Source organism: Physcomitrium patens, chromosome 21, assembly GCF_059467195.1.
Source record: "Physcomitrium patens ecotype Gransden chromosome 21, ASM5946719v1, whole genome shotgun sequence".
Taxonomy (NCBI): domain Eukaryota; kingdom Viridiplantae; phylum Streptophyta; class Bryopsida; order Funariales; family Funariaceae; genus Physcomitrium; species Physcomitrium patens.
The window spans coordinates 383,405-527,583 of record NC_143430.1 but is presented as its reverse complement, the minus strand read 5'-3'; the positions used below and the strand labels follow the sequence as shown (position 1 = coordinate 527,583).

At 34.7% G+C, this 144,179-nt stretch overlaps 9 protein-coding genes across 17 annotated transcripts; 5 read left to right on the top strand and 4 right to left on the bottom strand.

The window, feature by feature from the left end:
• The first annotated feature begins 76,918 nt into the window (after window positions 1-76,918).
• LOC112274232 (riboflavin biosynthesis protein PYRR, chloroplastic) lies at window positions 76,919-81,650 on the top strand. Its single transcript, XM_024503523.3, has 10 exons — window positions 76,919-77,069; window positions 77,332-77,778; window positions 78,160-78,300; window positions 78,655-78,754; window positions 78,925-79,050; window positions 79,176-79,489; window positions 79,605-79,724; window positions 80,202-80,456; window positions 80,963-81,088; window positions 81,205-81,650. The coding sequence occupies exons 2-10, from the start codon at window positions 77,446-77,448 to the stop codon at window positions 81,484-81,486; spliced, it is 1,797 nt and encodes a 598-aa protein (XP_024359291.1). The 5' UTR covers window positions 76,919-77,069; window positions 77,332-77,445; the 3' UTR covers window positions 81,487-81,650.
• Window positions 81,651-81,910: 260 nt separating this feature from the next.
• LOC112274234 (uncharacterized) lies at window positions 81,911-84,824 on the bottom strand. Of its 8 annotated transcripts, none has more exons than XR_016499616.1 (6): window positions 83,991-84,824; window positions 83,730-83,837; window positions 83,129-83,382; window positions 82,935-83,030; window positions 82,600-82,698; window positions 81,911-82,315 (listed from the first exon to the last, which is right to left on the bottom strand). XR_016499616.1 is itself a non-coding variant. In XM_024503524.3 (4 exons), the coding sequence occupies exons 1-4, from the start codon at window positions 84,580-84,582 to the stop codon at window positions 83,001-83,003; spliced, it is 840 nt and encodes a 279-aa protein (XP_024359292.1). In that variant the 5' UTR covers window positions 84,583-84,824; the 3' UTR covers window positions 81,911-83,000. The 8 variants fall into 8 exon arrangements, 2 of the variants coding, with proteins under 2 accessions (XP_024359292.1, XP_073385939.1); XR_016499620.1 differs by having other exon boundaries at window positions 82,600-82,747; window positions 83,273-83,382; XR_016499619.1 differs by having other exon boundaries at window positions 83,273-83,382.
• An 865-nt stretch (window positions 84,825-85,689) lies between these two features.
• On the top strand, window positions 85,690-90,293 carry LOC112273994 (uncharacterized). Its single transcript, XM_024503117.3, has 5 exons — window positions 85,690-86,668; window positions 87,274-87,377; window positions 87,979-88,263; window positions 88,544-88,859; window positions 89,182-90,293. The coding sequence occupies exons 3-5, from the start codon at window positions 88,060-88,062 to the stop codon at window positions 90,291-90,293; spliced, it is 1,632 nt and encodes a 543-aa protein (XP_024358885.1). The 5' UTR covers window positions 85,690-86,668; window positions 87,274-87,377; window positions 87,979-88,059.
• Window positions 90,294-90,413: 120 nt separating this feature from the next.
• On the top strand, window positions 90,414-94,237 carry LOC112273992 (uncharacterized). The gene is made up of 5 exons (XM_024503115.3): window positions 90,414-91,262; window positions 91,484-91,708; window positions 91,960-92,118; window positions 92,330-92,485; window positions 92,877-94,237. The coding sequence occupies exons 1-5, from the start codon at window positions 90,414-90,416 to the stop codon at window positions 93,351-93,353; spliced, it is 1,866 nt and encodes a 621-aa protein (XP_024358883.1). The 3' UTR covers window positions 93,354-94,237.
• Window positions 94,238-94,605: 368 nt separating this feature from the next.
• LOC112273993 (receptor-like cytoplasmic kinase 176) lies at window positions 94,606-97,231 on the bottom strand. The gene is made up of 3 exons (XM_024503116.3): window positions 95,534-97,231; window positions 95,307-95,432; window positions 94,606-95,210 (listed from the first exon to the last, which is right to left on the bottom strand). Exons 1-3 carry the CDS (start codon window positions 96,692-96,694, stop codon window positions 94,839-94,841), a joined length of 1,659 nt encoding a protein of 552 aa, XP_024358884.1. The 5' UTR covers window positions 96,695-97,231; the 3' UTR covers window positions 94,606-94,838.
• Window positions 97,232-101,983: 4,752 nt separating this feature from the next.
• On the bottom strand, window positions 101,984-105,690 carry LOC112273886 (coproporphyrinogen-III oxidase 1, chloroplastic). 2 transcript variants are annotated; one of them, XM_024502914.3, is made up of 10 exons: window positions 105,231-105,690; window positions 104,979-105,128; window positions 104,516-104,776; window positions 104,233-104,308; window positions 103,555-103,649; window positions 103,388-103,471; window positions 102,967-103,054; window positions 102,720-102,844; window positions 102,520-102,618; window positions 101,984-102,406 (listed from the first exon to the last, which is right to left on the bottom strand). In XM_024502914.3, the coding sequence occupies exons 1-10, from the start codon at window positions 105,462-105,464 to the stop codon at window positions 102,326-102,328; spliced, it is 1,293 nt and encodes a 430-aa protein (XP_024358682.1). In that variant the 5' UTR covers window positions 105,465-105,690; the 3' UTR covers window positions 101,984-102,325. The 2 variants fall into 2 exon arrangements, with proteins under 2 accessions (XP_024358682.1, XP_073386092.1); XM_073529991.2 differs by having other exon boundaries at window positions 104,979-105,131; window positions 105,231-105,478.
• A 5,753-nt stretch (window positions 105,691-111,443) lies between these two features.
• On the top strand, window positions 111,444-115,022 carry LOC112274410 (proline--tRNA ligase, chloroplastic/mitochondrial). Its single transcript, XM_024503883.3, has 4 exons — window positions 111,444-111,682; window positions 112,606-112,961; window positions 113,365-113,579; window positions 113,819-115,022. Exons 1-4 carry the CDS (start codon window positions 111,463-111,465, stop codon window positions 114,846-114,848), a joined length of 1,821 nt encoding a protein of 606 aa, XP_024359651.1. The 5' UTR covers window positions 111,444-111,462; the 3' UTR covers window positions 114,849-115,022.
• A 13,734-nt stretch (window positions 115,023-128,756) lies between these two features.
• Window positions 128,757-133,180, bottom strand: LOC112274224 (uncharacterized). The gene is made up of 9 exons (XM_024503504.2): window positions 132,958-133,180; window positions 132,226-132,667; window positions 131,934-132,110; window positions 130,932-131,786; window positions 130,431-130,740; window positions 129,904-130,241; window positions 129,559-129,693; window positions 129,230-129,337; window positions 128,757-128,980 (listed from the first exon to the last, which is right to left on the bottom strand). Exons 2-9 carry the CDS (start codon window positions 132,613-132,615, stop codon window positions 128,831-128,833), a joined length of 2,463 nt encoding a protein of 820 aa, XP_024359272.1. The 5' UTR covers window positions 132,616-132,667; window positions 132,958-133,180; the 3' UTR covers window positions 128,757-128,830.
• Window positions 133,181-134,025: 845 nt separating this feature from the next.
• On the top strand, window positions 134,026-137,013 carry LOC112274225 (pentatricopeptide repeat-containing protein At4g21190). The gene is made up of 7 exons (XM_024503505.3): window positions 134,026-134,469; window positions 134,799-135,017; window positions 135,163-135,308; window positions 135,449-135,566; window positions 135,724-135,966; window positions 136,148-136,360; window positions 136,563-137,013. The coding sequence occupies exons 2-7, from the start codon at window positions 134,919-134,921 to the stop codon at window positions 136,911-136,913; spliced, it is 1,170 nt and encodes a 389-aa protein (XP_024359273.1). The 5' UTR covers window positions 134,026-134,469; window positions 134,799-134,918; the 3' UTR covers window positions 136,914-137,013.
• Window positions 137,014-144,179: the final 7,166 nt, after the last annotated feature.

Genomic DNA, 144,179 nt, shown 5'->3' with positions numbered 1-144,179 from the left:
CAAGCCCATTCTATGATTTCACATTATGTTATTTTTTTTGTTTTAAAATTTTAAGTATTTTTGAGGATAGTGGAGAATAGCATTGAAAATTAGAACTATATAAAATCTGAATCATGGCAATTGAGAGTGCAAAGAGAGGTGCAGACAAGGAGGATAGATAAAGGAATGTAAAGGCTTGAATAAATATAGTACAATTAGAAATTATGATTTCAATCAATATGAAGCCAATTTGATTGGATATTTTTTAGTCTCCATAGTGCCAGAAAGAATTTATGAATGCACAGGTGTATGAATTCTTGTGGAGGTTGGATAATTTGCCACCAATTGATACAGAAATGTTATAGGAATATGTGTAGGATAATGATCCAAAAGATAGTTCTAGTATGAAATGGATGTAGTTGTTCTATTGTAATAGATGCAGTTGTCTTACAAAAGATGTTGTATCCTCTTATCAATGAAATTCCGATAGGAGGTGAAGTATCCACAAATTTCAAACTAAGAAGTTATTTCAAGATTGGAGAGTAGACATTTGAAAAGAATTAAAGTTAGAAGGTGATAGAAGTAGTTATGTTAGAGCTTAGAAAATAGATGTGATTTATATAGAAGCGATTGGAATTGAATCAATATACTATTTATATATTAAAAAAACTTTTGTTTGTAGGAATTGGAATGATGGAAGAAATATTATTTAATTCAACATTATATATAGTAATAAAGATTCACACAAAATTAGAGTTGAAGCTGAAGCAAGAGAAGTATATTTCCATGTTATGCTTCGATTATGTATATGCAACAATAAAGTATATAATGAATTAACATGCACTAAGAAAAGAAAAGGTAGTATTATCAGTATTGCTTAAATCATGTATACATGAATTGTGTGAAAGGAGTATTGTGCCATCTTTAGTGAGGTTAAGTGTAGGACAAGTAGAAGGTGGTGAATACAGTACTAGGCTATAATTACAATCACAAATTACAAAGACATCAAGATTTGAGATTGTTTGCCACATGATTAGTTCGAGGTAGAATACATCAATTTTGGTGGAGCTTTATCAATTGGTAGGTTAAATTGGAACAAAGTAGCAAGGAATGGATTTAAAAGAGATGTTATTAGCACAAATTTCTCAATTGCAGATAATAGTCTGTCAATTGGATAGAAAGAATAATTTTGTGAAAGGAAGTCAAAAAAGATAAAAAAAAGAACAAAATGAATGAGAAGAATTAATGTATTATGGAATTGATTCATATTGCAACTCAACAAGAAGAGAATTAATTATAAATAGAAAGATGATACAAAGTAGTAGAAGCATGGTTAAAAAAAAATTATGATAGAAGTACTTAAAATTGATAAACATGAGCAAAAAGAATTGAGAGAAAAATAGACCTTAGAGCATAGAAAAGTGATAAAATTGGAGCTAGAATGTAGGAAATTCATTGAACAATGGGCTTAAGAAAAGGAAACATTACAAATAGAAATTGATAATTTGAAGGGCACTATGAGCAAATTAAAAAATAATTTATCTAATAAGAAGCAGATCAAGAATCTCACACAAACAGAATTAATAGTGGAAGTATTAAAGCGGTAGGTGGAACACCAATAGAAGAAATGAGAGAGTAGGGAGAATAAGATATTATAATTGGAATCTCAGATGGGAGAATTAGGAACATGTAATGAAGATTCAACATCCCAATTGAAGAAAAAATTAGATAGAGTGGAAGATATAAAAAGTGAATTGTCTCCAAAAACTAAAGTGGATGAAGATTAGCAAGAGATACAACATGAGCCAATGGATGAAAAGTGGATTGAAATAATAGAAAGAGTTTTGGTAGGCCATGTTATAAATATTTTATTTGCAAGGATGCTACACAATCAAGAGTAGAATTATGTAGAATGAGTAGAAATTGGATTTTATAGGATATTGATTAAATATAGATAAAATAGATTAATCATCAATCAAGCAATCAATTTAAGAGGTAGAATAGATGATTTAATTGAGAAAATTAATTAAATAAGAAATATTGATTGAAATCTCTATTTTGGGTATAAAATAGTTGGAGTGGAAGTATTTTAGACTAGACAATGACAATCATAAGCCACGATAAGCTTGGTACTACTTACATTATTTTTATTTATAGAAGAATTGAAGATTAGTAGATTAATTTTAGAATATCAAAAAAAAAATTAGTTTTAAAACCTAGGATAGTGAGAATTTTCAATATTTGAGCTATTGAATTAATGTATATTGACTATTTAGAGTATGTAGCAATTTACATATAGTTATCATAATATGAGAGAAAAGAAGAATGAATGAAAGAAGAAATTAGAAGAGATAGGATTATCGATTTCATATCTAGGATGGAAATCAATAAAATATAGATTTTAATATAATATTCTATGGATGTTTGTGATTATAAAAGAATGGATTTCAACTAGATAGTCTTTAGTTAATTGAGTGGGCCTAATGTGTGAGTCTTATATAAATTAGTGTTTTCTTGTGTTCAAATCTACCTATACGGATTATTTCAAGTAATTAGTTACAAAACGGCAATCACAATCACTAAACTTGTAATAAATACATCTACAAATCTTTCTATATGAACTATCGGATCTTCACTGATAGATCTACTAAATCTTGAAAGGTCACATGGAATTATTGTTCCTTGTAATTCTAAAGGTACTACAATTAGTAATCTTCTAAGTAACATCATTGGATAAATTTCAATATTTATGTAAAGATTTCCATTACGTTTGTGAGGTATGTTAGCCAATAGAGTTGAAGAAGATGAAGGATCTACTTGAGGTTCTCAAGGTTGCCTTCTACTATGATCCATTCCAATAGAAGCTTATGACATCTTATCACAAATTCCTTCTAATATCTGATTTTCTAAAACTACAAGCTCAATATAGGCTTTGGATTGTAAAATACGTCCTGGTCACAAAACATGGCAAATAAGTGGATAAACTATCTTAAATTTAATTTTAGGTAGTATGTAACTAATTATATGGTTTCTAAATAACTCTCTTGAGATAAAAGACCTAATAGGTGGATTAAAATAAAAAAAATTAGAATTAAAATTATTCTTATTTTTATTTTGTGAAATAACATAAAATCCTTTTTTTTCTTATATATTTGTGAGATATGTGGTTTAATTATATACTAAAATGAGATCTTGTGCCAATCTCAAAGTAATCATCTCACCCAATAATTTAACTTTTCTTACAACTGATTCATGAGGTCCAATTAAATATCAAATTAAGATCTTGTGCTCATCTTAATATAGTAGAGTTATCCATTAATTAGACTTAATTTATAATTTAGAGATTGAAAAAAAAAAGGCCAAGGATAGTATAAGTAGTTTAAAATTTTAACATGTAGCTATCACAAAAATCAAATGGACTGGATAAAAAGTAACTTGTTGTTAGGGACATAGTCCTTAGAACCTTCTAGAGACAAGTTTTTAGAACCTTCTAGAGACAAGCTTCTAGAACCTTCTAAAAGCAAGTCTCTGGAACCTTCTAGAAGCTTCTTAGTTGGTAGAAGATGTTAAGGACATAGTCCTTAGAACCTTCTAGAGATAAGCTTCTAGAACCTTCTAGAAACAAGTCTCTGGAACCTTCTAGAAGCTTCCTAGTTGGTAGAAGTTGCTTGAGAAGCTTCCTAAATAGGAGTATATATTGGGATCGAGGCTGAAGAGTTCTTCAGTCTCGACAACACATCTCTTGGAGCTCTAGCTCACCTCTCTGGTGTTGTTCTTGTATTCATCTGATTAATCTAGTTCTTACCAGTTCTTCTTGAACTTCTTGGTAGATATCAAGTTTGTATTTTGTATCCGTGACAGTTTGTCGAGACTTCATTCACCTCAGATATCAAAGCTAGTTCTTCTTTGTTAGAGTGTGGATTACCCCTCTGCTTGGAAGTGTACTAGCACTTTAGAGGTTGCGGATTACCCTCCTCTAAACTGATACTTCTTTTGTTACAATATTGGAGTCTTATTCTTCTTGGAGAGAGTGGATTACCCCTTTTCTTGAAGCTCTTAAGGCATTTTAGAGGTTGCGGAGTACCCTCCTCTAAACCAATATTGTCTTCTTGTAGAGTCATTTCTGTCCTTCTCTTAGAATGGTCGGGGGCCAAGACATTAGTATGACGGAAAGTTCAAAGTCCAAGTTAGATGCTATCATGAATGCCCTCGCTACGTTGTCGTATTACGTGCTTTTGTGCTCGAGAACGCACCGGGCGTCTGGCTGTAGAAGGTAGTATGGAGATTCGCCGATAGTCAAGCAGTCTATCAGTTTTGACTGCTAGAATATAAACGACTGCAACAATGTACCGTAAATCTATACGGATGCTCTTCGACTGCTTGTCAAAGTCCTTTTTGCCCCAGTCGGTAGGTCTCTAGACGTTACAGAGAACCCCAAACAACCCAAACTGTTAATCTTCAATATCGCTTTGTACTTACGATCTTGTATCCACTAACTGTCTTGTTAGATTAACCCAATAAATTTCATTCACTCCGCATACTCAATCCTATAGACACCCTTTTAATCCTTCAATCACAGACGTAACTCGATTTTACAAAATAGTCAAGAGTATTCAAACCCACTTCATTGAAAATCTCGATTCACCATTACAATACTGACTTCAACAGCGATTGCCTAAGTCTTCCTAAAACTCTACGAAGAAGAAAAATCCAAATTCTATGTCTTTCCTTCCCTGACCCGAAGCATGAAGCTCCTCTCTCTAATCCCCTTGATCTTCAAAAACCTCCAATGAAACCGAACTAGTAACCTTGCAAAAACTTTCTGCCCGCTCCCCCGATTCCCCTTCAAACTTATTCTCCCCCTAACCTTATCCTCTTGAATTCCTTCAATCTTCCGTCTTGGATCCGAAATTGGCTCTCGCCGTCAGAGCTTAGATCCAAAATTAGCTCACGTCATCAGAGCTTTCTCCTCCGTTTTTACCTTTAAGAGATCCATTTACCGAAAATAATGTTCCCTGAAACGGCACAGAAAACAGGACAGCCCGAAACAAAATCGAAACCTCGTAATCGGGACCACATTGAGTCGCCCGACCAATTCAGGTCCCATATTGGATAAGATGCCCATAATAACCTGGATGTTCCCGTAATTAGATTGCATTGGATTGACCGGCCAATTCAGGTCTCATATTGGATAAGAGGACCCGGATTGGATTCTCGAAATTGGATCCAATTGGCTCTTCGAACCCGTCATGTGAATTGGTCCTTCTCTTCCTACTGACTCCCGTTATTGGAATTGAATGGAGCATTTCAGTATGCCCCAAATGACTGTAACGGGGTGACTGAACCTGGCCACTCAGTATTTATACAGGAGTTGGTCGTTGCTCCCAATATTCGAGATAACTGAATATTAATAAAATTCCCCTTTCTTTTTATTTTCACTATATACTCGTGTTACAACATGACATCCACCCCCTCTGAACCTGTGCATCCTCCGGTATGCACCAATTTATCCAATTGCTGTTTGCTTCAGAATATATCCTCTACGTCTTTGTCTAGTTCGTCTTCGTCACCTTCATTATCCAAATCACTTTCATCTTCTTGCTGCGGAATCTCTATACCTTCATTAAGGTCTTCCATATTCATCTCTGCATGTCTTCGTTTAAATATTTTTACTTGCTTCCCTGCAATTGGTATTTTCAATTTTGTACCATCTAACTCCCGTAATGAGTAAGTCGCATTACCATAAACAGTTGTTACCACATATGGTCCAAACCAACGTTTTGAAAATTTCCGCAAAGTACTATGTTGATTATCTAGACTATTGTCATAAACAAGTACCCAGTCACCTTCCTCGATTGCTTTTGGTCTCAATCGATGTTGCTTATCGAATCGTGCCTTGTTTTGTAACCTTGCTCTTTTTAACCTTCCCAATGCTATCTGGACATCTTCCGTTTTTTGCTCCAATTGTCGAATCCTAATAGCCAGAAGTTCTTCTCTTGTCAATCCATCTTCCCATGGTAGCATACTCCAAGTTAGTACCTTTTCTTCAATCGGCATAATTGGTTTTTGACCTGTCATAAGTTCTACTGGCATATATCCTGTCACCGAACTATGTGTTGTTCGATCAGCCCATAATGCAAATGACAATAGCCGTGACCACTCTTTAACTTTTCCATTACAAGATTTAACCAATGCTTTCACAATTGGCGGGTGACTGCGTTCGCTTTTTGCATTCCCTTCCGGATTATAAGCAATAGTTAGTGATAGTTTAACTCCACATCTTTCAAAGAACTTACGAGCTTCTTATGCATTTAATTCTCCACGATTTGCAGTGATTTTTCCTACGCACCCGTAATGCCAAATGACATCTTCAAGCAAAAACCTACAAATCCCCTCTGTAGATTTTGTCCTCAATGCTCTTCCTTCTACTTGATTTGATAAATCTTCACGAGCTAAAATCAAATATCTCATCTGCCATAACCCAACCGGCATAATAACCAAATCAACAACCCATTTAAAATGAATAGCCAGAGGATATGTAGGATGAAGACCATCTCGGTGTCGGATATTAGAATATGATTGACAAATTTCACATGACTCTACAAATGAGAGCACATCTCGATACATATTTTTCAACCAATATCGTTCCTTGAGTTTAGCAAAAGTAGCCCAGATTTCTCTATGCCCTGCCCATAAACTATCATGAAACTCCTTTAATAATTTTAGTTTTTCTTCTCTTTTGCCTATCACTCGTTGTGGCATCCCAATTCCTTTCTTCGGTCTCTTCCATAAGAACCCATCTCGAAGTAAAAATCCATATGCTTTTTTTCTTATTTGTTTGAATTTTTCTGTAGGTCAATTCCCCTGCTTAGTCAAGGTATTCAAATAATGACCAATATCCAATAATTCTCCTTCATAAGATTCTTCAAGAAATAGCTTGTCTTCTCTGTTGAGATTTGATATTGAATAGATTTTCAATCCGACATCATCAATGTCTTCAACCATTTCGTCCTTCCTTTCGTATCTTGCTCGAGATAGCATGTCTGCTACTAAATTGTCCTTCCCAATGATATGCTTAAATTCTAGATTTAGTGACTTAATATAAGCAATCCATCTCAACATTGCAATATCTGGCGTTGAACAGTTAATAATCATTCCAAGCAATGGCAAGCAATCTGTTTCAATTACTACTACTGCCCCAATCAAATAGTCCTTTTCAGCTTTCATAGCCAAAACGACTCCCCAAAGTTCTCTTTTGACTTGCGAATATGCACGCTGACGAATACTTAAAACTTTAGCCCCAAATCGAACTGCAAATCTATTCCTACTTGAATCATCTTGATCCACAGCCCATCCAACGGCAATTGGACTAGCGTCTACAGTAAGAATCACTGGTCTATTGCACTTATAATCAACCTTCCTCAATATTGGAGGTTACATCAATAATTTCTTCAATCTTTGCATTGCCTCAATATGCCTTTTTTCCCATTTATATCGGTAACCCTTGCGTAACAGTTCATATAATAGATCCGCTATGTGAGCAAAATGAGGGATCCAGATTCGATAAAATACACATGCATCCAAAAACCTGCGAACCTCTGTTAAAGAATCACAATCCTCTTTCATCCTTTCAATTGCATCAACTTTAGTCGGATCTAGTTTTCTTCCGTAAGATCCGCATAAATGTCCAACAATTACAACCTCTCGTACTCCAAATACGGACTTCATATCCGATAATGTAAGATGAACTTCTCCAAGCCGAATTAAAATCTTTTCACAATCCTGTATATGATCAACAACATATCTGCGATACCCCCTCGTATCTAAAGTTTCATCCTTATCTCCTTCTCTGCACCCTTTTATAGGAACATCATCCAGAAAAGGCATAGTCTTTTCCGGAATAAAATCTCTCAATACCTTATTCATCCCATTCATCATATGCGCAACTGAGTTGGTCGCGCCTTGAGGAAGAGTGCACATTCTAACCAATTCAAGTAGTGTCTTCATCGTTGTCATATCTCTACTTCCTTCAGCAAGTTGAAATTGATCATAACTTGAATACAAATCACCCATTGAATAGATCGCCCTTCCAGCAAACGCCTCAGCAAATTCATCCACAATAGGTCCAATTCCTGCATTTCTGATAGTTACTGCATTCACCGGTTGCATATCTTGAATAAACCGTAGTGACCCATTCTTCTTAGGTACCGTAAACCATCGACTAGAATACGGTGCAAATGAAGGTTTCAAAATTTTCATCTTTATCTTTTCTTTTAATAGTTCCACCAATTTAGATAAATGTGCCCTCGGTACTGGAATCGGTCTTAGATTCTAAGGTACATGCGGTACAGTGAAGATAACCATAGGTGTTATAATATTTGGATCCACACACCCAATTTCATGAGATTCGAAGGCAAACGATCTACCTTGTTTAGTCAACATCTTTTTGAAGCAAGTAATTTCCTCCGGCAATAAAGAACCATCAGAACCAATCTTCAATTCTTCAAAAGTCTCTTCAGTAAACTGATGTCCAATACTCATTGGATCTCTTAAACTTGCTTCTTTTGATGCTTCTCCCATTTGTTCTTTAGAATCCTCTGGTAATGGTCCGGCAAGAGGCTTCACTTTCTTATCTGCCGTTTTATATCTCGACTCTACTGTGACTTCTGATGCTTGAAAAGATTCAAGCATGGTATAAACCTCTCTCGAATGAATATCAACAATCTTATCATTATCCCCTAACCCAATAGATGTAATCGATTCCAATGAATCTTCCAGTCCATTTTCTTCATAAACACCCAAAATCCTCTCATCATCTTGCAATGCACCTATCTTGCGTAATTGTCCTTCAATATTATATAATCTTTTTCTTTCTTTTCTTTTAAAATCATCAACTTTCTTATACATAATATTTCCATTCTCCAATATACCAATAAAACTCGCATCAAAGGCACCTTCATCTCGCGAGAGTACCTCCTCTTTTGTACCTCCATAATCTTGCTTTTCAGTGGTACCTCCCCAAAATCCTTAAATCCTTCAAAAATCTTTGGCAATGGTTTCTCCCTCAACCTATCTCAATTCCGTTCATGGTTAGGAGGTACTGTTAGAAATTGTACAGCTTTCCTCCCATCTTCGCTCCGTACCCTAGCTTAAGCAGAACTATCGTCAAGTACTTTTGTTTCCATCTGTGTTGCCGTGATATAAGGTTGTCCTAAAATCAACGGATAAGACGTTGTATCTTGAACAAAGAAATGTTGCTCCGTCGCAACATCCCCAATCCGAATTTTGACATCTGGACAAGCTCCTTATAATTCGCCCCATGTATTATTAGCTGCTCGTATTGCCCATCTATGTTCCATATCAATTGGCCATTTTTGCTTCTTATAAAGATCTTTAGACATGAGATTTATTTCAGAACCATGGTCGACTAAAGCAACTATTGGTTCTTCTATATCTCTTACCTTCACCAATACCTCAGTAGTCGCCCTTGCCCAATGCTTTCGAGTATAATGGCTCAAAGTTTCCATTTCCTTGTCACTAGAATCTTTGAAACGTACTCGCTGATTATACCCATTCTTTTCATTTGTTGGTTGCTTGTAACCAATATCAACCTCTTCTTCATCTCTACATATTCTTGCATTAATAGCATGACTCATTCCAGTTTCGCTCATTAATTGCCTCTTTCGCTTAATGCTGTCAATGATAACATCATGAAACTCCTTCTTTGCAATTTCCAAGACTTCTTTCAATGTGAATTCCACCTTAGCATTTAATATACGTTCTTCCAACACCCCTTTCAAATTTGTTGCCGCTTCAATGTCAGAAAGTAGCTTATAAGCAATTGATTTGCCTTTATCTTTTGTCTCCGTTGTTTTTTCTCCCAATGATACTGAGGTATCCTTTACATGCAATTCTTGTGAAGCTGCCTCCCGAGCCTTGTCTCCTCGAGTTTGCCTCTTAAAAGAATTTCCTTCTCTAGTATCATCAAAATTTCCTCGTCTCTTTTCTTCCATCAAAGCTTCATGTTGGCTCTTAGCAATATATGCATGAACTGAAAGAGACTCAACAGGATCCTCCCAACTTGTTCTTCCTCGTATTGTAGCTGCAGTTCTCAATAATGCTTCTCGAGGTAATTTCCCTTCTTGCATTGTAGAAACGACAAAAGCCCAAAACTCACTAGTTTCCGTACTTCCACCAATTTCATCATCTACTCTAACACCATAACTTGCACTTTCTCATGCTACTGTTTCATGCTCTTTTAAGTAATCTTGAACCAATGCTCTCATTCCTCCCTTGCCAAAATTGGTTTGAAGAAGATCCTCTCTATCTTTCAATGCTATCTTCCCATCTTTCCAGCAAATAATTCCCTGCCGTATCATATTATTAAATTCATTGCAATCTTTTCTAGTGTGTGAAGCATCATCACACCAAATGCATCTTTGTACATATCCTTGTTTTGAAACATTCTTCGAATTGTTTATAGAAGTATTCTCTTCAAGTCTTGCCAATTTGATTTGAAGATCTCGCATTCCTCGTATAATTTCTTCCATATCCATATCTGCTTTCTTTGACAAGGATGTCGAAGGTTGAACTGTAGGCATTGTTGGTGGTGTTGTACGTACTGGAGCTTTGGGTGCTTGTACTGTTTTCGGAATATTGCTCCTATCCTTCTTCCTTTCTTTTTTTGTAAGCAACCCTACCGCATCTTCAACGTTCTTTCACTTCGTTGTCAATCCTTCATCTTCTTCTTTGTCTTCAAGAAGGGATTCTAATTTCTCTTGCAATTCTCCATCAGCAGCTTGAAGAAATAGATCAACTTTGTTCGGCTCCAATGTCAATTTTTCTACCTTCGATAATTGAGAGTACTGCCTCTCAAATTCCCTTAGTAGCTCTGTTGCTTGCAAATTCTTATTGGGCCGTTCAATCCATCCCAGAAACAGCTTCTTAGTAACATGATCAGCATCTTCCAAGAAATATTCGTCTTTCAATGCATGTGAAAAATCCTTCCATGAATTCCCATAACGATCCGTAATCGATGTAATGTGGTCCCTTATCTCCGGTATCGTGGCAAGTCCAAATAGTACAACCATTTTCTTCTCAGAAACCCGATTTAATTCCATTTCACGAACATAACATCTTAAATACCTTGAAATATTCCTCCCATCAAATTGATCAATTTTATTGACCACTGCTTGCAATACTTTGGTTGCCAAAGCTTCCTTTCGATCATTGCTTTGCTGTTGCTGCATTGACAATGAGAAGGCTTGAAACAAACTAGCAATAGACGGATCCATGTGCATACCTTGTCCTTTAGAAGACTCCCCACCAGAAACTCCTCCCAAAAATCCTTCAAAATTTTTATTTTCGTTTTCCATAAAAATAAAGATAAAATCAACCGAAATCCAATACCTTCCACCTCAAGCTTTCACGTCGGGTTCACCACTTTTTGTCGTATTACGTGCTTTCCTGCTCGAGAACGCGTCGGGCGTCTGGCTGTAGAAGGTAGTATGGAGATTCGCCGATAGTCAAGCAGTCTATCAGTTTTGACTGCTAGAATATAAACGACTGCAACAATGTACCGTAAATCTATACGGATGCTCTTCGACTGCTTGTCAAAGTCCTTTTTGCCCCAGTCGGTAGGTCTCTAGACGTTACAGAGAACCCCAAACAACCCAAACTGTTAATCTTCAATACCGCTTTGTACTTACGATCTTGTATCCACTGACTGTCTTGTTAGATTAATCCAATAAATTTCATTCACTCCGCATACTCAATCCTATAGACACCCTTTTAATCGTTCAATCACAGACGTAACTCGATTTCACAAAATAGTCAAGAGTATTCAAACCCACTTCATTAAAAATCCCGATTCATCATTACAATACTGACTTCAGCAGCGATTGCCTAAGTCTTCCTAAAACTCTACGAAGAAGAAAAATCCAAATTCTATGTCTTTCCTTCCCTGACCCGAAGCATGAAGCTCCTCTCTCTAATCCCCTTGATCTTCAAAACCTCCAATGAAACCGAACTAGTAACCTTGCAAAAACTTTCTGCCTGCTCCCCCGATTCCCCTTCAAACTTATTCTCCCCCTAACCTTATCCTCTTGAATTCCTTCAATCTTCCGTCTTGGATCCGAAATTGGCTCCCGCCGTCAGAGCTTAGATCCAAAATTGGCTCACGTCATCAGAGCTTTCTCCTCCGTTTTTACCTTTAAGAGATCCATTTACCGAAAATAACGTTCCCTGAAACGGCACAGAAAACAGGACAGCCCGAAACAAAATCGAAACCCCGTAATCGGGACCACATTGAGTCGCCCGACCAATTCAGGTCCCATATTGGGTAAGATGCCCATAATAACCTGGATGTTCCTGTAACTAGATTGCATTGGGTTGATCGGCCAATTCAGGTCTCATATTGGATAAGAGGACCCGGATTGGATTCTCGAAATTGGATCCAATTGGCTCTTCGAACCCGTGGTGTGAATTAGTCCTTCTCTTCCTACTGACTCCCGTTATTGGAATCGAATGGAGCATTTCAGTATGCCCGAATGACTGTAATGGGGTGACTGAACCTGGCCACTCTGTATTTATACAGGAGTTGGTCGTTGCTCCCAATATTCGAGGTAACTGAATATTAATAAAATTCCCCTTTCTTTTTATTTTTACTGTATACTTGTGTTACAACACGACAACGTTATCGCAAAGAACTGCAGAGATTGAAGGAGTCGTGGCAAAGCTTCATAATGATGGAGCATATAAAATGGGAGAGGAGCTTCTCTTGAAGAAGAGACGAAGAATTGGATTTTCTTCTTCATGAGTTTTGGAGAGATCGTTCTGAAGTCTTTGTAATGGTGAATCGGGATTTTTAATGAATGGGTTTGACTTTCTTGGCATTTGTATAATCGAGTTAAATCTGATTAAATTAAATGTTTATAGATTGAGTATGCGAAAATATTGGATTAATCTGATATCGTAATAAAAAAAAGTATGATTATTGTTTGGATTCTATAACATCTGTATAAAATAAAATATGTCTGTATCTTGCGTCGTTTTATATTGCGTAAATAGGCGAGTAATCTCTAGAGGCCGTTGGCAGCATAATAATACGGCAGCTGATTAATTCGTTGATCTTTATTTTATGGAACGGCTTTTGAAGATTTTTGAGTCTCTAGCAGTATCTGATCCGTCTTCCTATGTCTCAAACATGATAAAATGCATGAGATAAATGATCTGATGAAGAATATTTGGTATTTAGATGTTATGTTCGTGATGAGAAATATGAAGAATTTGCACTATTGGACTTGCGATCTGTAGGAATCGTTACGAATGATGCAGATTGCGAAAGACATCGGAAAAGAAGTTTCGATTGAACGGGATTTGCGAAAATAGAGGCGAACTTCCTATCAGGTAGTGACATTCAGTTGATCTATTCTTCATGTTAATTCTTGAAGAAAGAAGAGATGAATTGAAGAACGTGATTGCAAAGAGGAAAGGAGAAAAAAGTGCGATTTATATGTGAAGAATGGTTGCGATCTGGATCTTCAATCATAAGCTTTATAACGATGAAGAATGTTTCAAAAAGGATGTGGTGCATGGTGATGATGCTCATGAAAAGCATGGTAGATGCGGCGGAAACTTAGATAGTGAAACAGAGGATCTTCTTGAAAGAATGGCTTTGGAGCAAGCATAGCGCAATCTTAAATGAAATTGGTAATGGAAGATTGATTCTTTATACGAATACCTCGAGATGATCGGAATACGGAATTTCCTCTCGTTCATGCATTCAGGTGTGAAGAAAGAGACTGATGCTAAATCTTGAAGAAGGCACGAATTGTGTATAGATGAAATGACAAATCAGTAACTATCTACTTTACGACGATCCTAAATATGATGGAAAAGTGAAAAGAAGGAGTTTCATGATGTTATCTTCTTATGGCGTGAATGGAAATGTTGTCTGATGAATATTGATTTAAGCAGAAAAATGGGTATATCATTCTGTGTTTAAAGGAAGCCATTATCTTGCTGAGCGAAGATTGATAGAAAAGTGCTATCGATATGGTAGAAATAATTCATGTCTAAGATCAAAAAATGGCTATATGGCATAGATTAGCGTCTGCGATGTATTGAATTTATTTGTGAAGCAATTTTGTTCGCATCCTTAAGGACAAATCACAGGTGAAAGATATATTTAATTATAAGATGCATGCATTGGAATTCTTTGAGAAACCATTATTTGAATTTATCTAATTATGAGAACAAGAGATCTCCGCTGCCTGATTTTCAGGAAATATTAAAAAGTTGATGAAAGAAAGAAAAGATTATATATATTGAAGGACTGCGAATAGGTGCTGGTATGAGTTTGGTTAAGAATTTTCTGGAAGACATTTGTTATATCTTTTATACCTAAATCTCAGCAGTCGCGATGAAGTCGAGAATAACGGCATAAAAGTGGTTTCTTTTCAAAGAAATCATCAAGCTTTAGATAGACATCATTCTTGGCAAAAAATTGAAGACAATGATTATTTCGATGTTGGCAACAGATCGTTTGCCTTCATGATGGGTGATCAAATATTTGGCTATGGTTGCTTAGAATCTAAGACGAGTCAGAACAAGAATTGGTGGAGTATTAAGAAAGATAAGATGGTCTGACCTTCATTGCCGTATTCTTCGATGTTTCATGCGAAATGGTCGCTCTTTTATTAAGTACGCATATCATCAAATTTGAAATAATGGATGAATTTCGGCTAAGATTTTCAATGGTGATTTATATGATCAACAACTGTAGAAGCAAGATGACATGAACCTACTTGGTGGTTAGAATGTGTATTTCTTCACATCATGAATAGATGATAATGAAGAACTGGAAAAGTTCTTCTAGGATGATAAAGAATGCTAGGATTGATACGAGGTATCAGATATGTTGTTGATGTCTCGAAAGATTTTGATTCATCTTATGGATATTAATTATGGAAGAACACTTATTGGACATTATCTTGGATCTCGGAATCATAAAGTTGATGCATTGGAAGGATGAAAGAGGTTGTGATTCTTTGAGATTGCGAGCATCATAAATCTGTTTGCTCATTGATATATGAACTATGAATCTTAAATAAGAAAGGCGATTGTGCAAGAATGATGTCCATATTGAAGGAGATTGCAAGCATCTGAATTCCCCATTGGACTGTCAGATGAAGTCTTCTCATAAGTAATTCGTGCTATTCGCATCAAGAGAGTTAAACAATCTTGCTGCGTTTCTTGAAAGATGAGGACGAAATGGTTAAAGACATTGATGTCGAATTGAAATTCTATTCAATATCAAATCTCAACAGAGAAGATAAGCTATTTCTTGAAGAATCTTATGAAGGAGAATTATTGGATATTGGTCATTATTTGAATACCTTGACTAAGCAAGGAAATTGGTCTACAAAAAAATTCAAACAAATAAGAAAAAAAGCATATGGATTTTTACTTCGAGATGGATTCTTATGGAAGAGACCAAAGAAAGGAATTTTAATGCCACAACGAGTGATAGGCAAAAAGGAAGAAAAACTAAAATTATTAAAAGAGTTTCATGATAGTTTATGGGCAGGGCATAGAGGAATCTGACTACTTTTGCTAAACTCAAGGAACGATATTGGTGGAAAAATATGTATCGAGATGTGCTTTCATTTGTAGAGTCATGTGAAATCTGTCAATCATATTCTAATATCCGACATTGAGATGGTCTTCATCCTACGTATCCTCTGGCTATTCATTTTAAATGGGTTGTTGATTTGGTTATGGCAGATGAGATATTTGGTTTTAGCTCGTGAAGATTTATCAAATCAATTAGAAGGAAGAGCATTGAGGACAAAATCTACAGAGGGGATTTGTAGGTTTTTGCTTGAAGATGTCATTTGGCATTACGGGTGCGTAGGAAAAATCACTGCAGATCGTGGAGAATTAAATGCATAAGAAGCTCGTAAGTTCTTTGAAAGATGTGGAGTTAAACTATCACTGACTACTGCTTATAATCCGGAAGGAAATGCATAAAGCGAATGCGGTCATCCGCCGATTGTGAAAGCATTGGTTAAAGCTTGTAATGGGAAAGTTAAAGAGTGGCCACGGCTTTTGTCATTTGCATTATGGGCTGATCAAACAACACATAGTTCGTTGACTGGATATATGCCAGTAGAACTTATGACAGGTCAAAAACCAATTATGCCGATTGAAGAAAAGGTACTAACTTGGAGTATGCTACCATGGGAAGATGGATTGACAAGAGAAGAACTTCTGGCTATTAGGATTCGACAATTGGAGCAAAGAACAGAAGATGTCCACATAGCATTGGAAAAGTTAAAAAGAGCAAGGTTACAAAACAAGGCGCGATTCGATAAGCAACATTGGTTGAGACCAAAAGCAATCGAGGAAGGTGACTGGGTACTTGTTTATGACAATAGTCTGGATAATCAACATAGTACTTTGCAGAAATTTTCAAAACGTTGGTTTGGACCATATGTGGTAACAACTGTTTATGGTAATGCGACTTACTCATTACGGGAGTTAGATGGTACAAAATTGAAAATACCAATTGCAGGGAAGCAAATAAAAATATTTAAACGAAGACATGCAGAGATGAATATGGAAGACCTTAATGAAGGTATAGAGATTCCGCAGCAAGAAGATGAAAGTGATTTGGATAATGAAGGTGACGAAGACGAACTAGACAAAGACGTAGAGGATATATTCTGAAGCAAACAGCAATTGGATAAATTGGTGCATACCGGAGGATGCACAGGTTCAGAGGGGGTGGATGTCATATTGTAACACGAGTATATAGTGAAAATAAAAAGAAAGGGGAATTTTATTAATATTTAATTACCTCGAATATTGGGAGCATCGACCAAATCCAGCGCAAATACTGAGTGGTCAGGTTCAGTCACCCCGTTACAGTCAGCCGGGGCATACTGAAATGCTCCATTCGATTCCAATAACGGGAGTCAGCAGGAAGAGAAGGACCAATTCACACGATCAGTTCGAAGAGCCAATTAGATCCAATTTCGAGAATCCAATCCGGGTCCTCTTACCCAAGATGAGACCTGTATTGGTGGGGCAACCCAATGCAGTCTAGTTACGGGAAAATTCAGGTTATTACGGGCATCTTACCCAATATGGGACCTGAATTGGTCAGGCGACTCAATGTGGTCCCGATTACGGGGTTTCGATTCTGTTTCGGGCTGTCCTGTTCTCTGTGCCGTTTCAGGGAACGTTGTTTGCGGTAAATGGATCTCTTAAAGGTAAAAATGGAGGAGAAGGCCTTGATGACGTGAGCCAATTTCGGATCTAAGCTCTGACGGCGGGAGCCAATTCCAAATCTAAGATGGAAGATTGAAGAAATTCAGAGGATAAGGTTAGGAGACAGAATAGTTTTAGAGGGGAAGGGGGTTTTTTTCTGGGAATCGGGGAGCTAGCTTCAAGCTTTTTGCAAGGTTACTAGTTCGTTTTCATTGGAGGTTTTGAGGATCAAGAGGACTGGAGAGGAGCTTCATGCTTCGGATCGGAGAAGAAAAGACGAAGAATTGGATTTTTCTTCTTCATAGAGTTTTGGGAAGACTGAGGCAATCGTTGCTGAAGTCAGTGTTGTAATGGTGAATCGGGATTTTTAATGAAGTGGGTTTGAGTACTCTTGACTGTTTTGTATAATCGAGTTACGTCTGTGATTAAAGGATTAAAAGGGTGTTTATAGGATTGAGTATGCGGAGTGAATGAAATTTATTGGATTAATCTAACAAGACAGTCAGTGGATACAAGATCGTAAGTACAAAGCGGTATTGAAGATTAACAGTTTGGGTTGTTTGGGGTTCTCTGTAACGTCTAGAGACCTACCGGCTGGGGCAAAAAAGACTTCGACAAGCAGTCGAAGAGCATCCGTATAGATTTACGGTATACTGTTGCAGTCGTTTATATTCTAGCAGTCAAAAACTGATAGACTGCTTGACTATCGACGAATCTCCATACTACCTTCTACAGCCAGACGCCTGACGCGTTTTCGAGCAGGAAAGCACGTAATACGACAACGTTCCAAGTTTCGAGGATTCGTCAACCAAATCAGGTTGATAACAGTTTTACAGCTCGAACGCTATCCAACGGAGGAGTCATGTGTTGGACCTGTTGGAACCTTACTTACAGGACAAGCTTTATCATGGTTTGCTCCTTTGTTTGAGAAATGATCGTCCATACTAAACAACTTTGAAACCTTTTTGGAGGCGTTTGCGGAAGCATTTGGTGAACACGACAAGGTTCAATGGGCTACAACAAAGATCCGGTCACTACGACAAGGGATGCGTTCTACATCAGTCTATGCATTGGACTTCAGGCAATTAGCATGCGACATGAATTGGGACGAAGAAACGTTGATGAGTCAATTCTATTCGGGTTTAAGGGACGATGTGAAGGATTTGCTGTTAACTCTTCCTGAGCCGCAAACGCTCAATGAAGCTATTAGCCAAGCTGTGAAGTGCGATAACCGCCTATTCCAACGTCGCTAAGACCAATGTTCAAGACAACATACGATTTGCCACACCCCAACTATGTCGGCAAGCAACGTGAATTCACATTTTGAGGTAGAAGACATGCAAATTGATGCGGTACGTGTCAAATCTCTTACTCTAGAAGAAAAAAAGTGGCGTATGGAGGAAGGTCTATACTTGTATTGCGATGAAGAAGGCCACAAAGTTGGAAACTGCCCCAAGAAGCAAAATCGAAGTATTATCAAGACTAGGGGTGCATTTATTCAGGAAAACGAGGATGCCCAACCACAATAGGAACCGTGCGGCTGGACAGTGAAATATCGCAACAACAACCAGGTTCCTTTCTTTTCGCTCAACCTGCCCTTTGTTTTACAATCCCTTTGCTTATTAGCCCTCAAAAACTGAGAACCTTAACATTATTAGATTCAAGAGCATCTGCTTGTTTTTTAGACGAAGAATTTGCAAAGCGTCATAAGATCCCTTTAGTACAAAAATCCAAACTTATTCACGTTGAGATCATAGATGGACGACCTTTATTGTCTGGTAGTGTCACCCATGAATCAAAACCTATAGAAGTGACGTTTAAGGACCATAGTAGTCATATTATTTTCAATATTATTAGAACTCCATCAAATCCTGTTATTCTTGGTCTTTCTTGGTTGGAAAAGCATAACCCATCCATAGATTGGAAGTTGCAGAAGATGACCTTTCCCACGAAACCACGCAAGAGCAAGCCTAGTAGAAAACCTCGAATAGAGAAATCCTTATTTATTGGAGCAAGAGCATTTATAAGATTGTCCAAGGGAGGCACACCGTTTGTTATTTATGCGGCTCCAACTACCGGGGAGAAGATCTCGACAGCAAGTATACTGGAGCAATATAAGGATTTTAAAGACGTGTTTCAAAAAAAAAATGCCGACATGCTACCGGAACACAGACCATATGATTGTGCCATAGACTTACAAGAAGGAGCACAACCGCCTTTTGGCCCAATCTACAATCTATCGCAGATGGAGTTGGCGGAGTTGCGGAAGACATCGACAAGAATCTAGCCAAGAACTTCATCCGTCATTCAAAATCGTCAGCTGGAGCACCCATCTTATTTGTAAAGAAGAAAGATGGCTCGTTGCGGATGTGCGTGGACTATCGAAGGTAACAAAGAAGAATCATTACCCATTACCCTTGATTTCTGGTCTCTTAGAACAACTTGGACGTGCAAGGATCTTTACAAAAATTGATCTAAGGGGAGCTTACAACCTCGTACGAATCAAGGAAGGAGATGAGTGGAAGACAGCGTTCCGTACAAGGTATGGCCATTTTGAGTATAATGTCATGTCCTTTGGTCTTACCAATACTCTAGCGATCTTTCAACATATGATGAATGACATTTTTTGGAAGCACCTTGACGATTTTGTTGTCATCTACTTGGATGATATTTTGATATTCTCCAAAAATGAGGAAGTGCATGAAAAACACGTTCTTTTGGTATTGGAGAAACTACGCGAGCGAGGACTATATGCCAAGTTGGAGAAGTGTTTATTTCACCAAATAGAGATGGAGTTTCTAGAGTTTGTTGCGACTATGGAAGGCTTGAAGATGGACCCCAAGAAGGTGGAAGCAATCGTATCCTGGGAGGTTCCGAAGACGGTTAGAGACGTACAATGCTTTCTTGGTTTTGCCAACTTCTATCGGATCTTTATCAAGAATTACTCTCAAGTTGCTGCTCCTCTCACTCGGTTGACATGCAAAGATAAGCTAGAATGGGGACCTCTAGCAGAGAAGGTGTTTCAAAACCTGAAGACCGCATTTACTACGGCTCCAATCTTGATACATCCAGACTTTACAAAGGCCTTCTATTTAGAAATTGATGCTTCGGATTTTACTTTGAGAGCTGGACTTTCACAAATGGGAGAAGACAAGAAGCTCCATCCGGTTGCATTCTATTCTCAAAAGTTCTCTGCTGCTGAAATCAATTATGAGATCCATCATAAGGAACTTCTTGCTATAGTGGATTCTTTCCATGAATGGCGTCACTTTCTTGAAGGAGCTGCACATCCAGTGACCGTATACACAAATTACAAGAATTTGGAGTATTTCATGTCGGCTCGAGTTCTAAATCGACGTCAAGCTCGATGGAGTATGTTGCTATCTAGGTTCAATTTTATTATCACTTATCAACCTGGAAAGCAGCAAGGACTATCTGATGCCTTATCGAGAAGATCGTATCTTGTACCAAAGGCTGGAGAAGCAGCGTTTGATCAACAATATACGGCATTGTTGAAGCCAGAGCAATTTCAGCTTTGCGCTACTATTATGCCAATTGATGCTGACTTCCTGAATCAGGTATGTGTCGTAACCATTGAAGATTCAGTAGCCATTGATATTAAGCAGCGTACCAATGACGACAAGTTCAAGGTGGCGAGAGATCTTTTATACTTTGAAGAGCGGTTATATATCCCAAAAGGACCAGCACGCCACGATTTTCCAACTGCGGGACATTTTGGATTCAACAAGACCTTGGAGCTTATTTCTCGAGATTTTTGGTGGTCCCAAATGTGAAAGGATGTGAAAGATTTTGTCCTCTCCTGCGATATCTGTTCAAGATCCAAGAATCCTCGACATCAGCCTTATGGACTTTTACAGCCATTGCCGATTCCACGTCGATCATAGTCTTCAATTTTCATGGACTTCATCACGGACCTACCATCATCAAACTCATTTGACAGCATCTTTGTCGTGGTAGATCGGCTTACAAAAATGGCAAACTTTGTCCCTTGCAAGAAGGCATCGTCCAGTGAAGTCACAGCAAGGCTCTTTCTCGATAATGTGTATCGATATCATGGACTACCAGATGATATCGTATCAGATCGAGGAACCCAGTTCGTATCAAAGTTTTGGAGATCTCTCTTTGAGATACTGAAGGTGGATATCAAGCTTTCTTCGGCTTTTCATCCTCAAACTGATGGTCAAACGGAACGGGTGAACCAAGTCTTGGAACAATACTTACGATGCAGCATCAACTATTAGCAAGACGATTGGACCACATATCTGCCGCTAGCTGAGTTTGCATATAACAACACCCTCCATGCGTCGACTCAATACACACCATACTTTTCCAACTATGGATATCATCCAAAGCTTGATTTATTGAGTTCATCAACAAATAACAATCCAGCAGCTGAAGGATTTGCGAAACAACTATCAGAGCTTCAAAATACGTTGAAGCTTCAATTACAATCCGCTCAAGAATCCTATAAGGCGTCTGCAGATAGATTTCGGAATCAAGCACCTACTTTCAAAATTGGAGATAAAGCATGGCTTCTTCGACGGAATATCAAGACCAAGCAACCATGTTTTAAGTTGGACTATCGAAGATTGGGACCATTTATCATCCAAAAGCAAATCAATCCAGTGGCGTACCGTCTGGAATTATCGGCTTCTATGAAGGTACATCTAGTCTTTCATATTTCTTTGTTGGAGCCTTATCGAGAGTCATCTTTTCCTGAAAGAGTGCAATATCCACCACCTAGTATTGAGATCGAGAACCACGAGGAATACGAGGTTGAAAAGGTGTTAGATTCTCGACGAAGGTGGGGCAAGTTGGAGTATCTTGTTCATTGGTGCGGCTACGACATTAATGAGCGAACGTGGGAGCTAGCTAAAAATCTCACCAATGCGCTGCAAAAGGTACAGGAGTTTCATCAACAACATCCTCATAAACCTAAGCCGGTTCGACAATAGCTTCTTTCTGAAGCTTGTTCACCTAAGAATATAAGAAAGGGGGAGAGCGCCATCAAAATTCATAGTTGATGTAGTTATTTTCTCCAAGATAAAATAGAATTTTTTCAGTAGCCATAGTTTGGTCTTTTGATATGGATAGCCAAAAGATAGATACTATGCCAGTCAGATTATCTCAACCAACTAGTTCACGAAGGCGACCCCGAGATGAAGAACCACCTGCACCACGACGACGACGGAGGATACCAAGTAACCGATCACCGGTGATTGTATTTGAGTCCGAGCCTGCTTACGATGGTCAACCAGAAGGCATATTTGCATGACAATTTCACAATGAAGACACGGAAGTTCATGCTTGGTCAGAAGTTGAAGGAGTGGGCCACTACCGTTGCCTTCAAGGGCCGATAAACCACTTACCTCATGAACAACAGTTGGAGTTTATAGCAGACGTTATGCGACAAATCTTCATTTTCTTGTATTGGTACTGATTGACAATAACATTGCTTCTCAGAGACCTCGAAGCTAAAGGAGGGGATGATGTTAGGGACATAGTCCTTAGAACCTTCTAGAGACAAGTTTCTAGAACCTTCTAGAGACAAGATTCTAGAACCTTTTAGAAGCTTCTTAGTTGGTAGAAGTTGCTTGAGAAGCTTCCTAAATAGGAGTATATATTGGGATCAAGGCTGAAGAGTTCTTCAGTCTCGACAACACATCTCTTGGAGCTCTAGCTCACCTCTCTGGTGTTGTTCTTGTATTCATCTGATTAATCTAGTTCTTACCAATTCTTCTTGAACTTCTTGATAGATATCAAGTCTGTATTTTGTGTCCGTGACACTTGTAGGTTAATATAAAATGATTAACTTTGCCTCATAGGGGTCATCACTTCTCACAAATACAGATTCAATACCAAAAAGAAGTCATGTTGGCCATCAATCCAACTTTATTTCTTACAAAATATCTAAGAATTGAAAGTATTTATCACAATATAACCAAGTTTATTTAACAAAAAGAGATAGATTGGAGAAATTTAAAGTTTTTATAATTGAATATTAAGTATTCAATTACACTGTAAGTTGATAGAATGATTAATATAATACCTTCATGATAGTAAGTTCCGCCATGCTCCTTCCTTAACATACCTAAAATTTGAAATAAAAATAAAGAGTTTGGATTTAAAATCCACTTAAATTTGTTAAGTCGTGCTCTTTTCTTGCATGTTTAAAATTTCAACTTTTGATCAAGTATTATTCTCCATTACTAACTTGCCACTTGTTATATCAATCCAAATCCAAAAATTAACACTTTGGTGGCTTGGACCTTTTTGCATTTCTCTAATGATTTTTGATGTTGTATATCACCTCGAGCTTCCTCCATATATTTGAGTCCATCTAATTTTTTATATTTTACAATTAAAGGAATTTCATATTAAGCCAAAGTGCTTTTTAGATTGACATCAATTACCACTACCACCACCACCAGTTGTTATTGATGACCAACAAGAATATAAAGTAGATAGCATTTTAGAATATTGCTACCTTTGCTATAGCAGTAGACATGTACAACTTCAGTACAAAGTTCTTTGGAAAGGTTATTCCATCCATGATGCAATGTGAGAACCTCTACAAAATCTCATCCATTGCCAAGAGATAATTTAGAGATACCATTAAGAGTAAAACAAGGACGTTTTGCTATCATGATATAATATGATTAATAAGTAAAAGAAATAAAGAATATATTATATTATAGAAGATCTTACTTTATAAAATGTAGCAAATTATCTTAATAAATAGAAAAAATCCAAAAAAAAATAAAACTAAAGATTTAAATACTACCTTTTTACAAAGTAGGCTTGTATTTATTTTGTAAGACTACAAATAAGGCAAAACAAGGTAGATTAAAAAAATAAAGAATATGAAAATGTGTAAGAAGAGTTGATTGGAATAAAAATTAACTCAAAAAGAAAAAATTTGGTACTTAAAGAGGACCAATTATCAACCTAGGTCGAAATCAAACCTCGAGACATATAATTGAATACTTATAGCAATTGGAAGATTCTATGGCAAATTAAAGAGTGGAATTTGAGAGAAAACATGATAAGATTTTTTTAAGAATAAATTTAGAAGAAATTGAGTATGTAATGACTTTGCAAGAGCTTTTCAAAGTCACAATTTTTTTGGGTGACTCTGAAATTTATGAAATAAAAAAGATATTACGATTTGAGAATTTTGTGAGTTTAGTAGTAGATCTATGGTTTAAAATTTGAAGAATTATGAGAATAGTTGTCTAAAGTGTATGTTGTAAGTTTGAGCTTGATCAAACGGTTGAATTAAAGGCTATTGAATTTCAAGTAGGTTGAGGTCTTGGAAATTGGACTATAAAAGGTATTTAGAATTTTTTAGATCTTTAGCAATCTATTACTTGGATTGGAATCAAATTTGTGTGTAAAAATAATAAAATTGATTTTTTATACAAATATGAAATTTGAGAATAATTAAATAATTTAGTAAGGAATTATTGATATTGAAAATTCAACATTTAGATTAGAGTAGGAGGCGAGCCAATATTTGAACAAAATTTAGGATTTTTTTCTATTTGATAAGTGCGATTATCTTCAAATTTTTTATATTTTTTTTCAACTTAGTTTTTAAAAGGTGTATAAATTTTCAGCAAGATCAATGGTTTAATTGATAGATATTAAAGTTCTAAACTATGCTAGGATTAAATTGAATATGATTAAGATTTGGTTTAGGATTTGATTTAAGATTTAGGATTTTTAATTTGTCTCGAATTTGATTTAGGATTTGATTGAAGATTTAGGATTTAGTTTAAGATTTGATTTAAGGTTTGATTTAGGATTTAAGATTTGCCTAGGATTTGATTTAGGATTTGGATTAAGATTTGATTTAAGATTTAGGGTTTGTCTAGTATTTGTCTAGGATTTGATTGAAGTCCATTAGGATTTTAATTAGGATTAAATTAGAACCTAGTTGAAATCTATTTAAAATATATTTATAATTATTTTAATATTTTTTTAGACCTTTTTAATGATTCTTTTAAGGTTTATTGTGGATTTTTTTTTTAACTCCTGTAAGATTTTTTATTGTTTCTTTTGTAATTTTTTAAAGATTTCTTTGAAATTTGATTAAAGCTTCTTTAGTATTTTTAAGATTTAATTAGAATTTATTTATTAATTTATTAGAATTAAAAAAAAATTGCTGTAATTTCCATTCTACCTTCTACAATCAAGTGTGCAGAGCACTTTTAAGCAAGACTTCAAGTAATACGACATCGCATTGATGGAAGAAGATTAATTTTGTGTCCCATTTTGTTTACTTTTGTTCAGTTTTATTGTAGTCCAATTTGTTCTATCTTGTGATGAGGTTTTATATTGCTATGGAGTAGAAGAGTCTTGGATACTTGAGATAGACCAGTCTTTTTTCAATAGTCTTTTTAGATACAAAATTGCTCATAATTTAATTCATGGCATTTTATATATGAGCTACTGAATAGGTGGCACCTTCAATCAAAGTACATATCTGTGGTTGTCATTTTACTTATTCTATAATTCCTTTCAGAATAAACCTGTATAGAGGAATTTAAATACAGGGAAAGATTAAGTGTATGAGTTTTGCTTGTTAGGGTCACATAATTAACTATATTTTGAACCACTAAAATACTAAGAAATACTATGATGCTTTCTCCCAATAAAAATACTCCTTCATCAACTGATAACAATAGTGTATAACCTTGCACTCTCAAAAGACTACTCAAAACACAATAATTTCCATCCAACACCAGGAACAACAGACTTCACTCCAACCAATTTGAATTCACAAAATTTCTGTAATCACCAACTTCCTTTGTCCAAAACACACACAGCTCTCAATAAATAACAATCATAATCTTCCAATAACTCCTCATATAATTCAATCACTCAGTGCTCCAATTACATAATCAATAACTCATAAATCAATCTTTGATTTATTCCACTGACTCACTTCTCAGTATTCAGAAACTATCCATTACTTTTCAATAACAAAGAAAATAAAGAAACAAAGAAACAAAGAAGTAGCACCAAGCTTATCCCAACTCATGACTATCACAGTCTGGCACTCCAACAAACTCCTACAACTCCTATATAATTGCTCTTGATTTTCAGATTCTAATCATAATCCTGTAATTAACTGCTTTTAATAACTAAATCAATCATCCATCCTCCTGAACTGACTATTCTATGGACTATTAGTCTATTTTATCAATATCTTACAGAAACAAACTAATATCTATTCTAAATAGCCCCATTCTTATTTGTACAACGTCCTCGCAAATACACAATTGATTCCTATCTAAAAACTACTTAAAATACCATCTTTTTCTTATTTATACAAAGCATCGTGAATCATTATGTACGGGGCACTCTTCAGAATCAGTCGCTTTTTAAGCTTCTTGGTAAAAGTCAGCAGAAAAGTGTGGAAGGTCAAAAATTGAATGATTTCACTATATTCGGAAGAAATCACATCCACCACAAATAATTCGGCATTTGATAGAACATCAAGGAATAGGCTCGTTGCCAAGAATATTAGACAACCAGGATAAATGATTAGCATTTGCATGTTTTTTTCAGGTCGTACAACAATCATAAAATTAAACTCTTGTAGAAGTAATATCCATCAGGTAATGCATCCACTCAATTGAGGCTTATTAATCATGTATTTGAGATCATCATAATCCACATAAAATACAAATAGATATCCAAGCAAATAGTACCAAAACTTTTGAACCAAGTATATCATATCCAACGCTTTACGTTTAGTAGTAGTATAATTACGTTCGGCAGTCACCAATTATCGATTGACATAATAGATAGGATGATCTAAGCATTGATTATCTTTTTGACTTAGCACTGATCCAATAGCCACATTAGATGCATCAACGTAAATATGAAAATGCTCTGTCCAACGAGGTGCCATTAATATTAGTGTAGAAATCAATTTTGACTTTAATGCCTCAAAGGCCACAATACACTCCATGGTTTAGAGGGAACTAGTCCCATCTAATGGAGGTTTCTTTAGTAAATTTATTAAAGATTGACAAATAACTACAAATGAATAAATAAAGTGGCGATAATAACTGATGTGGCCGACGAATCCTCGAACATCGGAGACCATCTCTAGTCTGGGCAAGTTCATTATATGCTGCACTATGTTAGGATCTGTAGCAATACCACGGCTAGAGACGATATGTCCCAATAATTTTTTGGATGAAATATGAAATTGATACTTCTTCGAGTTTAATGATATTCCAAACTTAATGCACTAAGCCAAACATTTGCCCAGACAATTAAGATGATCTTGTTTTGTACTAAATGCACAAAAGTCATCTAAAAAGATCTCCAGAAACATCCAGAGATAGTCTTGGAAGGCCTGAGTCATCACTCTTTGAAACGTGGCCAGGGCATTACATAACCCAAAAGGCATCACGCGATAAGTAAATGTGTCCCAATCCTTAGTAAAGGTTGTCTTCAGTTGGTCTTTCAGTACAATTTGAACTTGATTATACGCGAAAAATCCATCAAGGAATGAATAACATTTGTGACCTGCTACGGCATCCAATATACTATTTGTGAAAGGTAACGGGAAGTAATCTTTTTTAGTAGTCGCATTAATTTTTTAGAAATCCTGACAAATTTGGATTTTTCCATTCTTTTTTGATACTATCATGATTGAAGAAACCCACTCGCTATTCGATATTGAGTAAATAAAACCAATCGCAAGAAGCTTATCTAATTCCTCCTTCACTATGAGGAAATATTTAGGATTAAGGCAATGTTGCCTCTGCTATACCGGTTTAGCATTCTACTCTAAAATCATATGATGCTCACAAACTTCAGTGGGAATACCTTTTAGATCATCATAAGTCCAAGCAAAAGCTGATGTATGATGCAAAAAAAAATTTGTCCAGTAGATCAACTCCTGTTCTTTAATACCTTTCTAGACCTTAATTGTCTGAGGCTCTACTGAGGTCACCAAGTTGATAGTTTGATATAAAGGTGCAGCGACGATGTTCTGTTTCAACTCCTACGTGGGTTTCAAATCAGTCGATAAGTCCAACATGTGCAAAGTACTGAATCTTGTATCTAGGGCACTCACATAGTATACATCATACTTGGTCATCCAATCAATACTAACTTTAGCAGAGATTTCCAAATCTGGCAGATATTTCATTTACTTCTCCAGATCGCCACATTGATTCATCACTCTAGGATATTGGGCTGCTTCCACGGACGCCTCCGTAATCAGTGCTACTGCATCATCATTGGAGCTAAGCTCATCGTCTGACATCAATTCAAATACTGATAATTGAGACTCCCCGTGATAGTGTACTAGGTACATTTGTAATACCATTTTATCTCTGTCCTTGCCAATTGTCAAAGTATCCCGACCCCAATCGTTCTTGGCCTTTGTTTTATAAAGCCAGGGTCGTTCTAATAAAATTAGATATAATAAAGTTGATCATTGTAACCAAAAGATGATGTAGTCGATTCCATATGTAATACTTGTAATTATAGTTTAAATACTTCGTAAAATACTCATTGGTTTAACTCGGCTATGATCTGCCATCCTTAACACCAATGTTGTGGATACTAAGTGTTCCAAATCTAAAGCATCTATTGTATCAGCGTTCATTAAATTGACATTGGAACCACCATCTACCTGAACACCTAAGATCACAACACCGTCAATCGAAACATCGATGGTTGGTGCACCTGGATTAAGGTTCAAATTAACTTCACAAACTTTCTTATTTCATTGCCTATGCCATGTTAATGATGAATTCAATGTAAAATGGTACTCTAGTACGATTGCTAGAAGTTGCTTCATAGAAATAGAAGGCTGAATAGCATCTAGATCCTTCAAAATATGATAGGATTCTATATTAAAGGTAATTCTCAATGTCTTCTTTCTTTTCATTGGGTTGAGTTTAACTTCGAGAGATAAGATATTCTTCTATCTTGGACTTAGAATTGGAACAGTAGCTGGAGCTTTCTTAGAATTTGTATCCCTGAGAAGATCTTTCAATGGATAGGACGTTTCTTGAAATTGCATAAAGAACAGAACAGCTTGAAATGGAACTCAAGCCTCCATAATTGGGACCTCATTGGATTGTCCAACCGAGTCAGGTCTCATACTAGGTAGGACGCACATTGTCGTGATGTAACATGATTAATAGATAAAAGAATGTAGAGATTATTATAATTTAAGAGATCTTAGTTCAAAGTATTAGAACAAATTATCTTAGAAATATAGTTAATAGCCAAAGGGGTAGAAAAATTAAAAGGTGTCAATGCTGCCTTTTAGAAAGGTGACTTCTACTTACTTTGTAGTACCATAAGTAAGGCAAATCAAAGTAGATTGGAAAAATAAATGATATAGGAATCTTAAGAAGAAAGTTAAGAGTAAATTCTAGAAAAAATTTACTTAGAAAAACTAGATATTGATATCCGGAGAGGGCCGGTTATGAACTAGGATCGAAATCAGACCCTGAGGCACAAAATTGAGTCTCAACGATGACTGTAGGACTCTTTTTGGCAAATCGGAGAGTAGATTTTGAGAGAAGATTGGATAGGGTTTCTATGGGCGTTTATTTTGGGTGATTTGGAGTTGATATGAATTTGTAAGAGCTTTGCAAAGTTGAGTATTTTTTTGGATGATTTGAGTTTTATGAAATAAAATAGGGTTTATGTTTTGAGTGATTTCGAGAGTTTTGCTGCAGATCTATGGGTGAATTTTTTTGGATTCATGGTTATAGTTGTGTTGAATACATGTTGTAAATTTGAGCTTGATCTAACGGTTGAACTGAGAGATATTGAGGTTTAAGTGAGTCAAAGTCTTAGAAAGTAGAATTGTAGGTCTAGTGAGGGTTTTTAAGAAATCATGCAATTTACTAGTTGGATTGGAGTAAAACTTATGTGAGAGGATATTAGACTTATTTTCTTATGTCCATGAGAAATTTGAAACCAATCGAACGGCACAAAGAAGAGAAATTGGCTCTGGAAGATTGGCAACAAGATTAGAGAAGGAGGCTAGCTAACACCCAAACACATTTTTGAGGTTTTCGTCAATTTGATAACTCCGATCCTTTTCAAAAAAAAATTCTTGTTTTAAACTTGATTTTTAAGAAGTGTGCAAATTTTGAATTGAGATCAATGGTTTATTCATTAGATATTGAGGTTTAAATCTGTCATAGGAATTACTAGGATTTGGATTAGGGTTTGGCTAGGGTTCAGTTCAGGGTTTGGATTAGGATTTGATTTAGGGTTTGGATTAGAGTTTGGACTAGGGTTTGGTTAGGATTTTATTTAGGGTTTGGTTAGGATTTGATTTAGGATTTGAATTAGGGTTTGGTTAGGGTTTGATTTAAGGTTTGGTTTAGGATTTAGGATTTGGATTAGGATTTGGTTTAGGATTTGATTTAGGATTTGATTTAGGATTTAGGATTTGAAATAGGGTTTAATTTAAGATTTATTTAGGATTTGACTTAGGGTTTAGGAATTATTAGGGTTTAAGATTTAATCAGGTTTGATCTAAAATTGAGTGAAAATCAATAGGGTTTTAACTAGAATTAAATTAAGGTTGAATTGACATATATTTGAGTAAAATTTGTGATCATTCTAATATTTCTTTAAGAATTTTATTGTTTGTTTGAAATTTCTTTGAGTTGTTTTGAATTTGATTACGTTTGTTTACCATTATTATACTCTAATTAGAGCATTGTTAGTATTCTATTAGAATTGGGATTTTGTTATTGCAATTTCTATTCTTCCTTCTACAGCGAGGTGCCCGGAGCATTCTTAAGCAAGACTTCATACATTACGACATATTTGGTGAACCCGACGTGAATCGCTTGAGGTGGAAGGAATTTATTATTATTTTTTTTATTTGAATTTTGGAGAAGGAATTAAAGGAGAATGGAAGGAGGCAATTTGGATAGTGCTTCAAGTGGAGTTAGAAGAAGAGCTTCATTTGGAGGACAAGGTATGCATTTTGATCCTAACTCCATAAGTATGTTTGAAGCTTTGACTTTATTCATGCAACAACAAGAGCAACAGGTTAAAGATCGCAAAGAGAGTATGGCTAACAAAGTATTAGAAGCGGTTGTGGACAAGATCGATCAATTTGAAGGAAAGGATATTACAAAATATTTAAGATGTTATGTAAAGGAAATGGAATTGAAGCGTATTTCAAAAAGTGAGATGGTTCAATTATTTGAATTAGCCTCTGCATGAGAAATAAGAAATCAAGTTAAGTTTCTTATTCAACACTTTGGAGGTTCATGGGAGAAATTTTCTCAAGCTTTGAAGGATGAGTTTTTCTTAGAAGATAGTGATAGGATTACAAAAAGGTCTTTTTTTGAATGGATTGAAAAGCCAAAGAAGGATCTTCTAGCAATAGAATTATTAAGGGAGTTTAAAAAGTAATATTCTTCTTTATCAAAGAAAGAAATACAGTTATTGGATCCAAGTAAGGTGGAGCTCTTTCTTCAAGCAGCTGATGGAAAGTTGCAAGAGAAGTTGGAATTCATGCTTGAAGATAAAGAAGAAGATGAAGGATTGATAACAAATTGGGAAAGGGTAGAGGATGCTGTAAGGACGATGACAAAAAGAGAAAAGAGAAAAGATATGGAAGGTGATCAAAGACCATTACAACCATGTAAGATAAAGGTGTCTAGTATCCATCCAACATCTTTAATTAAACCTTCAATGGCTACATCAAAGAAAGAAGAAATAGGAATTGATGAAATCATACGTGGAATGAGAGATTTGTAAATAAAATTTACAAAACTTGAAGAGAAAGGTCAATCATGAAGAATATCAATAAAACAAAGACCAAGGCCAATAGAGGGTGTAGTACATAGATGCATGTGGTGTGATAGCATAGATCACTCGAGGAGGGAATGTGAAGAATTTACAGAGGTATTACATAAAAGAGTTGTTTTTTTTAAAGATGGTATGATACACTCAAAAGAAAATGGAGAAAAATTGGAAACAAATTTTGGTAAAGGAGGAATGAAGTTATTTATTGGAGATACTTTTAAAGTGCAGACAATCTCAAGCAATGAAGCATCAACATATTAGGTAGAAGCAGATCCTAGTAGATGTTTAAGTATAAACCTTGAGTTTTCAATAGAATCTAGTTCTTTGTGAACAAGTGTAATGAGGTATGCTGAAAGAAAAAATTTTACTAGAGATGATTTGAAACGTATTGGTAATAACATTCGACAAATTACTGGGTGGGATGATCTTGTAGATAGACTATTTGTACATGCTCATATTGCAAGGAGTCAACATGAAGCATTAATAGAAGAAAAACAAAAGACAGATGAAAATAATGAAGGGCCCTCAAAAAGAATTACAAGGAGAGAAAAAACACGACAACAAAAGAATTCTATACATGAAGAGACAATAGAGAGCATTTCTACAAAAGAGAGAGAAATTAGAAAAGAAAAAGTAAAGGCTCTTGCTTATAAATTACAATCAGATATTGAAGCAGCTACAGATTTGAAGAAGGTATTGGAGGAGCGGATTTTAAGTGGAAAGGTTAGATTTACAATTGGTGAAATTCTAGGAATTGTAAAGCGTGAGTTTCATGAAGTTATTATTGATACAATAAAGAAAAAACGATAATCCATAGGAGACTCTATGACATCAAATGCACAAGGAACAAGAGAAATGAAAAGAAATGAAGATGAAGAAGATGAAATACAAAATTTTGGAGATGTCTTGCGAGTAAGGTTTGCAGAAAAAGAAGATGTCATTAAAGCTTCTAGCCATTATTCTAGAAGTCATTGGGTAAGGGCTACAACGAAGACTTTAATAAAATTGGAAAATTTAGAAGAACCAGTTGTAGCATTAATTGATCATGGTTCTGAAATCAATTTGATGTCAAAGGAATTATATAACAAGGGAAAATGGCCTATTGATACTGAACATGGGTAGATGATAAGAGCTGCGAATAATTCAAAGGGAGATTTGTATGGAGCATGTCCAAATATCAAAGTGACAATTGGAGATGTTATTCATGAACAAAATTTCTTTGTGCAAGACATGTCTACATACTCTATTATATTGGGACAACCATATATTATTTCCACACGAATGGAAACAAAAGTAATGGATGATGGTTCAGCTTATACAAGAATAAGAAGCCAAGATGGGATGAAAGCAGTTCAATTTTTAACTGTTTGTGCTAATCATGAGAGAAATCGTGATAAGTTGAAAGAGAAACCAATATCAAATGAGAAATTTGAAGACCTTGAGGATTTTTACCACACACCATTGTAAGGCAGGGTTACAATGGATTAGAGAAAGAAATACTCTCCCTTAATTTAGAAAAAGAATTATTATCTACCGGACTTATTGGGATGACACAAGATTGTGTATTGACTTTTAAGACTATTGATAAAATGAAAAAGAGGAACAAATGTTATATTAAAAATATAGAGAAAAATTTGAAAGAAAATGGAGAATTGGTTGAAAATGAATTTATTTCAGGAATATATGAAGAAGTAGGTTTTACAGATACTATGGGGGAATTAAATTATCTATTAAAATTTAGGTTACAAGTAGAGAATAGAGTTATTAATGTGTGTTCTAAAGAATTTTATGATAAAATTCAAGGATTTAAAGAAAATTTAAGTCACCAAGAGGTATATGTTGAAACTAAGTATAAATCAGTAGCAAAGAAGGTCAAACCAGTGGCTTTGCCACTACTATGTGATTGTGAAGAAATGATAAGTGGAGCATTGACACAACCAAATCTAAGAGATCCAAGGAAGATAGGGCATAAATTTACGGATGTTACATTAGATGGATTAAATGTTGGAGGTGATGGATTTTTGACAAAATATGAAGAAAAATATTTTAGGAATATGCTTTCACGTCATGGAAAAGCTTTTGTATTTGAAGCATATGAAATTGGGTGTGTTAATCCAAATATTGTAGCACCCATGGTTATTTTTACTATTCCTCATGAACCATGGAATTTGCGACCAATTCCAGTACCAAGAGCGCATTTATCTAAGTTAGTAGATTTACTCAATGAAAAGATTAAAATGGAAATTTTGGAACCTTATTCTATAGCACCTTATTCTAATCGATGGTTTACAGTGCCAAAGAAAAATGGAACAATGAGATTTATACAAGATATACAATCCGTAAATAAAGTGACTATTAGAAATATAGGTTCAAGTCCAATTGTGGATGAATTTACAGAAGCATTTGCTGGAAGAACTATCTACTCAATGGGTGATCTTTATTCAGGTTATGATCAATTCCAATTGATAATACAAAGTAGGGATTTGACAACTATGAAGACACCGTTAGGATTGGTTAGAATGTGCACATTACCACAAGGGGCTACAAATTCTGTAGCACATATGATGAATGGAATGCATAAGGTATTAAGAGATTTTATTCCAAGAATAACAATGTCTTTCTTGGATGATGTACCTATTAAGGGATGTGAAGAAGAAAGAAAGGATGAAACTTTAGATTCAAAGGGATGTAGGAAGTTTGTGGCAGATCATATTGAAGATTGTGAGAAGATTTTGAAAAGATTGGAAGAAGTTCATTTAACCTTATCGGGGACAAAATCAATGTTTGGAGTAAAAGAAATTTTGGTGGTAGGACACATATGTGGTTCATATGGACGTAAGCCAAGTATAGAAAAGATTGATATTATTAAAAAGATGAAAGAATGTACAAATACAACGGAAGTAATAAGATTTTTAGGAGCATGTATTTTCTATCATATATGGATACGTCACTTTACACATATAGCAGATCCATTATATAAGTTGTTAAGAAAGAATCAAAAATTTCAATGGAAAGAAGAACAACGGAAAGCTATGGAAAAATTGATAGAACTTCTTTCTTCATCTCCAACTTTGAAGAAAGTAAATTATGAAGGTGGAAGGTCAGTGGTATTTACAGTTGATGCAAGTCCAATTGGAATAGGTTAGGCAGTTGGACAAGATGATGAACAAGGAAATAGATATGTAGTAAGATTTGGAACAAAGGTATTGAATTCTAGGCAAAGGACATATGCGCAAATCAAAAGAGAATTATGGGGTATAGTATTAGCTATGAAAAATGAAAAAGAGTAGTTGATTGGAGTATCAGTAGTTATAGAAACAGATTGTCTACCTTTGTTAGGCATGATTATAAGTTGTTCAACTCTTGATATTGCTATATTGAGGTGGATAGTATATATCAAATCTATGAATCCTGAATTTAAACATATTACAGGGAAAGAAAATTCAGTTGTAGATATGTTATCGAGAGCAAGGTATAATGATGAAGAAAAGATGATTGATTTAGAAGATGATGTGGGTACAAAATTTTATACCAATGCATTATCAAAGGAAAAGGGTGTATGTTTTAATATACTATTAGAAGCATTTTTAAGAGATTTATATGAAAATGAATGGAAAGATGTTGGAAAGTATTTGAGTACATTAAAACGACAAAAAGATTAGACAGATGAAGAATTTAAGAAAATTCGTAAGAAAGCTTATGGATATTTTTTACGTGATGGATATTTATGGAAGCATCCAAAAAAGAGAGGAGAAGTACCACAAAGGGTAATATGTGGTTTAGAAGTTCAACAAAAGATTATTAAAGAATTTCATGAAAATTTATGAGCAGGGCATCGAGGTATTTGGACAACATTCACTAAGTTAAAGGAAAAATATTGGTGGAAGGGAATGTACAAAGACATAGCAAAATTTGTAGAATCTTGTGAGACTTGCCAAGTATATTCAAATATTCGACATCAAAATGGGTTACATACAACATACCCTTTGGCTTTACATTACAAATGGATGGTGGATTTAGTGGCAATGCCTATGGGACTTGGACAAATGAAGTATTTGATACTTGCACGAGAAGATTTATCAAATATGGTTGAAGGACGAGCATTAAGAACAAAAGATACTAAAGGTGTATGTCGATTTCTATTAGAAGAAGTTATTTGTCGCTATGGTTGTATTGGAAAAATTATGACAAATAGAGGTGAATTGGATGCAAAGGAAGCACGAGAATTCTTTAATAGGATAGGAATTAAGCTTTCTTTAACAATTGCATATAATCCAAAAGGTAATGGTAAAAGTGAGCGTGGGCATTCACCTATTGTTAAGGCATTAGTAAAGGCATGCAATGAAAAAGTACATGAATGGCCTAGACTACTACCATTTGCACTATGGGTAGATCGTACAACTCATAGTTCGGTAACAGGTTATATGCCTTCTGAATTAGTATATGGTCAAAAACCAATAATGCCAATAGAAGATGTAGTACCTACATGGGGTATATTACCTTAGAAGAATGATCTCAATAGAGAAGAACTTTTAGCATTACGAATTCAGCAACTAGAAAGAAGACTCAACGATATTGAAATAGTAATAAAAAAATTGAAAGAAGCAAGGAAAAAGAATAAAGAAAGATTTGAAAAAAAAACATCGATTACGACCCAAGGCTATTGAAGATGGTGATTGGGTATTAATTTATGATAGTAGCTTAGACAATCAACATAGCACTATCAAGAAGTTTGCAAAGAGATGGTTTGGACCTTATATTGTCAAAAGGGCACACAACAATGGAACATATTCATTACAAGAACTTGATGGTACAGAATTGAAGGTACCCATAGTAGGCAAACGAATCAAGTTATTTAAACAAAGAGATGAAGGCATTTGTTTTGATGAAGAACAAACTCAAATATAAGATATTGAGATTGGAATAGAAGAGTATATTGAAGATCAAGAATTGTACCAAGATGAAGAACATTCTACATCAATATATTGAAGAATCGTTGGCACATGCCAGAGGATGCACAGATTCAGGGGAGGGGGATGTCATGACGTAACACGATTATTAGATGAAAGAATGTGGAGATTATTATAATTTAAGAGATCTTAGTTCAAAGTATTAGAACAAATTATCTTAGAAATATAGTTAATAGCCAAAGGGGTAGAAAAATTAAAAGGTGTCAATGCTGCCTTTTAGAAAGGTGACTTCTACTTACTTTGTAGTACCATAAGTAAGGCAAATAAAAGTAGATTTGAAAAATAAATGATATAGGAATCTTTAGAAGAAAGTTAAGAGTAAAGTCTAGAAAAATTTACTTAGAAAAACTAGATATTGATATCCGGAGAGGGCCGGTTATGAACTAGGATCGAAATCAGACCCTGAGGCACAAAACCGAGTCTCAACGATGATTCTAGGACTCTTTTTGGTAGATCGGAGAGTAGATTTTGAGAGAAGATTGGATAGGGTTTCTATGGACATTGATTTTGGGTGATTTGGAGTTGATATGAATTTGTAAGAGCTTTGCAAAGTTGAGTTTTTTTTCGGATGACTTGAGTTTTATGAAATAAAATAGGGTTTATGTTTTGAGTGATTTCGAGAGTTTTGCTGCAGATCTATGGGTGAATTTTTTTGGATTCATGGTTATAGTTGTGTTGAATACATGTTGTAAATTTGAGCTTGATCTAACGGTTGAACTGAGAGATATTGAGGTTTAAGTGAGTCAAGGTCTCAGAAAGTAGAATTGTAGGTCTAGTGAGGGTTTTTAAGAAATCATGCAATTTACTAGTTGGATTGGAGTAAAACTTATGTGAGAGGATATTAGACTTATTTTCCTATGTCCATGAGAAATTTGAAACCAATCGAACGATGCAAAGAAGAGAAATTGGCTCTGGAAGGTTGGCAACAAGATTAGAGAAGGAGGCCGGCTAACACCCGAACACATTTTTGAGGTTTTCGTCAATTTGATAACTCCGATCCTTTTCAAAAAAAAATTCTTGTTTTAAACTTGATTTTTAAGAAGTGTGCAAATTTTGAATTGAGATCAATGGTTTATTCATTAGATATTGAGGTTTAAATCTGTCATAGGAATTACTAGGATTTGGATTAGGGTTTGGCTAGGGTTCGGTTTAGGGTTTGGATTAGAGTTTGGACTAGGATTTGGTTAAGATTTGATTTAGGGTTTGGATTAGGATTTGGATTAGAGTTTAGGATTTGATTAGGATTTGATTTAGGATTTGGATTAGGGTTTGGTTAGGGTTTGATTTAAGGTTTGGTTTAGGATTTAGGATTTGGATTAGAGTTTAGGATTGGATTAGGGTTTGAATTAGGGTTTAGGATTTGGTTAGGGTTTGATTTAGGGTTTTGATTAGGATTTGGATTAGGGTTTGGTTAGAATTTGATTTAAAGTTTGGTCTAGGATTTAAGATTTGGATTAGAGTTTAGGGTTGGATTAAGATTTGGATTAGGATTTAGGATTTGGATTAAGATTTAGGATTTGGTTAGGGTTTGATTTAGGATTTGGATTAGAGTTTGGACTAGGATTTGGTTTAGGGTTTAGGATTTGGATTAGAGTTTAGGATTGGATTATGATTTAGATTAGAGTTTAGGGTTTGGTTGGAGTTTGATTTAGGATTTGGATTAGGATTTGGTTAAGGTTTGATTTAAGGTTTGTGTCAAGGACAAGAACTCGATGAAAAAACAGTTCGGACAAGTAAGCCTTCACTCAAAGAAAAGTAACAAAATATGAATAATAAGTATGTATATTGAAAAGAGAAACTAGAATGGCTATTGCCAAAAGACAAGAAAACTAGAGACCCTTGAAACTAGACTAGAAGCAAAAAAAGAATTGACAAGAGTGAAGAAGCCTTCACTCTTGTCTCTATATATACTATCTAACTAGGAGCTACGTGGCGACGTTCTATAGGACCTCCAATATGTGTTGACTTTGTAGGACACATGCCTTGACTTACAAGGCAAGTTTTTCTACGTGTGGGCCACATAGTTAGCTTGATCTTCAAGCTAACAACATGTGTGGCACATAGCCAACTTGTTGACCACGTTTCTAATCCAAAAAGTCAATTAAAGACACCTATGAAGTCAAAGCAATGTCTAGGAAGTTTCTAGGAAGCTTCTATATTAAATATTATACAATTAACTTACTTTTATCTACTTTTACTTACTTCTACCTATTTCTATATGTAATTATTAGCTTACATGATTATGGCCATGACATTACCCCCCCTTCTAGAGACGAGTTCCACGAGGAGCGGTCATCATATGTTGAGGAAATCTATGATGCGACGAATTGTATTCGCCACATACTCTGATCTCTGTTCTCTTCGAAGATGATTGATAGGGCCTCTCAACCATCGGTAGTGTCCCATACCAGGGCGGGAAGACCACCCAGTTATTTGATCATTGTTGAGGCCTTCGTAACTTCCTTCGAATAGAATATTCGGAACACCATCAGGAGTTGTTCCTACCTCTAGCAAAATCACCAAACATCGAGAGTCCCTTCCCAAATCGTGATACCAAACGCGTTGTATGTCACCATCTATTCGAGGAAGAACATATCGTTCTTGAAGATCTTCATCTCGATTGCGTCGTCTTGAAGGTTGTGACAATCATAATGTCTCGTCCGGCAGGTCAGCAAACGAAGGTTCTCTGGTTGTTGGCTCTCCATCTAATTAGCGTCACAAATACAAAGAAGTTACAAACAAGGATAGGAAATTGAATGTTATCTTGCCTCAATCTTGTCTCTTTTATAAGAGAGATTTTTATCTTGGTTTTGATGGATGTCGTTGATGAAAAACTTTGACTTTAGTTGATGTATTTGCTAGATTCCTGGATGGCTCCCATGTGCGTTCACTAATATCATATCCGCGCCAATGAACAAGATATTTCAGCTTATTTCGGTGCCGCCTTGAGTCTAATATCTCTTCCACCTCAAATTCTTCATTATTATCTACTTCTATAGGAGGCGGTGGCATTTGTCTTCTTCCTTGTATATCCACTGTCTTACATGGTTCAAGAAGAGACACGTGGAATACAGGATGGATCTTCATTGACTCCGGTGTCATATTATGTGCTTTCCTGCTCGAGAACGCGCTGGGCGTCTGGCTGTAGAAGGTAGTATGGAGATTTGCCGATAGTCAAGCAGTCTATCAGTTTTTGACTGCTGGAATATAAACCACTGCAACAATGTACCGTAAATCTATACGGATGCTCTTCGATTGCTTGTCGAAGTCTTTTTTTTTTCCCAGCCGATAGGTCTCTAGACGTTACAGAGAACCCCGAACAACCCAAACTGTTAATCTTCAATACCCCTTTGTACTTACGATCTTGTATCCAGTGACTGTCCTGTTAGATTAATCCAATAAATTTCATTCACTCCGCATACTCAATCCTATAGACATCCCTTTAATCCTTCAATCACAGACGTAACTCGATTTTACAAAACAGTCAAGAGTATTCAAACCCACTTCATTTAAAAATCCCGATTCACCATTACAACACTGACTTCAGCAGCGATTGCCTCAATCTTCCCAAAACTCTACGAAGAAGAAAAATCCAAATTCTATGTCTTTCCTTCCCCGACCCGAAGCATGAAGCTCCTCTCTCTAATTCCCTTGATCTTCAAAAAAAAACCTCCAATGAAAACCGAACTGGTAACCTTGCAAAAGCTTGAAAACTAGCTCCCCCCCCCGATTCCCCTGAAAAAAAAAACCCCCCCTAAAACTATATTCTCCCCTAACCTTATCCTCTGAACTTCTTCAATCTTCCATCTTAGATCCGGAATTGGCTCCCACTTCAAGCTTGGATCCGAAATTGGCTCTCGTCGTCAAGCTTTCTCCTCCGTTTATACCTTTAAGAAATCCATTTACCGAAAACAACGTTCCCTGAAACGGCACAGAGAACACGACAGCCTGAAACAGAATCGAACCCCGTAATCGGGACCACATTGAGTCGCCCGACCAATTCAGGTCCTATATTGGGAAAGATGCCCGTAGTAACCTGGACGTTCCCGTAATTGGGTCAAATTGGTCCTCGCGTCAGATTGGCTAAGACCCGTAGTAAGACCTGGATTTTCCATAATTAGACTGCATTGGGTTGACCGGCCAATTCAGGTCTCATATTAGATAAGAGGAACCGGATTGGATTATCAAAATTGGATCCAATTGGCTCCTCGAACCCGTCGTGTGAATTGGTCCTTCTCTTCCTGCTGACTCCCGTTATTGGAATCGAACGGAGCATTTCAGTATGCCCCGGCTGACTATAACAGAGTGACTGAACCTGACCACTCAATATTTGTACTGGAGTTGGTCGATGCTCCCAATATTCGAGGTAACTGAATATTAATAAAATTCCCCTTTCTTTTTATTTTCACTATATACTCGTGTTACAACACGACACCGGTAGATGTAACCGATATGCAACTGAGTTGATCTGAACAGAGACAAAAAAAGGGCCAAGCCTACGATAGTCCAACTTATCACAAGGTCGAGTAGTCTTGATATTGCGACGAAGTAGTCATACCTTATCATCCACGTTGAGTTGTGGTTGCTCCTTACGATATAGATCTACGTTTATCTTTTGTCGTTCTTGAGCTTCCTTCAATTGCGTCTTCATTATTGCATGTAACTCTGACAACCGATTTGCCATATCTTCTGCTGCAGGATTATCAACTTTTGAAAAATCAAAAGTATCAAGTCGTGGATGATAGCCATAATTGGCAAAGAAAGGTGTTTGTTGCGTGGAAGAATATACCGTATTATTATAAGCAAACTCTGCCAATGGCAGAAGGGTTGTCCAATCATCTTCTTGGTAGTTGATAGTACACCTTAAATATTGCTCCAAGACTTGGTTTACGCGCTCTGTTTGTCCATCAGTTTGAGGATGGAAAGCCGAAGATAGTTTTATGTCCACTTTTAAAATCTTGAAAAGGCTCCTCCAAAATCTTGACACAAATTGAGTTCCCCTATCTGATATGATATCTTTTGGTAATCCATGATAGCGATAGATATTATCAATGAAAAGCTTAGCTATTTCTTCACCTGTGATAGATTTTGTACATGGCACAAAATGTGCCATCTTGGTGAAACGATCTACTATCACAAATATAGAATCATAAGATCTTGAGCTTGGAAGATCTGTGATGAAATCCATAGAAACAGAAGACCATGGTTGTTCTGGTATAGGTAATGGCTGAAGAAGTCTGTAAGGTCGATGACGAGGAATTTTTGATCTTGAACAAATATCACATGATTGTACAAAGTCTTTGACTGACTTCCACATTTGTGGCCACCAAAAATCTCTTGATATGAGTTCCAAAGTCTTATTATATCCAAAGTGCCCTGCTGCTGGAAAGTCATGACGTGCTTGAAGAACACGTAAACGTGCTTCTCCTTCTGGAACATATAGGCGTCCTTCAAAATATAATAGATTATTCTTGAACTCGAACTTAGAAGGATCATGAGACTTGGAAGAATTATTCTCAATATCATAAACAAGAGAGTCTGAGGACATACTGGACTGGATTTGTTTGAGAAAAGTTGAATCAACAGTCAATGTTGATTTCATTGCTCGGAGATGAAATTGCTCTGGTTTCAAGAGGACCGTTCTTTGTTGCTCAAAAGCTGCATCTCCTTCTTTTGGTGCAAAATAAGAACGTCTAGATAGGGCATCAGACAAACCTTGTTGTTTTCTTGGCCGATAAGTGATAATGAACTTGAATCTTAACAAAGACATACTCCAATGAGGTTGACGATGATTCAACATGCGTGCTGACATGAAATACTCGAGGTTCTTGTGATCTGTATACACAGTGACTGGACTAGAAGCGCCTTCTAGATAATGATGCCATTCTTGAAAGGAATCCACGATCGCAAGAAGTTCTTTATCGTGGATCTCATAATTGATCTCGGTTGCTGAGAATTTTCTTGAATGAAAAGCTATCGGATGAAGTTTGTTATCTGTGCCCATTTGTGATAAAATTGCACCCAAGGCAAAATCTGATGCATCTGTTTCCATAAAAAATGCCTTGGAAAAGTCAACACGATATAAGACTGGTGCAGAGACAAACGATGTCTTCAAGGCTTCAAATGCTGCTTCCGCTTCTTGATTCCATTGAAATTTATCTTTACTAGTCAAGCGTGTAAGTGGAGCTGCAACTCGTGAGAAATCTTTGATGAAGATCCGATAGTAATTGGCAAATCCCAAGAAACATTGAACATCTCTTACTGTCCTTGGAATCTTCCAATCCATGATTGTTTGGACTTTCTTAGAATCCATCATGAGACCATCATTTGAAATGATGTATCCTAAAAAGTCAACTTGAGTAGTGTGAAATACACACTTTTCCATCTTGGCGTACAATCCTGCATCTCTAAGTTTTTGTAATACTTGACGAACATATATTTCATGTTCTTCGACGTTCTTAGAATAGATCAGGATATCGTCTAGATAGCAGACGATAAAATTGTCTAAGAATTCACGAAATATATCATTCATGAGATGTTGAAAAGTAGCTGGTGCATTCGTGAGTCCAAAGGGCATGACATTATATTCGAAATGTCCATACCTGGTTCGAAACGCAGTCTTCCATTCATCTCCTTCTTTGATCCGTACTAGATTATATGCTCCTCTTAGATCTATTTTTGTATAGATCTTAGCTTGATTCAACTGGTCAAGGAGTCTTGATATCAAAGGTAATGGATACCTGTTCTTGATTGTGATCTTGTTGAGTCCTCGATAATCAACACACATTCGTAAAGATCCATCTTTTTTCTTTACGAATAGAATTGGAGCTCCTGCTGGAGATTTTGAATGGCGTATGAAATTCTTCGCTAAATTCTCGTCAATATATGTCTTGATTTCAGCCATCTCATCTTGCGATAAACTGTAAATTGGTCCAAATGGTGGCTGAGTTCCTTCCTTGAGGTCGATTGAATAATCATATGGACGATGCTCAGGAAGAATATCTGCATTCTTTTTCTCAAAAACGTCTTGATACTCTTGATATTGACTTGGAATGCCACTTGAAGTCTTTACGTTTTCAGAAATAGGTGCAACATAAATAGCAAAAGTTGATCCTTCTTTTGCTGTGTGTATAAATGCTTTTGCACCTATCAGTACGGGTTTTACTGTACTAGACTTATAATTTTTTACTTGGTTGGTAGAACTATTAATAACGCTCTGGAAAAAGTCAAGTTTACGTGAATTCCAATCTATTCGAGGGTTATATTTTTCTAGCCAGGATAAACCTAAAATAACTGGATTGGACAGGGATTTAATTATGTTAAAAGCTATGTAGCTATCATGACCGTCTATTGTTACTTTTATAGGATGAGTTTCATGAGTGACATCTCTAGAAGACAAGTGACGACCATCTATGACTTCTACATGTACTGGTTTAGGTTTCTGTACAAAAGGGTATTTTACGACTTTTAACAAATTGTTCATCTAAAAAACATGCTGAGGCTCCCGAATCTAATAAAGCAGAGGCTTTGTAATTCTTAGGTCGTAAATATAAGTCTATTATAAAACAAGGAGAGGGTTCTGAGGAGAGGATAGGACCTTCATTAGGAATTGTACAAGGTTCCAGCTGCACGGTCCCTATTGTAGCTGGACGAATCCGTTTTCCAACATGTTGTCTTCTTTGACCGTCGTACCCCTCATTTTATAGTTGCGTCGTTTCTTTGGACAATGTTGAGCAGTGTGCTTAGGTTCTTCGCAATATAACCATAATCCTTCTTGACGACGACGAATCTTTTCTTGCTCAATTAGGGGTTTAAAACGTACCGCGTCAATTTGCATGTCTTCTACTTCCAAATGTACGTTTGGCAAAGATGTTGATGTTGCCATTGAGTAATAACGTTGAGGTTCCCGTGAATGATTCTCAGATCGAAATTCGAAAAGTCGATTATCACATTTTACTGCAAAATCGATTGCTTGACTCAAAGTTTGAGGATCAGGTAAGTTGAGCATCAATTTCTTTACTTCGTATTGCAATCCATAAAGAAATTGACTGATGAGTGCAACATCATCCCACTTGATGTCAATTGCAAGTTGTCAAAATTGTGAAGCATACACTGTTACTGAGCGATTTTCTTATCGCAGAATTCGGATCTTATTTGTTGCAACACGAGTTGCATCGTGTTCACCATACATAGATCGAAACTCCGCCAAAAAAGCTTCCAAATTGTCCAATATTGGATTTCGTTGTTCAAGAAAAGATGAAAACCACGATAATGCAGAACCAGAAAGTAGAGTGCCAATAAACCTGACTTGTGATCCTGGAGTTGGATAGCTTTGCGGTTGAAGTTCAATTGCCAATTTTACTTGATTGATGAACCCTCGAAACTTTAATCTCGTACCATCAAATTTCTCAGGTAAGGTATCTCTTGGTTTTCTAGTGCTTATAGGGTGTTGTACAATTGGAGAATGAACGTGATTTATTGTAGATGTTGAAGCAGCTCCGATCATCTCTATATCCCCACTTTCTGCTATTCTTATTCTTTCCTGTGTTGATGAATTGAGTTGATGCATCGCAAGCATTAACTCCCTCATTTGCTCTTGCATTTGTGCCATTGCACTCTTCATTTCAACAAGCTCTGCCATAATGACACTAAGAAGAAAAATTTGTTTGATACTGCTCAAGACAAAAGAAAAGAAAGACTTGATAACAAAGAAGATACTAAGAACAATATCAGTTTAGAAGTGGGTAATCCGCAAACTTCTAATACGCTTATGCCTTGTCAAGAGAAAGGGGTAATCCACTCTTACTCAAGAAAAAACAAAGCTCTGATATTGTAAGTGTACTCTTGTCAATCTGTCAAGGACAAAGACTCGATGAGGAAAAATATACACCAAAAGGCTATCTCGATATAATAAGTCAAAATATAAACAAGTAGGTATATTAAAAGGAAACTGGAATGGCTATTGCCACAAGACAAGAAACTAAAGACTCTTGAACCTGGACTAGAAGCAAGAAAGGAGTTGACAAGAGTGAAGAAGCCTTCACTCTTGTCTCTATATATACTATCTAACTAGGGGCTACGTGGCGACGTTCTATAGGACCTCCAATATGTGTTGACTTTGTAGGACACATGCCTTGACTTACAAGGCAAGTTTTTCTACGTGTGGGCCACATAGTTAGCTTGATCTTCAAGCTAACAACATGTGTGGCACATGGCCAACTTGTTGACCACGTTTCTAATCCAAAAAGTCAATTAAAGACACCTATGAAGTCAAAGCAGCGTCTAGGAAGTTTCTAGGAAGCTTTTATATTAAATATTATAGAATTAACTTATTTTTATCTACTTTTACTTACTTCTACCTATTTCTATATGTAATTATTAGCTTACATGATTATGGCCGTGACAGTTTGGTTTAGGATTTAGGATTTGGATTAGAGTTTAGGGTTGGATTAGGGTTTAGGATTTGGTTAGGATTTGATTTAGGATTTGGATTAGGATTTGGACTAGGGTTTAGGATTTGATTAGGGTTTGATTTAGGGTTTGGATTAGAATTTGGTTAGGATTTGATTTAAGGTTTGGTTTAGGATTTAGAATTGAATTAGGATTTGGTTTAGGATTTGATTTAGGATTTGGTTTAGAGTTTGATTTAGGGTTTGGTTTAGGATTTGATTTAGGGTTTGGTTTAGGGTTTAGGATTTGGAATAGGATTTAATTTAAAGATTTGTTTAGGATTTGACTTAGGATTTAGGAATTATTAGGATTTAAGATTTAATTAGGTTTGATCTAAAGTTGAATGAAATTCAATAGGGTTTTAAATAGAATTAAATTAAGGTTGAATTGACATATATTTGAGTAAAATTTGTGATCATTCTAATATTTCTTTAAGAATTTTATTATTTGTTTGAAATTTCTTTGAGTTGTTTTGAATTTGATTATGTTTGTTTACCATTATTATAGTCTAATTAGAGCATTGTTAGTATTCTATTAGAATTCAGATTTTATTATCGTAATTTCTATTCTTCTTTCTACAGCCAGGTGCCGGGAGCATTCTCAAGCAAGACTTCACACATTACGACACCGTAACATGACCTAGATTGGATGTCCCCATAATTAGGTCAAATTGGTCCTTCGTACCAAGCTCACTCAAAAATTGAAATGATCCTTCTCCCTTTTGCTCACTCGTGATAAAAACGGCTTAGAAACATTCCATCCGATTTACTAGAGAATCTTGAATCTTGATTTATCTCTTCCATTTTTTTCTTAGTTTTGGATCTGATGATCTCGATTATTGAAATTGAATAGAGCATTATATTGTTGATAAGTATGCCCCGACTGCTTGCAATTCCTATGCATTGCCACATAATCGTCACTTGCTTTGGGATTGAAACATTTACTGACATAATGACCAATCTGTCTGCAACGGAAACAACAAAGTAGGCTTCTTGCACCTATTGAAGAAAAGAAGTCTAAAAGCTACAAATACTTAGCATCAACAAGGATTGTAGTCTAAGAGAAGTGTAGAGAAAGATGATTCTTACTTCCAACACTCTTTACTTATAGATGGTGGTTTGCTCACCAACGAGGGAACTTCCATCCTTTTGATATTACATCCATTTCTACCTCATCCAATTAAACCCTTGATGCCACCACAATAACTTACTTTAACTCTTTGCTACCTTTTTACTATGAGCAACATACTATGCTTAATCTCTATGTGGTTGTAACTAAGCAAGTACTTACTGATCTTCAATACTCCCACTTTGTTAATAGTCAAAAGGCTTTTAATCCTAATCTCTTAATCAAGTCATGATGTCTATCCTTCACTAATGCCTTTATAAGCACATCAGCAAGAATGTCATTTGTAGCACAATACTTCATACCTATTAACCATCTTCAATCTTCTCTCGTATGAAATGATGTTGAACATTAATGTGCTTGGTCCTTGAGTAATGTTTTAAATTCTTGGCAATTTCCATATTACCATTGTCTATAAGAGATTGGTACTCTTCTTCCATAGCCTTCTCCCACTTGATTGCATCTTCACACTCCATACCATTACACAAAGATAATGGATGAGCAAGAAGAGCAAAATTTACATGTTCTTTATTATGTGGAAGGATGTGATCCTTCCACCATTGGCCACATTGCCTTCTTTCTCTCAAAAGATATCTCATTTCACCTATAGAAGAACATTCACCTTCTTGCATTCCTTGTTCTTTTCTAAATCTTAAATCTTGTCATCTTTCACTCAATGGTTGGTATTTTTCATCATTATCATTATTCCAATCTTTAACATCTTCATTTCTTTCATTGCTGGTCCTAGCAATTATAAGAACCTTCATCTTTTCAACCTTCTTTGGCTTTTCATCTTCATCATCTTCATTATCTTCATCTTCTTATTTCTTTACTGAATTCAAAGATGTGTCCACAAACACACCATTACTCCCACTTTGACACATCTCCAAGTGCTCACAAGTACTTTTGTGCTCCAAAAACTCAACATCACGATTTTTGATGATCTTCTTCGTTTCCAAGTACATTAGCCTATATGCCTTTGTACCTTCACAGTAACCAAGAAACGCACACTTTTTACCTTTTGTATCAAGTTTTCACCTCATACAATCTGGTGTTTTTGCATATGCAATGCAACCAAAGGTCCTCATATGAAAAATGCAAGGTTTTCTCCTACTCCAAGTTCCTTATGGTGTCATTGATGCAAGTGCACTTGTTGGATACCTATTTCTTGTATACACTACATTCACCACAGCTTCTGCCCAAAACTTATAGCCAAGGTTTTGAGCATGAAGTATGCTCATTGCCATCTCTACAATGGTTCGATTTGCCCTTTCAGCAATACCATTTTGTTGTGGAGTGTATCGAGTTGTGGTTTGTCTAGCAATTCTTTCATTCTTCAAATAAACATCAAATTGCTTAGAAATGTACTTACCTCCATTGTCCGTATGCAGCACCTTGATCTTGCATTCACTTTGATTCTTAACAAGTGCTTTAAATTCCTTAAACCTTGAAAAGCATTCACTCTTGGCTTTAAGAATGTAGATCCAAATCTTTCTTGAATAATCATCAATGAAAGTAAGAAAATACCTTGATCCTCCAATACTTGTGTTCTTCATAGGTCCACATACATCAGAATGGACAATCTCCAACAACTTGATAGCACGTGTTGCTACACTCTTTGGAAATGATGCCCTTTGTTGTTTTCCTTATATGCATCCTTCACATGTAAGTTGTTTTGCATTATGGCTTGTATTGCCAAGATCTAAGTCAATTATCATGGTCTTAAATTCTCTCATGCTCTTCACATTTAAATGGCCAAGGCAACGATGTCATATATTCAACTTGTCTTGGTTTGATATAAACTCAGGAAATGCGGCTACCTCCACTTCATTCACCTTCTTACAAATGAGGTAATACAAATTTCCTTCTTTTAAGCCTTTGAAGACCTTATCTCGATTCAATGTTCTTACAAAACATCCATTCTTGTCAAATTAAACTTTAAAATCTTCTATTACAAGTTTACTCACCGAAAGTAGGTTTTGCTTCATCTTACGCATATGAAAGACGTTTTTGAGTCTGATCCTATTGATTTGTCCATTTACAACCACCTCCACCATAATAGAGCAAATTCCAATGGCTTCACATATACCACTATCTGCCAACACCACGTTTGATGCTGGAATAGCCTCATAAGTATCAAATGAACACTTACAAGGTATCATATGCTTGGAATAACTTGAATCCACAATCCATCTTGACATGGTAGCCATAGAAGTCCCATTTCTTGCCATGAATGCATAATTTTGTCCTCCAAACTCATCTTGCACACTAATTGCATTCTCCTTCTTCATTTTTTTTTGCCTTTGTAGAAATTTCGAGCAAAATGGCCTACTTTGCAAAAAATGAAGCAAGATTTGACATTACCTCATTGATTTGAATAGTTGTCCTTGCCTTGATGTGAGTAGAGTGCTGAATTTTCACTTTGGGGCTCATTTTTTTTCTTCTTGGTTACTTCATGGGCAAGTCTTGCTGTCACATAATCTATTGTAAGCTCTTTTAGCTTGATGGACTTCAATGCCATAATAAGGTAGTTGTAGGATTTGGAAAGGCCTATTAACAAGGTCATGACAATATCACTTTCTTCTAAAGGCTTGTCAACAATTGCTAGTTGATTTGCAAGAGCCTTTACCTTATTAACATGAGCCATGAGGTCTTCACCTTCTTCCATCTTGCAAGTAAAGAACTTCCTCTTTGTATAGATGAATTTGGATAAGTTTTTCCTCTCATAGATGTTGCAAAGAATCTTCTATGCTTCCACTGGTCCTGTGCAAGAGATAATGTGGGAGAAGTTGGCTTCATCCACATTGATTGCAATCAATCCAAAAGCCTTCTGATCACAACATTTGAGCTTCTTCTTCTCCTTCATATCAGCAACTTTATTTAGAGCCTCTTCACTTTCATCTACAATATTCCAAAGATCCAAAGATGCTAACGAAAGCTCTATTTTTACCTTCCAATGGTAGAAATTGTCACCTCTAAATTTCTTAATAATTTTCAATCCTTCACCCTCACTTGAAGCCATGTTTAAAGAAAAGTTGTATCAAAAAAATTATAAGAAGAAGTCCTAATACTCTCAAAAATTAGGACGAAGGTTTTGTTGCCTTAGAATCCCAAAATCGTTCTATGTGAACAAACTAATATTTTAACTGTCAAAAACTCTCTCAACTTCACTTCCAAAACTTGTCACAAGTTTGATGACTTATCTAAGTGTCTCAAATCTGATTTGCCACTCTAATATCTTTCTTATGCTCACAAATCACCTCTATATACCATAAGAGGCCTTTTAAGCACAATCAGCAATTTTAGGACATGAAATCATAAAGTTATATTACCAAGGATCTATCTCAGCAAAAAAACAATGAAAACTTTGTCTATAGGTAAAAAACAAGACACTAACATCAAAATACTCTTAACCACAAGTAAGAGCAAACCATGATCTAGATCTAGATCTCAATCTGAAAGTTAGGTTCTTCCAAAGCCTAACATGAGCAACAACAACTTGATCTACTCCACACTTACAAAGCCACTTCAAAGAACTTCAAAAAAATACTCAAGCAAATGTGTATAGGTCCATAACCTATTAAAGAAAAGAAGTCTAAAAGCTACAATCACTTAGCATCAGCAAAGATTGTAGTCTAAGAGAAGTGTGGACAAAGATGATTCTTACTTCTAACACTCTTTACTTATAGGTGGTGGTTTGCTCACCAACGAGACAACTTCCATCCTTTTGATATTACATCTATTTCTACCTCATCCAACTAAATCCTTGATGCTACCATAGTAACTTACTTTAATTCTTTGTTACTTTTTTATTATTAGTAACTTATTATGCTTAATTTCTATGTAGTTGTAACTAAGCAAGTACTTATTGATCTTTAATAGCACCTCCATCAGGCATAGTGGGTGTCTCCACCAATATATACCTACTAAGCTTGTTCTATATAGGATTAGAAAATGATCCTGATTGTTCCATTGGTACGGAGCGTGCTTGGTTCGATGACGCCAGTAGAGCATATTGTGGATACCTCTGCTCCTCCTTACTGTAGGTTTGGAAGTTTGATGTAGACCCCTGATTAAAATTTGAACTTTGAAAGTTATTGAATGCTTGATTTTGTCGATTAGATTGATTTCCATTCCATCCATCTGTATTTTTTGTTTGAACTTGATTGACTTTTCACTGAGTCGATGGGATCATGGTTTGATTACTAAATTGTTGTTGCGTTTGTCAATTCCAACAATTAATTGTTGAGTACTTTCTTCCGTAAAATGTATATTGATCCATCATTTGTGAGGATGAAGGGCATTCTGTTACCAAATGACTATGATCCATACAATTACTGCACCATACATTGGTCCTAGTATTGGTAGGCTTGTGCCTCTTTTCTTTATCTTTGGCCATATTAACAGCCATTTCCTCCATTTTCTTCGTCAGGTTCAATAACAAGGTTTCATTAGAATCTTTTGGAGCTGATATTAATGGTAACTCTGCCATAGTTAACGCTTGTTGTTGATACGGAAAATATGGAGCATACGTTGTTGTCACATTTGGTGGTATAGCTTGCAATGGCGTGACATTAATTTGCCCCTGCATATTGGCACTGGAATTGACCAATTTTTTTAACATCCGTGGATAACCACCCACTCATCCGTTCTCAGTCAGATTTTGATAGCTGCCTTGAACTGAAATCATCGTGGCACCCGAAGTTAAAAACTGATCATAATGGCATTCCTCCCAAACCTTGGCTCTAGTAAGAGATGTTGTTACCGTATTTGATTGAGCCTCTTTTACAAACATTTTTAGTTCGGATGGGTGCAATCTATTGATTAATATGGACAATACAAAAGCCTCTAGCATTTGGTGATTTGGCCACTTGTGGAGTATATCTGCCACATGATCATAATATGATTCCACTACCTCTCTTGGATCCATTTTCCTAGTCATTAATCTTTCTCAAAGTCGATCCTCAAAACCAATTGGGCAAAAATGGATTAAAAATGTATTCTTCAATGCTTCCCAATTGAAAAATTGACCCACTGGTTGACAGTTGTACCATTCAAACACCATGTCCTTTAAGATTGCTGGCAACCATCGTAACCAAATATCTTCAGTTCTTCTATTATTGGCTATACATGCTGTCAAAAATTGAGATAAATATTAATCAGGATCTACATCTAAAAAATCCCTAAAAGTAGGTAATAGAGCCATGCTCATTGTGTGATCCTTCATGTCACCCATTTGTACTCCTATTGGAACCGCTGGACCACCCATCGCCATTGAAAAGAACAATGTTCCACTTAATCTTTTGTCAAAATAATTGGCACCTTTCCCAATTGATTGTTCTAAATTTTTAAGTTTTTTCAATTTACTATTATTATTCCTTACTAAGTTAGTCGGTTGAATTGAGGTAAAAATGACAGATTTTGAAATATACTAAATTGGCTCTTATTGACCCATAATTTATGCTATTCTACTGAACCAGTTTTGATGGAAATAGAAACTTTTGTTATTAGAAACGTATCCAATTGAGTATTTAATTCTTCTGTGATTCCTCCACTTGTAGTTAACGGCCTCAAAGAAAACACTAGTTTATTGACGAAATTTTTTGTAAGTATTCTTAGCAATTTCTCTAATGGTATATACTTTTGAAATATTTGATGTCGATTAACTTCTGGATATACTTGAATATGTCAAAAGACATACAACCATGGTTTAATCCAACTTTATTAATGATTCTTTTTTAACTTCCGTTCTTGCTCGTTACGTAAAAAAATTCTTGCTTACAATCTCTCTATTCTTTCTTTCGGCTGTTGTATTTTCTTTACTGTTAAGTTCTCATTCTTAATAACCATACTTTTTCATTATATTCTACTAAATTTGCTTCCTATCTCCCATCTAATTAAACCGGCAGTTAATTCCTAACACTCAATGCTATTATCTATCCCCGGCAGCAGCGCCAAAATGTAATTGTCGATATACATATTTTATAATTCCTTTCAGCATAAACCTATATAGGAGAATTCGAACACAAGGAAAGACTAAGTGTATGAGTTTTGCTTATTAGGGTCACATAATTAACTATATTTCGAACCACTAAAACACTAAAAAATACTATGATACTTTCTTCCATTAACAATACTCTTTTAACAACTGATAATAACAATGTGCAACCTTGCACTCTCAAAAGACGGCTCAAAACACAATAATTTTCATCCAATACCAGGAATAATAGACTTTACTCTAACTAATCTGAATTCACAAAATTTTTATAATCACCAACTTTCTTTGTCTAAAATACATATAGCTTTCAATAAATAATAATCATAATCTTCCAATAACTCCTTATATAATTCAATCACTTAGTGTTCCAATTACATTATCAATAACTCATAAATCAATCTTTGATTTATTCCACAAACTCACTTCTCAGTATTCAAAAACTATCCATTACTTTTCAACAACAAAGAAAACAAAGAAACAAAGAAACAAAGAAGTAGCACCAAGCTTATTCCGACTCATGACTATCATAGTCTAGCACTCCAACAAACTTCTACAACTCTTATATAATAGCTCTTGATTTCTAGATTCTAACCGTAATCCTGTAATTAACCGCTTTTAATAACTAAATCAATCATCCTTCTTCTTGAACTAACTATTCTATGGACTATTAGTCTATTTTATCAATATCTTACAGAAACAAATTAATATCTATTCTATAATATCTTCATAAGTACCAATAGAATCTTCATGATTGTCAAATTTCTACTTTCTAATACAAGCTAAAATTGATTATAAATAAAATAAAATAAAATCTAATAGAATAGATGGCATGTCTTATGAAAGCCTTAGAAACTTCATCTATAATTTGTCTTGATTTTTTTATTTCTAATTATCACCTTATTGGCTATCTACATCTCTTGAATGAATTTCAAAGCTCCAAATTTCTTTGGCACTATAAACTACCAATTAAAAAATAGAGCCATAGATGATTTAAGTATTTTCATTCACATCTTTTTTTTTAATAGACTCATCAATTTAGATAAGAATGCTTTTAGTATAAGAATTGGCTTAAAATTTAAAAGTACATATAGAATAGTAAAAACAACTATTGGCACAACAACTTTTGAATTAACATATCCAATTTTATTTAATAAAGATGCAAAAGCCTTATTATACTTGGAAATCATTTCTTGGAATCTTTTCATTTCAATTTCATTCATAAACTCACTCCTTTCAATCTTTAATTTAGTCAATGTCTCTTCTATAAAATTTGTGTCTAATCTTTCTTATTTTCTTAAGTTTAGACTCTTTTTTAGCCTTCTTGATATAATCTTTAAAGTCCAATGGCAATTGTATTGCCATTAACTTCACCTTCTTTTCTACAATCTTATACTTGGTATTTACTATTATCTTAGTCTTCAAACCATAACTCTCAACCAACTTTACATTAGTAGCTATCTTCGATATCTCTTTATATAGTCTTTTTGAATGAATTTCCACCATCATATCAATAGATGTAATTTCTTCTCCTTACAAAGTCTCTAAAACTTATAAAAAATCATTAAAAAAAATATATTTAATAACTTCAAAAATAAATTCATCACTTAAAACTATACAAATTCTTTTTTATTTTTTTTAATATTCTTAATTGATTATTTATATATAAAATCTAAATCTATAACCTTTTAAAAACTTAGAAATCCATCCTCTGTCAAACTCTAAACTATACAATCTCTCTTCTATATATTAGGGCATGCTAGAGTAGATGATTTTTTTTGCATCTATAACTCTCCATGCTCCACATGTGCAATCTAAAATCCAAAAAATCATTACGCTCATAGTCTATAGAAACTTCTTTAAGTTGATATCTATACTTCTCATAATCTAGCTTTGTTATAAAAAAAAATTGGATTAATCTCTTGCTATTATGGCTACAAATCTTGGCATAGTAAAAGCCATCATCTAATACTTTAATCTCCATCTTTATTATACATTACCAATTTTGATGCTCATTGCTGGACATGCCTTATAAAGGCTATCTCTTTCATCATCTTTCAACATCCACCCATGATTGGTGTCAATTGACTACTTATCCTTCTTTTTGGACAAGATGTTGATTTTAGAGCCATAATATCAAGAACAAGAACTTGATGAAAAAGTAATTCAAACAAGTGAGCCTTCGTTCAAAGAAAGGTAACAAAATATAAATAAAGTATGTATATTGAAAGAGAAACTGGAATGGCTATTGCCAAAAGACAAGAAAACTAGAGACCCTTGAAACTAAACTAGAAGCAAAAAAAGAGTTGACAAGAGTGAAGAAGGCTTCACTCTTGTCTCTATATATACTATCTAACTAGGAGCTATGTGGCAAAGTTCTATAGGACCTCCAATAAGTGCTGACTTTGTAGGATACATGCCTTGACTTACAAGGCAAGTTTATCTATGTGTAAGCCATATTATTAGCTTGGTCTTCAAGCTAATAACATGTGTGGCACATGTCTAACTTGTTGACCACGTTTCTAATCCAAAAAGACAATTAAAGACACCTATCAAGTCAAAGCAGCATCTATGAAGCTTCTAAGAAGCTATTTTATCAAATACTATAGAATTAATTTATTTTTATCTACTTTTACTTACTTCTATCTATTTATATATATAATTATTGGCTTACATGAATATTTCCATGACATTACCCCTTCTTTTAGGGACGAGTTCCACAAAGAGCGGTCATCATATGTTGAGGAAATCTATGATGCGACGAATTATATTCGCTACATACTCTAATCTTTATTCTCTTCGAAGATGATTGATAGGGCCGCTCAACCATCGGTAGTATCCCATACCAAGACAAGAAGACCACCCACTTATTTGATTATTGTTGAGGCCTTCATAACTTCCTTCGAATAAAACATTTGGAACACCATCAGGAGTTGTTCCTACCTCTAGTATAATCACCAAACATTGGGAGTTCCTTCCCAAGTCGTGATACCAAATGCATTGTATCTCACCATGTATTCGAGGAAGAACATGTCATTCTTCAAGATCTTCATCTTGATTACATTGTCTTGAAGGTTGTGACAATCGTAATATCTCATCTGACACGTCAACAAATGAAGGCTCTTGAATCAAATCCGTTGGTTATTGGTTCTCCATCTCCCGAGCATCACAACTACAAAGAAACTATAAACAAGGATTGAAAGTAGAATGTTATCTTGCCTAGATATCATTTCTTTTATAAAGAAGGTTTTCATCTTGATTTTGATGGATGTCGTCGATGAAAAGCCTCCACCGCCTTAGTTGTATTTGCAAGATTCTTTATTGGCTCCTATGTGCATTCACTAATATCATATCCATGCCAATAGACAAGATATTCTAATTTATTTTGGTGCCACCTTGAATCTAAGACTTCTTCTACTTCAAATTCTTTATTATTGTCCACTTCTATAGGAGGAGGTGGAGCTTATTATCTTCTTGGTATGTCCACTGTCTTGTATGGTTCAAGAAGAGATACGTTGTCATATAGCATGATTTCCTATCTGAGAATACACTAGGTATCTAGCTGTAGAGAGTGTACCTTAAATCTTTATATGATTCTTGTCTTAGCTTCCAAAACTCCTTTATTTTTGTATAAAACTCCAAATATAATAAAATCCCTTCAAAACATAATTTTCTCATGAAGGATATTCTTGCTCCGAACTTTAGAAAATCATAACTATTGATCTAACTATTCAATTTGTTTCAAATTTATAGAATAGATAGAATTGACCTTTAACTTTTATAAAAAAAAAAACCAATGGCAAATTCACTTCCAATCTTTTGGCATCTAAGAAACCCTAGTAGGCACTCTAAACCCTAATTTACAAGCATCCGAAAAACTATTTTCCTTATATCTCAAAAATACAAACTCCAAATATCATAAAAATTACATACAAAGTTTATTAACATGAAACTACACATTTCTTAAAATTTTGAGCCAAAACCTTGTCAAATTATTTAAGATATAGCTCAAGAAATAACCACTAGTAAATCGGTTTACTTACTACCCTTAGATTGCATGCACTCACTTCAAAATCCAATAACTCCTTTATGCCAACTTGAAATCCAATAAGCAATATGTGAAAAGTATAGCCACAAAAGTGCTTTCTCCAGTCGCAGTCGCCGATCCTCAATTGCTATCTGTACACATGTGTTATGCTCAAAAGAGTGATAGTAGGTCCAAAACTAACACCTTAACTTTGAGCACCTATATATTCTTCATAAAAACCCTAAATGACACAAAAATTGTACCAAAACCATAGCCAAAAATCTAAAACTTTTGATTCTAGCCTTCAAAACTCGAATGGTCTCGAGAAACTAACCCTAATTCCTAATATGGCCTCGGGCAGCCTCCTCAAAGTCCATTGGTCATGATTTTTGACCAATAGGAATGGAGATTTTCATTATTCATCTCCATTCATCTATATTGGTGCCTTAATTATTCCCTTTGCTACCAAAATCCTTCTTCAATCCTTTTTCTTATATGATTTATATAATTTATGCTCTAAACACCATATAAAGGAACCAAAAGAAGTTTTCAAAGGTCACCAATGTCTAACAAAGGTAACTCTAAATATTTAGAAGTTACTATCAACCAAAACCAAACTTAAAAGCCACTATCAAAAAGAAAATTAAAGTTATACAAATTCTATAGTAGTCTTTTTAAACAACCTCTTCTCAGGATAGTAACCAAATTATAATCTACAATCAACTAAAATCTATTAACATAGCTCTTCCTATGTTACTTAATAAATTATATATTAAGTACATAATTACATTATTTTTATATAATAGCCAAACTACAACACGAAAACCTAGAATACTAGATGGATTTTCATTGACTTTGGTACATGTAAATGATATGCAATTGGATTGATTTGTACAGAAATAGAAAATGGTCCCAACCTTTGATAGTCCAACTTGTCACAAGGACGAGTAGTCTTGATATTGCGACAAAGTAGCCATATCTTATCATCTAAGTATAATGGTAGTTGTTCCTTTCGATAGACATCTGCATTGATCTTTTGTTGTTCTTGAGCTTCTTTTAACTATGCCTTCATCGTTCCATGTAGCTCTGACAAATGAATCGCCAAATCTTTCGCAGCAAGATTATCAACTTTTGAAAAGTTAAAAGTATCAAGTCATGGATGATAACCATAATTAGTAAAGAAAGGTGTTTACTTTGTAGAAGAATATATCATGTTATTGTAAGCAAACTTTGTCAATGGCAAAAGGATTATCCAATCATCTTATTAGTAGTTAATGATACATCTTAAATATTGCTCCAAAACTTGATTAATACGCTCCGTTTGTCCATCAGTTTGAGGATGGAATGCTGAAGATAGTTTTATATCCACTTTTAGAATCTTAAAAAGAGTCTGCCAAAAACTTCATACAAATTGAGTTCTCTTATCTGATATAATATCCTTGGATAATCCATGATAGCGATAGATATTGTCAAGAAAGAGCTTAGCTGTTTCTTCACCTAGATAGATTTTGTATATGGTACAAAATGTGCCATCTTAGTAAAATAATCTACTATCACGAATATAGAGTCATAAAAACTTGAGATTGGAAGATCCGTGATGAAGTCCATAGAAACAGAAGACGATGGTTGTTTTAGAATGGATAATGGCTGAAGAAGTCTAAAAGATCAATGACAAGGAGTTTTTGATCTTGAGCAAATATCACATGATTATACAAAATCTTTGATTGCCTTCTATATTTGAGGCCACCAAAAATCCCTAGATATCAGCTCCAAAGTCTTATTGTATCCAAAATGTCCTGCTATTGAGAAGTCGTAACGAGCTTGAAGAATATATAAACGTGCTTCACCTTCTGGAACATATAGACATCCTTCGAAATAAAGTAGATTATTCTTGAACTCGAATTTAGAGGGATTATGAGATTTAGAAGAATTATTCTTGATATCATGAACAAGAAGGTCTAAAGACATACTTAACTGGACTTGCTTGAGAAAAGTTAAATCAATAGTCAATGTTGATTTTATTGCTGCAAGATGAAATTGCTCCAACTTCAAGAAAACCATTCTTTGTTGCTCAAAAGTTACATCTCCTTCTTTTGATGCAAGATAAGAATGTCTACACAAGGCATCAAACAAACCTTCTTGTTTTTCTCGGTGATAAGTAATGATGAACTCAAATCTTGATGATGATTTAATACGCATGTTGACATGAAATATTCTAGATTCTTGTGATCTATATACACGGTGACTGGACTAGAAATACCTTCTAGATAATGATGCCATTCTTGAAAAGAATCCATAATTGCAAGAAGTTCTTTGTTATGGATCTCATAATTGATTTCTGCTGCTGAGAATTTTCTTGAATGAAAGGCTATTAGATGAAGTTTATCATCTGTTCCCATTTGTGACAACACCATACCTAGAGCAAAGTCTCATGCATCTATTTCCATAAAGAATACTTTGAAAAAATCAACATGATACAAGATTGGTACAAAAACAAACGTTATTTTCAAAGATTCAAAAGTAACTTCCGCTTCTTGATTCCATTGGAGTTTATCTTTACAAGTCAAACGTGTAAGTGGAGTTGCAACTCGAGAGAAGTCTTTGATGAAGATCTGATAGTAGTTGGTAAATCCTAAAAAGCATTGAACATCTCTTATCGTTTTTGAGATCTTCCAATCTATAATAGTTTGAACTTTCTTAGGATCCATCATAAGTCCATCATTTGAAATGATGTAACCTAAGAAATCGACTTGAGTAGTGTGGAATATACACTTTTCTATCTTGGCATAGAGTCCTGTATATCTTAAGTTTTGTAACACACAATGAACATGAAGTTCATATTTTTCTGGATTCTTAGAATAGATCAAGATGACATCTAAATAATAGACCACAAAATCATCCAAAAAATCTTTAAAAACATCATTTATTAGATGTTGAAAAGCTTCTGGTACATTTGTAAGTCCAAAAGGCATGATGTTGTATTTAAAATGTCCATACCTAGTTCGAAACACAGTCTTCTATTCATCTCCTTCTTTGATGCGTACTAGATTATATGCTCCCCGGAGATCTATTTTTGTATAGATCTTAGCTTAATTTAGCTGATCAAGAAGTCCAGATATTAAAGGTAGTGGATACCTGTTCTTGATGGTAATCTTGTTGAGTCCTCGATAATCAACATACATCTACAATGATCTATTTTTTTTCTTCACAAATAGAATTAGAGCTCCTGCCGGAGATTTAAAATGGCGTATGAAATTCTTGGCTAGATTTTCTTCAATATACTCCTTGAGTTCAGTCAACTCATTTTTTTGATAAACTGTAGATTGGTCCGAATAGCGGTTGTACTCCTTCTTGAAGGTCAATTGAGCAATCATAGGGATGATGTTTCGAGAGTGTATCCGCATTCTTTTTTTCAACTACATCTTGAAATTCTTGATATTGGCTTGGAATGCCACATGAAGTCTTTGCACCATTAAAAACGAGTGTGGCATAAATAATATATGGTGATTCTTTCATAGCAGCATGCAAGAAAGCTTTTGCACCTATAAACACAGGTTTAATTGAACTGGACTTATGACTCTCTACTTGATTAATTACACTATTAGTTCTATTTTTAGAGAAAATAAGAATTATAGAAATCTAATCTATTTGAGGATTGTTTTTTTTTAACCACGATAAACCTAAAATGATTGGATTAGAGAGAGATCTAATGATATTAAATACTATAAAGTTATTATGACTATTGATTATTATTTCTATAGGAAGGATTTCGTGAGTAGTATTTCCAGAAGACAATGGACGACCGTCTATGACTTCTACATGAACATGTTTAGTTTTCTTTACTAAAGATATGCTATGTCTTTTAGTAAATTCTTCATCTAAGAAACACGCTGAGGCTCTTGAATCTAACAAGGCAGAGGCTTTGTAATATTTAGGTCCTAAAATAATATTTAATGAAAAACAAGAAAAGGGCTCTAAGGAGAGAATAGGACTTTTACCAGATGTTATATAAGGTTCTAGCCGCACAGTCCTTATTGTAGCTGGACAAATTTATTTTTTGACATATTATCTTCTTTGATAGCCATACTCCTCATTTTGTGGTTGCATCATTTCTTTGGACAATATTGAGCAGTGTGTTTTGATTCTCCACAATATAAACATAACCCTTCTTGATGACAATGAGTCTTTTCTTGCTCAATAAGAGATTTGAAACGTACTGCATCAATTTGTATATCCTCTACTTTTGAATGTATGTGTTGATGAGGTGTTGGTGTTGCTATTGAATTATAGTAACGTTGAAGTCCACTTGTACGGTTCTTAGATCGAAATTCAAAAAGGTGATTTTCGTACTTCACAGCAAAGTCAATTGCTTGACTTAATGTTTGAGGATCAAATAAGTTGAGCATTAATTTTTTTACCTCATATTGTAATCCACAAAAAAATTGACTAATAAGTTCAACATCATCCCACTTGATATCAGTTGCAAGTTGTCAAAATTTTGAAGCATACAACGTTACTGATCGATTACCTTGTCGTAAAATATGGATCTTATTGGTTGCAATACGAATTGCATCATGTTGTCCATACATGGATCAAGATTCTACCAAAAAAGCCTCTAGATTATCCAATATTGGATCTCGTCATTCAAAAAAAGATGAAAATCATGATAGTGCTAAATTTGAAAGAAGCGTACCAATGAATCTAACTTGTAATCCTGGAGTTGGATAGCTTTGGAGTTGAAGTTCAATCACAAGTTATACTTTATTGATAAATCCTCAAAACTTTGATCTAGTGCCATCAAACTTCTCGAGTAGGGAAATTCTTGGTTCTCTAACACTGGAAGGGCGTTCTACCAAAGGAGAAAGGACATGATTTGGTGCAGATGTTGAAGCAACTCCAACCATTTCTATATCTTCACTTCATGCCAATCTTGTTGCTCCTTGTCGTGGTAAATTGAGTTGATGCATCGCAAGCATTAATTCCCTCAATTGCTCTTGTATTTGTGCCATTGCACTCTTCATTTCAATAAGTTCTATCATGATAATACTTAAAAAAGAGAAGATGTCTAATATTGCTGAAGACAAATAGAAGAGAGGACTTGAGAACAAAGAAAATACTAAGGACAATATCAGTTTAGAAGAGGGTAATCCGCAACTTCTAATATGCTTATATCTTATCAAAAAAAAGGGATAATCCACTCTTAATCAAGATTAGACAAAGCTCTGATATTATAGGTGTACTCTTGTCGATCTGTCAAGAACAAAAACTTAATGAAAAATTAATTCAAACAAATGAGTAATTGCTCAAAGAAAGGTAATAAAATATAAATAAACAAGTATGTATATTGAAAGAGAAACTGAATGGCTATTGCCAAAATTCAAGAAAACTAGAGATCCTTGAAATTAGACTAGAAGCAAAAAAAGAGTTGACAAGAGTGAAGAAGGCTTCACTCTTGTCTCTATATATACTATCTAACTAAGGGCTACGTGGCGATGTTCTATAGGACCTCCAATAAGTGTTAACTTTGTAGGACACATGCCTTGACTTACAAGGCAAGTTTTTCTATGTGTGAGCAACATTATTAGCTTGGTCTTCAAGCTAACAATACGTGTGGCACATGGCGAATTTGTTGACCACGTTTTTAATCCAAAAAGTCAATTAAAGACACCTATAAAGTCAAAGCAGCATCTATTAAGCTTCTAGAAAGCTTCTATATCAAATACTATAAAATTAACTTACTTTTATCTACTTTTACTTACTTCTATCTATTTATATATGTAATTACTAGCTTACATTAGTATGTCCGTGACACATAATCCATCAATATGAAGATTGGCTCTTCAAAGCCTCCAATCTTCACATATATCTTTGTAGTAAGTCTTATCCAAAATAAATGAATATAAGCTATAAAAGTTTTTTTTTTTTTTACTCCTCTATATCTTTTTAGCCTCATATTAAGATATTTTGATCTCTATAGTAATTCTTTTATCTAAATTTTTGCTAGTATTGGCTTCTATTTTGATGTTAACCATGCCATCACATAAAAATATTTGTAGCACTTCATCTTCTATCTCATCACATATATCTTCCTCCATACCTTCAACTTTTGTTTTCACAATCTTATCATAAATGACTCCACACCTTTTGTTTTGGTCATCAATACATATATCATCATATTTCAAGACAAATCCTTATCCAATCTCTTTTTTTTCTTCTTTCATTATTAAAGTATCCAATGTTCTTACCATGACTATTTTAGCTATCATTTTCTTCTTTTTCTTGATAAAATTAATGATAAATTTATGAAAATCTTTCTTAGCAATAATTCAACCTTGGCATCCAAAATCCTCTCTTTTAAGATGTTCTTTATGTCAATTAAAGATTCAATAGCAGATTGAAGTTTATATGTTAGTACCTTATCTTTTCTCTTAGTATTGTCTTCCTTCTCCTTGCTCTTGCTACTATCCATTCTTTCCTCTTACTTTGTCAGTTCTTAATTATGCTCTAAAATTTAAATTTTTATTATTTTCTTATTTTATAATAATTGAGTATATTAAATTAAGATTTATATAAGTAGAATTTAGTTTTATGAAATATTTAGGATTGCAATCTTTAATGATATAAACCATAGCCTAATTCTTTAAGTTAGATTAATTAGGATGAAAGTGATAAGAATTAGAAAATTAGAATAGAAACTTAGTCAATTTTAATAATTTAGAAGTTGTTAGTCACTACTGTATAGGTTGATTAAAAGCCTATGAATTCACCTGCAATCATTTCACATGATTTAGAGTGAATTAGAATTATAATTTTCTAAAAGATCTAGTGAAGCTCAACATCATAGTTTTGAGATTTTTTCCAAATTCAATAAATTCAAGTGGCATGGTGGTTCTTGTAATTAATGGAAGTTTTTTTAATGCATTGGTGGCACCAGATTCACTCCATGGAGTGAAGAAAATAAGATCAGCACCTTTTCCTTCAAAATACAAGTAGAGCAATAAAATTCTCATTTTGAAAAATTTTACAAGAATTTCCAAGTTCCTTGTAGGTAAAAACTTTTACAAAAACTGCAATTGAGCAGGGATTGGGACATATGAATAATCGATCTCAGCATAAAAAGATGTTTTGAATACAATGGTGAAGTTAGGTTTATCAAAAAGTGCTTTCTTAACCACTTACAAGAGCCATCAGCCTTGTAAACGAAATTAGCTTTTGGATAAATGAAGGCCATAGATCTACATTAGAGATCTTTGAGATCAAAGGTGGAGATGTAGCCACCCTTTCACAAGCCACCATTAAATTATATAAGAGTGGCTTGGTTCTCCAAGCCCTCTCTCTCTCTCCTCTTTTAATAAAGCACAAAGCCATACCAAATTTTGGTCCTAAATCCTAATTTTAATTTTAATTTTTGATTTTTAATCTCATTTTGAACTTTGTTATTGTGTATGTATGGATCTTAAGTAGTGAATGATGGTCATTGGATTTTAAGACATAGGTCATTGTAGTAGATAGCTTTCTCAGCCTCCCATATATCCCAAGGATTCAAGAACCTCGGATTTCCCTCAATTAGTCATTAAATTTTTTAGTTTCAATGTCATACTTTTTTTTATTTATAGCTTTTAGAATTAGCTTTCTAAAATAGTAAGGATTGATTGATTTGGAATAAGGAAAACATTTTGGTGGAATTTTGAGTGCATGGGGGTCGGCTGCCTTGGTATTTTAGATCACCTTCTTTTAAAAAGTATTTCTTAGTGCCTCCTAATTGGATTATTGTTAATTTTTGGAAGTAAATGCATCTTTAAGATGAGCTTCTAATGGCATAAATTCCACTGAATTTCAAGATGAATTGAATTTTTGGTTAATTTTTAAGTAAAAGGAGGTTGCTTGCCATCGTAGTCTTAGTCACTCAATTTTGAAGGAGCATTTCTTATTGCTTAAGCCTTCAATTATTCGATATTATTAAGATACCTTTGCTTTAACTCTCTTTAGATCCACTTTTACTTTTATTTTTACAAGAATTTATAACTTCCATATTTTAATTTTTAGATTCTAATTTTTAACTTTTAATTTTTTTTACTTTTAACTTTTATTTTTAACTTAACTTTTAAGATTTTCAATTTTACTATGGATTAATAGTAATAATTTGATCAATTATTTTTATTATCCATTATTTAAGAAATAATAATGTATGAGTTTTAATTAATTAATTATTTATTTATTCTAATTAATTATACTTTAAGTATAGATCATGCAAATAGCCTTGAAAACCATAGTAATTTCATTAAATATTTTTTTATTAATATTAATAACCATTGCTTGGAAGGCTTAAAGTTAATTGAATTGATAATACTAAGATTTAAATCGACTTAGTAATTATACAATTCAAAGTTCTTCTATTCTACCTCTTGAACTTGTTGTGTGGCATCAATTTCATTAAATAGTGAAATTTGGGCTCATATACTTTTTCTTTGGAATTTAAACATCAACTCCTAGATGTGAAGCAGTGGACTTTGACTCTTGCTTCTATCTTGTGTTGCTTGCTAGTCCTTCTTTTGGAACAGTATTTCTACCATTTGGAGTCTTTTTCTTATTGGATGGCTTTCTTGCCTCTTCTTCTTCACTACTTCTATCCCTCTTATTTTCTATTGATGCATCATAGGATTTCTTCTCTTCATATTTACTCACCAAATAGACCATGATAGTGGTTGCATCAATTAGATCATCCCATCTAATTTATATTCTAATGTCTTCACATCTCTTTACCATTATTTTTTTAAATACATATATAGAAGTTTATACCTTGATGTATTCAACCTCAATAGTATAAGTCTTTGCTTTCTTATTATGTAAAGAGCTATTCTTCTCTAATCTATCTTCTATCAATTTTTTCATGCCTCTTTTTTTAAAGCTAGTCTCTAAATCTCATTTGTTGTATTATTTCTAATTATTTCTTTTTTAAAGGTAATAATGCCATTCTTCATGGCATTAGCATATAATCCATAATGACCATGTTTGTAGTTTGAATCATTACACCAAATGCACCTCACTATAAATCCATTTGATCCTTTAATTGGTTTTGAAGTACTTGATCTTGTGCCTTTCTTTAAAATACTCATTTCTATCTTTAATTCTCTCATGCCTCTTATCAATTCATCAAAGATTTCTTCATCTATATTTTTATTTTTTAAATAGCTTCATAGAATAGAAATAAGTAAAGTTATTGTTGGAGCTTTTATATCTATTATTAGTATTATTTCTATCCTTACTTTAAATCTTTTAGACTTCATACATTATTGCTTGGTAATGAGGCTTATCTCTTCTTCCAACCTTCTCCAATTGATAATAAAATTATCTTTTTTTATTCCATCTTGAAGAAAAAGAAGCAATCAATCTTTTAATAACTCATTTATAGCTTACAATAATAACTTTGATTTCTTTACATCTAAAAAGTACTTCTTAGATAATGGGGGTTGTACAACTTTCTTCTCAAACTCTCTCAATAGCTCATTTGGTTCTACATGTTTTTTTGATTGCTACTCCTTCCAATCAAAAAAATCTCTCTTAGTTATTTTTTTACTATCATCATCAAAGTATTCATCTCTCAATTTCTCTTCAAATCTAATGCATATATTTACATCAATACTTCCATAATACTATTTAACTTTTTTCTAATTTTAGAACAATTGCTAAATTAAAGATCTCAATCATCTAATTTTTTCGAACTTAATAGATTTCTATTTTATAAATAAAGATTCTCAAAAATTTAATGATATTCTTTCCATTAAACCTCTTTACTTTACCAATAACATCTCTCAATGCTTTAGTAACTTCTTATAAAGTTGCATTAATAATTTATTGATTGATGAATATAAGCTTGGTCCTTAAAAATTCAATTATAAGATTTTAACCACCTCTATTATTTGAGCCTCCTTGCTTTGTATCTTCCATCTTAACTTGTTGAGAAATTAGTACTTTAAGGCTCTCTTGGTAGAAATACCAAATAATGTAGTAGAGAAACTTACTTCAAGAAAGTGTTGGGCCTTTGGCTGCCACTAATTGCTCAAATAAGTTATAAGATTATAAAATACATATATGATTTATAGCTTGACTTTAAGAAGATAATTACATTAAATACACAAGTTTAGGATGCATAAGAGTACCTAAAATATGATTAGATATTCTAAAATTATTTCTACTCCTATAGAAATTCCTTTGTATATATATTACTCAATAAATTCTAATCTAATTATCTAATTAGATTAAAAATTCTCTACAAGTTAATTTATATTAACTATCTCTATACAAAAATTCAACCATTAATTCATTACAAGTCTTTGGATATTATCTAATCTCTAGTAGGTACTAAATATTTTAATTTCTAGGTATTTCCATATTAATTCCTTTATCTCTTAAAAATCCAATATATCAGTGGTTTTTTTTCCTTTTACTTAAGTCCAATTTAATTAAATTGTAACTTCGATTAGAGTCTAATATTAATTAATGTAGAGATGAAAACCATAGATAAGATAAATAAATTTCAAAAAATAAAAATAAATGATATAATAATCACAATCGGTCCAAAAAAACATGATCAAGTTAATTACATATTTTTTTTATTTATTTTTTAGCAATTGCAATTCATTTAGGTAAATTTCTTCCAAGACGTATAGGATTAAGCTTAAACTCTGAAACTTGTGAGTTAGTATAATAATAATAAAAAAAAAAAAAAAAACAAAAAACAAAAAATCAAAAAAAAAAAATAGTACCACGCTAGAGTTATAGTCTAGGGCTTTCCGAAATAATATCAACCATGCAAATTAGACTTACACCCAAGAAGTTATCTATGGATGAAGTTTTGATGGAAAAACTTCATCCAGAGTTGAAAATTCTTTAATAATTAACTTCAAATATTAAAAATTCAGTATTAATATGGAGATAAATTTTTTAATATAAAAGATAAAATTTAAAAGATAAAAAATAAAATAAATATCAAGATTAAAAGTTAGAGGTAAAAAATACAAGTTATAAATTAAGATTAAAAATTAAGTTAAAATAAAATAACGTAAAGGTTAAAAATTAAAGACAAAAATTAAGTCAAAGTTAAAATTTAGATAAAAATAAAATAACATAAAGGAAAAAAGTTGAAGATAAAATGGTAAATTTAAAGTTAAAAGTTGAGTAAAGATTGAAATAACATAAGATTAAAAATTGAAGGTTGAAAGGTAATTGGAAGTTAAATTTAACAAATAATTACCAAAATAAGGTAAAAGGTTCAATTAAGTAGTATTAATTAGAGGTAATAAGATGAGAGAAGATTTATTCTAGTAATTCATGCACTAAAAAGTGTAATTAGGAGGTGATTAGGGCAGAAAAACTTATCTTGAGTATGTCGAGTGAGTTGAGGACAACAAATCCTTATTATTCAAAAAACATTGCCAAAAATTCTCCACAATTCTTATGGATTTGAATTTTTTTTTGGTTGAATTTGACTTAAGCATGCTCTTATCGCCTAAAGCTCGTAGTGATCCAAGGTTTGACATTCAAGATATGAATTTTTAAAGTAAGGTGACTTGGACTACCTAGGCAGTAGATATCCATCTACTTAAAGATCCACAAAAAATTGGCTAATGATTCAAAGTTAAGAAATCCAGTTGTTCCTAAACTATACTTAGAAAATCTTATTATCCAAAAACTTTCAATAGAAAAACGTAAGTAATCACTAAGATATGTTTTTTCCAAGTTAGTTGTTCTAAACTGCCGAGGCAGCAGACCCCTTCTCACCTAGAAATTCATCAAAAATTTGTTATCACTTATAAGTTAGTAAATTGATTTTTTTAAAAGACTAGACTTTAGAGTGCATTCATTCCAATAAATTACATTGAAGTTGGATTAGAGGTCACCAAGTTATGGATTTATGAAGTTAGCACTCTAACGCTGCCAAGGGCAGTGGACCCCCTCTACTTGTAAATTCGCCAAAAATCCGTCCAAGCTTTAAATTACTTGTGGCTTGCGTGGTTGGGAAGCTGGTGACTAGGAGAAGATGATTACGAAATATTGCAAGGAAGCAATACAATCAAACAAACTGAGAGGTAGAAACCTAAGCAGTTACAAGAATGGAGAGAGTTTTTTATTAAAAAAAAAGAAGAAAATTTGGCATAGCTTTGCCATAAAAAAGAAAGAAAGAGAGGGGAAGCTTGGCCACCCAAGCCCTCTTAACTAGGTTGGAGGAGGCCCAAAAATGGCAGACACATCTCCACCATCTAGATCAAAAATTCCTAACTAAGATCAAGGGTCCATAATGATCATAAGCCTAAACTCGATTTTAAGTGTGGAAATGCATATATCTCAAAAACTAATATTTTTTTGGCAAGACTAACACCACCAATATGTCCAAAACATATTTTTATCCTAACATAGACTATTTACAAGTCCAAATCTAAATTCTAAATTATTCAAATTAATTAATTTACTATTCTAGTTGTAAATTTTAACTAGAATTTTAATTCTAAGTATCCTAATTAGGAGATCAACGAGGATTCTTGCCACCAAAGCCTTCATGATCACCAATCTTAAATTTGAACTCCCTTAAGTATAAATTCTTGGTAAATCACATCTCCTAAATTTAATTTGGCCTTGAGTTAATATGCTTTTGATTTTTGATTTTTTTTTTTTTCTCTCTATGCTTCAACTCCAAATAGTGATAAAAAAATCTACCATAAAAAATAGCTCGTCTCTATCTTCTAAAGTTCATCATTAACAATTATATTTTATAAATTTTAATCCATTTAAATTACAAAACGGAATTTAAGCTTCATAATCTTGAAATTAATTAGGAAGATAGAACAATTAGATTTGAAGATTTTTCGAACCATAGTCAAATTAGAAATTAGCCTTAGAGTTAAAAATTAAGATTGTGAATTAATTCAAGATATGATTTCTGAGAGTTAGAAGAAAAATTCTTCTAAAATTTAGTTTTGACACTAAAAGAGAATTTAAACCAAATCAAGAAAGAAGTCTTAAATCTTCTAAAGTTACTATTCTTAGAATTATAATAATCAATCAATCTAATAATTAAAAGTAACTATCTAATTAATAACCTAAAAATATAAAAAAATCTATCAATTAATCATCTTAGCATTAAAATTAATAAAAATATATAAAAAAAATTAAAAATAATTATAATTAATCATTGGATCTTTTAATTGTACTCATACAATACTCAAATACCATGAATTTTTTATATCTAAATTTTTAACATAATCATCTATAATTATAGAAATTTTGAGCCAAAAATTCATCTAAAAACTCAAGATACGGCAAAAATAAAAACCTCCATTAAAAAAAATTCACTTACAAATCCCAATTTTGAATACTAACTTCCAATAGTTCTTTTTTTTTTATCCTAGATTGGAATGTATTAATTTTTATACACAAAATGTAATTCATTGAGTTTTCTTTCAAATCTTATTTTTTGATTCTTTAAAGCTTTCCTATAACTTTCTATATACTTAAAAGAATAATAGTAGATATCAAAATCACACCCTAACTTCAAAAAAACTATAACTCTCTTATTATAATTCCAAATCATATATTTCTTTTATCCAAATTCTAATCCAAAATACAAAGTTTTTGAATCCAACTTGCAAACTTTGAATAGATTATCTTACCTCAAATGGTCCACCTTGCTTCAAATGAGTGGCCCTAAAGCTTTTTCAAACTCTAATGTGATTCCATATAGCATCTTTAAATCCATTGGATATGATTTTCAACTAATAGAAATGAAGTCTTTGCTATAAAAGAAATAAGGTCCAAAGAAGATTGTATTCTACCTTCTATCTTTTTTTTGTAGCTTCTTTATATTTGTGAAATTGAGGAGATGGAAAACCAACAACCAGCAAATTCAACTTCAGAGCTTTTATTTGCAAACTTATTTGATGAGACATTACAATTGTTACAACCTTCAAGATGACAAAATCGAGATGAAGATCCTCAAGAACAACATGTCTTTCTTCAAATAGATGGTGAGATATAATGTATTTGATATCATGACCTTGGGAGAGACACCCAATGTTTGGTAATTTTATTAGAGATAAGAACAATTCTTGATGGTGTTTCAAATATTTTGATTGAAGGAAGTTACAAAGGCCTTAACAATGACTAAATAACAAGGTGGTCTTCTTGCCCTAGAATGAGATACTATCAATGGCTAAGAAGGCCTATCAACTATCTTCAAAGAGAACAAAGATTAGAGTATATTGCAAATATAATTTGCTGCATTTTGGATTTCTTCAACACATAAAGACGGTTCCTTATGGAACTTGTCTCTAGAAGGAAGAATAATGTCATGGACATATACATATAAATCAATCATTACTTATATGATTTAAATAATAATAGGTAAAAGTAGGTCAATTCTATAATATCTTCTATATAAGCTTCTTAGAAGCTTTATAGATACTTTTTTGACTTTATAGATGTCTTTAATTGGCTTTTTAGATTAAAAACGTAGTCAATAAGTTGGCCATGTATCACACAGATTAGTAGCTTGAAGAACAAGCTAATTATGTAGCCTACACATAGAAAACTTACCTTGTAAGCTAAGGCATGTGTCCTACAAAGTCAACACATATTAGAGGTCTAATAGAACATTGACACGTAGTTCTTAGTTAGATAATATATATAGAGGCAAGAGTGAAGCCTTCTTCACTCTTGTCAATTTTTTTCTTACTTTTAGTCTAAATTTAAGAATTTCTAGTTTCCTTGTCATTTAGCAATAGCCATTCTAATTTCCTTTTAATATACATGCTACTTTAATTCTATTTTTTCACATTTCTTTTGACACTGATTTTTCAAGTTTATGCATCTTCTTCCAGTTCATGTCCTTATCATATGGAAGGTAAAAGAAAATTATAATAATAAGTCCTAAAATATCTAATATAATCTTATATATATTTTAATTAAATCTTAATAAATATAATTAAATATTAATTAAATATAATTAAATTTTCAAATAAATTATAAATAAATTCTAAATAAATCTTAATTGAATCTAAATCAAATCTTAAATAAATATTTTAAAAAATTTAATCAAATCTTAGACAAAATTTCATCAAATTTTGGAAAAATCTTAATCAAATCTTTATCACAAGAAAATTCTTAATAAATCCTATAGTTAATTGAAACCTCTATAATAAACAATCAAACCGTTGATTTTAACTCAAATTTTTTATACCTCTCAACAACTAAGCTAGCAACAAGAATAAATATTTTTAAGAAGATCAAACCTACTAAATATAAGATCAATCCTAAAATCCACTTAAGTGTTGTCTGACTTCTTTCTCTAATCTTAATGCCAATTTCTTAATTCTACTATTAAATACCTTTCAAAATTCACATATGTATTGAAAATCAAGTCTACTATTTATATACATAAATTTCATCTTAATCCAATTAGAAAATTTCTAAAGATTTTAAAAATCCTTATTGACCTTCAAAATCCTATTTTTAAGACTTCAATCTACTTGAACTTCAATAAACCTTTAATCTAGCTATTTAATCATGCTCAAATTTATAATACAAAATAAGAATAATTATAATTACAAATCTAAAAAATTTTATCTATACATCTACTATCAAACTTATAAAATTCTTTTAAATATAAATCTTTTATTTTTTATTGTATAAAATAAGATATATTGAAAACAACCTTAACTTTGCAGAGCTCTTATAAAGTTATTACAAACTCAAATTGTCCAAAACCAATGCTTAAAGAAATCCTATGAAGTCTTCTTTCAAATTCCACTCTTTGATTTACAAAAAAACATTTGAGTCACTATAAGAATTTGGTTTTATGTCTCAAAGTCTAATTTTCATCTAGATTAACAATTAGTCCTCTTTGGATATCAATTTTTGGTAATTTTAGGTAAGTTTTGCTTTAACCAAATTTTTACTCTCTTCTAAACATGTCTATATCAATTTCTTATCTCATTTACTTTGATTTGGCTCATTTATGTTTCTATGAAGTAAAAAGAAGTTCTTTCTATAAAAATAATATTAAGACTAAAATTTTTATTACCTTTCTATAATTTATCATTATTTTTTTATTACATCTTTTTACTAGGCTCTTCTATAATAACATCCATATTTTTATTTTTTACCATATATTTGTGTTATCACATCACACCACTCCTTATGGAACTTATTTCTAGAAAAAAGAATAATGTCATGGATATACATATTTAATCCAATAATTATCAATTTGATTAAATAGAAGTAAGTAAATGTAAACTAATTTCATAATATCTTCTAAAAAAGCTTCTTAGAAGCTTAAAAGATGTGATTTTGATTTTTTTATATGTTTGCAGTTAATTGATAGGTTAGAAACTTGCTCAATAAGTTAATAATAAACAACATATATTAGTAGCTTGTAAAATAAGCTAACTATGTGACATACATAGAAAAAAAAAATTCTTGTAAGTTAAAACATGTATCTAGCAAAGTCAATATGTATTAGAGGTGAAACAAGACTAGATTCTTTAAGGTCTAAAACCTTACCAATTCCATAACAACAAAGATTTCAATACAATATAAGATCAGGTACATTGGAACAAAATTGAAAGTAATTAAATAGAATGGAATATAAAAGTGAGAACTAAGTAAAAGAGAATAGAACCAAATAAAACCAAATACAACAAAAGAAAAAGAAACCAAACTTTACTTAGAGAAAGAGTCTGTAGCCATATCTAATGGAATGTCCAAATGGTATCAGCTAGTCCTATTTATACTTTCTTCAATTATCCTGGAACTTTCTAAAATATCCATAGTAGTGGGTTCCATCAAGATTACTTTCTTTTAGAAGATTTTAGAAGTAGGTCCTATTATGATAACCACCCTAAGCCTTTTTACAAGGTTCTATGGTAGGTTCCATATGAACCACCATCCTAATCTCAATTCTAGAAACTTCCTAAAAATGACTCCAACTACATATCTCTATGTACAAATAATATAAATATACTATCCATGCTCTGTTACAAGATGTCCTAAAGAACATCGCCGCATAGCTCATAGTTAAATAGTATATATGGAAGTAAGAGTAAACTCTTTTTTATTCAGGTCAATGCTTTTTTAATCATTAGTCTTGTTTCAAGACTTTCTAATCTTCTTATCTTTGGCAATTACTATTTTAATTCAATATATTATCATCTTTAAGTGATTTTCTAGTATTTTCAAGTGACATAAGAGTGTACTAAGATTTTCTTTCTTTGAGATTCATGTCCTTGATACTTTTAAATCATCACTCTTACTTCAAACAATTTTTTTTATTATCATACACAACAATAATCAATGTATATGATATTTTTGTTTCTAAGAAGAATTCTTACAATTCATAAAAAACTTAGATAGTATTAGAATTTTTTATCAAATATATATATATATATAACTAAATAAAAAATTAAAAAAATATTTTTAAAATATTACATTATATTAATATACAACATGATGATTTTAAAAAAATTAGAAATAAAAAATTAAACATGATTACTTAAATAATTTTAAAAATTATATGATAAATATTATTTTAGTAAAAAAAAATTAATGGAATTTTACTGTTACGTCAACAAATAGTTCAACTTTAGAATAATAGTCTTAAAACTTTAATAGTACGTAAAAGAAATTATTTTGAATTATATATATATATATATATATATATATATATATATATATATATATATATATATATATATCATATAATAATTATAGATCTAAAGTAATTCAATGAAATTATATTATATTTTTTTTACCACAAATAATCATATTATTAAATCAATTTTATATAAGAATATATAAAAGAAGTATTTTAAAGAAAGATATACTTTATACATAGTAAACTTTACTTCTAAGAGTAAATAAAATTATACGTTTTAAGATAATATATTAGATAATTAATCATTTTACTAATTAATTAATCTTATAAATTTATATTTAATCTTATCATGACTATTTTTAATTTTATTTAGAAGTATAAGATCTAAGTAAAATAGCATTACAAATAGTTGCAATAGAAGTCTTGCTAAAATATAAGTTCAATTTTTTATATAGTATTGGAAATTGGAAAAAGATCCAAGTTACAAAGTTATTTTGTAGCATAATAAGACATTTGCATAACATTAAAGATAATAAAATTAAATAATTATATGTATATATATATATATATATATATATATATATATATATATATAGACATATAGACATATATAGTTTAAATAACCTTAAAAAATTATAAAATAATATAATTGAAAAAATAAGATTTTATGTTTGCATATACACATAATATAAATTAAAGAAGTTTCTAGATTATATTTAATAAATCCTATTTTCAAATAATATATATAAGATTATAAGTTATTTTTTCTAATAATAATATCTTTTTTATATATTTTATATTAAAAATTTGAATTAAAATACATATATATATATATATATATATATATATGCACACATAGAAAAAAATTATATAAATATTGTATTTAAATTAAAGTATTAAAATATATTTACAATAGTAAAATGTATGAAAAGTATAAAACAAAAAAATATATTAAAATATCATTAGTTTAGTGATACATGTTGATTAGAATAATATTACTTAAAGAAACTATTTTTTAGATAAATAAATAATAAAATTAATAAGAGTAATATAATAACCTTCATAATATCTTTTATGTTAATATTTTGTATTTTTTGAAAACACATGTAATTTCTTCTACACATATACAATTATATTTGAAAAGATAACATAATTAAAGTTGTGAGGTATATTTAAGTTAGTTTTTAGGTATATTATTTTATTTTATTAATTATATTTTAAAATTTAAAATTATAATAAAATAAAAGTATAATAAAATTATGTTATCTTTTCAAATTAAAGTTGTGAGGTATATTTAAGTTAAGTTATTTTCATAATAATTTATAAATTTTATTTTATTATAATTTTAAACTTTAAAATACCATATTACTATTTTAATGATATATATATATATATATATATATATATATATTAATGTACATAGTGTTAGTCTTTTTAAGTATTTTAGTTTTTTTCAATTTACAATACTAATACAATTAATATTTTTCGATGGAGAGGTTTCTGAGATACGTGGTGACGAGGGATGATGATTGTTCCGCATCCATGCAACTTCCCTTCCCGAATTTCATTTATCCGAAACTCCTGCGGTTGTTCGTTATCCTGTTGCATCAAGCAGCTTTTTAGTGTTGGAGCTCTGTCCCCGTCTCTGTCGCGCCTGTTTTGTATCCAGTCTGCACGGGCTGGAATTTGATTCACATTCTCGATTGAACCATTATTGCATCGTGTTTTTATTGTAGCGGAGGAGCATTCTCAAACCTGGTCAGTTGTTTGCTTCTTTTGTGAATCTTGCGCCCTGGGTTTAAGGATTTGAGGTTTTGGAGCAATCTATTACGAGTGAAGCCGAGCGAGATTTCGTTACTTGGCTCCGCATTGGCGAATACAAGAACATTGTATTTTGTGGAGGATCGTGTCCTAAAGTTTATGCGGGGTTTTGAATTCTTGATGTGAATTTGGGAGGTGATTTTAACGAGATTATCTGACTTTTAGCTCTCTCTTTCTCTATTTTTGTTTATGAGTTCAGTGGAGGTGGATGGGTAGAGAATTTTGCAAGTGAGAGTACTCTTCACTGGAACGGAGCGATTGAATGGAATTGGGCCGTTCATTTAGAATTTAAGGTTGTGGTGAGACACCAAGGATGCATGTGCAAGCTCTTTCGCTGAGAGCATGTGTGTCAGCACAGCTTTCAACTTCCATCCCCTCGTCTGATGATAGTCGGCACCTGCTACGGGCAGCAGAGCTTGCTGGATCATTAGCTGGACTAAGTGCTCCCCATCCGAATTTTGGCTGCGTTATTGCCCATGGGCCCAAAGTGGTGGGGGAGGGGTTTCTGTACGCGCAAGGCACTAAGAGTGCTGAAGTGCAAGCCGTCGAAAGAGCTGGAGAACTTGCCAAGAATGCTACAGCTTACCTAAATCTGGAGCCTGGCGATTGCCATGGCGATGATAGTGCCGTTCGCGCACTTAGAGAGGTGAGTACATGTATCATTTGTCAACATTTAGAATTCGTTTGGAACTCCGCATTCTCGATAAGGGTAGAAAACTCTATATCTCTCTTTCTCCATCCCCGCAAGGTTTTGAAGTTTTAATGTGAGTGTCGTTAAGTCTTTTCAACTGTGAATTCGGTGCATCATTGGCTCCTTACAATGGTTGTTGAGAATTTTGTGCTATGAGGATACCTATCTCTGTTTCGGTATGTGATTTTAGTAGAATTGGGAGAGATTATCATTTGAATTTTACATTCTTTATCCTTCGAAGGCACACGATCCTTTGTAAGCTTTAATTGCGTCGTATGCTTCTCATTTTGAATCTATTGATTTGTCCTCTTGATACTTCTTTGCTTTTGATCACAGGCAGGAGTATCAAGAGTGGTGGTCGGAGTACCTCATCCATTACAGCATCTACATGGCAAGGCGATCAAAGCCCTTCACCAGGGTGGCGCCAAGGTGGAAGTGGTCGGACAGAATTTGCTGGAATCTGGAAGTGGTATACAGGTACAACTTATGGAAAGTCTTAGCTTAATTAAATCGGATAGTGAATGACAACTGGTTTATGAAACTGTGTTTTCTTTGCTTTCGTACGGATTCCTTTGGTCTTCGACGTTCTTAAACCCTAGTCCTTAACTTGACGGGTTAAACTTGGATTGAGTGTGGTCAAAGTTTTGAATCTTCCTCCAATGTTGTCTGTTGCTCCATGGCGTCATACGTAAACTAGAATTTAATGGAAACATGGTTCTATCACGACCAAGCATGCATCTGTACAATCTCTGATATTTCCCTTTGGTAAATACGTGGTAACCAAAAATAGAGCTGATACAAGTGTCTAATCATGAATTGGTGATCGTGCAGGAAGCTTTTAAGGCTTGCCAATTAGTGAACGCTCCCCTCCTCTACCGGGCTGCCAACGGCATACCTTATTCATTGTTGAAGTACGCTATGACGGTTGATGGTACGATTCGATGTTTTTGTTGCTTGTATTTGCTTCAAAAAGTCGAGATGCCTATAACACCGAATTCGAAGCCAACACATATGAGATTGAGGTCATTGATGGTTATATATGTTGTTGCAACATGCAGACTGATCTAAGCACACAGGCATCCTGTCGTTGATATTGAGCAGGGAAGATTGCAGCCAGCACGGGCCACTCTACATGGGTATCCAGCACGGAGTCTCGGAAACGTGTCTTCGAAATGCGTGCCCGAAGTGATGCTATCGTTGTGGGAGGCAACACCGTCCGTCGTGACAGTAAGTATTGCTCCCTCATTCTTTTAGAATATTTCTTGTGTTTTTATGGCACAAATCCGTGAATTTATATGGTACCATGAATTTAACGCTCGCGCATCCTCTTACCATATCCCTTACATGAGCAGATCCACGCCTTACAACAAGGCAAGAAGGTGGACACCTTCCAGTTCGCATTGTAATGTCACGGTGCTTAAACCTTCCTATGGATGCCAACCTATGGGACGTATCCACCACCCAGACCATTGTCACAACACAAAAGGGTGCTCGTCAGGACTTCCAGGCACTGCTGGCTTCAAGAGGCGTGGAAGTGGTGGAATTTGACTTCTTGACCCCACGAGCAGTGATGGACTACTGCTATAACCGGGGTTATTTGTCAATTTTGTGGGAATGTGGAGGCATGCTGTCAGCGCCCGCCATTGCTTCAGGTGTAATTCAGAAGGTAATTACTTTCTTCATGTTGTTGCACATAATGATTGGCAGGAGTGGTCCCTCTTAATTTACACTATATTTTGCGGATGATTCAATAAATTGTCTAATTGTCGTATGACCTGCAGGTTATGGCCTTCATATCTCCCAAGATTATTGGGGGCATTACGGCACCTACACCAGTAGGAGAGCTGGGAATGGTGGAGATGACACAAGCTCTTCAATTGTCAGATGTTGCTTTTGAGCAGGTTTGTCTGGAACCTTTTAGTTGAGTACGTCAAGGAGTTTTGTCAGACTTGGAATCACTGCATGATGCTACAAATCTGCTTGTAGGTAAGTCTATAGTAGGATATTATTTTCCAGTAAGCGCGAGTCAGGGCTGTGACTATGGTAGTTTTGTACTTATGTGTGTAATGTTTTGTAGTTTGAAGTGGCAGAGATGTTGGACTTTGTGGTGATGGATTTTCGGCACTAGACCTGCTTAGACAATGAGGTCGCATTATATCCTGGAATGTTAATGGCCATTATCTGCGACTTAGTTCAGCACTTAGTACCCTACCTACTTACAAGGAGCATAATCATGTAGTGTTCTGCAAAATGGCACCAAAAATTACATCAGAAGTTGGTCAAACTTGTGAACAGAAATTTATTGTTTCCCTAGAGTAGTGGAACGTTTAGTGGTCTTGATCATGTGGTAGTGCTGTTCCTATTCTTTCATTCTGCAGGTAGGACCAGATATGCTGGTGACAGGGTTGTTGCAACCAATTCCTCACTGTCAACCTAATGTTCCTGCATTAGTAGAGGCTGCCGCAGCAATGGACTCAACCATCCCTTCGCTACCCCAACGACCTCAAGTTATCTACTTTTACAAGCCCTGGGATCCTTACGGTGCACTCTCCAACTTCTCACCCCACCCCATCTCTCTTCCCGATGAGACCGGAGCTGTCATATCATGGAACAGTGTTGAGCATTATTATCAGGTGCACTATCATCATTTGACGTTTTCTTGAACACATTTGCTGATTAGTCATGAATCCTTAGGAAACAGCTTTCCCTCTGGACATGGATATACTTGAAAAAAATAAGTAAAAAAATAAATAAACTACTTGTGTGATCCATTGTAATATGCTTAAATGTCCCTCAATGCATCCTCGTTGTATTCAAGCTAGATTCTATGGTCTCCTTGAAGAACGACCTCATGACAATCTAAAAATGAAAAGGAGGTTGCGAGGAGACACTTGTTGCACAATAATACCTTCTACAACAAGAGGAAATATCTAGCCCTTCGAAATAAATCTGTTATCTCGTACTTAAATTCTCTGAGTAGTGTTACTACAGTGTTACAGTAGCTTGCTTCCTACTGCTTGATTTTTTTGTAATTCGTGGCAGCATGTTGGAACCTCGTATGTAACTTTCGATGACGATTCTTGAGTGTAATAGTGCTTTCCGGGTTCTTAAGCAGTTACTCTTTTGTAACCCATTGCAGGCTCAGAAATTCGTGGGTGTAAAACATGAATTAGCCCAAGAATGTGTTCATAATATTCGGCTGGCCAAGAGTCCTGAAGTTGCAGCACGACTGGGAAGAACTCTTGCACGGCAGCGTCCAGATCTTGTAAGGGCCCAACTAGAAGTTTCTCAGAACCTGGAACACTACTTCAAGCCCGCCCTGATTGGTAATATGAAATGTACTTAGTACTGAAGCGTAGTGAGTGGTGTTGCAACTTGCAGGTGCGAGCCGATTGGGCGGTGGCAAAGCTTTGTGCGATGGAGACAGCCTTGCATGCGAAGTTTACTTCGTACCCTGCTCTCCGAGATCTGCTCCTAACAACTGCGGGTGCTGTGCTGGTGGAAGCGTCTCAAAATGACATGTTTTGGGGTGCAGGACGGAGTGGGGACGGAGAGAATAAGTTGGGGCTTCTCCTCATGCAGTTGCGAACAAAGTTACTACAACGTTCAGAGGACAACAACGTCCACTCAACGGTGACCAGGTCAACAACCTCAGAATCGTAGCTTAAGTGTGCAATGTACGGCAGCACATTGTTTGGCTCACCTTGGAAGAACTGTAACATGTCCTCATATTTTCAAATGTGGCAGTTGAGATATTCAATTTAGAGATGCTCATGGAATCCAAATCTTCATCCTCTCGACAGAATTGTGAGCGTCGTTTCATCAGACATGTCAGTGTGTCCCCCTTGCCAGATGTGTTCTGTGTTTCCGACTTTTGCAATTGTGCTATTTCACACATGACCATATTTACACAACCGAAAGGTGTGTTACTATCATCAAGGTAGTTGTTGCAGGTCGGCATTGAATTTTTCGATAAGCGAGTATTGAAACAGGGGTTAAGAATATATTGAATGCAATTTTCTACGTAATGAGTTATGAACGTGATATGTACGAGGACGAAAGTAAGGACTGGCCTAAAAGGTACGAATACGTGAAGGGAAGATCGTGTTAAATATAACTGTAACTAACACTTTCATGGGTAAGGTAATGTGGATTCTCGTACTTATGTTAATGAAGCGCTACTGTATTCCTAATCCCGGTGGAATGTTGACAGAGTTCTCGATTGGGAGATTGATTTCCTCCCACTCGCCGGCATCTAGAGGAAAATCTAGAGGCATGGTGTGTACTTCTGCGTATTGTCCACAATACTAAATAGGATACAACAGTACAATCATTATTCCTCAACCTTTTCAGAGTCGCTTACTAAGAGCGTAAGTGAAAATCCTTGAAAGTCGCACGTCCTATCAAAATGATTCCAAGTCCAAGAATCCAGATTTGGTCCACTTTATCTCCTCAGAGCTGCAAAAGCTTTCATGCAATTCCATACCTGAAACTGATATGATTTCATGCAAATTCTAGTCAGTGGTTTTTGTCGATAGCAGTCACCCTCACACAACTGATAAGAGGATAAACAAATGCGTCAACTAGCAATGAGCACAATGTACGACTGAGTGGGCAATTTCTGGAAGATTTAATTAAGAGGCCTTTCCAAGTCAGGAATTGCATCTTAAAATACAATTATGTCAAACTTGCATCTTAGAAATTACAGATTGCATGTGCCAAGCCTTTACAAGTAGCGAAGAATAAATTCATAAACTTGGAACAAAGGCACTTAACCTGCGAAGTTCATTGCTTGCCTCTGGAAATAATGAAAGCTTATGAGAATGTCGGACTGTCTGAGTCAATGCTGAACACTTTCATAATGTTGAAGGTGATCTGCAATCGGTAACACATGAGGTAGATCATGGGTAACACCTGTCTAAGCCTACAAGATAGTCTCGACAGGATGAACGATTGGATATTATTACAAGTGGTTTCATGAACATGAGCAAGGATTAAAAAAAAAAAACAAACAAAAAAAACAAAAAAAAACAAAACCTGAACAGAAGCAAACTCGAAAGAATCTAAACTAAGCAAACAGCGTCACTCTAAGACAGCGCCAAAAGGTATACCATAAGAAATTGTCGATATGTGCATGTGAGGCGCACAAGATTTAATGTTTCAAAGTTCACCCGCATCTATGCTCTCACTTTTATAGACACAGTCCGCTGCAATAAAACACTCCAGGTGAAATCGTAAAATTCCATGAACTGCACAAGTACTGCTATGACATTACAAGTTGCTGGAGTACAGAAGGGGAACATACCCAAACAGTCCATAACAAGTTAACATTGGTGCCAATGTGCCCTCCAGCAATTGTAACTTTAAAAAAAACAGCTGACAGATGCTATTAGTGATGACCCGCTTTGTCCCATTTGCTTTTCTTATTGACACGGGTTTCACTCCTTACTTCACTTGTTGTCGTTGTAGTATGAACTGTTGAGGAGGTCGTACTGATAATGGTATGGGCTCCCTGTACGAGCTGAGCATTCGTAGCTGCTGCTGCTGCTGCTAGTGACACTGCAGAGCAAAAAGGGAAAAATAAAACAAAACAAAACAAAGAAGAAAAAGAAACATTTAACCTGAAGCTGCCAATTTTCTGTGCACAAACTTTGATAACTTGCTTATAAGAGGAGTTATATAAACACCAGAACTATTACAGACTCCAGATATTCACAACTGAGCATAGGAACCTAATAAATTCGAGGATTCAGGCCATACGAAGTTGTAACTGGCGACTATCTGTGGGTCATCAATTTCTATGAACCACAGTCGATATTGCAATATTAATTATTGAAATTCAGGATGCAAATAAATTGTTGAATAGCATACACAAGAGTCAATTTCTTGGAAGGAACTCTACACACCTTTTTGAGAGGTAAGAAGCTGTGTTGCGCGCACAAAGTCAACACTGGTGCGTTGGTTCTGCCTCCTCTCCTGCTCCCTGCGATCTGCCTCCCTCCTTTGCTCAGCTGCTGCTCAACACATATAAAATTCACAATGCTTCAGTTGGCAGTGGCTGAAGCATAGAGGCGAAAACAAAATGTAACAACAAGAGATATTACAATGTCGACGTTGACAAAATCAACCAGACAATGCGATGGACTAGAAACATGAAAGAGCCGTACCCAATGCATCTGCAAAGTCACTTTTGTCGTATCCGTGCGGGTCGAAGATTTCTGGATCAAAACAGCTGCCAATCTCGTTTATATTTTGATGTAGAACAGCAAGCTGCAGGAAGTCTGGATTTCGATAACCCTTCGACTTTCGCAGATCTTCATTGAAGTTCCTTCCCTGTTCTTTAAGTTTCAGAAACTTCGAAAATTTAGCCTGTAATTCCTCTGGGCATGGTGTGGATGGGGGTGATGGCCAAAAACCAGAAAATATTTCCTCCTCTGCGCTGGGAACAGGAACCTCGTCGTTGCCGTTTTCACCTAAATTTTGTACATCTCCATCACCTGTTTGCATATCCTCCTGTGTGTCTGCATCCATGGGAACAATTCCTTCTACTTGCAAAACCCCTGAGCCAGAAACCTCAACCAAGTTACTCTCCGCCAAGGGTTCGTTTCCCTTAAGCTCATCATCACGTTCATCACCATGCCCTTCGTCCTGAGCGTAATCCACAATACTCCCGCGCGCATCCGAGGAGGCTTGGACTGGACTATCATCATCGACATCTGAGTCAGAGTACGCAGAGAGCAAAGCAATGCCCTCCGCCATGACGATCAAACACCCTCGAGCTCACACCTCGAAAACCTAACACTGGCAGACGTCTCGAAAATCACACGACTCACCACGACGCAAACCTAAATGCTCTCTCTGCACACGCTCCCACAATTCGCAACCGCAGCAGGTCACTACGGCTTTTCCACCACACAATTTCAAAAATTGAAAATCTACACGAAACCGCAGGAAATAGGCGTCAATGCCAATCCAGACAATGATCCCCCATGCAATGAGCTCAGTACTCCCGGCCAAGCAATCTGGAGATCTTCTATGAATTTGCCGAACAGTCTCGCAAAACCCTGACCTTAGTATCAACCGTCGGCGCAATATAGAGAGCCGGGTATGTGGAGAGAGTCCAATGTCACGGACAAGCGAAACTTGTATAGGGGGGAGGGGTCCTGGCAGCTTTTACACTAAAAATACCTTAATAAAAGGCCACAGGCCTGTTGTGTGCAGGCTCAGCCGGTACATGGAGCCTTCGCATCATGTCCGGCACCTCTGCCACCATGTACCCTCCACGTCAGCTTCCCGAAGCTCTGAAGTAGTAGTACATGTTTGCTTCAAGTTCACGCTTAATGAAGAGGCGTGTGAAGTGCTTTATCTTATGGGTGTTCAGATTCAATACACTTCTACATTTTTCACTATTTCGTGTATGTCATTTTATCAAATGCGTATTCATAATTAAAAGGTTTGAACTCAAGTTTTGCAAATTTGGTTTCTAAAAGTTACTGCAAGTTCTTTGACCTGTTCATATTGACAACTTCCAACACACTATAGACTATATTCTTCTAGTGTAGGGATTCCATGCTACTTTGCTCTGTAACGGATTCAAAGTTAGCCTAAACCCCTGCTTTACGAATATTATAAGTGACGCGAAATGCTAATCTGTTCGGGTTCAAAGGTGAGTTGACGAAATGGAAGAGCAGTAAGATCTCTCAAAGGAAGCGCCAAGCATTATATTCAATAATATTTGAATATGCATAAATCATGTTTCATGAGGTTGCCGCAACCAGAATCATAATTTAAAACGGTTAATAACTTAAAACATATTAAAAAAAAGTGGCTTGCTCGCCATGATTCCCCTGTGTTGTTGTAGTTGTAGTTACCGAGACTGACCAACTGACTGACTGACTGACTCCATCTCGAGGCTCACCGCTACCCTTGGCTCCTTCAATCGTCTCCTCCTTTCCTCCGCGGCCAATTTTTTCCTCCCCCCGCGCGTACCAATTCTGAACAATCATCGCCGCTAGCACTGACATTCACAGCTCACTAACCTCGAATTACTGGTGATGATCTAAAAATTTTCGCCCCTGCCTATGGTCGCCTAGTTCAGGTTTCCTCTTCTGCTGTAACAATCTCCGAGCATCCACATCCCTGTCGCTGCCTCCCTCGTCTCGATTTGTGAATCTTTGCACCCTCATTTTGTTGTACTCACTTCCCGTTCCTTGGCTTGAGAAGTTTCGTCTTGAGAATTCTCTAATACCTTCAGTCTCGATCGATCTCTGCACTTGTGAGTACTACAGCGCGAGGTGCATTTACCGTGCAGGATAGGAACTCTTTCTTCTGCATGACAATGAATTGAATCTTCTGAGGTTCAATTCTGAGAGGAATCGGTCGTTCCCCTTTCATCTAGTGTGTTTTGGCTCTAGTTCTGGTTTTGTTAGTAAGTCGCTGTAGTAATTTAGCCGCGTTTCGGTTCTGGTGGTAACCTACTGTTTATCTGAGTCTTTCGTTGAGTTCAAGACGCATCTTCTATTCTTTACTAGTTACACCAGTGGCTTCAGCTGTCGATTGTTTTCTTCCACAAAATACGTATATTATGTTGATATATCCTTAGTTCTTGGCACAAGGTGACTGACAGGGTTTCGATGGCACCTTAGAGGTCCAAGGCGTTCTGTGCTAAAATTTAGAAAGTGAAGAGTCTGTAAATGACGAAGAGGATTGTGTCGATTCTTTCAGTATACGTGATCACATTCTTGAGCATTCTTCACAGAGATATTTATTACTGCCTACGTGCTTGCGTGCTGGAGGTGTGAACGGGTTAAATGGAGATTATTCGATGATTCAAATGAATTTCAGAGTGGGTACAGCTATCTAGATCCCCCCCAAACACCGGTTTTAGCAGTCCCATTTGTAGCAGATGTTGTGGCTTGCAGTGCACTCAGTCCCAAGCGAGTGCATGCTACGAGGAAATAGTGTAAACTGATGGCGTCAAACGCGAGGAACTTCAAGGGTGTCCTTCGATGTCGGGTCTGGCTATTGTAATCCTTGGCTGCTGTTTCGTATGGGTTTTTCATAGGGTAGAGTTACTGTTTAAGTGCATGACTTTGTCGGGATTTCAGGACGTCAGTAAATTGTAGTATTTTATTTGGTCCTTATTGAGGGTCACAACAAATAGCTTTGGAGTTGACTGAGAAAACCGATTATTTTTCCTATATTGCATGTTATTTCATTTGTTTTGCTCTTACTGGTATGTCAAAGCAACAAATTAATGAAGTGACTCTCTCTCGCTCTCCCTCTTTACGGTCTCTATGAATGCAAAGTTTTAAGAATCGAATGGAGTTACTGAGCAAACTGCAACCGTGATCAATTGATGTGCTAGTCTCACGTCATGGCCGAGATTTTCGATTGCTTTCGGAAAAAGTGTCAGAAATTATTTATGGACGGTTTTTTACCTGAATGTAGACGAGGTAGCAGGTGCTGACATAATCTCTTGAGAGTGGTGGCGACTAGTTCATTATCGCGCCAGATGGAGGTGATGGTTCGGTGCAACGTTTGGCTGGTTCAAGGTTAGAACAATCTGCCAAGTTATTGTGGTTGTGAGAATAACAGTTGCCTAAGTGTAATCTATTTCAGATTCCTCTCCAGCTGCTATTGTTCGAGTTGTTTCAGATTCTGTAATTCAATCAATGTTCGATTCTCATAGCTCCATCAAACTGGTGGTTAATATTGAGAGTTGCTGGACTCTCAGCCTCTTGTTGTCTCTCTAGCAACTTATTTACCACTCGCCACAGATTGAGATTAATCTATGGGCAGATCTATACTGACACATTTCCTAATTTTCCTTTTTCGCAAACGATCAGTCATCATCTATTGTCACGACTACGAGAAAGGCTTGCTAATTTTCACACTTAGCATATTAGGTTCACGATAAGTTTATGGCAGCCAGGCAGAATTCATCCACAGCATGTTATTATCTATGATTAAGCAGAGGTTGTTGGAGTGTGAAATCTTGTAGATTGAAGTCTTCGGATCTTTTAGTATGTTTTAGAATAAATATTGAGTGGATGAACGTGCGCAAAAGTGCGTTTGAGGATTAAGATAGAAATATTCTGGTGCTTGTTACCTTATCGCTGCTTTAATATCTCATTTGTATCTCTGCTCTTGTAGGAAACTGCAGAGTTTGAAAGTTTTTAAGATTAGTTTACTTCATTCGACATTTTCTGGGACTCGGAGAGAAAGAAGGAGATCATGGCGGAGCCCAAGGCAAACGTGGTTTCATTGCATCCAATTGCACCTGAAGCAAAAGTTGTTTTCAGCTTGTTCGACGAAAAGGTTCCTGCCAAGACCAATTGCTTGCATCAACCTCTCCTTCAATGTTCGCCAACTCACCATGCTGTTTCATACCACCAACTGGGTCTCCAGACGGCGGGTGGCCCCGGTCATTACACTGAGGTAAAGGAAACGTGCTTTCAGGGATGCAATTTTGTATATCAGTCATCTGCATTTATGAGTGATTTCATTCTAATGTATTTATGATCAATTTATTTGGGTTGGCCTTGCATTACGTACCACTATCAAAACATCACAGTGCTTAACAAGAGTCTCTGTCGGGAGTTGCTCATAATAAGTTGAACTACACAAGACTAAAATCGATGTTCCAGTAAAGGCATATGAGCTTGTTTAAATTCCAACCGCGACTCGGACATGTTGACATTTTCAAGAACCTTGACAGAGGGTTGTCGTCCTCGAAGCGGAACTACATCGCGCGAGTGAGGAAATGGCGAACTTGAAGAAACAACTAGCTATCTCTGAACGTGGCAAGGCTCAGGCTTTGTCAGAGTTCACCAACATCAAGAATCTTCTGGATCAAATATCTCTTGTTGAACATTTCGCAGCTTCTGACACCGTGGAGGTGGAGACCATACCATTTCCATTGAGGTGGAGGGATGTTTCTAATGGGCAACTTGACACAGCAATGCACAAGGAGGTCGACAGGCTTCATAATGAGCATGAAGCTGCACAGAGTCTCAATTCAACGTTGGCAGCAGGTAGCTACAAACTCAATCTTCTCTCTCGCTAATCAATATTAAAGCTTTGGATGCTGTTGATTGCTTTGTTCAGCCTAATATTCCATGAAAACCATGTCAACTGTGGTTGACGGTTGTGATTGGCAATTTCTCTTCTGTAATAAGAGGAGGATTGACTTTCTTTCATGCAAGATACACGATAAGCTACCTTGAAACATACTTTAGCAATATTGTTTCAATGTGTGACGGAGTCGCATCCAACATAGAAGTATTCGTTGGCAAAAGTTCTTTGTTTGCTCTCGGTGAATGAACTTTTAGGTCTGCTAATTGGATTATTCTGCAGAACTTGACGTTGAAAAGCAGGAGGTTGATAGAGTTCGCAGTGAAACGGCTTCTTTGGAGCTTGAGGAGTGTCAAACGGAAAGAAGTAGGCTACAGTCTATGCTCACAGCAGCGGGGCATCAGCATACAAGCTTGGTATCAGAGCTTGAGAATGCAAAAAAGGACATTCGAGCTTTGCAAGCAACCTTGAGCGATACTTGGACCCACTATGAGGCCTGCAATTCAGAGTTGGGCAGAGCGAAAGAAGAAGTCACTTGGCTTGAAGCTGATTTACAAGCTGCACAAAATTTGGTTGTAGAGCTTGATCATGCAAAGGTTAATATTAATGTACTACAGGAAGACCTAGGAGTTGCTCAAAGTTCACAGAAGTCCTTATCCATGGAGCTCTTGGCAGCGGAAGAAAAGATTTCTAAATTGCAGAGTCTACATGAATCGTCTTCTTTCGAACTTGCTACTGCATTAAAGAGTAATGATGCATTGCTGGCAGACTTAGAGGACTTGCAGGGTTTACATGAAGTTTCTTCCTTAGAGCTCCAGATTGCAAAAAAAGAGATTCTCGAACTTCATGCGAATTATGAAACTTCAATTTCAGAATGCGTGAATGCCAAAGAAGAAGTTCGTAGACTGCAGGGTGAATTGACTTCCGCGTTGGCTAATTGTAAAGATTCGGTTTCCGAGCTAAGAAGTACGAAAGAAGAGACGGATAAGCTGCAAAAAACATTGCAATTTGAAACGGGACAGTATGATATCACTCGCACAGAGCTTTCAGTAGCTCAAGTAGAGGTGGAGAAGTTACGAGCTGAATTAAAAGCCTCACGTGAGAAGTATGTAACCTGCTCCACGGCATTATTCAATACAACGAAAGATTTTAGAACGCTCGAAGCTGAACACCTAGCCAGTCGTGATAGCCTTGCCGCTGAAATCAGAATTGCCAAGGAGGAGAATTTGAAATTGCAAAATGAATTAGTAGCATTTGAGAAGGAGAAGAACAGATCAACAGAGGAGCTTTTCAAGGCGAGGGAAGAGGTCAAATATGTGCAGAAAGAGTTAGAGACGGCATGTAATGAATTATTCAGTGGGGGAATGGACATCACTAAATTGCATGGTGAGTAGAGTGCATTTGAACGACGACATGAAGAGTGTTTTAAGGAGCTATCAATTACTAAGGAAGTCTCCACGGAGTTTCAGTTTGAACTGATCCAGGTTCAGGAGCCTTGCAATATTATACTGGCAATGCTTAGTAGTGTAAGCGAAGAGATTGCAGAACTGCAACTTTTATATATGAAAGAGTTTGGGAGCACTTTAGAAGTAATCGGGGGTTTGAAGGAGGAGATATGTAACGTGCAGGCTGATGTCGAGTTGAATTTTATCACATTGAAATTAGAGAAGTCTCTCATAGAGAACGAAGTAGAAGAGTTGACTTTGGAATTGATGGCCGCAAATGAACACCTAGAGAAGGCGAATGCAGCAAAGATGAATGCTGAAACTGAGCTTGCAAAAAGTATTACCAAGGAAACTACAGCCGCCAGCGCTCTATGTACAGATCTCGATGCACTTCGTCCTAAGCTTATCACAACCAGAGGAAGAGAAACCAAGCTAGAGAAGATGAGTTTGGAGGTGGCGAAACTGAGGTCACGGATGACATTAAGTACGGAAATTATGGCCATACCATCTGCTCCAGAGGTTAGTGCCAAGATGGATACCCTGTATGCTGAGCTGTGCGCTATCAAAGAATCTGAAGCACATTACCATGAAAACGTCAAAAATTCACAAGCAGAGATTGAGGCTCTCAAAATCCAATTGTGTGCTTTTCGAGATTTGGAAGCAGAGTGGAAGGAGTCTTTAGTTGCGACCGATGCTGAGCTGCAAGAGGCGAAGGATGAACTGGCGATAGCAAACGAGGCATTAGAATGGGTAGGAGGAGATGCTGCTGCATTGTCCGCGAAATTAGAGTCTTTGAAAGCTGAAATCAAGACTGCAAAAGAGGGCGAAGCGCGGGCAAAAGCTGATTTAAAGCATTGCAGTTCGACTCTGCAAAGGATGAGAATAGATCTGGAAGATGCTTCAAGGCTCGCTGACAAAGTACCTATCAAAGCCCAGTCTATCAAAATTCGGATTGCAAACTAAATGCTGACTCACGATGAAAGAATCAGATAAAATGCTAAACAGAGCTAAAGTTATGTTCTTCAATTACCTGACAAGGAAAATTACCGCAACTTCCATGAGCATTGCACATGAGAAACTGGGTCGCACAGCATAGATGATATTAGCACATACTCATCTCAATTTGATATATTTTGCAGGCGAGGGCGTTCAAGCTGGACTTAGACGATGTCACTGCAAAACTAGAAAAGGCGATTGAGTCAGAGAGGACAATGGCAGCCTCCATGGTGTCCTTACGAGCGGAACTTAATAAGTCTAGGGGCGAATTGGCAGTAGTGCGGGAGAATAATGGAGTAGCTTTTGTAGAAAAGGACCAGCGACATGAAACGGAACTGAACCAAATGAGGGCTCTACTGGAGGCTGCGGTAATCTCGACGACAATGTTGAAAGATGCAAATTTTTCTTTGAATGAGTCTTAAATCAAGGTCACCGGGGAACCCTAACTTATCCATATCTCACAATCTTAGCCTACTTCTCTGTGGTGTTTATCACCAATCCTCCAATGAAGCATACCATTTTCAACTCCTGAAGTCTTCCATCTAGTGTCATTTCAGCGAATGCCGCCGTTGCCCTGCATACATTACTGATAGATTCTTCTATTTGGATGCCCGAACAGGTAATGGCAGAAGCGGAGCAATCTACGGAAGAAGCTGAGAAGGCTAGACATGAAGTTGTGGAATCGCGGGCGCACATTGAAACCATTGATGCAAAACTGCAGGCATTACTACTCGAAGTTGAGGCCGTCAAAGCAAGTGAAGAATGGGCTTTTACACAGGTTGGTTTCTTTGCCCATCTCAAGCTAGGTTATTAAAAAGACATCTCTCTGACAATCATAGCGTTCCCGAATTCGAAGTAATGTCCATGTTAGCTACAACCGTCTTCTCAAATGTCGGAGTATGCCAATCTGTCGTTTCTGGCATGGCAGCAATGTGTGATAATCTTGGCTTGATATTCCTAATAATTGAAAATGCATGTCCGCACTATAGATGAGGTTAAACACCATACCAGAGTACTCCAGTATGGAGACTGAAGAGGAGCAAGATGGAGATATTTCTATATCTCATGAGTATCAAAATCTGAAAACAAAGACTAGAGACTTACAAGAATTAGTCAACAAGCGTGCTGCTGTGGGAATAGCGCAGGTGATATTCCCATTGAACCTAATGTCAACTTTCATAGAATTTTTATCTTTAAATTTGTCAACCGTATAACCATAAGTGGCTCTTGTATTGTCTTTCAGCTCGCTTAAATAGGCAGGAAATCTATGAATGCTGAATTAAATGGTTACTACACCAGGAATTAACAATGTTAACATCACGACGTTTATTTTCTATCGCAATCAAATGATGCTTTGGTTACCTTACGATGGATTTGTAACGTCTCCTAAATGGAAACGGAATCTGATGTAATATCCAAGTGATAGATTAAATGAAAAAGGAAACTATTCATTCGATTTCAACACGGCTGATGCTCAATTAGTAATGTGTTTGTTCTAAAGTAGCTGTATTGGTGTTTTCTACATGGTATGGGCAGGTGGATGCAGCTAAAGCGAGTGAGAGAGAAATGCGGTGGAAAGTGGAAGTTTTGGAGAGAGAAGTTCGAGCTTGTCGAATTGAATTGAACGAAGCTGTTAATAAGAGGGATGAAGCTGAAGCAGCACTGCAGGCCATAAGGTTTGAGGGGAAACCATTGTCATTCTCAGGAACATTGAATGGTGGTAATCCAATGGGCAAATTTGTGACGGGGGAGAGGCAAGGCAACATGAATAGCATCTATATCTTAGAGGATTCTCAAAGTAGTAGCCCTTCATGCTCTTCATTGTCGTTCGCAAATTGTGCCAGTCCAGGGCGTCAGGAGAGATCGCCAGTAGAGTCTAATGCACAGCCGGATTTGACTACGAAATCTTCATCAGCAGAAAAGGAGAGAAAACCAAAATTCTCCTCGAAAATTGGGGCTTATTTCAGCAAGAAAAAGGATTCCACTGAAGAGAGAAATCCAGGATCTTTATAAATATTTCGCGAGTGAGTGGTCGTTGATCACCAAAATATTATTTACCCACCAACTCTCTCTATTTGGATTTCATCCTTCAAAATGACATCCCGCAAAAGGAGAGGTGTCAGATCATTCCAATCAATGGCTGTTGCGGCTGCTGGGGGCGGTTGGTGGAACCTCACAATATATCCAGTCGCAAATACTATTATTCAGGTGCGGCTGCAGTCGGTAGTACTTAAAATCAACTTAACTAGAGCACATCTTGTGTTGGTTATGTCCAATTCAGATGTCGTAACCGATGATATCCTTCACGAGGATAGAGAGAGAGAGAGAGAGAGAGAGAGAGAGCCAAATCTCTATCCATTGTGTAGCAGAGTAGAGTTTTCATGCTCTCCGTTGGCGAAGCTGGAACAACCAGAGAAGCACCCAATTTTTTGATATGTCCATTTCAGTGGAGAACGCATCTTGTGTAATACAACAGTGACCCCATGTCAAGGTAAGGGGAGGACCAGCAGGTTAATTGAAGGCGGCTGTTTCGTCGGCAGACAGTTAATGAAGATGACTCAGGAACGTATACAATAATATCCTTAGCTTTTTCCTAATGTGAAATACTATGATATCCAAAAGGAGTTACGTAAAAATTTGAGTTTCAGGAGGGAACACTGGCTGCTGCCAAGGGTTCAGAAGCCTTCACGAGACATGAAAGCAAACCAATAGGGGGAGGAGCAACTTGAGGATCCTGGTAAGTGAGTCCTTAAAAGCATAATATCTGAAGTCAACAAAAAACGATTCTATATTGTTGATTCCATCTATGGCTTCGCATTCATAAATGACGCCTTTACAGCAAAGTTTCTAATTGCTCCATGAAGCTCATCGATGCAGTAGGCACTTGCGTGTGTGGAAATGCCTCGAGACCATCACTATTTCCTGATCACAACAGGAGTTACGAAGTAAAGGCTCAATTTCATGAGCACGAAAAGCCAACAAGGTGCACCTTAGCATCATTGCAAACGTCAAGCTGCAGCGTGCACTCAGACTTTAAGACTCTGACCATATTTCATTGCTGTAAATCCTTTCGTACCCAAAACTCGCATGTAATATAATTAATGAAGCAAAAGTTAATAACTAAGGTTTTTCTAACTCGCAAATTGATGATCTTGTAGCAGCATTGTTTATACTAAATCTTAAAGTCATCAAAGTTTGCTGGCCTGCTCGTATTCTCCTTCCACTTTGTAGTTTCCAAATTTTCATTTGACTGGTGTAACACTAGTACGTCGAAGAGCCCATTAGGAAGTGGGATAGTTTAATTTGGAAAGATCAGTTACAATTTTTTACAAGGGATTCTACACATATTGGTGACTGATCTTCTTTCTTCTTTTATCAATGACCGCCTGGTAGTTGAGAAAAATTACAATCTTCAACCTAATTTTCGATGGACTACAACACTTTGTTGGAGAGTGTTCTAGAAAAGCCTCTGAAAGGAGGTTGGCTGAATCTTGGAAATCACATGCACTTGTTCATGTCGCTGTTGCGAACGGCTTTACAAGCAGGCTGCAGAATCATGGTGTTGTCGAGCACCTCAACAACATCGGAGATGCTCGGTCTCTTGATGGGGTCCTTGCTCAAGCACTGCAGCGTCAAAGCTGCAACTCTTTTCAACCCTGGGCACGGATATTGTCGCCGTATGTGTGCGTCGATGATGGTCGAAAGCTGTTCCAGATCAGCTCGAAGGTAAGGCTTGGCCCACTGTGTGTAAAGCTTCTCGTCATTTAGAAACCTCTCCCCGGCGATGGACTTGCCCGTCAAAAGCTCGAGGAGAAACACCCCGAAGCTTCGAATATTTCTTTTGGCGGAAGCTTCACTTTTCCTCAAAACCTGCAAAAATTGTATTTTCCAACCATGTTAGTTACGATAGATTTGAATGATTGGTAGTGGTCGGAAGCTGTGAATTCTAAGATCAAATGTGCAAACCTTGGATGCTGCTTTGTTTAGTTTATCCTCCCTCCAAGCGATCACATCCAAACCTTGCCCCGCAAGCTTCACAGAGAAGTCTAAGTCCAGCAAAACGCTTGAACTTTTGAAGTCTTTGTATACAACCTGCACAACAATCCCACAAGTGAAACATTTTTACTTCCCCTGCCGAGTTAACCATCAGCTTGAATCACAACCATGGACTTCATTGATAACGATTATTATACCTCTATAGGAGCGAGGTCATGGATGTAGGCCAAGGCGCGGGCAGCACCGAGGGCGATTCTCACTCTGGATTTCCAGCCCAAGAGGGCCTTGCACAAACTTCCGAAAAGATAGTCACTCAGGCTGCCACCGCAGACGTGCTCATACACCAGGATTTGCTCTGCTTCACTGCCGCAGTAACCCTGAAGCTTGCAGATGTGGTGGTCGTCCACCCGGGAGAGGAGATTCACCTTTGCAGCCCAGTCCTTCCACTCCTGATGGCTATTGCGGTGCTTGCAAACGACAGCTACCAATTTCCGCCTCGCTGCATCGTCTTTACCAATCCACGTTGTGATGATGCTCACGTCGCCGACAATCACAACTCCACGCTCACTGCTGCCTTCACTGCACGCTCTATTTATTTCATCAAATCCAAAAGCCTTCACATCGTTTCCTATGTAGGTCGCGACCTCCAGAACCTCGGACGCCGCGGACCCACCACCACAAGTTTTGTTTAAAGACGGTGGTGTTGGTATTAACGAGGAAGATGGCGTACTGGCTTCGATACCATCCGATGTTGTTATTTTTGAACAGGGCAACGCTGCAGCTTGCAAGAGAGGAGTGGTTTCGAGAGCGGGTGGTTGAGATGGTAACTGTGGCGTTGTCATTGGCGAGCTGCACCACGGAGGTGAAGAAGAAGAAGAAGAATCATTGAGTGACAATGAGGAGGAGGAAGACCACGGAGGCGGTGGGGCTGGGTCGCCCTGTGCTGGCGATGGATGCTCCTGCACTGGGACCTCCTTGCAGTCACCCGGCACTAGCCTCGCCGACGGGGAGCATTTACCAGAGGACGAAGGGGATGAGGCAGGGGGAGGGGGGAAGCGAAGTGGTATCCTCGACTTCCTAGTACAAATGATCTGAGAATCGTCTTCGTCGAATTGGCTGAAGTTCGATATATGAAAGAATGACGACGACAGATTGCCATGACCTGCTAACAGCAATTCTGATCCCACGCATGGTTCAGGTTTGGGGAGAGGAAGAGGCTGCCCGCCGAAGATCTGCTGAAAGGCCTTTCGTTTCTCTGGATTCGGAGACGCAGTGGCAATTCGTCGACGTCGAGATGGCCGCAGGGAGTCTACGACGTCCTTCTTCAGCGTCTGTGACGAAAGGCAACTCCTCATCATTCTGAAAAATGATCACCACTAGATCTTGCTTGACTTGCTACGATCGGATCCCTACGTGATTTGAGCAGTCGATGTTCAGCAGTCACGACATTGTTCAGCGAAGCCAGTGACTCATTTCTTACAAACCTTTCTGCCTAACGACTACAAGAACATCAACACAAGAATTGGGCATGCATGGTCCCTCGCCCCTATACTTTCATGAAATGAAAAATATCCACAGGTACTCGCAGACCATCGCTCATCAGAACACAAACTGGCTTGATTCAGTGCTGACTCTTGCTATTGCAGGAATGCGCACGCATGTCACATTAGTACTGTTGCCATGGCGCATATTTCGAGATGGGGATCGGGGGTGGGTGTGCACTTCGGCAGAGTGAGGGCAATGAATGAGTCAATCCTGAGGTCATTTAACGGGGTTTATCTCACCTCTTCTGAAGGCAGCATAGTGTTCGAACTCGAAATTCTATGTGTCAGAGAGTAACACACTTATGATGTCCCTTACTGGACCTGGCACGGTGAGGAGCTATACCTTTCACGCAACTTCAGCTGAATAACCTTCCCAGATCCTTGCAGAATGATTCTTCATCATTCATCATCGCGAAAGGACACAAATGTTGGAGGCAGTTCGGCAGATCCAAATCAGGTGAGCAAACTCACCGCTGGCTCTGCACCTCACTGCTGCTGGCTTTAAAAGCGTTGCATCGTGCATCCCAGTGCGTCAGTGCAACGGATGAGTCGGTGAGCAGAACAATGATTTGCATTCAATTGCAGTGCGAGTGAGGAGATCACCAGCTGCAGCACACGTGAGATGTTGCCTCGCATCGCAGATGTGCCGTGCACCTAAATTAGGGCCAAGGTTCGGGTTCAGAGAATCGGTTCAGCAGAAGAAGCATGAAATCGCATGATCACGCACGAATGAGTGTAACGATTGCAGCAGGAGCAATCTCATCTGATTTATACGTTTATGGGTCACTCTCCTCATGAAGATGTGTTGCAAAAGATTAGGATAGAAGAATAATTCGGTCGCAGTTCAAGAAGAAGAAGAAGTTGTAGTTGTTCAAATACAGCCCACATGTATGTTGTTAATAGTATTCACCAATTTTATCATTAAAAAAATAAAATTAAAAAAATCATGTGGATTTCGTGAAAAAAGGAAAAAAGACCTGTTTCACTGAGATCTTGAGAAAGAAGTTTTAGTGAATGAGGATTTCAAACATGAAAATTACTGTAATTTTCAACGCTCCCATAACATCCTTTTACGCATGCTTGAATTGAAAGTCAATTTTATGCGAAAAAAAAGACAAACGTGATGGTAGCTCGCAATTGCTCACAGTGGCCCAAACAGGCTCCCAACGTGTCTCGTCTTGAATCTTGAGTTCATTGCTGTGCATGTCAAAGCGACCTGCAGTCGGACGTGCCGGCCCTATGGAAAACGGAATTGACCGACATCAATTAATTAATTAATGAATCTCGCTTGTACAATCAAGACCCACAATTGAGAGGCTTCAATTCAAGCATTGTTCCAATCCATCACTGCGATGCCTCTTTTTTCCGGTGGTGCTTTCGGGTTTTGTGTGCTGCTCATCAATCAAGCAGTTCATTTGTATTGTTTGCCGAGAAAACAAATAAGCTGGGATTCCACCATAAATAGTTGTAGGGAATGTAATTTTACCACAGAAAAGGAAGGAAGGGTTGGTGATTGGAGGCAATTGCATCCTCCAAGTTGTGAAAGTTAATTGTAGTTGGGACAAGAGTTATGATGGATTTTTTTTTAATATATTTCTTTTTTGTTTTTTTGCTGTATCTCACAATTTTAGACTTGTGTTATTAGTATGTGCATTGTTGTTACAATATAATTTTATAAAATTTGATCTAATATAGATTACTTTCAGTGAGTTATGTATTGAAGATTTCTTTGAAGGTTATATTAAGTTTCTACTAAAAACCACATATATAGTTGTTGAAGTTTATGAAGATATTTTTTCAACAAAAATACAATACTTGGCTAATCAATTTATTATTTCTTCTTTTGTATAGAAATAATCTCATCTAGAACAATTTCGTTATAGAAAATTATAATTTTAACTTGAAATTTTACTATTTCTACTTAACATTGTGTTGCACCCACCACACCAATGTTGTTGTTGAGATTTTGTGATCTATTAAAAGAAAAAAATTCTTTGATTAGTACCCCAATTGAGCAATCTTTTGTCTTTGTTGGCAATGCAACCTAGTATGGTGGAGATTGTTTTTGGCAACAAGGTCCAATACATGTGCCCTTACTATTACTTACCAAGCAAGAGTCTCAAGAGAGCACAAACTTTGCTTCCAAAATGTCCAAGTATAGCTGTTATTGAAATGCAACAAGTCATAAAAACACAATAGCAACAACAATAACAATGGTAGAGTGGTGCGTGTAACTCCATAATAGGTGGAAATAATAAAATTTTGGTGGAAATATCAATTCTTTTCTTATAATTGTTTATTTAATTATATAGAAAAAAACAAACGAATATTAGAACATAATAATAGGAATAGGTCGAATTATAATTAAAAACTTTCAAATTAAATTTATTTCTTTATTAATATAAGTAGCAAAAAATATAAATAAACATTAGAAAAAAGACAAGATAACCATATCTCAAAATAATTGACATATTATATTGTATTTATTTTTAAAAAATTAAAAATTAAAATCTAAGTTACCAATTTAATTAGATAGAAGAGAGATATTGTTTTATTAGATTATAACAATCTATAAAATAAATATGATCTTTATTTAGAATCAATTTATAGAATAAAAGTTATAAAAATTAATCAATTATTTTTTAAAATTATAAGTATTTTAATTAAAAAATATATAAAAACATAAAAAATAAATAAAATATAATCTATCTTTTAATACACATATTACATGGACAAGACTAGAAGAACAAGATATCAAAAAATAGAGAAATTAAACCAATCAAAGATGGATCATGATATTATTTATTTTAAAAGAAAAATATGATTTTTTGAAAAATAGATATAAAGATATTATTTCAAAAAATTAGAGAGTTTAAATTAAATAAAATTAAAAATACTTACCAAACTTTAAAATCAAATTTAAAAATAAAGATTTTAAGCTAAAATATTGATAGAAATATTTGGTTCTTTAATGATTCATATGACTTTTTTAAAAATTAACTAAAAAAGTTTTTTTTTATCTGAATACACAAGCTTATTGCAGCCAAAGAATAAAAGATGTATTTATGTATTTCTAATACATTAAAAAAAATGACACCAAAAAAATAGACTAGCAAGCTCTAACTTTATTGAAGGCAATAATTAAAACCTTTCTTAGCCAAACACATAAGCTTCTTATTAGGAGCACATTATTGTAGTAACCATGAATTAAAGACTACATAAGCTTCTTATTAGGAGCACATTATTGTAGTAACCATGAATTAAAGACTACATAAGCTTCTTATTAGGAGCACATTATTGTAGTAACCATGAATTAAAGACTACATAAGCTTCTTATTAGGAGCACATTATTGTAGTAACCATGAATTAAAGACTAGATATACAATTATTTTAAGGTAATAATAATCCTATTTATATCAAGTGAAAATAATAAGGATATACTAGTCCAATTAGTGGAGGCCAAATACAAGATGAGAGAATCACATAGGAAACAATATATATATATATATATATATATATATGTGTGTGTGTGTGTGTGTGTGTATGTATGTATATATATTTATTTATTTATTTGAGGATCAATATCACAGAGTAGGTATTTAACCCTATAATTAGATCCAAGCATAGATCTACCAATTACACTTTACAAAAACAATGCAAGTCAAGAAATAGAAACAAGACAAAACAAAAACAAGAAAGCAAGAAAAGAAAAGAAACTCTATGGAAGCATTATTTTATCTATCAAGAATTTAATCACGTCAACATCAAATAGGAATTAACATATGAAAGGATCTATCTTATCATTACTACAAGAAAAGACCACCAATGGTAATATCAAAGCATTGAGAAATAATAATATTGAAACAATACAAGAAGCTTTGATACAAACAAAGACATCTTTAAAAACCTTTCTAAGCAGAGAAGTAATTATGAGGAGTTAGAAAAATGTGCAATGTTAAGTAACATCAACAAAACTCTACTTTAATCTATTTTAAATGGCTAAAAAGTAATTATTTTTATTTATAAGAAGTTATTTTAAATATATATTATAAATCTAAATTAATTAAAATTAAAATAATATTTATATTTCTTTATCTCAAACACTTGGTTGTTAATATTTATTAATTAATACAAAATTGAATCTTATGACTTATAGATAGAGAAATTCTTTTAAAAAAATTATACCACATGCATTTAATATATAAATTAAGATTAAAACAATATTATGGACGTATTGTATAGACAACTTACCAATTGATATTCAATGTTCAATATTTATTTAGTATATTTTGAAATATTTTTTTTCTTTTATAAGTAGATATCTATCCTTTATATTTTTTTCCTTCAATATATGCCTAAAATTTTAAAGTGTCTTCAAAAACATTTCAATGCAAAAATATATATTTAACATAAATCTATTTTAATAATCTTGTTGCAACAATAATATTTATGAACAATACAGCTATAAAATCTTAAGAATTAACATATTAATTACAATATTTATACATTAAATAAAAGCATTTTAATATTTAAAATTTCCAGAAATTTTAATGAATTATTTTTAAAAACTAATTTTATTTTTAGAATTATATTTCATTCCTAGAGAAATTTAAAAGGGAGATGGACATCATTTCAAAACAATCATAATTAATTTCAATAACATAAGATGCAATATCATATCATAAAAAAATATTAACAGGTCAAAATTGATATTTTTGAAATATCAATTATTATGCTTTTAAATCAGAAAACTGGAAAAAAAATAAAAAAAAATAAAAAAACGTATTGTGGATCATTAAAGTTTATGTTTACATGTGTGTGTGTATATATATATATATATATATATATATATGGAAGGACTGTCAAAAGAGAATATTCAAAAATTGTAAAAAAAAACTTCAAAAACAAATTACGAATTTTATATTTTTTAATATATTATCTATTGAAAAGAGATTGGTTATTTCTAAAATATACATAAAACTAAAAAAGTTTTATTTCCAAAAAAATAACAACGACAGGCGAAAAACTTCATAAATCATTTAGTAATTTATGTATTATATAGTGATGAGCAAATCCAATTTTCAAAGGTCCAACATTCTAAAATATGTCAAATCAAATGAAACTTCTTCAAGTTGTGTCTCATTCAAATACATGCTATGAACCTCCAAATCTACATTCTAGCTCCGTGTGCTTCAACAGTTCATGCATAAAACTGTGCAACTATGCATTATGCATCATATGCAAGTAATACAATTGGGTATCTCTACCTCCATAAACCATCCGTAAACCTGATCTAAGATCACTGATGGCACCCAATTCAGGATTTTTACTCACTACTGGTACTCACCCAGTAGCAAACGACTAACATACCCAGGTTGTAGCACACGCTTTGCACCCAACCGCTCAAAATGTTGTGGGATGATTTCAGTTCCGTTCCTAACCACTCTATAATTCCAATGCCGCCCACTCTACTGGGCTTCTGCAGGCATTCAAAAGCTTCCACTCTTCACTACCTTCCTCGGGGGTCTGTATTTTCACCAAAACTAATGTTGTCAGAGAAGAGCAGCAATCAGAAAACGTAGTAGAAATGAAAATCCCAACAAAATAAAACACGATTTTAGGTAAATATGAGTACTCACATGGTCATATTCCCAGCGAGCAGTCAAAGGTAGCGACATCAAAATGCTCTCAATACGACCCCCTGTTTTCAACCCAAAGGTTGTTCCTCGATCGTACACCTGCAATCAAGAGAGATTCCACATCAATTGGCAGCATCGTAAGATGACAGTGGGGCTATTAGCTCACGCTCATTCGTAAGTGCAAGTCGAGAGAAACTTACCAGGTTGAACTCTACATAACGACCTCTTCTAAGTTGTTGCCATGCCTTCTGCTTCTCTGTAAATGTCATGTCCTTTCGTTTCTCTACCAAGGGAATGTAAGCTGGAATCACAGAATTTACACACTCTGCAAAAAAAACAAATGGTATTCAAGAAAATCAATACTTCGTGGCTTGCACAAAACTAACTTGAGGTAGAATGTAAGTTGATAAGTTCTTCATTTAAAAAACATGCACGCACTGCAAGTACCTGTTGAGAAAGTAAGGATTTTTTCTGGATCTCTATCATTCAAATCATCGAAGAAGATTCCTCCAAGACCTCGCCTTTCCCCTCGGTGCTGCAAAAGACCCATCCAAATCCTCAAGATCAGTGGACACCATCACATCCATTCAATCAACAACTAATTACAACGAAAATTGCTGACGCAAATATAAAACAACCCAATCAATAACCATTCGTCAAAGGATACGAGCATGTCTGGTGAGCAAATAGACATTAAAACAGTTGAAAGATACGTGATATCAAGGAACACTCTGACAGGGCGAATGACTCGAAGGCGAGAAAGTCCTGATAAACCCGTGAATTTTGAGCACAAAGACATTGCTACGAAGCGTAAAGATCATAACAAATAACAGAGGACCTCAAGATACAGGTTAAAGGAGTATAATACCTTGATCAAAAAGTAGTCGTCGCACCACTTCTTAAATTTTGGATAGAATTCTGGATCGTGCTTGTCACAAGCTTGCTTTTGGACCTGCAAAGCAATAAGATTTTGTGAGAAGTCCATTATACTTGCTCTCACACTCTAGTCGCTTAACGCCAATGCTGACGACTCACCTGATGAAAATGCTTCACATCTTCCTCAAAAAGGTAGGAAGGAGTAAGATCAGTCCCACCACCGAACCACCATGCCCTTGGAGCCCCCTCCACATCTACTCCAACCAGGTCAAATGTGTGTGATCACAGGTAAAATTTTTCGATCAATGTGGAAATCAATGGAAGTCGCTAAGAATTAAAAATACTAGCAAAAGATGAAAGTTATGCTAACATAGCTCAAGTGACGCTCGCTCTAGTCAATGATTGTGTGCCTTTATTGGGCACACTTATTGCTTGACATACTTTCAACTACTTGAACACAAGGGAAACTAAACAAGACTCCACTTAGAGAAAAAATTGTTATTCCCATGATTCCCACAGTTTATCTTTCAACCATTTTCCAGTTTTAAGATAAAGTTTCCAAATATTACAATTCCGTCGGGTCATTAATGAAAAAATCCGAATAATGCTCGCTAATGAACGACAAGGACTTCGATTCTACTGGAATTATCGAACTATCACTAGCAGGCACGTTCGATTCTACCAGTACACAACATATAGGTGCGAACAAAGTGAGTGCTGACAAAAAGTGTTGGCATTAGCATGAACAGTATGCTAATGTGCACACATTGTAAGCCTATAGCTTAAACATTTTTCATGAAGTAAGTATGAATCTCTGTCACCTAAAGTCATGATTACCTTGAGGGGAATCTGTCTCAAAGTATCGATAATTGAAGTGCACAGTGGGCGCCATGGGGTTCTTGGGGTGCATCACCTGGAATCCCCAACCACTTGTCACTGCCGTTCGATAACTCCTAACCTTAATGATAGACTCAACATGTATGCATCTTGTTCCAAAGAACTCAGATGAATGACTGGAGTAACAATGTTGAAACAAACAGTATGGATGCATCAATGATGTTGTGAATTGACATGATCTAGCTGAACACAAGGTCAAACATTCAAACAGAAGAGAACATACAGAGCTAACACCAGCAGCGAAAAATGGAATTCGGCCGGCCTTGTTTTTGGCCTCTTCGTTCGCAGAGGCACCTCCGATCGCAGCTCTATAGGCCTCAGGTGGCATAGATCCATACACCACCGACACATTCACACCAGCCTTCTCCCAGACATTGCCATCCTGCAAAACCCGGCTGATACCGCCGCCACCCCCGGGACGAATCCATGTATCCTCTCTGAACTTGGACCCATCTACAGCCTCCACTGCCGCGCATATGTCATCCTACAATCGACCGTGTAACTTACTAAATTGTCAAATCGAGAGATGAAATCCTACTGAATGTGGACAATTTCCCTCAACGCGTGACTGGGCAGGTACAAGCAACCACACTCTCGAAATAATTGCACCCATTCTTGAAGAATTTTCCATGAGAATTCTAAGACGAGAATGGAACTAGGGCTTATGATTTACAATTTGAGACTACCTGTGCCTTTCGAATCATAGATTCAAAACGTGCTCGCATGCTGGCAGTGCTTGGGTTATCCCACTGAACCTTCTCTCCTTCTCGCAACAAAGTCGAGGGCCTTTCAGACACTTTTTGCTCGTCATCAATGCTCTGCGAAGATTCCTCCTCCTACTTTTTATCAAAAATCCCACGGAATTAGCCTCCTTCTCAGATTTTTCCACACCCGAGCATGAAAAGTTCACCAATGACCCAACAGAAGCCTCCTCTTACCTTCACAGAACAAAGCACGGGCATGAGTCTCAAGTTCCGGCCCACATCAATCGTGCTTCCAATACCGCGAACGAAATTGGAAACGCAGAGAGACTTCACATTTGGTTTCACAGCGAGAATGGGAGCCATAACGTGAGGGGGGATTGGTGCACTCAGTCCCCTGGCACTGAGACTGACGTCGAGCCAGCACTTTCCCGACGCCATGGTCTGCATGGTGGTCGCACAGTGCGCCATCCAGAACAACAACACCCACAACCCCCCCCCCCCCTCTCTGGCTCTCTCTATCCCTCTATCCCTCTCTCTCTCTCTCTCTCTCTCTCTCTCGCTCGCTGCAGGATCCCTGTCGATCACGCTGACGCTCAGTCTCTCTCAGTCTCTCAATCTCTCGCTCGCTCTCTCGGTCTCTCTCGCACTCTGTCTGTGTCTGTCTGTGGAACCAGCCCAGCTCAAAGTAGGCTACCTTCCTCACAGCGGGACTAGAGCAACAGATCCTTCGTCCTTCGTCATCGTCGTCTTCGTCCTCCTCCGCCAAGTCAGCATCGTCGCTGCCTCTGCCTACTCGCTCCGCATCTGTTTGCTTCATCCATTTAAATGTTACTTCATTCGTTCATTCGTATATATCATCTGTCTTCCGTCCGTTTTACATTCGTCCGCCGGTCGTCCATTTGTGGTGTGGATAGTCATTACCATTCATTTTGTACACATCAAACTGCATCTCGTTTGTAATCGTCTTTTTACAATGCATGGCGAAATGGTGACATATGCTTCGTTCTTGTGAATCCCTTATTTGGTTCCCCCTCCCATTTGCTTTTTGCTTTCTAGATTTTATTCTTCTTAAATTTTGTAAGTTACTTTTTATTAGGTTTACTTAGAAGGATGAGTTCATATGTATTGTAATTAGTTTTATAAATAAATTGGCCATAGAAAGAAGTATCACTGACAGTGAAAATATTAATTATGTTAGCAATATGTTTGCAATGAATGTTCTTTTTTGGTTTTTACAAATTCAATATTAACTTTAATAAATTAATATGTAATTTATTTTTTCATCACAATATTGAAAATATAAATTAAAATCATTTTAAAGATAGAATAATTACTTTGTAATTTTTTTGCATTGATCATGGTTATACCTATTTATTTATTTTTAAAATATTTGATTAAATGATTTTATACACATGTTTTGAAATACAGAGTTATGAAAAAATTCCAATTGTCAAAGAAGTAGAGCAAGAAGTTGGAACAAGTCTAAAACAAACTTAGCTCATAAAACCCACTAATTGCCAAAAACATATTAGTTGAGTTATGCTTCATTAATTTTAAAAAATTGTAAAACCAAGTTCGAGGACCACCCTCTCCTCGTTTATCACATAAAATAAATCATAAACAATTTTGATGTAGATAAGTGGTGTGAGGCAGAAGAACTTGAGCTTTGTCAACTTCATCAACTTAATGTCGTTCAATTTGCTTTGTTACCTCCTTAATGCACAATTGTTACCAACTTGCTCAGTGTATACTTGCAAATGGAGCAGTTTCTACAACAAGGCTCAATTTCTTGTCCTTGAGGACATGCAATGCCCGTGCACTAATTATAATGATACATTTGCAGTCATTATGCATCTAGAGACCTTCCATCTTATAATAGCTTTGTGAGATATTATTATGGTATTTCTCAACACTCTCATTTAAAAAGGGTCTCCTGCAATGTGCTTAGCCACCCCTTAGGTTGTAAAACATATACTTCTAGTAGTCAACTTTTTATCTGATTTTGACTTGAGGGTATTGCAATCCACAGTACAAACGATGAAATTTCGAAATTCCAGCAAGAGATTAACATGAAAACAACAATTCTGATAATCACAAGTTTTATATTCAATACAAAAAACCATGACTTTTTTTTATTACAAAAGTCTATATTATACAATCAAAAATAAATAAATAAATTGTCCTTTGGATTTGGTTTTGTTTTACAACATCTATGTACCAACGAATCTTTAGATTGCAACACTAATTAAAATTTTACGTGAGATTTTTTTTTTTTTTTTTTAAGACAAAGTCTTTGAGGAGATGGTATTACTTCTTAATTTTATTACTTTATTAGTGATTAATATTGTTCTTATTTCTTTTTATCATATAAGTATTAAAGATCCCATTGTTTCTTATAATAACTCAACTATTTGTTGTAGTAATTTTATATTTATTATATAATATATGACTAATCCAGTATTTGTGAATTACTATCAAAGTTTGAGAATATAAGAGATTATTCTTCTAAGACAAGACTTTTCAATAATATTAGTTGATGGCTCTATATTTGTTCCAATTTTTAGTGGTTACAAAGTTGGAGAGTGATCTAAGTTGTTTAGAAGTTAAAAAAGCATATGTCATTAAGACCAATATTACTATTGAATAATATAATTAACATCTCACCCATTGAATTCAACCAACCAAGGAGCTAAAATACAGAAATTCTTGGCCATTTAATAATATCTAATTTATATATCAAAAAATCTATAATTCTTAGTTTATAACAATATATTTTTTTGAAAGATTTTGTCAATCTATACTAATTCAAATTTTGAAATTTTTTTATTTTATATTAATAATCTTGTATAAAAAATAAATTTCATAAATTGTAGTATAATAAATTTGAATAGTTTCTTAAACATCTAACTTATTTTTCTTATATTTCTAGGAGAAAGAATTAATATTTAAAAAAACTTTAAATTAATTCCAAGCTAATAGTTTTGATTGGATAAAGACATTTGACTAATTTTAGATTTTTTAATAGTACTCTATTATGTTTTATAAAAAAATAAAGATCTAATACTTATTGGTATTTATAAATAAAGACATAGATTCAACAAATCTTCTACTTCTTCAAAGAGAATTGAACATTAAAAATTATATTTATTTTAATTGAAATATTTCAAATTTTAAAGATCAGATACATTTTGATTTAAATATTTCAAATTTATAATTATTTTAGCCTCAAAAATATTAATATTTATATGTATATAAATAAAATTCCTTTAATAATCTAAATAATTATAAAATGTCACAAAAATAAATTTACAAGATAATTATTTAAATTTATTTATTAAAAAAAGTGAAAAAATGAAAGTGATAATATAATATTTTTTGGTCTTAAATTTAAGATATAAGGTCTTAGCTATAATTCTTTGATTATTACTTTAATTGATTATTATAACTAAAAAAAAATTCAAAATCTTTATTAGAAAAAAAATTAATTTTATATGAAATTTGAATTGGTTTTATAATGAAAAAATAAGAAAAATTCAAATTTGGATTTTATCAAAAATTATAAGATAGTATTTTGAAACTTCTTAATTAAAAGTATAGAAGTTCTAGGACTTATTTTTTCCAATTTTATAAATTTTATCTTTATTATTTAAATATAATTTTCTTAAATAATATTCTAAAAAAATGATATTATTATTTTTAATTTTAAAGAGATGTGAGCTAAAGGAGTCTTTTGATATCATAGTACTTTTCAATAAAAATGCATGGTCTTATTTTCATGATTTAGAAAGCTATATAGAAAGGAAAGATACATAATCTTTAATTTCCTTTAAAAATATATCACAATTTAATAATAGAATATATCACAATTTAATGATAAAATATGTCAATGATATTAAATTTACTATATTAACTAATTTTTTTCTATCTACAACTTTTTTTGTGATATGTTTTTGTAGAATAATAATATTAGAGAAATTTTATAAAATAAAATTGAGTCTACGTCTAATTAGCTTAAATATTTTAATTGAATATTTACAACTAAAAAGACTCTATTTTTAATTATAGATTTATCTTTTAATTTTAATTTTCTTTTAATCGAATAGATAGAAAAAAATATTGTAAAAAGTTGTAAATATTATAAAATATTATTATATTTCTTTAAATTTCTTTGATTTTTTGCACCTTGAATGTTAATAAATCTTTTCTAAAATAAAATGTATTTAGAAAATTTAAATTAATCATATTTAATATTAGTAAATAATTAAATATTTTCTTTAAAATATATTTTGAATAGCTTTATTAACTATTCCTATATCTACTTGCTTGTAAGAATCTATTATAACAAGCATTGGTTTGATTCAATCAAAAGATATCTTTGCAAATTCTCATAAAAATAGATCATTTGTGATTTTTTAAAAAAGACTTAAGGTTGCAATTTATAATATATTTTTAACTGGCTTCTTTTTATCCTTCAAAGTAAGCTGTATACATGCCAAATAAATCTTGGTGCATCTTACTCAAATATAAAACTTTAAATACAATATCTATATATGAGATAATTATTAAAGACAAGAAAGATCTTAATTCACATTACTTAATGCTTAACATACCATTTAAATTAGATATGCTTGATTCCAACATCTAATGGTTTTTTGAATTTATGGCATTTGTAAAAAGGTCATTTATTAGGCTCTTGGTATATAAGATTTACAAAGTTAAAGTACAAACACTTTGAATTATACAAAATCTACCAACATTTAAGTTTATGACTTTAAAAAGCAATGATGTACACTTATTTTGATTAAAGAAATTACCCTTCAATAATTTTAGGCATGTCCTAATATCTAATAAGAATGACATTTTGCAATCTTAATAATATCTAATAAGATTAATTTTAATCCAATGATACAAAATGATGATATTGATCAAATACTATTCAAACCATTTAAATTAGCGTAAAGTTTCACCAAAAAAATTATTTAACTTGTAAAAAATTAGATCTACTTATAATAATAGAACTAAATAATAAAAAATATTTCATTAAAAAAAAATATATATATATATATATATATATATATATATTAAAAAATCTAAAATATTTCATAATAGATTTTATTATATAAAAAACATAAATTTAAGCTAAAGAGCTTTTATTTTACAAACATCATTAAAATTAAAAGTAATGGTGGTATTTCATAATCAATTCAAGCAAAGACTGCAATTAATCCTCTATGAATAATAATAATAATAATAATAAAGGTCTTAAGCTACAAATATATCCCAAGTTGCTATACATACACTCCAAATTGTTATATACACACCAAAAAAAAAAATAAAGACCTTTAATTGGCTCTTATTTTATAGAGATTAACACTTAATATTAGTTTGAAGATCTTAATATCATCTCCTATGGTGGTCCCATTGGCCAATCAATGGATGGAGTGACTGGGTAGTGACCCTAACTGATTTTGATTTTAACTTTGCTTATCTAATTCCACTGCAACTTCTAGTCCTATGCTTTATTTTTTTTGAGCATGAATTGACTTAATACTCTTATCATCATTCTGCCCACTAGCATGTACACACATAAGTGAGTGGAGCTTGTGCAATCCTACTATCTATTACAATTTTGCCATAGATGTAAGAAGAGTGTAAAGGTGTTGTGAAGCTTCTAGAACGAAAAAGTTGATGCAATTCGCTCAACCTCTACCAAGTTCTTATATGTGTATTATCTAAACCTTAGAAGCCAAGTATAATAAACATTAATTGTGCACTTACTTGTTTGCTTGATTTGAAGCTATAATAAAAACCATTTAAATTCAAAAATCTAGCCAGAACAAGTGTAGATATTGTATTGAAGTAGTAACGATGACTGTCAAAACTCTAAAAGAGTTTAAGAGTGAATGCAAGGCTTGGCAAATTAGACAAACATCTACAACGAGTTAGCCTAAAAAAGTGATGATGAAAAGTTGGAGTTGGAAAAAATGAAGCACGAGATCCTACAGGACTAGGGAATCAAGAAGGAAGTCAAGGACTTGCTTCAAGATTAAAGAGATAAAGTTAAAATAAAATCCAGGCAAGTTGTTTCTCTTCTATCCCGTCTATTGCTCAACCAACAAGACTCCTATAATAATAGCAAGTATTAATCTCCACAAAACAAGCAACCAATTAGAGATCTTTATTTATTTATTTATATATGTATAGCATTTTGGGGTGTGCATGTAACTTGAGACTAAAAATAATAGATCCCGGGACATGAAGCAGCAATATCCAAAAACAGGCTTCGGAAGGAGGAGGGAGGACACCCATAGTTCCTTCCAGGTTTGGATAGAGCCGGAGGGTCGGGCAGCCCGAAACAGCCCTGATCCGGGCATCGGGCAGCGAGTTCGGGAAGCAAGCAACAAAGGAAGGGTAGGCTGGGAATGCGAATCGGGGGTAGAGAACGAGGAAGGAGGAGGTGGTGGCGATGGCGCGAGCACTGGACTACTGCTGCTGCGGCGGAGGAGGTCTGGCTATGGCGCTCAAGTACTCCCTCTCACAGCCTGCCGTCGTCTCTCAGCTCGCCTCTCGACCTGCTGCTGCTTCCTGGGCCCCTCTGCTCGTGCGCTCCCGGAGCTCCCGAGTCGGGGTGCACCGTGCTTCTCTACTCTGCTCCCAGAGCTTACGGAGCAAATTTCTAGCGTCTGGTCAGTTCACAATCCGGTTCTCGAATTCCGTGATGCAATGCGTGTGTGTTTGAGGCGCTCTACTGTTAGACTCGTCTTCGCATGTCATTCTGCGGTTTTCATCTCCACGTGAAACAGAATTAGGAATGTGACGGTGGTTTCAGGCTTGGGAGAGTCATGCTCGTCGTGGCAAAGTGCGGGATTGTGAAGTAGTGGTGATTTCTGCGCTGAATTTGAGTGGTTCTTGAGTCTACTCTGGTTTTTTGATTTGGTCGTGAATGCCTACGTAGGGATTCACAATGTGGTTGCCGGTCATGTGAGTGCAGTGCGGTTGAACTTGTGGTTGCGTACCTTCATAGTAGGCCTTGACGCTGAACCCTAATCCAAATTCGATCTTACTGTAGTGGATGGGGTTGGAATGACATTAGTGGTTGAGTCGTGCGATAGATTGGGTTGTTTGGTTGTAAGTGGAAGTGAGTCAATTGGGATTGGGAAGTTGATTAATATGAAAATCAGTTGGCAGAGTTTGAGATTAGTGGTAGTTTTTCTGATGGAGGATTACTGGCATTGTGCTGTTGCTACAATGGTACTGAGTCGTGTAGGAGTTGTCGAAGAGCAGGATTTGGTCCTTTACAATAGGGCAGATTGGTTAAATACAGTGAGGTCTGAGTGCTTGTGAATATCAAACTCGCTGAATCAAAGTGCATTTTTCACTCGCTTTATTACACTGCCCGTTTGCACTGACAATCGATGTCTAGGCTGATCAGAAGAAGACGATAAGTGTGACCTTTTTGGGTAGGGTTTTTCTTACGAGGTAGTATAGTCGTTGTGTGTTGTATTACGATGGTAATAATATTGATGATAATGAACTTTTGTTGGCGTGTGTGTGTGTGTGATAGAATCGTCAATTCTATGTTCTGCCCTGATGTTTCAAATGGCTGCAGGACTGACGAGAAGAAATGGAGTATCCTTTGCTACTCGATCCCTCTCTACCCACATTCGAGCTGCCGTTGTGGAGACTCAAGAGCAAGAAGGAGGATCAACAGCTAAGATTCCGAAATCCAAAGAAAAAGTGGAAAGTAAACCAAAGAAAGAAAAGAACCTCAAAGTAACCCCCAGGAGCCAAGACTTCAGTAAGTGGTACTTGGATGTTATTGACGCAGCTGAACTTGCTGATTATGGACCTGTTCGAGGGACAATGGTAATCCGACCATATGGATACGCCATTTGGGAGTTCATTCAGAGTTGGTTGGATGCAAGATTCAAGGAGACGGGTCACTCCAACATGTACTTCCCCCAGGTATGGACCTTATGATTGAAGTGCTATCAGCTTTCCTTCAACAGAATAGCCCACATCAACTTTCTGTAGAAGATAAACGCCATAGATTTCCTACCAAAAAGCCCAAATGAAACATTTTATGCCACTTGTTTTCTCTATCTCTGTACTGTGCTGATGCAAGGTTTTGTGCAAGATATGGAAAATACCTCTATTTTCTTTTGTCTGATACCACACAGAAAACTCATCCACCGAAGATAGCATGAAGGAACTTGTTATGTTTATCAGCACTTGTTATAAGTCTGCACCCGGGAAGCGAATAAGACCTCTCCGTCTCTTTTCAAGCTTCTGATAGGAGTCCTGTGGACTGTCAGTTATTTCGAAATCTTTGCTTTCTCTGCTTACAAATGGTTCTATTTCGATTCAGCTTATTCCGTACTCGTTCATTGAGAAAGAAGCAAGCCATGTGGAAGGCTTCAGTCCCGAGCTTGCGTTGGTCACTATTGGCGGAGGTAAAGAGCTTGAAGAGAGACTGGTCGTTCGACCTACCAGTGAAACCATTGTTAATCATATGTTTGCCCAGTGGGTCCAAAGTTATCGAGATCTTCCTCTCTTGATCAACCAGTGGGCCAATGTGCACAGGTGAGCACTCCCTTCTAGACGCTTTCTTTACTTTTGCCAGTTTGAGTCTTCCTTTCGATCGAACGAATAAGTTTTGTTCATTCGTCACCCTTCATTATTTTGCATGATTGAAATCTTGTACACAAAATCAAGAACCTAATGCAGACTCTTTTTTTTTTTTTTTTTTTTTTTTTTTTTTTTTTGTTCAGTTAAATATCCTCTTCTGCAACTTTTCTGATGACGAGAGAAAATGTGTGCAGATGGGAAATGAGGACACGACCATTCGTACGAACACTGGAATTTCTGTGGCAAGAAGGGCACACAGCACATACATCTCCGGAAGAGGCAGAGGAGGAGGCACTTAGAATGATCGAGGTTTATCGAGAATTCGCATACAGTCAAGCTGCTATTCCCGTAGTAGTTGGTCGTAAATCAAGGCTAGAAACTTTTGCTGGTGCTTCTATCACGTATACAATTGAGGCCATGATGGGCGATCGGAGGGCTTTGCAAGCAGGGACCAGTCATAACCTAGGCCAAAACTTTGCTAAAGCTTTTAACACCCAGTATACGGACGAAAAAGGGGACCTTCAGTACGTGTGGCAAACTTCATGGGGTATGAGCACCCGGATGGTAGGAGGAATTATAATGACGCATGGTGACGATACGGGTCTACTCTTTCCACCAAGGGTAGCACCTCTGCAAGTCGTCATTGTACCGATTTGGAAGAAAGATGAGCAGAAAGCAGACGTTATGGCCGCAGCTGAGAAGACGGAGAAGATATTGAAGGGTGCGGGTTTGCGCGTGAAGTTGGACGTGTCCGACCAAAAGACTGCTGGGTTTAAGTTCAATTTCTGGGAAATGAAAGGTGTACCCATTCGGATTGAGATTGGTCCTCGTGATGTTGCAGAGAATGTTCTGGTAGTTGCTAGGAGGGATGTGCCTGGAAAGGATGGAAAACAGTTCGGGGTGTCTATGGAGGAAAAACCTCTGGTGGAGTTTGTCAAGAACAGGTTAGAGGAAATCCAAGAGAGTTTGCTGGCGAGGGCAACCGCATTCAGGGACAGCAATATCGTTGATGTGAGCTCTTATGAAGAATTGAAGGAAGCCATCAAAGAGGGCCAGTGGGCAAGAGGGCCATGGGCAGGAAGTGACGAAGATGAGGCACGGGTGAAAGAGGAAACAGGGGCCACAATCAGGTGTTTCCCGTTCGAGCAGCCGGAACACAACAATGTCTGTTTCTTTTCAGGAAGCCAGGCCTCTGAGGTCGCCATTTTTGCTAAGTCTTACTAGAATTAGTGTTGATTGCACCTTCTTTTTTTTTAATTCACAGATGCACTTGTCAGCCATTCATGAAAGTATTTGGTCCATTGGGAGAACATCAGCTTCTCCCCAAGGGCTCTTAAAACCGTGTTAGCCTATTTCTGTCCATGTTGGAGAGAATTGAAGTAAATTTTAACCACGTGACTGAAATGTAATAATTATGCATGAAACTGTCATTATACAGTACAGAAGGGAATCCCTAAGGCTCGAAGTAACCACGACGTGCCCTTCCCCTTAACAAGCAGACTTAATAAATCCAACATTGTTCCGTTCTAATCTCAGAGCCCATCTGAGATTAGCGGAGTAAACCAGCTGATTGTGCTGAAATATTGTCTATGCTTATCGTAATGAGGAAGCCTTTTTTTCGAACTGCTACAATTCTTTTGTGATATATCTCAATTCTTAAATTATTGTACTCAAGCTCTTCCAAGCAAAGATATAAATTTATTAGTTTTTTTTTTTTTTTTTTTTTTCTCAGATTAGATGTAAAAATATGAGAACGTTTCTCTTTTGTTTGTACTCATGGAAAAACATATTTGACTTCCGGAAAATATGACAAACATACGTAATACATGTTCCACTGGACATCGTGCATAGCAATTTTTGACTTGTGATTGAGGGAACTTACAAACAAACCTAGAGTATCAAATCATTCAATGTAGAGTCATTAATGAAAGGTGGTTCATTAATTAACTAGAACAAGTATATGATATAATGTTGATCAATATTTAAGGTAGATTTAGCATTCAGATCCTTTCATTGTATTGATCAAATGAAAAATTGATTTCCATCATTCTAATACAGAATCAATGAATTATGAAATGATCAAAATCTAAAAATATCCTTGCAGGAATGATTTTTTTTGCAATCAAAAACTTTGTAAGAATAATATGATAATTCTCTCATGTTTGTCATCAGTAACTATTTAAACAGTGGATAATCTTTATTGCACTTGATTCAAAAGGAAACCAGAGGAAAAATTATACTAGCATTTTAATGTTCATTCTCAAATAAATAGGTTTAATTTTAATTAGATATAGAGCTAAAAATGATAAAAAAAAGATTGCATATTTACGAGTTTCTAAAAGACAAAGGCATCCTGTCGTAAATGAGTTATAACAGACTGTCAAATATTTTTATATTGGATTTAAAAACTGAATCAAGTAATATCTAACAATCTTTTCTTCAATGCTGACAGTTTAAAATTCATATTGAGCTTATGATATTTATTAACATTTTTGAATTAATTTCTATTAATGGAAATTTAATAAAAATTTATAAGAAAAACTATGTACATAATATATTAAATTTGACTTTATGCAATGTCATGAGGATATCTTTTATTATATAATTTAGGTAGAATTTTCAGAAAACTAAATTGAATTTTAACAGCATCCTAGTTTTATTAAAGCAATATTCTTACACGATCATAAATGATTTTAAATTTGAATGAAATGTACTTCTTGTAAAAATTCCATGATAAAAAAAATTAGCATAATTAAATCAATGTATATATATATATATATATATATATATATATTCATTTATTTAAATTTAAATTGAACAAAGGTACAAATTTATTTATTATTATATTGATGATTATACCATTGTTTGATCTATATATTTTTAGTGTTTATTTATTTATTTTTTTAAAATGAAGATATTTCATCATAATTATATTCAAACAATATTGAATTTAACTTTTATAGCTCATGTTTATATTTCCTTTAGTATTTAGCTATTATTACGTCCATAAATTTGTGTATATATTATGCATACAAAATGCTAGCAATCATAAAATTCCTTGATTTTGTTAAGTTCTTTTTACCACACCACTAAATCAAGCTCTTCTAACATTATATCCAACTTTCTTAAGACCAAATGCATATTCTATTTAAAATTTAAGTTTTGAAGAAATTTTTATCACATTATGTTATTTTATTTTTTTAAAATATATGTACTTTTAGAATTTTGCACAAATTTTTGCATTGATTTTAGATATTTTTGAAATATTTTAACTTGGTTTCTAAAAATTCCTTGTAGTAACTTAGATTTCTTTTTTTTATAATCTTTTTGTTGTTTGTGGGCTGAACCATGGATGTGGACTTAAGATGCAAAGTGGAAGCAAGGAGCAGATTAGAGATGCAAAGTGTGAGTGAGGAGTGGATTAGAAATGCGGACCAAAGATGCAAAGTGGAAGCAAGGAGCGGAGTAGAGATGAAGAATAGAGATGCAAAGTAGGAGTAAGGAGTAGAGCAATGAGACCAATTCGAGACAAGTTCCTCCCTTTCTTTTAAACAAATAATTAGGATTATATTAAGAAGGACTTTTGCACATAGAAGTGGCTATTATTGTAACAACGATGAAGATTAAGTAATCATGATTGCAAATAAATGTGCTTGGTTTTATTGATTGTAGATCCAATAGTAGAAAAATGAACCTAGAGGTAATTATTTTTTTATGATTGTCATGATGAGTGGATTTCTTTAGTAAAAATTTGAATTGATTTATCATTCATATCTATATATATATTAAAATTATTCATCCATTTATTAAATCAAACCACTCTATCTTAACTATCATTACAATCATGACCTTTATTTCCACCTACTTTGTTTTTAGTCCCTATTTCCTACATTCTTAGCCTTCTTCATCTTGTCCTCCTCTTGTTCCCAATTCTCATCTTGACCTCCATGTTCTCCCCTCCCTTCCCTATTTCTAGCTCTCATCTTAACCTCTATATTCTTCCTCCCTATTCCCAACTCTCATCTTGACCCTTCTTGTTCCCTTCATTTTCAACTTTCATCTCAAAATCCCTATGGTCCCTCTCATTTCTAACTCACATTTGCACATCTCTATTGTCAACATTTGCTACTACCTCAATTAGATTAAAATTCATACTCTACTTCAAATAAAAAACCATTGAAAATTTTTGACTCATTTTTTGACTAAAAGTTTTTAACAAACAAACTCCTAGCAATTTCCAAGTTATTCAAGAACTACTTTCAACTTCAAATTTTTTGAGAATAATCCAAAGACAATGAAATTGTGCATAAGAAAACAACATAGTTTTATATTGGAATCATGCATGATAATAAAATAAGGTACTATTTTACTTCAAAAGACTATATCAATGTTATTTTTTCACAGAAATACTACAATTTTTTTGGTAGAAACTTAGTATGATGAATCATGATATGTACCTCAATTCACAAAAGAAAAAACATAAAAGCCCAATTTTTAGACCATAGGCCTATTGTTTCAATACTATGTCTCCAATTGATCCTCACTCAATAAAACCTTGAGTTTATTCTATGGATTGTTGTCTATAGTATCTAAAAAAAAGCTTATAGGTTGTATTCACTCATAAGTAAAATTGTGGCTATGCAAAAACACTACTTGAAAGACAACTTACTATAAGTGCTACAAATGAAAATTATATACATTTAGAATTGTGTATCTTCTAAAAACCAAGTTTTATACTGTAGTAGTGATTTGCGATGATCAATGTTACATGGAGGGCAAAGAGTATAGAAATCTCAGTGGTAAAGAAATTATGTTGTTACAATCTTTGATAACATATTTTGAGCTAGAAGCTTTGACAGCTTCTTCAACTCACACAATCAATAAAGTCAAAGATCACAAGAGAAATATACTACTGATCCTAATCATGTTTGTGTATATGTGTATGTATATGTGTGTTAAGATTCTCTTATAAGTCCATGTAGTTTTTGGAAGAACTATGTAAATTTTTCAATGGCTGTATTAATAATTTTGCCTTCAATAAGAGGTGGGTAGAAATACCAAATGGCCACGAGTTGTTGATAAAGTTTTTACAATGTACATTCAAGCTTATTTTTTTGGAATATATTTGAGATAAGGAGATATATTAATAGGAGAGACAATGGGTTGAATAAATTGCTCTTGCTCCAACTCTTTGTGCAATGTGTCTATTAAAATTGAATCTAGCTTGTGCATGTTATAGATGTTTCTTGGAATGATGTACAACCTCATCTTGTTTGCTAAGGATTTGTCACTTGTAAGTTGAGCCTCAACATTTGCGTCAAGTGATGGTGACTATGCCTATGTTGTTGGTTCATCTTTCTATTCTATACATCGAGACACAAAAAAGTTATATGATGATAATAATTTTCTCTTTGAAGACAATGCAAAAATGTGGCAATATTTTTTATAACTTTAATATATTTAAATGTAAGAGAGTTTGAAGAGTACATGAGTACCTTGAGCCATTGCCACAATAGTGTGGATTTAGAGCTAAGCAAGTTATTTTCACATACCAACCTTACCATTTTGTTGTTGTATTATGTGAAGTCTACTTGAAAATGTACTAAATACTTAGCTACTGAAGAAAAAATAGAACTTGTAACAAGATAATTCTAAAAAAATTAATAAAATCCTAAAAAAACTTTAATTAAATTATAAAAATACTAGTCAATTTTTAATTAAATCCAAAAGAAGTCTTAAGAACTTATAAAAAAAATATAAAGAAATCATAGTTTAATTTTAATAAAATATATATAATAAAAAAATTATAAAGAAATATCAAAAATAGAAATCATAATTGAACCTTAATCAAATTTTAATATAAACTTCAACAAATCTTAATAAAATCCTAAATCAATTTCAACCAAAACTTGATGAAATCCTAAATCCTAATTAAATTCTAAAAAAAGTCTAGACAAATTGTAAACAAAACTTACATTTTAATATTAGATCAAATCCTAATAAAATCCTAAATCCTAATGAAATCCTAATCAAATTATAAATCCTAATTTTAGACCAAATTTTATTTAAATTCTAATCAACTCCTAATTAAATTCTAATCAAACTTGAAACTCTAAATACTCTTAAAAAAATTCCAAGTAAATTTCAATTAATTACTATAGCTATTTAAAACCTCAATGAAAATTAATTAAATTATATATTTTAATTAAAATTATACCAATACTTCAAGCAACAAGTAATTAATAAACATACAAAAATTAAAAAGAATCAAATATATCAATTATAAGAAAAGCTCTCAAAACCACTTAGTTGTTGGTTGCCTTCCTTTTCTAACTTAAATGTTGACTTTTCAACACCAATTTTTCCTTGTTGAATCATTCAATCACTCTAAAAATTGGATTGTATATAGATATTGAAGTCTTAAATGCTTTCACTAAATTTTGCTTCAATCTAATTAGTAAATATTATTAGATATTATCTTGGAATCACTAATTGATCTTAAATCTCAAATTTCTAAGACCATAATCTACAAAAACTCTCATATACTTCAATTTAATTGCTTGATTGACTTCAAATTTCACAAACTCATTTACAACAAGCACAACAACAAATTACTAAAAATTTACCTATAAATATACTATAAAATTTACAAAATCTTAAAATTTGTAACCTTCTTTTATTTAGTAAAATCTAAATCTATTGAGTACATTAATAACTATGAAAATTCCTCAAAATCTCAATATTAATCCAAACAAAAATAATATTCAATTTTTTCTCCTTAAGATTGCTCTCAAATCTTACTCTTTGATTTGCAAAAAAACCTTAGGATTTCTATAGGTACATGGTATGTGCCTTAAAGTATGATTTTGACCTAAATTGGCAACCACTCTTCTTTAGATATCAATTCTTATTTTCTTGAGGTAAATTTTGCTAAAATCAATTCCTAAATCCTTCCTACATATGTCTATATTCTTTATTTTTCTAATCTATTATTTTTTACCTAATTTATGGCTATAGAAATTAAATAGAATCTATTTTATAAAAAATAATTCTAAGACTACAAGATTTTACTACCTACCTATCTTTTATCTATATTTTTTTTTAACTATATCTTTTTAATTAGGTTCTTCTAAAATAAAACATATTTTTTTTCTTTCAACTAATAGCCATGTTACTACATGAAACCATTGCTAATAAGCTCATTAGTATGCTTTGAGCCATGGACTATTCTTTCACTATTGGTTCTAATCAAATCCATGATTTTATCCATAATGTAATTTTGCTTATTTTTATTTTTTATGATGAGGTTGTAATTATTGAATCCTTCCATATCTACAAATACAAGAGATTTGGAAGTTGTTAAAGAATAAAAGGACCGAAAGAAGCCAAGATGAGAATTGAGAATAATAGAAGTCAAGATGATGAAGGTTAAGAAATGATGGAATGGAGGTTGGAAATAAGAGAGGTAGAAATAAGGGCCATGATTATAATAATGATTAAGATAGGATGGATCATTTTAATATTTACATATATATATATATATATATATATATGAATTAATTCTAAAAATATAACTTAGTATATTAAAATTATTATTTTATTATAATATAAAGATAAAAAATAAAATATATATTTAAAAATATTAATATTAAAAGAATTTAAATTCAAAATTATATATATATATATATATATATATATATATATATTTGTAGTTGATTGAAAGGTTGATCCATTTGCTTCTCTCAACTACACAACTTAGTAGCATAGATTTTGGACTTCTTTCATAGGTATATGAATAGTATCTCTATAGTTCATAGTAAAAATACATGAGATTTCTACTCTTAGAATGTAAATAAGCTCATGAAGATCTACAATAGTTGTAAATCTATTCTCACTTCTATTAAGAGTAGCATCCATAATCTTTTCTTCTATAAATAAATTAATTAAATTCAAAAAATTAAATTAGAGGATGGTAATTTGTAACTTCTAATATCAAATAAAAATTTTCACAAAGAAGAGTAATTCAGTCTCTTTAAGGAAATTATTAGTGTTAAAAAACTAAATTATTTGTTTAAACATGGATTATCTTTAATCTTCAAAATATAACAATTATCATGGACATACATATTTATTCTAATAATTACCTATATGAGTAAATAGAAATAGATAAAAATAGATTAATTTCATCTTATCTTCTAAAAAAGTCTCTTAGAAGCGTCATAGATGTGGTTTTGATTTCATACATGTTTGTAGTTGATTAACAATTTAAAAACTTAATTGACATGTTAAGCACGTGCCACACATGTTGTTAGCTTATGGAATAAGCTAACTATATGGCACATATATAAAAAAACTTGCCTTGCAAGTTACGACATATGTCTTATAAAATCAACACATATTAGAGGTTCTATAAAACATTGTTATATAGCTCCTAGTTAAATAATATATATAAAGGATATAAATCTCAAATAAAGAAAATTTCAATACACTGGTATATCACGTAAAAAGACTAAAAAACCACTCAAAGATGATAATATATTAAATTAGAATGATTATTGCCAAAGATAAGAAGACCAAAAAGTCTTCAAATAAGACTAAAGACTTAAAAAAAATTGATAAGAATAAAGAAGGCTTTATTCTTGTTTCCATATATATTATCTTACTAGGAGCTAAATGGCAATATTCTATAGGACCTCCAACACATGTTGACTTAAAAAAACATATCTTAACTTGTAAGATAAGTTTTTTTATAGATATGCCACATAATTAACTTATTCTACAAGCTATCAATTTGTTAACCAAGTTTCTAACCTTTCAATTAGCTACAAATATGTCTTACTAAATAAAAGAAGACTCATTGTCATTAAGAAGATTTGTACTTATATTATGGAAAATCCAAGCACATTACTCAATATTGTCCAAAATAGCAATGCAGTCACAAAATGAAGAGAATGATTGCCAAAGAAGAAAATATATTAAAAAATAAGTTTTTTTAAACTATAATAGAGACCAATCAACTAAAATCTTGTATAACATATTATAAAGATTCTATTTTTTTATGAGATCCTTTACCTTGTTTCTAAGTAGAAGTTTGTTTAGAACCAAAAAATCACAAACTCTTAACCTTATTAGATTCAAGAACCTTAGCCTATTTTATAAACAAAGATTTTGTCAAAAAATAAGATATATTCTTAGTTAAAAAATTAAACTTGTGCATATAGAAATAATAGATGGTTATTTTTTGTCTTTTAAAGATATTAAACATGAAATTATTCTTTTAAAAGAAGCAATTAGTATTTATAATAATTTAATAATATTAATATGATTAGATCTCTTTCTAATTTACTTATTTTAGAATTACTATGGCTACAATAATATAATCTTTAAATAGATTAGATTTCTTATAATCTTGATTTTTTTCAAAGTGTAGTCTAAGATTCTACTAGGCAAGTAAAAATATATAAGATTGATACATCTTAACCATTATTGATAGGTAGCAGAGTTTTCATTTATGTTATAAAAGAAAGATCAACTTTTGTTATATATGCCATATCTATTGTTGATAATATATATATATATATATATATATATTTCAAGTAGTATTTTAAGTAAATACTAAGATTATTAAGATGATTTTTTTTTAAAAAATATAAATATTCTTTTAAAGCATTGTATTTATGATTATTTCATTGATCTTTATGAAAACTCTCAACCATTATTTGGACCAATCTAAAACCTATCACAAAATAAATTGATTGCACTTAAAGAATACATTGATGAAAATTTGGCTAAAATCTTTATATGCCATTATAAATCTTTAGCCATGGCTCCTATCTTATTTATGAAGAAAAAAATTGATCTCTACAAATATGCATGAACTATTGAAGACTCAACAAGATCAATATTAAGAATATATATCCTCTATCTTTGATTTTAGGACTTCTTGATTAATTCAATCAAACAAAGATCTATATAAAAATAGATCTACAAAGAGCATACAATCTGATATGTATTAAATAAAGAGATGAATAAAAAGATTGCATTTTGAATTAGGCATGGAAATTTCAAATATAATATCATGCTTTTTAAACTCACAAATGTACTAGCTACTTTTCAACATCTAATGAATAATTTATTTTGTGAGTTCCTTGATGATATCATTATTTATTATTTAGATGACATCTTAATCTATTCTAAGAACACAAAAGAGCAATATTTTGCTCCAACATGCTCTAACAATCTTGCATTGCAAAAACTAAGAAATGCAAGATTATATGCCAAGATAGAAAAATTGATATTTTATACTACTCAAGTTGACTTCTTAGGATTTATCATCTTAGATGATGGTCTTATAATGGATTTTAAGAAGCTTTATATTATTATGGATTAGAAGATGTCAAAAATAATTAAAGATATGTAATATTTTTTAGAATTTGTGAATTATTACCAAATCTTCATTAATATTTTTTTTCAAATTTTGGCTCTTCTTACATTCTTGACGTGTAAAAATAAACTTAAGTGGAATAAAGAAGTAAAGCATTTTTTGAAGTTTTGAAGACAACATTTATTTTTATTTCAATCTTCTATCATGTCAATTTTTTTAAGGCATTCTTAATAGAAACAGATGTATCAAACTTTCTTGTAGATACAATTTTGTGACAAATAGGAAGAGATGACAAGCTCCACGTGATAGATTTTTATTCCAAAAAATTTTTAGCAACCAAGATAAACTATGAGATCTACAACAAAGAGCGTCTTGTAATCATGGATTCATTTCAAGGATGGTGTCATTATCTAAAAGATGCTTTAAATCTAATCACTATATATATGGATTATAAGAATCTTAAGTACTTCATTTCAGCATATATTTTGAATCACTACTAAATTTGTTAGAGCATGTCTTTATTAAGTTTTGATTTCAAGATTCCATATCATATGGTTTACTATCAATCCTCTTCGTTTAGATAATTTTTATTAAAACCTATTGTTAGTCCTCTTTTTAAAATGCCAATATCAATTATTTTCTTTTTTTTACTTTGATTTTCTCATTTATGTTCTTACAAAATAAATAAAAGTTCCTTCTACAAAAAGATAGTATTAAGACTAAAGTTTTTTCTACCTTCTTATTATTTATCTTTGTCTTTATACTATAGCTTTCTATTAGGCTCTTCTATAATAATATCCATGTTTTTATTTTCTAACCATATATTCATATTACTATACATCACTATTCCCAACTCTCATCCCTACCTCCCACAGTTGCCTCCATTTCCAATTCATATCTGTTCAATTCTATTGTCAGTATTTACTGTTACTTCAATTAAAACAAAATTCATATCCCATTTCAAACAACAAACCATTGAATTTTTTTTAGACTCTTTTTTTTGACTAAAAGTGATTTACAAATAAACTATTGATAATTTCCAAGTTGTTTAGGAATTACTTTCAACTTCAAGTTTGTTTAAAAGAATCTAAAGACAATGAAATTGTATGTAAGAGAACAATATAGTTTTAAGTTGGAATCACGTGTATCAATACAATCAGCTATTATTTTACCTTACAAATCAATGCCAATACTATTCTTCTACAAAAACTCTACAAAATTGTTGAAAGAATCATAGTATGATGAAACATGATCTATACTTTAGTTCACAATATATATATATATATATATATATATATATATGAAAGCCTAGTTTTTAGACCATGGGGCTATTTTTTCAATATCATGTTTCTAATTGACCTCCACTCAATAAAACCTTAAGTTTGTTTTATAGATTCTTGTCTACAATGTCATAGAAAAAGCTTATGGATTGCATTTCTTGACAAATGAATTTGTGGCTATGCAAAACCACTACTTAGAAGACAACATAGCATGAGCGCCATAAATGAAAATTATATGCATATAAAATTAAAAGACAACCTTTCAACTAATTACTAGCTCCAGTAATAACGCAACGCCATGAAAAGTGAAGAAGTTTGTCACTTGCTACCTTTGCATTTATTATCCTTCCACTACCTTCTTGTGAATTTATTTTATTTTTTATTTTACATAAGTTGTCAGTGGAGTTTTTACAATGTATATTCAAGCTTGTTTTTTTGGGAATAGATTTGAGATAAGAAGGTATAGCAATAGAAGAGACAATGAGTCGAATAATTTACTCTTACTTTGATTCTTTGTGGAGGGTGTCTATTGCAATTGGATCTGGCTTGTGCATATTGTAGATGTCTCTTGAGATGGTATGAAACCTCAACTTGCTTGCCAAGGATTTATTGTTCGTAGATTGAATCTTTACATTTGTGTCAAGTGATGGTGACTATGCCTATGTTGGCTCATCTTTCTATTTGACACATCAAGGCAAAGAGGTTGAATAATGATAATAGTTTTTTCTTTAAAGACAATGCAAAAATCTGGTAATGTTTTTTTTAACTTTGATGCATTTAAGTGCAAAGAAGTTTAAAGGATATATGAATACCTTGAGCCTTTGCCACAACATGGGCCTAGAGTTACGTAAATTATTTTCTCATGCCAATCTTACCATTTTTTTATCAAGGTAGAGAGAATTTGCCTTAAGAAAGCATTGGACATCTGGCTGTCACTCATTGCTCAACCAAGCCTCAAGATAAAACAAAAACATCAAATTTATATATAAAATTGTCCTTGTAGTGGCAATTACATCAATACATAAGCCTTAAGTACCAAAGATCACCAAAAATGTGTTAAAAATATTATAAAACCTTGTTTATCTTTGAAATAAAATTTTTCCAAACTTCAACAGTTCAACTCTCATAATCAGACCATTCAAACAAACTCAAATCTTAAATGAAGTACTGATATACTTTTGAAAACTACCACAACAAATTTCAACTATAAATTTGTTACGGATCTTGAAATATTGCCTAAATCCTAATAGTAGCTTCAAACCTTTGCTTATATACACTAGTGTGCAAATTTCTTTATATCTCACAAAATAAGTATTCAAACACCATAAAATTTTGATATATAGCTTTTTAACCTAATAACACACATTTTTAGAAATTTTGAGCCAAAAATTCATCCCAAAATTCAAGATATGGCTCCAACCATTACTATCAACAAATTGACTTACTCCCTTTGAATTACATATCTTGTCTTCAACGCTCTATAACTTCTTTATACAAACTCCAAATACAAAAATTCTTTCGCAAGATATATAAATCTTAAAATCACCCTTGTGGCAGCTTCCTCTAATCTCCAAAATCTATCACAAAAATCCTTACATCCTCAAAATAGCAATAATAAGTCTTAAAAAGATACCTTAACTTCAAACAACTATAACTTCATCACCTTAACTCCAAATCCTCTAAAATTTGTACACAAATTGTAGCCCAAACACTAAACCTTACAACCCTGACTTCTAATTCTTGAATGCCCCTTCTGAAGTAGCCAAAATCCTTGTTATGCTCGTGGACAACCCATTGAATACCTATTAGGCATTCTAAAGTACATCAATACTTATAAATGTATTATCTATTTTAATTCATTTTTACATACTATAAACAATTACAATATGACGCCATCACTAACGAGTTCATTAGCATGCTTTTAGCCATAGGTTGCTACTTCACTATTGACTCCAAACAAATCCATGACCTCATCCATGATGTAGTTCTGTTTGTTCTTACTTTCCATAATGTGGTCTTCATTGTTGAATTCTTCCATATCTATAAACATGAGAAACTTACAAATTATTGCAAAATAGAGAGACAAAAAAAAATCAAGATGAAAGTTGAGAACATCAAAGATTGAATTGAAGAAGGTTGTGAATAGAGAGAGAATGGGAATTAGAAATAAGAGGGGTAGAGACAAGGGCCCTGATTGTAATAATGATTATGATAGGATGGATTAATTTAATAAATGAGTAGGTCATTTTAACATTTTTTATATTTATATATATATATATATATATATATATCTATATATATATTAGTTAATTAATACCAAAAATATAACTTAATACATTATACCTATTATTTTATTATCTACTATTTCAATTAATACAAAATATTAAAAAATATAATTTTTTGATAGTAAATTGAAGGATATATTCAAATTTTAATATAATAATTTTTTTGTTTTCTAAGAAATGCACGACATCTATGTCCAACAATTATTGCACTATTAAATTTGAATTTTATTTAATTAGTAGTTTGACAAAAGTAAGTGATGTTTTTAGTAACCAACATCAATTTTATAGATGTCTAATAAAAAGTTAAATCATTCCCATTTTGATAAATTATAATGTGCCTATAATTTTTTTACATACCTCAATCAAATTTATTACTTCTATATTTAGATTACACAAAAATTATGCATTTTACACTATTAGAAGCTAATAAATTTACAGATTCCCAAATTAATTATTTTTAATATTTTTAAAATCAAATATAGTTGGTCAAAATTTCTTTGTACATTAGAAAACTATTTTTGTAGAATATCTATTAACCAAGTTAATGAAGACTATAATAGAACATTTACGGTGTACTTCATATGTTTGTTATTGCTTAACAATTAGTATATGAAAATATAAAACTAAATTCGAAAGCATAGGGTTTTTAAGACTACCCATATGGTGGTGGATGCCCACCACGTTGGCAGATATGTCTGGCACCTTCCAAAGATCCAAGCCATAATCACAGCCCTCGAGCCTGCAATAGCCATCCAAAAGTGGCAATTCGAAGACTAATTTCGGTTCTCCCCCTACAAAACAGCAATATCATCGCTGCAATTCCAGCTGTGGCCTTCCCATACACAATTAGAATGACCCAATTTTTTACACTCACTACACTGATGCTAATGCCTAAAATTAACAAAGAAGAGTCACTTATAATTGAAAAATGGTACGTACACCAAGTAGTCCCCTTTTTCCGCTTAGTGACAATTTTACGGAATTTGTATTAATTAGCAGTCGCTTCCCGTCGAGGTTTCTTCCATGAGGTTTTTCTTCCCCATGAAAGACTGCTCTTTCTGAGATGAAGAAATGAAGCACAGGAATTGGAAATCTGAATTCCCTTCCAAGTGAATAAAAAAGTAAAAAAATACAGCAGGAGAAGAATTCATCTCGTAACAAGTTGAATGATTTCGTAAAAATATCCAGTAAAAATAACAGCTCCATGTTATAGTTTTGAGTGCTCTTGGTAGCAGAACATTACAAAAACGAAGGCGATTACTTCCAGGCTTTTTTGCCACGAAACTGCTTCTCGGCAGTTCGTCTCCCCATCTTCTTTCTGTTATTTGTTCTTTTGATAATTGCCCGCTTGGCCGCAAGAGGCATCCCTTTGCTTTTTTCCTTCTGCTTGTTGCTGGTGCCTCCAGTCTGCAAGCCAAATTAAATCATCATGGGCAGGCAACTAAGTTAGATGGTAGAGCATTTCTTTCAGAACATCATCGCCGAACTGTGAACCAACAAGAAATGATTCAAATCCTTGAATTCCACTACCAACAATCGAAGCAACGAACCACTTCATAATTCCGAAATGTTAGCCCAGACTCTCAGGAAGATGCACTAAAACAAAGAAAAGTCGGAAAATGAGATTTCGTTGTTTGAATTGGAAAGGACAATCACCTTCTTCTGCTTCATAGCAGTGCGGGCTCCGAATAGAGGGCGATCTTCCCGACCTGCTCTTACAGAAGCTTGTCTCTCTTCCTTCTCTTGCCTCTTACGTATTCTTGCCTGCAGGGCATTTCCCGATGCAAGTTATATAAGGGAAACATATGCAGACATAAAACTTAGACAAGAAGGAAAATGTACATGCTGAGCCCCACAATTTATATCTTTCTACTAAGACACGCAAACACTCTAAAAATAAAAATAAACTTTCACGTTTATTTCAAGACATTACAAGATGTAAAGGGACATGCATAGTTATACATGGAGAAAGTGATATAGCATACCTCTAAATGAGCTGGATTGACTCGTTTCTCATTCAGATTCCCATGTTTATCCAACTTGACTGCGATCTCTTGCCGGAATTTGCCAGCTTTGCTCAAACCATGCTCAGCCATAGCCGCCTTTGCTGCTCGCTTAGCCTATGAAGAGACAATGTAAAGCTTAAGACATCTTCCAACCCTCGTGACCAAGAATCGATCTAAACCTTTACGCAGTTAATCAATAAAATGTCAGGCATCTCCAGTTCCTAGCATGCAGTTTTGAGGAACCATGACACACGGTAACCTCTACATATTCTGGAGGAAAAACCCAAAATTCGGGACAAAACGCAAATTTATGAGTCTAATTACCTGCAGTTCTCGAATTCGCTGAAAGTCTTCATTTGAAAGGATTCCATCTCCATCACGGCTAACAACCTCAATGGCTGCTTTTTGCTCAACTTTTGAAGCATACATCTTTTTCAGTTGGCGTAAACTCTGACTAGTACTTGCTGGCTCTTCTGCTTCTGAACTTTTGATCTTTTGCCTCTTCTGTGATGACACAGGAGGAGCATCACCTTCCTGAGTTTGATTTGCTTCACAATCCATCTTTCTCTTTCGTAAACCTTTACTAGATTTCTCAAGTTCATCATCATCATCTTCTTCTTCTTCTTCTTCTTCTTCTTCCATATCACTGTCATCCTCAAGCCCTGTCAACACAACTTATAACACATCAGGCATAGAACACATTACCATACCAACATGTGCTCAAAGGAGGATGACTAAACCACATCTCTAACAATGAGGGAGGGTATCACATCACTTCTAAGAAGAGCATTCGGAATCTGATGATCAATATACCCTTCCTGGTGCACGAATGCCATAACACAAAGTATTACCTTCCATACCACTACTGCCAGCATCATCGGAGTCCCCGGCTTCCACGTCATGGTCCATTTCTTCGTCTTCACCCACGTCGGAACCTTCTTCCTCGCCACTTTCCACGGGTTCATCGTCACTAGCTTGGTCATCATTGTTCTCCTCATCATCTTCATTGTCCTCATCATCGTCATTACCACTCTCACCATCTGCTAGCAGCTCAATACCTGAAATACCTTCTGCAACCACTTTCTCCCCAAATGCTTTAGGCTTTACAGCAAGATCCGCACCACGTCCCCTATCCTTTTTATCCAAGAGAGCTGGGAAAACCTGAGACCAAAGAGAACGCAATTTAGAATTTTAGTAGATGAACAGATTTAGTACCAGGCAACTAGTAACGCGAGCCATAATAAAATGAGATAAACACACTTGGCATTTCAAGAAACACGCAAATTAGAAATTGAGAATTTCACTATTGACGAAAAAATGAATACATTCAATATGATGGAATGAAATAAGACCTGACGATAAACGGATATGATGGACCGAGCGGCGGCTGAAACAGCTTTCTCCCGAGATTTCTTATACAGAGCCAAATCCGTCAACAACTCTTTTGTCATAATCAATGGTATGCGCATACATATCTCACGAACGACATTCAGACCCACTGCCATGACCTCCGGCCTAGCGCGATCATGCACAAATTGGTTAACAAGTTGTCGAATCATTGACTCTACTGCATCCGGGGGTACATCATCATGGCAGGATTGTACTGCTGCCGCAAGCAGTTGAGTTACATCCCGTTGATGAGGCTGGATATAACGCTGAAGGTAAGGATAGAAGTTGAGTAGGATCAATTTGTGAAGACCAACTGCCCTTGAGATAACTTGCATCATCATCAATTTGATTTCAAATCGTTCTGTGCACCCTTGAAGTCGCCTAAACAACTTCTCCGCAAAATTTTGAGGGTCGTGCACATGCTGTAGAGGAGCATGAGAACCGTGATCCATTTCCCGGGATTTATTGCGCTGCTGCTTCGCTAAACTCCGCATCACCCTTTCTAGTTTAGCTTGTTTCTTTTTCTTACTAGAATTCGTACCTTTTTTATGGGCCTTGTAAATCTCCTCCTTGCTTACCGCTGGTATTCCTGGCTTTTTACCATCGTCTTCGTCATCACTTGATTCATCTTCATCTTCTTCCTCTACAGCCTGATCATAACCAAGAAGGTATCGAAGCGCGGAGATCATTATCCGCGAAGACTTGTGGAAACAAGCATTGCATATCGCATTGGATGTACGCTCATCCACCCAAACTTTGCGACGGTTCAATTCCGCCAGCACTGCTAGCGCGCGTTTGGACTTATTCTCATCTTCGTCCTGTCACCCAGGACAACGAGCCTACCGCCGTTAAAACCCGTCATTCTGTGCTATTTCCATGATGTTATATAACTTGACGCAACTGAAACCAACATCTATCAAATTTCCAATCCCAATTCTCCACTCAAGCTGAACACTCTGATATACCTGAAGTGAATTGAACAAAATATTTTGGAGAGGCTTATTCACGGGATCGTTTTTGTTTTTGATGTTAAGACGGCGGATGTCTTGGACAACGTGCGAGTAGGAAAGCTTCCTAAGAGCCCGGTCACCGCCAAGTTGCAGGTCCATGAATACGGGCAACGCATCAATCAGACTAATCATCTGCCATCAGTCATAACACTGCAGTCAACTGTGTGTCCCAAGCCGTAGTGAACGAATATTCACAGGAAATACGGCTGAAAACGAACACGAGTGGTGAAAAATGGCATAGACCTACTTTTCGGTTACGGAGAAGAACAAGAGCTTGTGTTAACTGTCTGCGTAGTGTGGGCTGAATGGTAGCACCATGAGACTTTAACAACTGAAGCAATTGCATAGGAAACTTCCCAAGATGCTGAGGGTAAAGAGGCGTCATATGGGCCAAAAACATGGCCATGTCGGCTAGCTCTTTCGCCGCCGCAGGGTCACTTGCAGCAGAATTGTTCGACCCCGCAGTCATTGGCTGAAGCAAGAAGATCGAAAGGCAGGCATCAAAGTGGCGGAGCTGCAGTAAGAGCTCATTTTCGTATCCTTCCGGGTCTCTCTTGCAGCGGCCCTGCAAGGCAAGCAGGTCGCCAATCCTCTCCGCTCCCCTGCCCCCCGATGCTACTGTCAACCCTGCCACCATCTTAACTCCCTGAACTTTGCGGGGGCTTGCTACTACTCCTTGCCACTCATCTCTTCAAACAAAAAGACACAGAATTGTCAGCATTCTCCCTTCAAGTGCGCATATAAACCATAGCACACGGCCAACGCCGAACTCCTAGAGAGTTCTTCACCACGCAAACCCTAAATCCCCAAATTCTGTCCAAAACAGACCTTAAACCCTAAACCCAGAAGGAAACATTCCTGCACATTATCAACTTCAAGCCCCACAAGAGTTTGAGAGAGAGAGAGAGAGAGAGAGAGAGAGAGAGGAATCAAACACCACGAGAAACTCTGCTTGTCTAGGCATCAAGTTCAGACTCACCAAATGACCTAAAATAAAGCAAATTTCACAGGACTGCTCGACGTCTCGTAGTAGGTAATTGCAGCTAGCGTTCTCCGACTAGTGTGTTTTTCTGCCTCTTCTTCTTCTTCTTCCTCTTCTTCTTTTCAACACTCTCGACAACTCACGACGAAATTAAATTTGAAGGTCGAAGAGATTGAAGAGAAGAGTGTTAAAAAGAGGAATGCGAGAAAAATTTGTCCCAGCAGCCTGAAGAAGCTCTCGAGGTTTTGAGGAATGCGGCGAAACCCATCCTGGATGAATGATATTTCGTCATCCGTATTTCGTATGTTTGCATTCGTTCACGTTCATTAAGAGGGGTTGCAGAAAACAACTAAACATGTTGAAACTGCGAAGTAAACGTAACTAAAAACTGTATTTTTTAATTGTTTTTTGTTTTGTTTTGTTCTGTTTGTTTTCTTTTTCTTTTTTCTTTTTTCTTTTTTTTTGGAACCTTGTGAAGAATGAAATCCACGCAAATTCCACTCTCTTAAATTTCAATAATTTATTCACTCGAATTAGCAAAAAAGAGTATTTCATAGCTGATTAAAGAACATGGTTGCACAACCTTAGGTCAGTGAACAGCATTCGAAACAAAAACATGTATACCATCGTTGAAAGTTTGAAACTGGTTGGAATTCTAATTTTCATATCTGCATTCCATACAAATGTATTCAAAACCATTAAAAATATTAATAATAAAAAGAAAAATATGTACCAGTGAATTTTTAAATACTTAATTTCAACTAATTATTACAGATGAATAAATCCAACAATTGAATATTGGATTACCATGAAACCCGCTGGACTTCTTAGAAACACCCCCAAGAGATTTTATTCTCGAGTTAAAACAAGCAGTTTTGTATTCCATGTATAGTACATATACATACACAAAATCACTCAAGATCGTGACGATGGTAAGAACCCAGAAACCATCAGCTTCAAACTAATATCTTTATCACACAATATAATGCTAATAATAACAACAACAATCTCCAGTTTTAATTTTTATCACAAAGTGGAGATTCTTGCATTGGTGTGGATAGTACCCATTTGATGGTGTCGGAAGAAACCAGCAGAGTTGAGATGTTAGGTTGAATCCTTCGGCGATATTCCAGAAACCCTAACTGTGTCTGATTTTCCCCCCATCGTTTGTTGCAGCAGGATTTAGCTTATCCATCCAGGGATCCTTCGTGGTGCATGATTCCGTGTGCGGCATCTTCCATAGAAATTCGTCACTCGCCGACTCCTCGTGAAGCCCATGAATGCGGAATTCGATGAATGTGTATCCTTCGGGGAAAGGAAACCCAGAAAGGGGCTCAGAGTCAAGGCGTTTCTAGAATCTCGCTGCCTCTCAATGCCACAGAAATTCTGTTGCTTCACCACCTCGCAGCTCCGTTTACAGCTGCTAACTATCGTTGCTTCGACAGTTTCTGAAACGATTGCACTTGGGGTGATGCTCACCTGCAACCTGCGAAATCACCACTTACCTGGGTCAGTTCTTCGCTGTCTCTTTTCTCCCAAACTATTGCCTTCTGCACGTTGTCATATTGTTGGTTTGTAATTCACCCGCTGGGAGGAGGAGCTCCAGCCGTCTGAATTTCCCATTCCGTGAGTTTAATTTAGTCTACTGTATGTCTTTTTGGGACTTGCGTTTGAAAATCCCCATCTCATGCAATCAGCTAGCTCACCCAATTCCTTCGTTGCAAACGCGCGTGAAATTTCAACATTCGTGTTGTCAGGCTTCGTCTTGAGCACTGTAAACGTGGGTTTTGACCTTATTTTAGCAGATGCTGATGTGTATCTAAGAACGTTCCGTGCAGAGATTATTGAGGCAGCGAATTGGGTGCGAAAGCGTCGTAGAAATTCCCTGGAAGGTTGATGCAGAGTTGCTGCTTTCAATTAGATATGGTGTGCTGCCTCTGAAAGCCAGGTTCCCCGCCATGGCAATACTTCACTCGCGTCACACATTTTTGTCAGTCCTAAACCCTGGCCACAACCTCCGACAAAGCTCATCGTGTCTAAGAAGAAATATACTCCAGGTAATTACGCCTCACTTTATTCACAAAGTCCTCCAAGTGATCTAGGGTTTAGTAATGCGAAACTGCACGATCGTTTCTGTCATGCCGCCATTTCATCGTTGCCTTCTTGATGTACTCATGGTTGTCAATTTTGCGACAAATCCAGGCATTCGAGCCAAATTTTTCTAAAGGCGCAACGTCGGCATTGGTGGTTTGCAACGCTGAAAGCCCCTTTGGAGTGGCGGACCTGAAGCAGTCTGAGCGAAGCTCCTTCGTTTCTCGTTGTGATGGGCTTGCTCTAAATCATGGAAGGTTTGGTGTTTTTATTGATTCTATTGGCTCACAGTTGCTTTGTGCATCATAAATTTCTTTCGAGAATTCTAGCAAGGCTTTTCATGTCGCATTTGACATGAAGAACAGTGTGCAATATTAATCGAGTTTCTGTTGAACAGGGTGATTATGAATGCGGTGGACAGAATCGACTCTGATGAGGAGCTCCTGGATAATCAGGACCGCATAATTGGGGCATTGCAAATCGGAGTGATCGGCTGTCGAAGATCAGCTTCCTGGGTTAGCCTACCACATGTGTTCCCTGCGTTTTTCTTTGGAACAGGGTTTGCATAGGCTCCCTATAAGTATCCCTATCCTTTAAGCATTTTGCATGTCTCCAGTTGCTTCAGGGGAAGGGCATGATGTGATACTAAAGCAGATTTACCTCTTCGTCCAGATATGTTTTGGTGGCGGTAAAAGGCCCCGACGGAAGCGAGCATGGAAGACTACGAATAGGAAAGGTTCGTTTGCTAAAGCTCGAAAGCTCGTGGATCTCATTGACGAGACGCCACCTGCCAAGGAGGATATTTACGGGGCGTTAGATGCCTTTGTTGCGTGGGAGCTGGAGTTTCCTATCATTGCTATCAAGAAAGCGATGGCATTCATGGCCGAAGAACAAAAATGGAGACAGATAATACAGGTGTGTGGTTGTCAATACAACTCCTCTAGTGTGAACATCATCAATGGAATTGTGTGAGGAGAAGATGAAGGTGCTATTCGTGTATTCAAACCAGCATCAACAGAGTAGAGCTGTATTATTATTATTATTTTTTGTTTGCTTTGTTCTCATTATTATTATTATTATTATTATTTTCCTGCAGGTCTCGAAGTGGATGCTAAGCAAAGGGCAAGGGAAGACTATGGGCACATTCACGCTTCTGCTGGAGGCTTTGGATCACGAGGGGCGTGTAGAGGAAGCTGACGCGCTTTTTGAAAAATTACTTACTGAACACGAGGATGCAACTCCGCGCTATATGTTCACGGTCGTTATAGCCATGTTTGAGCGGCATAATAACCCCAGGAGGCTTCTTCAGGTAAATTAGCGAACAAACCATTTAAAACTGCTTGTTCAGATTCCTCAAATCTCAAGAATTTCATCTGTTTATTCATTTTCAAATCTTTGCTGCAAAAAGCATTGGCAATTGCAGATTCATTCAGATCGTTTGTCTACTTGTAGCTTAGGCTATGTGCACAAGTGTGTGAGGATGTCACAGAAGGAAAGTTTATGTTTTGAAGGTGTTTGCGGATATGGAGGAATTGGAGATAAAGCCGGACATGGTTACTGTGGAGCGAGTGGCAAGAACTTACAGAAGTATAGGATTGATGAAGAGGGCAGAAGCTGTCGAGGCCAAGTATCCGCCTACAAAATGGGGATTCAGGTATAAGAGAGGCAAAGCTTATAGAGTAAGGGTTACTGCCGATGATAAGGTTATCAAATCTGACGGTTCCGGTAAATCCGACGATTCCGGTAAAACAGAGTCGGGTGCAGAAGAGGGAGAGGAAAGTGATGTGGATTCAGATAGTGACGATGAGGGGTTTACGTACGAAGACGAGGATTTTACCAGAGAGACAATTCTTTCTACTTAATTCCTACAGTGTTCTTTCATCGGCAGAGCACTGTCCCGCGAGGGACCGAAATTCGATTTATTCTTATGCATTTATTTTTTTAACACGAGAACTATTTTAAGGGGTGGTATCAAGTCCTGGAATAGCTGTCTGCCGTTCGTGGAAAATTATCATGGATGACTTGGAAGTTGCGAAAAGTTGCATTGTCGACTGACAAAGTCGGTGAACATTAGGACTATTCAGAAGCAGCTCTTGGTGGTAAGATTATATGTGAGGTGTTTCGTTGGAGTATTGTTGCTGCATATTGTGGACATGTGCTTTTCAACCACGTAGTAAAATATGAAATAGATATAGGTTCATGTTTCAAGAGATTTTCCTACTGGGCTTGGACTACTGCTGCAACATGAGATTCTCTCTGCACCTTGGAATGCAACCAGTCAAGAATTTGTGGCTCAAAACATCGAGAAAATGGTAGCACTTAGCTTACTTGAAATGCTTAGGAGTTGTTACTGAATCTTAGTCGTATTTATGGATTTGAAGACCGAAATTCAATGTTCTCCACCCCATACCAAAGAAACAGTGAGATCATCTCTTTATCCATCAATACCACAGCGTTGTAATCGCTGGCGAACAATTATAGCATATTGTTGTAATACCATCTTTTGCAAATTTCTAAGCCATTCAAACTTATCTCACAAACATTGTTTCTTTGTTGAGGTTTCAGATGATAAGAGAGATAATCCTTGTATCATTCTTACTTTTGCTTAAATGTCACAAGTACCTCAGCCTCTCCATTTGTATTCATGCTGAGGACTTTCCTTTTCTTTTGGCTTTCTTTTTCTTGTTTATTTAAACATGGTTTAGGATTATACAAGGGGATCACATCTTCACAATTAGACTGGTATCACTTTGTTGCAAGGTTTTTCTTATTTGTAATTTTATTGTTGTAAGATAATTTTGTACATTTGAGTGTATATATATATATATATATATATATATATATGAATTAGTGTACAAATTTCAACTTTTATTGTAAGTTTTTATTTGAGTATTTATTTGAGTATTTATTTGTTATATATAATTAAAGTGATTAAATTTTAAAATATTATATCAAAAAAAAATTTAATAAAATATTTTAATTATTAAAAAAAACAATGTTATAATTAAAAGAATAAAATATAATAAGTATTATTACAAAAGTAGTTTTTTTGGAAATATGTTGCATTTTTGTTTTATTATATTATACATTGATTATTTATTGAATTATATACATATATTATGTGTATAATTAATATATTATTTATATTGTTTATTAATTATAAAACTAACATACTAAATGGATATTAGATTTAGTATATAATTCATAGCAAAAAATAGGCAATTTGCTTCAGATTTGAGAAGACTACAAATTATATATATATATATATATATATATATATATCATACATGCTTTGAAATAGAACCGAACTATCTCAAAAATCTAAGATCCTTTTAATCTACAACAACATTAATCCCATCACAAAGTAAAACAAAATGGACCAAAATAAAATTGAACAGAACTAAACAAAATAAGGCACAAAATACAAAACTAAGCAAAAGGAAATAAAATAGAACAAAACTAAATATGAAGATTCAAATTCAAACTTTACCAAGAAAAAGGATTGGAAGCCATACTTGACAAGATGCCCAAATGGCCCTGGCTAGTCCTATTTATACTTTGTCCAACCATCTTGGAATTTTCTAGAATATTTGTAATGATGGATCTTACCTAAATAACTGCCTTGAACACTTTATAGAATGTTCTTTGGTGGATCCTACATAATCCACTAATCTAGCCCCAATTCTAAAAACCTTTATAAACTTCTCAAACATAGCTCCAACTATCTATCTTTATGCTTCAATAATATAATATCTTATTTATATTCTAATATACTTAATCTCCCTCTACTAAAATGGAATGTCCTTGTTTTGCTCCCAATAGTATTTCCAAATTGTTTCTTAGTAATGGATGAGGTTCTATATAGGTTTCTACGTTGTATCGTAGATGAGATAACCTTTTCAAAGGACTTTGTATTGAAGTTGTGGACATCTATTGCTATGGCAAAGGTAGTCATGCTCCAAAATAGTGTCCACTTCTTGGTCATCAACTACAATTGGTAGTGGTCATGCTTAGTGTTGGTCCAAAAAGCACCTTGGCTTAATATGAAATTCCTTGAGTTGCAAAACATAGAAGACCAAATAGACCCAAGTATGTAGCAAAAGTTGGAGGTATTATGTGACATTAGAAATTACTACAAAAATGCAGAAAGGTCTAAGCCACTAAGATGCCATCTTATAGATTTGGGTTGATGTAGCAAGTAACAAATTGGAGTTCAAGAGAAACACCTGATTATTTTCTTAGAAGGACTTGTATTATGAGTGGTTATCCGCTGTCGTATTATGTGTTGTTTTGCTCAAGAATGCACCGGACACTTAGCTGTGGAAGGTGAGATTATGTTTCACAAGTAGGCAAGAAACTCTAATAGGTTTCACCCATGCGAGAAGAATATAATCTAAATTTCAATTCAAAAGTGCTTAAAACACTCTTCTTAGTAGTCTTAACCATATATAAATCCCAATTACCTTGTTACTTTCATATTTAAGCAATTTAGATTTTTTTTCTTGTAAACTCTAATCCTAGTCAGTGAGCTTTAACAAGTTGTAACATCCAATCCGACCATCCACTTGATGTGGAATTTTGCACACAATTGTCAATGCAAGTCTTCTAAATGCTTAAGAATTTTTAGCACAATCCAATTTACAGATTGTGAGAAAACCTCCAAAAATTGCACCAATGTCACTCGGCCGCCAACTTGAAAAGTAAAGCAAAAATCCCAGCAATAATTTCTCCTTCTTTAACCGTTAACTTTGTCTCAAAATTTGTGTATAGCTTGATCTTTAAGTCTTCCAACACCATGCCAATTTTCACCTTTATCCGACTGATAGATCTTCAGATATCATAGAAACCCTATCCAACCTCAAATTGCTACCTTCTAAAACCTTCTTGTGCTAAAAACTAGATATCTCTAAACCACGTCATTAGATTATCACAAAATTTTGTATAAACTTAGCAATCCTAATAATCCAAATAATATCAAATTTTTAACCATAGATGTCATGCCAATTGCACGAACTAGCCAAAATTGCTAGCCCTAATTATATTATATAAAACCCAAATCACTGATACAAATCCTAACTTTGAACAACAATTGCTAAGTCCTCCAAAATTCTTTCAAAATAAATCTTATATCTTTGGAAAGAAATTTAAGCTAACTTTCCAACCTTAACCTTTGATATTCAAATAAAATCCTATTTTGCCCTAAGCCATTATTTTAGTGGCCAAAGATTTGATTTCCACCCTTTCTCATAAACGGTTGATCCCCGGGTATCAATCTATCCTATCCTAAGGATTTTTTAGCCCAATCCTACTTTCAACTTAATCTTAGTATCAATTATACTAATTATTTATCTCCTCTAATCTAATTTCATCAATTTATGGTCTTTCTAAGGTAGTAGAAGAGTCTCTAGAACCTAGAAGGTAAAATTACTAACTAACTTTCAACTTACTAATTATTAAGTTAAGAAAATAACCTAAGAGGCTTTTATAAAGCCATGTTTAGATACCTCAAATTATAATTAAACTAAAATAATTAGATATTAATTAGAAATTTAATTTTGATTATAATTTCACTATATAGTCATATTACATTACGACACCGCATATTGCTTTTGTTGATTCTTTGTGGTAAAGAGGTGGTATTGTACTTCCTATAAGATAATTGTAAGCCATTGTATAAATTCCTTTATTGTTGAATTATTGGTATCAATAGAATGATAAAGAGTTGTTGGCGTAATCAAATACTGACTGATATTAAGAAATAATGGTGACTGATTAGTACTTGCTCAAATACTATCATTGTAAGCAAATTCCAAGGGCATTAAATATTCATCTGAGTCATTATAATGAACTGCCACAAATGCTTGTAGTATATCCTCTAAAGTTTGATTTGTATGCTTTATTTGTCAATCTGTTTAGAGATGGAAGGTCATAGATATAGCAAGTTGTATGGCCAATAGCTTGAACAAGGCCTATCAAAAACTTCTTGTAAAGTGTAGATCTTGATTTGAAACAATGACACAAGATAATCCATGGTGACGAAAGAAAATATTAAAGAAGACTTATGAAAGTGCTGGAGCATCAATATTAAAGCATACTATTTTCAAATGAAGTTGTTTTGAAAGTTGGTGTAGAAAGACATCAATTGTGATGTAATCGTGAGGCATCTGCAGCAAATATGTAATGAGATCCATAGTCATTTGCTCCCAACGTGCTGTAGGTGGTAGAATTGGCTACAATAGTCTAAGAGATGTTGCATTGCATACTTTCTTACATTGGTATAATATGTAGGAGTGCACAAAAGTTCAAACATTATAATCCAAATCTACGTAAAACCATATCCTTAAGATCCATTCTAAAGTCTTCTCATACCTTAGATGTCCAAATATTGGGATATCATGTCCTTCTTAAAGTTTGTCTGTCCGAAGTATAACATTGTGAGGTATATAAATTTGCTTCTTGAAATAGAACAAGCCATCATTAAGACTATAATCTTGATATTATACATTACCTATTTTCAATTGATTGCTAACTATATTGAAATAAATATCTTAATATATAGATTCTTTTCATTCTACTTCTTTAATTAGGTTTGAAATAATACTACTAATAGTAGTGACTTCTATCTTATCTTCCAATTTGGTTTGTATGATAAGGTGTCTGGCACCATATATTGTCGCCTTTACTTGTACTCTAGTTGAATGTCAAAAAAAATATAATTGTTCTCTTCAATAATGATATTGTGATTTCATATTTTCTAAATATAAATCATATAATTAAGATCAATAGTCAGTCTGAACAATCACCAACTTTCTTAATAAATAGTATTACCACATCTTTGTGGCATGTATAATCACTAATTTTTCTCGATCACATGTAAAGTAATTATGCTCTATTCTTCTAAGCTTGCATGATTCATACACTAAAAATTGAAGGCCCCTATCAAAGTCTTATAAAGAACTGCTCTAATAGCAAAGTTGGAAGCATTAATGTTAAGTATTCAAGGAAGGTTGGGATCATACAGTTGCAAGATTGTAGCAATAATCAGTGCTTCCTTTAACCTATTCAAAGAGCTTTGCTATTCCAGTTTCCATTCAAATAGGGCACTCTTTTTTAATAAGCTTGTCAATGAAGCAACAATATATACAAATCGCCAAACAAAATGGCAATAATATCTTGCAAGACCTAAAAATGAGTGGACTTTAGAAGCATCTTTGAAAGTTGGCCAATCTTCTATTACTTTTATCTTATCCTATTCCATGTGCATGCCTTTCAAGGACATTACATATCCCAAAAATGTGACCTTTAACTTCTAAAGTTCACACTTTGGTTGCTTACAATAGAGGCGACTATCTTGTAGTTGGCATAGTATTTTTCATAGATACTATTCATATTCTTCTAAAATTTTACTATATATTAGGATATCATCGATGAAATCAACTATATACTTATCCAAAACGTTCTAAAATAATCTATTCATATCACTTATGAAGAAGGTTAGAACAATGGTGAAATCAAAAGATAAAACAAGCTATTTGAAATGTCCATAGTACAAATAAAATATCATCTTTTCTATATCCTCTCTTACAATAGGTCTTTGCCAATAGCTACTCCAAAGATCTAATTTATTAAAGATGGTTATACCTTGAAGTTGATTAAGAAAATCATTCACGGATGGAAGTAGATATGGATTCTTGTTACGGACATACATATTTACCCTGATAATTATTTAGATAATAAGAATAGGTAAAAATAAGTCAAAGTAAATAAATATGATAATATCTTATGAAAAGCTTTCTAGAAGCTTCATAGATGCCGCTTTGCCTTTATACTTGTCTATAGGTGATTGCTACATTGAAAACTTGGCCAACAAAGAGGCCATGTGTCAACATCTTGACTACTTGTAGTACAAGTTAGACATATGGCACACACGTAGGAAACTTGCCTTGCAAATTAGACATGTGTCTTATAAGATGGACGCATATTAGAGGTCCTATAGCATGCCGCTACATAGTTCTTAGTTAAGTAGTATATATAAAGATAAGAGTGAGGATTTTCTCAATCTTATCAATTCTTTTCTTACTTTTAGTCTAGTTTCAAGAGTCTTATGTTTTTCTAGTCTTAAGCAATAGCCGTTTTAGTTCTTCTTTGAATATATATACTTTCTTCTATTTTGTCACTTTCCTTTTGATACAAATTCCATGAGTTTATGTATCTTCTTCTAATTTGTATCCTTGATAGATTGACAAGAGTATACATACAATATCAGAGCTTTGTCCTTTCTTGATTAAGAGTGGATTACAACTTTTTCTTCATAAGATATAAGTGTATTAGAAGTTTCGGATTACCATCTTCTAAATTGATATTGTTTCTAGAATTTTTTTTTCTTAATTCTTGAGTATTGTATTTTGTAAGAATAGACACCTTTCTTTTTATTGTCCTAGCATGGCAAAGTGTGCTGAAATGAAGAGTGCAATGGCTCAAAAATAAGAGAAAATGAGAGATTTAATGCTTGCAATGTATCAGCTTAGTCTACCACTACAAAGAGTAATAAGATTATCAAGAAATTAAGATATAAGGATGATTGAAGTTACTTCAACATCTACACCAAGCCATACTCCTACTCCTATAATAGAACATCGTTCAAGTTTCAACAAACCAAAAATTGAATTGCTTGAAAAGTTTGATGGCATAAGATCTAAGTTTTGAAGATTCATCAATTAGATACAATTGGTGATTGAAATACAATCTAAAAGCTATCCAACTGAAGGAGCACAAGTCAAGTTAATTGGAATACTACTTTTAGGTTCTGCTTTATTATAGTTTTTATCATTTCTTGAATGACATGATCTGATATTAGACAATTTAGATGCATTCTTAGTAGAGTTTCGATCTATGTATGGAAAACATGATGCAATTCGTGTTGCAACCAATAAGATTTGTATCTTGCGACAAGGCGATTGATTAGTGATATTATACGCTTTATAATTTTGATAATTAGCAAAATATAACAAGTAGAATAATACAACACTCATAAATCAATTTTTCTACAAATTACAATATGAAGTAAAGGAATTGATGCTTAATTTACTTAATCCTTAGACATTGAATCAAACAATTGACTTTTCTAT

Excerpts from the sequence above, each read along its gene's own strand:
- LOC112274225 (XM_024503505.3), top strand. The coding sequence starts at position 134,919 with ATGGCAATACTTCACTCGCGTCACACATTTTTGTCAGTCCTAAACCCT. Across the intron at positions 135,018-135,162 it reads TAAGAAGAAATATACTCCAG|GCATTCGAGCCAAATTTTTC; the intron begins GTAATTACGCCT and ends CGACAAATCCAG. Across the intron at positions 136,361-136,562 it reads ACCCCAGGAGGCTTCTTCAG|GTGTTTGCGGATATGGAGGA; the intron begins GTAAATTAGCGA and ends TATGTTTTGAAG.
- LOC112273994 (XM_024503117.3), top strand. The coding sequence starts at position 88,060 with ATGGCGGAGCCCAAGGCAAACGTGGTTTCATTGCATCCAATTGCACCT. Across the intron at positions 88,264-88,543 it reads GCCCCGGTCATTACACTGAG|AGGGTTGTCGTCCTCGAAGC; the intron begins GTAAAGGAAACG and ends GAACCTTGACAG. Across the intron at positions 88,860-89,181 it reads CAATTCAACGTTGGCAGCAG|AACTTGACGTTGAAAAGCAG; the intron begins GTAGCTACAAAC and ends ATTATTCTGCAG.
- LOC112274224 (XM_024503504.2), bottom strand. The coding sequence starts at position 132,615 with ATGGTGGCAGGGTTGACAGTAGCATCGGGGGGCAGGGGAGCGGAGAGG. Across the intron at positions 132,111-132,225 it reads TTCTTCTCCGTAACCGAAAA|ATGATTAGTCTGATTGATGC; the intron begins GTAGGTCTATGC and ends GACTGATGGCAG. Across the intron at positions 128,981-129,229 it reads CTGCTATGAAGCAGAAGAAG|ACTGGAGGCACCAGCAACAA; the intron begins GTGATTGTCCTT and ends TTTGGCTTGCAG.
- LOC112274234 (XM_073529838.2), bottom strand. The coding sequence starts at position 84,582 with ATGGCGGAGGGCATTGCTTTGCTCTCTGCGTACTCTGACTCAGATGTC. Across the intron at positions 83,838-83,990 it reads TGACTTTGCAGATGCATTGG|CAGCTGAGCAAAGGAGGGAG; the intron begins GTACGGCTCTTT and ends TGTGTTGAGCAG. Across the intron at positions 83,383-83,729 it reads GCTTCTTACCTCTCAAAAAG|TGTCACTAGCAGCAGCAGCA; the intron begins GTGTGTAGAGTT and ends TTTGCTCTGCAG.
- LOC112274232 (XM_024503523.3), top strand. The coding sequence starts at position 77,446 with ATGCATGTGCAAGCTCTTTCGCTGAGAGCATGTGTGTCAGCACAGCTT. Across the intron at positions 78,755-78,924 it reads GTACGCTATGACGGTTGATG|GGAAGATTGCAGCCAGCACG; the intron begins GTACGATTCGAT and ends GATATTGAGCAG. Across the intron at positions 79,051-79,175 it reads CAACACCGTCCGTCGTGACA|ATCCACGCCTTACAACAAGG; the intron begins GTAAGTATTGCT and ends TTACATGAGCAG.
- LOC112273993 (XM_024503116.3), bottom strand. The coding sequence starts at position 96,694 with ATGATGAGGAGTTGCCTTTCGTCACAGACGCTGAAGAAGGACGTCGTA. Across the intron at positions 95,433-95,533 it reads ATGACCTCGCTCCTATAGAG|GTTGTATACAAAGACTTCAA; the intron begins GTATAATAATCG and ends ATTGTTGTGCAG. Across the intron at positions 95,211-95,306 it reads TAAACAAAGCAGCATCCAAG|GTTTTGAGGAAAAGTGAAGC; the intron begins GTTTGCACATTT and ends CAATTTTTGCAG.
- LOC112273886 (XM_024502914.3), bottom strand. The coding sequence starts at position 105,464 with ATGGCGCACTGTGCGACCACCATGCAGACCATGGCGTCGGGAAAGTGC. Across the intron at positions 102,845-102,966 it reads AATCCTTACTTTCTCAACAG|AGTGTGTAAATTCTGTGATT; the intron begins GTACTTGCAGTG and ends TTTTTTTTGCAG. Across the intron at positions 102,407-102,519 it reads CTCGCTGGGAATATGACCAT|ACCCCCGAGGAAGGTAGTGA; the intron begins GTGAGTACTCAT and ends GTGAAAATACAG.
- LOC112274410 (XM_024503883.3), top strand. The coding sequence starts at position 111,463 with ATGGCGCGAGCACTGGACTACTGCTGCTGCGGCGGAGGAGGTCTGGCT. Across the intron at positions 111,683-112,605 it reads GAGCAAATTTCTAGCGTCTG|GACTGACGAGAAGAAATGGA; the intron begins GTCAGTTCACAA and ends AAATGGCTGCAG. Across the intron at positions 113,580-113,818 it reads CAGTGGGCCAATGTGCACAG|ATGGGAAATGAGGACACGAC; the intron begins GTGAGCACTCCC and ends AAATGTGTGCAG.
- LOC112273992 (XM_024503115.3), top strand. The coding sequence starts at position 90,414 with ATGCTTAGTAGTGTAAGCGAAGAGATTGCAGAACTGCAACTTTTATAT. Across the intron at positions 91,709-91,959 it reads GGGCTCTACTGGAGGCTGCG|GTAATGGCAGAAGCGGAGCA; the intron begins GTAATCTCGACG and ends ATGCCCGAACAG. Across the intron at positions 92,486-92,876 it reads CTGCTGTGGGAATAGCGCAG|GTGGATGCAGCTAAAGCGAG; the intron begins GTGATATTCCCA and ends TGGTATGGGCAG.